We start from the raw sequence: 122,044 nt of genomic DNA, 5'->3' as shown, positions 1-122,044 counted from the left end.
ACTTTGGCCATCTTCATATCATATTGTTCCTCAAGATCTCGTTTTTTTTTTCCCCCTTTCTCTCTTCAATGATTTTTGTTCTTCTTGATGGAATTGTTGTTTCTTGATTTCAGTTTCTTGCCTGAGTTTCTGTTTCTTTATTTCAGCTTCCATATTTTCCAGAGCATGTCTCTTTTCCAACCACTCATGTTGTGTATCGATAGTAGTCAAGTCTCCTTGAGCCTTAGCATGCATAGCTGATATGCTTGAAGCATGCAAAGCTGTACTTGCTCTAGATGCCCTTGAAGACTTTGAAGATCTTCCTGTGCTTATAACCTTGGAAATACTATCATCAGGATTCACATCTGAACATTCAGATACTTCTGATTGAGTCTCTATCTCCAGCATTTTGCTCAGTACAGCACCAGTGGGGGCTTGCAACGTACATTCACCTGTTTTAGTTCCATTAACCTTTAAGTCAGCAAATGAGGCATGCACTGCCTTATCGGAGTCTTATTCTGGCCTGGTACTTGAAGCCACTTCTTCAGTGGTGGCTGGCTCCAATGTCCTGCCAAGCATTGTTGGTCTGCCTTACTGGCTTAACACACGACCAAACAGTTCTTTGAGAGCAGCTGTTGGCTCAAGGTCTTTAGCCCGACAAGACTTCTTCTCCATCTTGGATTCTTCGCACTGCAGCCTGTCTTCTCCTCTTCTGGGAACTAAACAAATTTGTATCTTGCGTGACCCCTTTAAGAGGATTTCTCTCAATGAATTGTCTCTGTGTTCTGCACATAAACTATTTTATCAGTTTATATAACTTTTCAAAACATTCTTCTGGGCTTCTTGCCAGATTCTGGCTGCGAGCAGTTGGCTTATCTTTTTCAAGGTCGCAGGTGTCTGCCCAGACCTGGCTCAATTTTAAACTGCAAATTGGCAGACATATTCTCACAGAAAACTGCTTTTTGTTAAAGCTTAAATGCTTGGTTTTTAGTCAAGTTAAGTTCTTTCAGACAAATTTTATGAGCCTTTCTTCCAAAGTTCACAATTATACATTTTTCTTTGAATAAAAATATAAACACATTTCAAGTTATAATATTTCCCAATTTCAAAACGTAATGTTCTAGGAAACATGAGCAATGATATTTTAAATTACTATCTTATTGATCCAAAAAATCAAACTTTGTAGTTGTAGCTTTAATTCATTGATAAAATGAATAAATATTTTGCATAACTTTGCATTAAGATTTTCATAATGATGAGTAAACAAAGCATACTGTATAAAAATATAATGATATTCCACTTTAAAGATATAAGCCAAAATTAAGATGTTTAAGATAAAATTAAGATAAATTGTTCAAAAAATATCTTGAGCAAGCTCTCTGTATGCCTGAATGTTATGACATATGACGTCATAGTAACTATAAAGCAAACATCATTGTAAACAACAATTTCTTAAAGGGATAAGCACAAAATTAACAAAAATTAAAAAAAGACAGGTTTTAACCTTTACAAAAGTAGAACTTAAAACCCACAACTTTTAAGTTGAAGCCAAATGCTTCAGCAATTGAACCTGTAACAAGCCCAGAGGACCCTAGAACCCAGCAGCAATAGAACCCTAGACCCTAGAACCCATTTATCAAGACAAATGTTGCTTTTAATTATCTTTAAACATGAAAACAGGATCAAACTTTATCTTATTTCTATTAACTTAACAACCCCCTTCTAATTTTAAGCACATGTGTATGTAATGTGTGTGTAACTTAGAAAAGTTCTTTGATTCACAGTCTGATCTCACTTTTCATTCCTCCAAGTTTACTGGTTGCAGTCCATTCTTGTACTGTTCACAGAATTTAACATTTATGAAGTTCACTAGGCTTTGGTGCCTGAAAGGTAAACGGTTACTGCTCAGGAAGGATCTTGTTGGTTTTCAGAGAGCGACACAAACTGATTCCTTTTAATCAGCCACGTCAGTGTCTTGCCGAAGAAACTTGCCCCATCAAGGCTTTCCAGGTGATAACCTTTATTTTCAGGTCACCAGAGTTTCTTTTTGTTTCTCATTTCAAGTGTAACATTAGGCAGCCAGTCCTCTCCTCTTGCATTGAACACAAGGGCTTTAACCAGGATGAACTAAGCACTCACAACCCGTCTTCAAAATGGGATTTTTCCACAAGCTTGCCAGCTTGTCCTGTTCCACTCCCAGCTGTTGCTGATGACTGTAAAACTGCAGAACTGAATTCTCTCTCTTTTTCTCTCTCTCTCTTTCTCTGAAAAACCTGTTTGACTCCCCCACTGCTAGCAAAACCACATGACCCTCTTAGAATAGCAAGCTGCACTCCATACAGCCTGCGGCTCCGAATTACTCCTCCGATCTCTTTCATCTGTTGCTTTTCAAAACAACAATCCATGAGTGAAGTCTCTTGGGCACTCCCCAAAGTTTTTGTAAAGGCCCCCAGGATGGACTGTCTGGTTTGAGTAGAGCTCCAGTATTTTAAATGAGATCTGTTTTTAAGTGTTTGTAAGTGACCTATGCTTAAAAAAAATCTGCCCCAATTTATCTCCCAAAAACATATCTATAATATAATACAAACACAACATAATCTGTCACAAACCACAATAACACAGCTATTTAAAAGGATGTGCCTGAAGGATATTTAGACATTTTATTTTCTCCATCATTTAATACATGGAAAACAAAATCAATGTAAACATATCACTTACCAGAGGCTAAAAACTCAGGTTTTGAAAAAGGATGAACTTGAGAGTGATTTGATGTTTAGAGGGGAAAAGAAATGAACAGATGTTTGGTGGAGATCACTTACTTCAACTTCCCAAGTCTTGATTCACTGGCCCCCAAAATAATCTTGTCGTCAATGATATAAAACCAATTGCAGCAATATGGATGGAAAATTGGCAACATTACCAGAAATCGTGAAAGTTTTTTTGTGAATTTGGAAGAAATATGCTGTGGCATTTCAAGTCGAGTTTATTGTCATCTGATTGTACAAGTACAACCTGACGAAACAGTCCTCAGTGCAAAAACACTGACATACAACCAGTCATAACACATGCAGACAACAATATATATTGTTGAACAAGTATTCATTGAGAGATGGGTCAGAATGGAGTGAAAGGACAAGGCTATTGCATCATCTGTGGAACGGCTTCTGTTAAAGGTAAATTGAAATGGGTCCAGCATCTCTGGGAGATATACTTTGATGCAACCCATTACCAGATGCTCACAGCATTTCATAACAAAGGAGGTCAGTGCCACAGGGTAGCTGTCATTGAGGCCTGTTGAATACCAGTAGTTGATAACAGGTCCATTTTTATCTTGGTCGTTGATTTTGGGACAGTTCAAAGTGGTGCACCTACTGGAGTTGTTCACAGTTCCAGTGAAGTGAATTCAATCCTGACCTCTAGATATCTGCATGTTCTCCCAGTTATCATGTTGGTTTTCTCCCACATACCAAAGGATTAGTTATTGGGTTAATTAGCTATTGTAGATGAGGGGTACAATCTGGGGTGAGGATAGGAATATGGGGAAAATAAAAGTAGAATATAACTTGATGTTTGAACATCTGTGCTGGAAGGGTGAAGGACCAGTTTCCATTTTGTACAATTTTGGCTTGGCATTGGGTATACAGGTTATATAAACCTGGAGAAGTTACGAGTTGTGTGGATAGTAAGAGACTTGTATGATACAGACCAAAATAAATCCCAGTGCTTCTATAATGTGGATCCAGGAGAGTGGAGAGCAGAGACACACCGCTCTTCCATAGGGACCTACTGCTAGGATCGTGATGTTGATGGCTGTATATATGTTTTTGATGCCCTGCAGAAGGGACTGGTAGTTTTTTTTTAATTTGAAACCTGTAAAACCATGCAAGTCTATGTCCAAGATGTGGCTCCCATTCCTGCTAGCAGACCATGGGGGTAGGGGCTCCGTAGGGCACCAGAGTGGGAGAACATCCCCTGCTGAGAAGGAGAAGCCTGGGTGACGACTCTCCAGGGAAGGGGACCATAGCAGTGGACCAGTGAGGAGCTACAGGTTGTTGGAGACTGGTGGCTGAGGAACTCGAATCAGGCTGCAGGCTGCTGGAAACTGGCTCATGGGAACCAGGTATCTGGGCCAGGATTTGTGGGGTTGGCAAGAAGGGCTCCCAAAGCACTTCCTGTGCTGACTGCTTCCTAATTGGTATGGAGGTTCACAGCTGGGAGCTCAGGTTCGCCAACGGAGCGGACAGGAGGCTGTGCAGCTGCACAGGCTGTGGGAGTGCAGGAGGAAAAATCTATGGACACTCATTGTTTCTGAAGGGATTCCGTTTTGCTTCTCATACTCTTATTTGTGAGGATGGTGGGCACTGTTAGTGTCACTTTGTGTTCCTTTATGGCAAGCAAAAGTAAATAACCTATTACATGACAATGAATGAATATTGAATCTTGTTTGGTGAAATGGGAGGATTGTTGTCTTATGGAATTTAATGCTGAGAAATATGAGTGTGACTTTTGAAGAGGAATCAAAAGCAGTATAGGGTGCACATAAAAGGGATATGATTAACAAGGAGATCAGGGGCTAATTTCCAAAGTCTATTTACTTTGGTACTTCACAAATAGAAAGTGAAGTAGTCAGATGTTTATTTCCAATGAACTTGGCTTTAACAGACTGCTTCAATTTCTGTTTGTGTTACTTTTAAGATGAGGAGTAAATTGCTTAAGTTCCTTGTCCTTGCTTTGATGTGCTTTCCAAAAATCAAGTTGACGTTTATTATCATCTGATTGCACGAGTACATGACAAAACCACATTCTCCATTCCTCAGTGCAAAACATAACAGCCATGTAATTAGGCATAACACCCATATACACAGACAAAGAATACATAGGACAAGTAGGTATGAAAATAAATAAATATTCTTTTGTGAAGATTAGATTCTTGAATGGTTTATGTGAGCAGTTTGTTTGGCCGATTAGCGTTCTCACTGCCTGTGAGAACAAGCTACTTCTCAGCCTCATGGTGCTGGTTCTGATGCTCATTTATTTCTTTCCCAAGACAACAATCCCAGTTATCATGTCAATTGGGAGAGGGAGACCCAGTGATCCTCTCTACCACTCTTATGGTCCTGTGGATTGATCTATGATCCATTTCTCTACACAATACCACAATGTAATGATGCCAGCCAGGACACTCTCAATAGAGCTTCTGTAGAAGGTTGACGTGGTGGCGGTAGCCTTGCCTGCTTCAGTTTTCTCTGAGTGTAGCTGCTGTTGTACCTTTCTGACAAGTGAGGAGATGTGTGTGCATGATAGGCCACTTCCTAAGTGAACTCAAATGAACTTGGTGCTTTCTGCCCTCTCCACTACAGAGTAATTGAAACGTAGTGGAGGGTGGAAATTCCTGGTCCTCCTGAAGTCCATGATTATTTTCTTCATCTTGTCCATGTTAGATCTCAGGTTGCTGCTCTTGCACAATTTCATGACATTTTCCCTCTTCTCTGTTCTACGACTCATCTTTGTTGCTGATGGGGCCAAACCTAATGACACAGTTCAAGCTGGATTTTGCGATCCAGTCAGGGTCAGTAGCGTGAACAGGAGTGGGCTGAGTACACAGGTCTGTGGGGCACCTGTGTTCAGCGTGACTGTACTTGATGTTCCGCTACCAACCGAGACAAACTTAAGTATTTACATTGGGGAATCCCTTTACAGAGAGGAGCGTTGAGTCCCAGTAAGGACAGTGTCTCGACTAGCCTCTGAGGAATGAGGCGTCATTCTCCAGATGGTTCAAGATAGAGTGGAGGGACATGGCTATACTATCGACAGTGGAACTGTTTCCTCTACAGGTATATTAAAATGGGATCAGCATCTCTGGAGGTGTGCGTTTATTGTTCCATCACCAGACACTCAAAGCATTTCATCATTGTAGAGATCAGTGCTATGAGAAAGACATTGTGGCTTGTGACTGTTGCCAGCTTGGGTACTGACCGGGATGATGGTGGCTGTCATGAATCCTGTGGGAATGATGGACTGCTGCAGTGAAGTGTTGATGTCTGTTAAGACCTCCATCAATTGGGCTGTGCAAGTCTTCAGTACGTGTCCAGGTATATTATCTGGTCCTGTTATCCTGTATGGTTTCACCTTGGATAGGATTCTCACCTTGCCCGCAGTTGTGCAGGTGGCCTTTCTTTCTTTGGGGGCACATGGAGCTTTGGCATTATCTAGTTGTTACTGAAACATGCATGGATGTTCAGTCTGACTGGAAAAGAGGTGTCATTTAATTTGTAAGGTTGATCATGATCTGTGATGGTCTTGATCCATTGCTGCATGCACCTTGTGTCATTGGTTTTGCGCAGCTGTCTGTGGGTCTGTGTTTATCTTTGGACACGCTTTATCTTCCGGATTGCCCTCTTCTGACTACCTCCATCAGGAGCTTGTAAATGACCTCTCAACGTACAAAAACAGATTTCTGAATGGACGATGAATGAATCACAGACGTTACCTCCCATTTTTCACCTCTTTTGCACCAATTTATTTTTTAAATGACATTTATAGCAACCTTTTACCTGTAATGCTGCCACAAAACAACTAAGTTCATGACATGGTCATAACAATAAATTCTGAGTTTAGCTTGCATTCTGATTCATCATTTTCTGTTGTTTGGCCAACGATGAATTACAGTGAAATTGCAATGGAAAGAAAGGCCAGCTATCACCAAGCAAGGGTAGCATGATAGTTGTGTGAAGTTCAATCAGGATCCTGATGGCTGCGGGGAAGAAACGGCTTTATCAGCCTGTTGGCGTGTGCCTTCATACTCTTGTGTCTTCCCTTAAGAGAGAAGAGTGTCGAGGAGGAGCTTTTGACAGAGTCCATGGAAGGGTATGGACTGGATGGATCCTGTCTCCTTTCCTGTACTTAATGATTTTTTTTTCCTCATTTTATTGAGTTTGAAAGAGGGGCTGTTGTCAAGGCTTCCGCTCTCTTTCCTATATTCCATCTCTTTGTAATTTGATATTCAGCCTGCTGCAGTGGTGGTAGCAGCAGATTTGAAGATTGAGCTTGACAGCATTTAAATGCTCAGTTGCGGGTGTAGAGGAATATAGAAAGACGAAGTACATACATCCTTAAGAAGAAAAGGTGTTGAGTAAGCGTAAAGGTGGTTAATTTTCTTATTGCTCGAATCGTCAAATGTTAATTTCCAGGAAGTGTTTGAGAAGTGGGACACCTCTTCTCCCCGCTCCTTTCCCCCAGTCTTTTTTTCCTCACGCCATGGCAGGCTGGGGATGACCATGCGATGGCACAGAGTCAGGAGAAACTGGGCTCCGCGCTGCCATCACCATTCATGCCTCCGTGGTGGTCGCTCTCCGATTGGTCCGATAATCTTGCATTGGCTCCGCCCAGTGGGTCATGACCTCGAGAATACAGGAAGTCGTGGACCGGGCACTTCCGGTACCTGCGCAAAGCAGTCGATTGAGGGGTGAGTTGGGACCGTGCCGGTGGGCGATGGCGGGCAAGAAGTCAGCCAAAGAAAAGAGGTCGGGCAAGGACAAGAAACGGAAGCGGAGCCACGGCGAGGAGAATCACGGCGAAAGGAAACGTCTGAACTCGGACTCGAGCGTCGTCGAGGTGAAGGCGGTGCCGCGGAACAGCCGTTTCTAACTCGCGAGGAAGAAGCCGGAGGTCCGGGAGCACTGGTGTCCATCCCCTGTTCTGGAGCGAGGAACACACGTTATCGCTCCCTTACACTCTTAGTAGCTATCCCCTGCGCCCTGCTACCTCCTGGATCTAACCCCTTACACCTGGTTATCGTCCATTGTAATCCTCTAACTTCTTGCATCCAAGTGTCGCTCCTGTAATCGAGCACTGAACCTTGACATCCAGCTACATGCTTCATTAATCCAATATCGACCCCTTACACCTGAGTACATGTCCCCTTACATCCCACCACTTGTCCTCTATAACCAGTCTCTATCCTAGAACAGACCTCTTTCACTCACTAGCCTTCCACCTGTAACCCAGTAGGATGCCTTTTGAAAACGATGAGAGGCCTTTGGAACTCAGCCGGTCAGGTGGCACCCACGGAGCATTTCAGGACGGCATCCTTTACCAAGACCATTTATTACCATAAGTATTCACTAACTGACTGAGTTCCTCCAGCCTCTCATTGTTTGCTTTAGATTCCAGCATTTGGAATTCTGTGTTTCATTACATGACCCTTGTATCACAGTGCTGACTCCTTAAACCTGATGCCTTCCATCTGCCCCATATACCCTGATATTATTTCTCGGCTTGTGGACATTTGTGTCTTCAGCTGGGTTCCTAACCCTTGTATTCTGGAACAGATCCCTTGCATCCAGGCATCTTTCACTAACCAAATGATGTTTCATGTAATGCATTATTGAGCCTCTACCTGCAACGAACCTGACCCTGTAATGTAGTACATTCTGGTTCTAAGCCTTAGAAGCAAATCATAAAATGTTGTAGACACTGAGGTTGAAGTAAAAGCACAAAATGCTGGAGAAGCTCAGCTGATCAAATAATGCCCTTTATGTAGCAAAGGCAAATATACAAAACTGACGTTTCAGGCTTGTGCCCTTCAAATTATGAGAAAATGCTGGTAAGCGTCCAAAAAAAAAGGGTAGGACACGGGTAAGGGGGTGGATGGCATGGAAAAAGGAGGAAGGAAACAGCAGCAATGTGGGGAGAGGGGATTGTAGGGTTGTGTGGGTGAAAGAACTGGAAGGACAGGAAAGGGGTGAGGGGGAAGAAAAGGCAAGCAGATTTAATGGAAAGCAGTAAAGTTAATGTTCATGCCATGTGGTTGGAGGGTGCCCAGTCAGAAAGAGGGTCATGGAAGGGGGCCTGGAGGTGACAGAAAAAGAGTTTGGCATCGTGGCGAGTGCGGAACTCATTGAGGACTGGGTGGAGGGGAATGAAGATGAGGCCTCTAGAAAGAACAAAGTGTTCCATCTCAGAGAGGGGAAGGTCAGAGGGATAGTAAAAACCAAGCAAGGTTAGAATGGTGATTGATGTTGTGGAGGGTGTTGGGGGAGGGGAGGAGGAAGGCTGAGGAGGTCCGAGGATGGAGGAAGTTAGAGGGAGTAGGAGGAGGGGGGGTTGGGGAGGTGAGCGTGGCGGGGGAGGGGGTAGGGGAGGTCAGGAGGATAGAGGAGGTTAGGGGAGGGTTTGGTGGGGGAAGAGAGGAGGTCGATGGGTGTCTCCGCCGCATCTGTTCCCAAGATGAGGTCTTCCAGTTTTATCCTCCATCATGTCTGTTCCAGTCCAGAGCTTCTGAAATGTCTGCCTTCTTCCATAAATGTGGCTTCCCCTTCACCACTATCAACTCACCTTCACCCGCCTTTCCTCCGTTTCCCACTCATCTGTCCTGGCCCCCTCTGCCCCTAGATGCAACAAAGAATCCCCCTCATCCTCACCTACCTGCCTCCACATCCAACATATCATCCTCCAGAATTTCCAGCGCTTACTACAGGATCCAACCACCAGATGCATTTTTCTCTCCCCCTCGGCCTTCTGCAGTGACCACTCCCTCCATGATTCCCTTGTGCACTCATCCTTTTCCGCCCATCACACCCCTGGCACCTTCCCCTGTGCCCGCAGGAGGTGGAACTCTTGTGGCCACACCTCCTCCCTCACCACGGTCCAGGGCCCCAAATAGGGTCTTTCAAGTGAAGCAACAATTCACTTGTACATCCAGAGGACTTATCTACTGCATCCGATGCACCCTTTGTGGGATTCTCTACATCAGAGAGATCAGTCGCAGACTGGGAGACTGCTTCGCTCAGCACCTCCGCTCCATTAGCAACCACAGCGACCTCCCAGTGGCCAACCATTTTACTTCTGGGTCACACTCCCATGTTTACATCTGTCCGTGGCCTTATGTACTGTCCCATCCTGACCACCTGCAAATTGGAGGAACAACATCTTATTTTCCGGCTGGACACCACATGAACATTGACTTTACTGCTTTTCATTAAATCTCTTTGCCTTTTCTTTCCCCTTCCCTTTTCCTGTCCTTCCAGTTCTTTCACCCACACAGTCCTATCATTTCCCTCTCCTTCCCCCCCCCCCCCATTGCTGCTGTCCCCTCCGTCCTTTCTCCACCTTTCATCTCCTTCCTTGCCACCCACCCCACCCTTTTGTTTGGATGCTTACTGCCATTTTCTCATACTTTGATGAAGGGCACAAGCCTGAAATGTCGGTTATGTATCTTTGCCCTTGCTACAGAAAAGAACACTGTTTGACCTACTGAGCTTTTCCAGCATTTTGTGTTTTCTAATCCTTGGATCTCATTTATCCTGATATTAATCCTTTGGACTCAGGTATTTACTTAGGCAGCTGTATCTTGCTCCAGGATGTGAGCCGTGTGCACTGGATATTCAGTTACTAGCCTCTCCATCAATCCATATGCACTGTCTGCCCCAAATATTATGGTTCTGCCATACAATATTTCCCCCAGTCCCTGAACTTGGGTAAAGGTGCTAGACATTGTGTACATTGTCACTCATTCCTGATACCAGTCCCCCTTAATCCAGGGGTACTTTTGCTGTGATATCTGTGACTCCTGAATAGCTGACTCTTTACATTCAGTCTTCATCCGTGACCCATGTATGGACCCAGCTTTTAATATTGTACTTCATATTTTCTGCACCCAAATCTTAGCATCTTGAGCTGTATATATTAATAAAAGTCTGTGATCTTTTCATACTCCTCTGCACCTAGTGACTCCTAGTGCCAAGTCTCGTGCTCAAGACTTTGTGATTTGTCTCTCGGCACCCATGCTCATGAGGCATGGACTTCTCTACTCCGTACTCCTAATGATCCAGTCCCTCTTGTTTCCTCACCCTTCCCCCATGCCCTCGAAACCCTTTTCAGCCCCATTTATTCAGGCACTAGATACTGTGTCCTGCATGGTCTGTTTGTTCCTTCTCAACTGGGAAATCAACTACATTCCTTAAATTCTGAAAGTTTATTACTATTTTATCCAAAACACTGGCAATAGTGAAAATTTGAAATAATAATGATTCATGCAAATTATTTTTGAGTTTGGTTTTGTTGACTGACAAAGGATCAGAAATTGCCTTTCTTCAGACCCCCAGAAATAAGCTGTTAAATATTTGGGATCTTAGCATCAAAATTGTGGAAAGGAAGAGGTGTCTAACTAATGCACATGTCATTTTGCTTTTGCAGAAAAGACACTTGGTTGCAAGTTTTATCCGTTGATTAGAATTTTCATTTTATACAAGGGAAGAAGCTTGAGTTATGTTTTTTTCCCCCTCAACTTTTTGAAACCATGTATTTGCATTTTTGTTAGATGATTTTTTTGGAAGTAGCTCTTGTTAATTGTGAAGTGAAATTGGAATCTCGCCGAATTGGTTTCATTTATCTCAGGTAGTTTATTTAATAGTTGATGTGGCATTTTGAGAGGTAAATAGTGACCTGGTTTGTTTCTAAAATTGAAATTGCCAAAATAAACTTCATGCTTTCTTTCAGATCTTTGTCTTTATTCTTATTTACTTTCATACATGTAACTTTTTTTAGTGGTAATTTTGTGTGAATGTCATTTTAATTACTTTTGTCTTTAAAGGCAGGAAAAATTGCTTCAGAGAAAGAGACCATCAATGAGCCCAGTGATTTGGAAGAAGGGGGTCTCGATCTCAGTATTGTCTTGAAACCAATCAGTTCATATATCTCTGACAGAAAAGAAATGCTAGAACAGTGCTTTAGAGTGATAGGTGAAAAAAAGCTCCAGAAGATGCTCCCAGATATTTTAAAGGTACTGTACTGAGAAACCATTTGAAAAATATTTTCAGAATACTACACTACAATCTTTATACTTTGCTTTTTTTGTAGAGTCAATAAATAAATGTAAAATGGATTTTTTCAATCACTGTTAATTTTCATTGTTAATTGACATGTTATCATTTTGGTCTTTTTACTTTCTTGACTTTTTATTTTAGAAATGATTTAATCTTTGTAATATTGCAGATAACTCAGCTTGAGTAAATGTTAAAAATTCTGATGAATTTAGAAGAAATTAATTGAAAGTAAATTAAGAAAAAATTAGTTAATCAAGGCATTGAACTAGTTCAGAACCAATAATCTATCAAATATTTATACTCAGTTGATTGCATACGATTTGCATGGCTCATATTCCAAAATGTATTTTAATCACCTATTGCATGAATATTTGCATCGATAATGCAGAGGGCTTAATGCAATCCAATGATCATATTTTGTTTCCAGCAGAGCTGCTCTGTAGAAGAAATTAAGTCACTCTGCTTGGAGCAACTGACACTTTTATCTGATAAGAAACTTCTCCAAATTATTGAGGGTAAGAAATAGTTGGCAAACCTTCAATTACTATTGTAGAAACAAGTAACTGTTGGGTACAAATAATTTGTGTTAAGGATAAAGTGATTTTTATGTGAAGTGTTCTGCATGTACATCTTGCTTTCAAAAATCAGTCTTTCAAAAATATAACTTGTGAATTTCCATTAACATTGAAAACCAATAAAGTTTTGATTTAGAAAGCCTTCTATGTTTATTTCTGAAGATGAGTAGGTCATGGTATTACATTTGTAATGCAAATGTACCAACATCTGTCATTCAGCTCCTTTCAGACTTGTGGCTGTTCATTGTAACGTCTGGTACATATTTACGTGCAAACAGTTGCATGCCCATTGGTATCAGTCAGCTCAATATAATTTGAGGGAAGATTGTACCATACGATCAACTTATTTCTATTCTGTACATTTATGCATGTTAGAGTAAAACAAGTTGTTGCTTTGTAACATAAAATTTTTTGGCTTGTTATATTTTTAACTGGCAAATGCAGTACACATTTAATAACCTTGACAATGAAATTGACAATGAAATTGTTTTTCTTTATAATGCATTATGCAATGTTTGCCTTCGCTGAGTAACCAGTCCATTTCTGTCCATTGTACAAAATCCTTGAAGTATTGTGGATAATAATCAAGCATTTTAAGAAAACTTTTTTAGTCATTGAAAGACAGGGGAGCAGATATATTAACAGATTGTGTAAGCCACAGGAATGTCAAAGCAGGAGATTTGAATTTCTACAATATTGACAGGGATGTCCTTAGTGACAAAGGCTTAGATGGGGCTGAATTTAACTATGACTAAGAGGGTTTCCTGAACCAGCACGTAGATAGTTCAACCTGGGAAGGCTTGTACTGGATCTTATACTGGGAAATGAGCATGAGTCTGGCCAGGGGATCAGCATTCCAATGGGAGAACATTATGGGAATAATGTTTTCAATTCATTAAACCTCAAGATCATTATGAATAAGTGTAGGTCTGGTCCTCATGGGAAAATACTAAATTGAGGGGGGAGGTGTCAAATTATGACATTATTTGGCAGGAGTTTGGAGTTAATTGGCACAATGAAGATCAGGCAAGTCTACAGCTGACATGAAGGATTGGACTGGGCCCTGCAGAAAATTACAGAAACAGGGCAATTGAAACAGGGTCCATGAAATGTCCTTGGTAAGCATGATTAAAGAGAGTCCTGAGACATATTTACGTTAATGAGGATGACTAGTGAAGGGATAGGACCACAAATGAGTGAAGTACCAAATGAGTTCTTTGCATCAATATTCACCAAGGGGAAAGACACAGAGGATTAGTGAGAGAGTATAGTGAGAAGAATGATCATGTGTTTTGAGAGCGAGATGGTGCTGGACACAAGCATTGAGATGGTTAAGTCCTTGAAGGCTGATGGGATATATCTAAGTTTAATTGAAAGAGACAAGTGAAGAGATTGTTTGGGCCTTGATGTAGATCTTTGTATCCTCACTTGAAACAGGTGAGGTCTTGTAGAACTGGAGTGTACACAGTCTTAATCTTTTGTTTAAGAAGGGAAATAAGGATAATCCAGGAAATTATAGGCCCATGAACCTCTCACCAGTGATGGGAAAAGTATTGGAGAAGATAATTAGGGATGGGATTTGTGCATGATTGGAAAGACATAGTTAGCATGGCTTTGTGTGTGGCAGGACATGTCTTACAAATTTAATTGAATTTTTTGACGAGGTGACAAAAGTAGTTGATGAGGGTAGGGCAGTGAATGTTGGGTATGTGGACTTTATTTGACAAGTTTGAGATAGTCAGAAAGGTTCAATGGTGGCTAGAACATTGGCGCCAGAGAGCCATAGTGGATAACTGTCTGTAAGGATGGAGGCCAGTGACGAGCGGTATGCCTCAGGGATGGTGTTGGGTCTCTTGTTGTTCGTCATTTACATTAATGATTTGGATGATGGGGTGGTAAATTTGGTTAGTAAATATGCGGACAATTGAAAAATAGGGGGAGTTGTGGATAGTGAGGATGGTTTTTGGGGACTGCTTAGAAGAGTGGGCTGAAAGGTGGCAGTTGGAGTTTAATGTAGATCAGTGTGAAGTGCTTCATTTTGGGAAGCATAATCAAAATAGGACATATACAGTGAAGGGAAGGGCACTGAGAAATGCAGTGGTGTGGTGATAATTGACCAGTCTGCTCCGAGGGCCAAAGAAATTTTCAACCACTGGATTGCTTGTTTCGATTACTACATGGCTCGAAACAACGTGGTCGATGAGGCGATACAGTGTGGCCACCTGAATTCCCTGCTGGGTGAGGTCCCTTTTGCCATAACGCAAGGAGCTACCACTCTGGCTATAGCCCGGGAACGTCTGACTGCTTACTATGCGGCGCCATGGAATGTGGTGCTTGCTCGACACCAGTTGCTGACTGGATGCCAGAAACCTGGGAAAAATGATGCTGCCTCTGCACTAGCCCTCGACTCACTGGCAAATGAATGTGATGTCAGGGCAGTCATTGTGCAACAATACCGCAATGCCTTGAAGCTGGATGCTTTAGTCAACAGAATCGACTCCAGTTACATCCGACAGAGGCTGCTGGAGTCGGAGCTCTTAACCTACAACCGGGCAGTCACTCTAGCCAAAACACTGAGAAGTGCTCTGCGGTCCTGTGAAATGCTAGAAACCAAAGGGGAAACATCCAGGAGTGCTGGAACCCCGAAGGAAAGAAAAGGGCAAACCACTAGCAAATGCTATTTCTGTGATAAAAGCTGGCACCCCAGATAAAAGTGTCCGGCTCTATTTGCTACCTGCAGCTATTGTGGGAAATTTGGCCACTTCGCTAAAGCATGTAAGACAAAAAGTATTCCTGCTGATAAGAAGAGAAGCGTCAAGAAAAGTCATCCTGGCGCTGTGGGAATGGAAGACAACTGTGAAAAGGAGGAATCTTCAGACAAGCCGGCTGAATCGGCTTCAAGTGACGGCGAGTCGAGATCAGCACAAAGTTCCCCTGTGATAGCTCAATTGACTGTAAAGCTTGAGGGATGTTACGGACTGAAACTGTCGACTATGAAGGGGGAGGTGAATGGTGAGACTCTCGATTGCCTGATGGACTCGGGGAGACAACGAGAAGGTTGTCAAAGCCTTAAATTTGTGGAGATATCCAGCGAACCGAAAGATATCGATGGCTTGTAGTGAACTTACAAAAACTCTATGGGACAAGTATAAAGTTACTTTAAATTTGCTGGGATGTTACCTTGCTGATGTTTGGCTTTTTGTAATGCCTGATATCTGTGCTCCTGTGTTACTGGGGTTGGATATTCAATCTCAGATGAAAAGAGTAGTGTTAAATTTCGATGGGCCACGACCCACACTTACCATCCCCCGCTCTAGTTACTGCGGTCTGTCCACATTAAAGATCAAATCTCCCTCCCTTTTCAGTGATTTATCCCCTGAGTGTTGGCCAATTGCCACCAAGACCTGTTCTGACAGCAAAGAGGATCATTAGTTTATCAAAGCTGAGACCCAGAGATTGCTTAAAGAGGGAGTAATTCAACCCAGTTAGAGTCCGTGGCGAGCCCAGGTGATAGTTGTGAAAAATCACACTAAGAAGCGACTGGCTATTGACTACAGCCAGACAATCAACTGTTAAACTAACCTGGATGCCTACCCTCTGCCACGCATCAATGAAATGATTAATTAGATAGTACAATACAAAGTGTACTCCACTATCGACCTCAAAGCATCTTACCACCAAATCCCCATTTTAAAAAAAGGAACGACCCTATACTGCCTTTGAGGCTGATGGGGTGGATACGGGGGGCTTATACCAGTTTAAAAGTCACTAATGGAGTGTCAGTGTTTCAGAGGGAGATGGAGAAGATTGTTCGAACGTATGAGTTACAGGGTATGTTTCCCTATCTGGATAATGTCACTATCTGTGGGAAAACACAGACTGAGCATGACAACAACTTAAAGAAATTTTTAGCAATAGCTAAGGAACTCAACCTTACACTTACAAGGACAAATGTGTTTTCAACGTGACAGAGCTACCCATTCTGGGCTACATTGTCCGAAAGGGCGAAATCCGCCCCGATCCGGAAAGAATGGCTCCCCTTTAGAAGTTACCAGCCCCCAGACTCAGCAAAAGCCCTTAAAAGGTATATGGGATTCTTTTCCTTCTACTTCAAATGGGTACCTGACTACGCTACAAAAGCACACCCTCTGTTTGACACTAAATCTTTTCCTCTCTCTTCAATGGCCTTGAAGGCTTTTGAGAGAATTAAAGCTGATATTGCCAAAGCTGCATTCTCGTCCATGAACGAGGATGACCCTTTCCAAGTGGAAACTGATGCCTCAGATTGTGCTTTGGCAGGAACCTTTAATCAAAAGGGCAGACCGGAGGCATTCTTTTCCCGCACATTACACGTACCTGAACTAAAACATCCTGCCATTGAAAAAGAAATCCAGGCTAACATTTAAAGCTGTTCGCTACTGGAGACACTTTCTAGCTGGCAAAAAATTTACCCTGGTCACTGATCAGAAATATGTAGCCTTCATGTTCAGTACTAAACACAAAAATAAAATAAAAAACGATACGATGGCATGCTGGTGAATAGAACTCTCAACTTACAATTATGAGATCCAGTACAGACCTGGCAGATTAAATGATCCCCCTGATGCATTGTCACGAGCTGCTTCCGGTGCTCAGCTTGAGGGGCTGAAAGAGATCCATAGCAGACTGTGCCACCCAGGAGTCATGAGATTCTTCCACTACATAAAGGCTAACGCTACAGTCTGGAAGACTGTTAACCTTGTGTTAAAGACACATGGTTACTTTGTTACCCAGTGGCAGGAGGTGCTGCCTGAGGCGCTACATTCTATTTGGTCTTTATTTGGTACTGCAACAAATCAAACACCTCATGAATGTATGTTTGTTTTCCTCAGAAATCAGGAACTGTGATGGGCTGGCCAGCCTGTTTATCTGAGCCTGGAATCGTGCGGCATACTAACCCAGTTATGCTCATGTTAAATTCCCAGACGGGAGCAGTGACACTGTGTCCCTAGGGATCTGGCCCCGCCTGGTTCACACCCCTACTCAGTGATCCTGAGAGGTTGGACTCATTCCCTAGTAAGCATTCAGATAGCCATGCTGAGGCTCCACCTGCCTCACGCTGGTGATTCTGGAGTGAGTCCAGAAGTCCAACCTTCCCACACTACAGATCCGGTGCCTGTATCAGTTCCCAAGGTTACAAAGCAATCTGTTCCAGTTAAAAAATCAACTAGAATTCGTAAACAATCTGAGAGGCTGCAGTATTCATAAAACATCTCATTATATTTTGATTGTTCTGCTAGATACTGGTGTGTTTTGGCTTTCAGAGAATCCTCAATGCCAAATATGATATCCATATATTACTTCTTTTAGTTTTACCTAGCAGCTGTCCTTTTGATTTTAACCCTTCTTTTGCTGGGGGAGACTGTGGTGAATCACTGCTAAGCTGCCTGTCTCCCTCTGGCGATCCTTGCTGTGCATTATCTCTACTGTTAAAGACACTCCGCTTGGATATAACTGTATATGCACCCATTGTCTTTCATTATTGTACCATAAGTTTGTGGATTCTCATGTAGATAGGGTGGTGAAGAAGGCTTTTTGTATGCTGGCCTTTATAAATCAAAGCATAGAATATAGGAGCTGGGAGGTGTTGAGACTGTTCAAGACATTGGTGAGGCCAAGTTTGGAATATTGTTTGCAGTTCTGGTCCCCAAATTATAGGAAGGATATCAATAAGGTAGAGAGGGTGGAGAGAAGATTTACTAAAATGTTGCCTGGATTGCAGTATCTGGAATACAAGGAAAGACTGAGTAGACTGGGTCTTTATTCACTGGAGCGTAGAAGGTTGAGGGGGGTTGTGATAGAAGTATATAAAATTATGAGGGGGATAGATTTGAGGGTAGGTGAGATTGGAAAGAGGGGGCATAAGTCAAGGGTTAGGGGAAAAACTTTAGAAGTAACATAAGAGGAAACTTCTTCACTCAGAGAATGGTGACTGAGTGGAATGACCTTCCGGAAGAGGTGGTTGCAGCAGGGTCAATTTTGTCATTTAGGAGAAGGTTGGATGAGTGCATGGATGTAAGGGGATTGAAGGGTTATGGACAAGGAATAGGTAGGCGGGACTAGTGGCGTTCACTTAAATCGGAGCGGACTAGAGGAGCCGAGATGGCCTGTTTCCGTACTGTAATTGTTGTTATTTGGTCCTTCATGGTAGGCTGATCTAGAATGTACAGATGTATGGGATCCATGGTAAAATCATAATGGATTTGGAATTGGCTGGTCAATAGAAGATAGGGTCATGGTGGAAGGATGTTCATTTGGCTAGAGGCCTGTGACTAGTGGTCCACAGGATTGGTATTGGGACTCCTGATAGTTATGTACATAAATGGCTTGGATTTTTTAAAAATAAAGTAAATGGGTGGGTTAGTAAGTTAGCAGATGACACCAAGATTGGACAGAATAGATGACTATCAAAGAATATAGCAGGATATATATCAGTTACAGATATGAGCAGAGAATGGCAGAAAAATGGCTTTAATCCAAACAAATATGAGGTGTCATACATTGGGAGGTCATATATAAGGGGAATGCCTGCAGTTCAAAGACAGGGCTCCTCAGCATTGGTGTGCAGAGGGATCTGGATATTCAGGTCCTTAGATCCTTGAAAGTTGCAATGTAAGTAGGTAAAGTGATAAAGGAGGAGTATGGTATGCTTGTCTCCATTGAACGGGCCATTGAGTATATAAGTTTGGAAATTACTTTGCAACCATCTAAAGTTTTAGTTAGGCTGCACTTGGAGTATTGTATGTAGTTCTAGTCGCCCCATTATAGGAAGGATGTGGAGGCTTTTGAAGAGATTTTCTGGATGTTGCCTTGACTAGAGGTACCAGCTATGGCGAGAGGTTGGATAAACTAGGATTATTTACTCTGGAGCAGAGCATGCTGAGGAATGACCTGATAGAACTTTATAAAAATATAAGGGGCATTGACAGGGTAAACAACTAGACACCTTTTTTTCCCCCAGGGTAAAAGTGCCATATACTGGAGGAGAAGCATTTAAGATGAGAGAGGAAAGCTTAAAGGAGTTGTATGGGGCAAGTATTTTTTCCACAGAAATTCGTAGGTGCCTGGAAGGGGCTGCCAGGTATGTTAGTGGTAGCAGAAACAGTTTAGGTAGTCACTTGAATATGCAAGGAATAGAGGGATATGTTTCATGTGCAAGCAACAGGGTTTTAGTTTAACTTGGGCATCCTATTCAGCACTAACATGTGGGTGGAAGGGCCTGTTGCTCTGATGTACTGAACTATGTTTGATCTTACTAAACTACAGGGTAATGCAGTAGAAATTGTGGGTAATAATTGATACATATATTAAAAGATTTGATTCAGAAAGTATCAGATTCAAACTTGGATTATTTCTGTGTGGTAATAGCTGTTATTGGATAAGATTACTAAATTTGACTTTGGACAACTTTGGCATTTGTCAATTTTTATTTTATAAAACTTTAGACTCCTAAATGATACAACTACAGATGTCTATCTTTTTATACAAGGTGATGACCTTGGATCATCTGATACTGAGGAGGAGACCCTGGAGGGTGATAAATGCAAGAAAAAATTAGAAGCAGAAAGTCAGTAAGTACAGTTTTATTTTTTTAGTCTTCAATATAAAACAGTATACTGACCATTTTCTGTGAAAGGAGCATCTAGAAATTTAATTCAAAGAAATTGATTGAAATTAATTTACGATCAACACAAGTATTGATCTTTAATTCATGCAGAAAATATGGTCATACTTGGCAAGGCCAACATTTAATGTTTCTTTGTAATTATTTTTGAGAAATGGCTTTCTCGGGCTGCTGTAATCCTTAGCATGAAGGTCCTTGCACACATCTTTTTGCAAGGAAGCACCAGGATTTTGAATAAATGATAACATTATTAAATCATGACAGTTATTTCCCATGACCCTTTCCCTTTTCTGGCAATAGGATCATGGTTGATGAAATGTTGGCAAGTTACTGTTACTTTACATTTAATATACTTTATAAGATGAATATTTAGAAGGATTGCTTTATATCAGCTGGTATTAAACTTCTTGACTGCTATGGGAGCTACCTCCATTCATGTCAGTGAAGTGTATTCCATCACATCACTGACATGCTTTGCAGTTGGTGAAAATACTTTTGGAAATCAATAAGCACATCACCTTCTGTGGAATATCCAGTCTCTGAATTTCTGTGGCAACTACAGTATTTGTCGCTGTTCCATTCAAGGATCGGATCAACTGTGATCTTCAGCATGTAAGTGAGGGATATAAGTTGGGAAGCTTAGATTCTTTCTTAATAGTTTTGCCTGGCCCTTTGATCGCAAAAGTGTAACTTGTCATTTATCAATGTAGCCAGAATGCTGACCAGGTCATGTTATATGCAGGCATGGATTTATGAAGTAATTGTAATTTGTTGGGCTGAGGACATTACATCGAGAAAGTCCTCTGATATTTTAAAGCTAAAGTGATGTCCTCCAACAAAAAAAAACATGTAACCTAGTTTCACTGTTGGAGATTTTACCCTTTGTCATTGACTTCTGCTGAATTAAAGCTCTTGGATGCCACATCAGTTATGTTAGGCATTCAATATCAAAGGCCTCATCGTTTGCCCATGTTTAACGCAAGTTTGTAATGGTTTTATGGTTGAGAAGAGTTCAAATTACATGTCAATGAGAAGATGCTTGTTAAGTAAGTGCCAATCAAAAGTACTCAGCAACATGATCTCCCGCTATCTCTTTTCCCCCTTGCTCTCACTCCCTCCCAGTTTTTCAGTAGATTCTTGTATTGCAACTAATTTGAACCAGCCTGATGAAGTATGTCAATTTATGCCAACAGCATGACCTTGTAGTAGTTAGACATTTTCCTAATCACTTGGAGTTAATCTTGCAATTTGGTGCATGTCAGGAGGAGGCCACTTAGTTGGCACTTCCTATAGAAGACACAGTTTTCAATCATTGTGACTGAGGATTTTCATAGAACCATCTCCTCCCATTTATTTTCCACCAGCTTGCACAACTGTCAGCGTGGTTGGGGGGGTGGGGGGTGTAGTTCTTTGAATTGATTTGTTGACTCAGAGGGACTTACTGTCTGGGTATGTTGTAATCAGAGTTAAATGTGCATATAGTTTCATGGTTGGCACTTCATTTATATGTATGCATACTGCAAACCCATTTGTACTCATCACTGAACTAGGATCGATTCTGTGATAGACTACAAAGATATGTTTTTGGGAGATAAATTGGGGAAAGATTGTTAGAGTAGATTACATACAAACACTTTAAAACAGATCTTATTTGAAATATTGGAGCTCTGCTAATGCTAGACATATCGGCTCCACAGCTTTTGCAAGAGCTTTGGAGAGTGCCCAAGAGACTTCACTAATGGATTGTTGTTTACAAAGGGAATAGATGAAAGATCTTGTTGGAGCCACAGATTGCCTGGAGTTGTTCTAAGAGGGTCATGTGGTTTGGCAAGCAGAGAGAGTCAAACAGGCTTTCTCTCAGTGTGAGAGAGAGAGAGACACACACACAGAGATCACTTCTACAGTGCCACAGCCAGCAACACCAGCTGGGACTGGAACAGGACAAGCTGGCAAGCTTGTGGAAAACTCCATTTGGAAGACGGGTTCTTGTTTCAGCCTGGTCAAAGCCCTTGTGGTACATACAAGAGGAGAGGACTGGCTGTCTAATGTTTCACTTGGAATAAGAGAAACAAAAAGGAACCCTGTGGTGACCTGAAAGAAAGAGGTTATCATCTGGAGAACACTGAAGGGGACAAGTTTTGTCAGCAAGACACTGGAGTGGCTGATTAAAAAGGAATCAGTTGTGGATGACCTGGAACAACAAATCTCTCTCTAAACTGACAAGAACCTTCCTGAGTGGTAACTATTTACCATTCAAGCACCAAAGCCTGGTGAACTTTATAAATGTTAAATTCTGTGCACAGTATAAGAATAGCCTGCAACCAGTGAACTTAGAGGAATGAGTAGTGAGATTGGACTGTGAACCAAAGAACCTTTCTGAACTTAAACAAACACACACATTACATATAAGTACGCTTAGAATTAGAAGGGGGTTAAGTTAGGTTAAGTACTTCAATAGTGATATGTTAAAGTTTGATTCTATTTTCATGTTTAAAGATAATTAAAAGCAACATTTGTTTGTAAACATTTGTCTTGGTGAATATCTATTGCTGTTGGGTTTTGGGGTCCTCTGGGCTCGTTACAATTCCTTGAGTTTAAAAATTACAGTGGAAGGATGTTCTCTTCTGATGGTCTTGAGTCAAGGATGCCTTATTTAAACAGTCTTATCTTTTCTGAATCAATCTATACATTATGATGGAGAATCTATTCTGGCATATCAGAATCAGTCATGAAATTTGGTGTTTTGCGGCAGCATCAAAGTGTAAACATTCATATTATAACCATCTTAAGACATTATATATATATAAAAAACAATAATAGTACATGAAGAGTAAGGCAGTGGCTTTGCTTCATTGATTATTCGGGAATCTGATGGCAATGGGGAAGAAGCTGTCCTTGTGCTGCTGAGTGCTTGTCTTTAGGTTCCTGTACCTTTTCCCTGATGGTAGCAGAGTGAAGAGGGCATGGCCTGGGCAGTAGGGGGTCTTTGAGGATAGAGACTGCTTTTTTAAGACACAACCTCATGTAGATATCCTCAATGGAGTGAAGTCTTGGTGCCTGTGGAATTTATTCTTGTCCTGAGAGTTGGTGCCTCCATACCAGGCAGTGATGCAACCAGACAGAATGCTCTCCACGGTACACCTGCAGAAGTTTATGAGAGTCTTCAGTGATGTATCGAACCTCCACAGACACCTCACAAAGTATAGACACTGGCGAGACTTCTTTGTGATTGCATCAACACGGATATCTTGATTCTTAGGAATTTGAAGTTCTTGATCCTCTTCACTCCTGAGCCCTCAGTGAGGACTGGGTTGTGTTCCCCTTATTTCTTCCTGAAGTCCACAATCATCTCCTTGGTTTTGCTGACACTGAGCACAAGGTTGTTGTCATTACACCATTCAATGAGCTGATCTATCTCTTTCCTGTACACTTCCTCATTGGCATTTTTGATTCTCCCAATAACTGTGATGTCATCGGCAAACTTGATGATGGCGTTAGAATTGTGCCTGGCCACATAATCGTGGGTGTATAAAGAGTAGAACAATGGGCTAAGCACACATCCTTGGGTATGCCTGAGTTGATGATCAGTAAGGAGGAGACTTTGTTTCCATTTCATACTGATGGTTGTCTTCCAATGAGAAAGTCAAGGATCAAGTTGCAGAATAAGGTACAGAGGCCTAGAGTTTGTTGCTTCTTGATCAGCATTGAGGGAATAATGGTATTGAAGGCTGAGCTGTAGTCGATGAAGAGCAGCGGGATAGTGGTAGTTGATGAGGCAGCCCACGCTACTCTTCTTGGGTATCGGGATGATTGATGCCCTTTTGAAGCTGGTGGGAACCTCTGACTGCCACAGTGAGAGGTTGAAAATATCCATGAAAACGCCAGTTAGTTGGTTGGCTCAGATTTTCAGTATCCTGCAAGGTATGCAGTCAGGATCTGCAAGGGTTCACCCTCTTGAATGATGTCTGATGTCATCCTCAGAGACAGATATCACAATGTCCACCGCCTTTTCAGGGATTCTAGTAGGGATTGTTTGGTTCTTCTCAAAGCAGGCATAGAAGGTGTTCAGCTGATCGGGTAGTGAAGCATCACAACCTTTGCTTTGTAGGCTATAATGGCCTATAATCCCTGCCATAACTGGCATGTCTCCGTCTCTAGCTTCCTCCAGAATTGCCACTTGCTTCGGAGATGTCCTTCTGCAGGTCATACCTGGACTTCTTGTAAAGATCTCAATCTCCAACCTTAATCACATTTGTTCTCGCCCTCAGCAGGTTGTGGATTCTCTGATTCATCCAGCGCTTCTGTTTGGGGAACACCCAGTATTTGCACGTGGGCACACACTCATCCACGCAGGGCTTGATGAAGTTGGTGACACCTGTTGCATATTCATTCATGTCTATGGATGAGTTCTTGAATATGTTTCAGCCCATCAATTCTAAGCAGTCCTGCAGACGCATCCCTGCCTCCCTTGATCACACCTTCGACATCTTCGCCGCTGGTGCTGTAGTCTTCAGTCCCTGCTTGTATGCTGGGAGTAGAAGTACAGTTGGGTGATCAAACTTGCTGAAGTGTGGTCATGGTATGCATTTTTCATGATGGTATAGCAGTGGTTGAGTGTGTTGGTTCCCCTCGTCTCGCACATGACGTGTTAGTGGTTGTTTGTCAGACTTCTTCAGGTTGACCTGTTTGAAGTCTCCCACAGTGATCCAGATGATACTTTGTCTTCATAAGAAATGAAGATGATTTGAAAAGTCTCACATCACTGATTAAATGGTTTTGTTCATAATAAATTTTCAGACTTGTTCATAATAAACTTTCAGGCTTGTTTATAATAAACTTTCAGATTTGCACAGTTAAACAATGTTAAAATTCTTGGATGGTGAGATTTGTTTGTAAAATTCTTGTTCATAGCAACTATTCCATGAACAACAAAGAATTACATATTGACACAAAGAGTACAAAATTGCACTTGGTCATTTCTTTGACAAGTGGTAAAATGCAGCTAATTGAGAGATTAAATCTGAACAATGTGATATCTCCATAGCACAATTATTCCTGATGATTACACCTGGAAGAGATGCATCCAGCTGCAGGTCTTAGAAGACTGAATAAGGGACCTGGAGCAGGATGAACTGCAGATCATTCAGGAGGCAGAGGTAATGTTAGAGAGGATCTTCAGGGGACGGTCACTACCAAATGACAGGAGGCAGGTAGCTGGATGAGGGAAGAGGACAAGGCAGACAGTGCAGAGCACCCCTGTTGCCGTTCCACTCAACAATAAGTATACTGTTTTTGAAACTGTTGGGAGGGATGATCTACCAGGGACAAGTTGTGATGGTCACATTTCTGGCGCAAAGGCTGGTTCATCAGCTCAGAAAGGGGGGGGGGGGGGGGGGGGGAAGAGAAGAAGAGAGATATGATGATTGGGAACTCATTGGTTAGGCTAGTAGATAGGAGGTTCTGTCAATGAGATCCAGGCTCCAGAATGGTACGTTGCCTCTCAGGTGCTGATTGAGTTCACAGCATTCTGGAGTGAGAGGGTGAGTAGACATGTTGTGGTCCATGGGGACATAGATAGAAGTAGTGATGAGGTCCTGAAGAGGGAATATAGGGTGTTAGGAAATATCAAGGGTAAAAAAAACCATATTAGCAGTTATATACATGCCCCTAAACCACACATGTCAAACTCTGGCCCGCAATATAATTATATTTGGCCCGCAAGATCATATTAAATATATATTAGAGTTGGCCCGCTGGCCGCCGCGCCAGTATAGCTCATGCACACTGAAGGTGAAAATGAAGACGCCGGAGGTGTGGAGGGATCTCAGAGTCCCGAATCCCGAGGATCGGAGCGCCGCACTCAGCCCGCCCGGCTCCCGGACACACAGACGCGGCTGGAGTTGGGGACCATCCTCGCTGGGTCTGCGCTTCAGCGGCGACGCCGGACCGAACGTCTCGTTGGCGATGCCTTCCCCCTCGCTCCGTGCGCAGCGGACCCTGCCTCCCGCTCCTTTTGTTGGAGACGAGCCCGGCGCTGTGAGATCACAGTTTAATCCCTCTCCAACCACGGGAGGGGGGTGGGAGCAACGCGCTCTTCTCAGCCAATTCCTCCACCGCCCCGGATGCCGGCGTTTAAACGGGGGGTTCGGGTGCCTTCGTCAGGCGATCGACCTGTTGGTCCAAGACAAGGGGAGAGCGTACAAACTCCACACAGACAGCACCTGAACTCGGGTGAACATGGAGCTGCGACCCCAAATTCCACATCAGGACTGTGTGTAAGATTGGGAGCAGTGAGATGGAAGCTTATTTTGTTCCTGTGATTTAAGTCTTTTTTGGGGTGGGGTGGGGGGGGGGGGGTCCTTCTCTGACCACTTGCCTAACAATTAACCTAATCAGATGTGGAGTTACCACAATACAACAGTTCTCAACCTTTTTCTTTCCACTCGCGTCCCTGTGCCATTGGTGCTCTGTGATTAGTAAGGGATTGCTTAAGGTGGTCTGTGGGTGGGAAGAAAAAGTTTGAAGACCACTGCTTTAATCATCCCTCATTGACTCGTCATGTGCACGGTTTCAGAACGCTAAAGGAAATGGGCCAGACAATTTTCTCAAGCAAAATATTTCAGTAACAATTGGGTCTAGAGCAGTGATTCTCACCCTTTCCTTCCCACTCACATCCCACCTTAAGCAATCCCTTACTAATTACAGAGTTCCGATGGCATAGGGCACAGATGTCAAACTCTGGCCCGCGGGCCAAATTTGGCCTGCAAGATCATTTCAAAAATGTATTAGAGGTGGCCCACTGGCCGCCGCGCCAGTATAGCACATGCACAGTAATACAACAAATCCTAGAATGCATTGGCGTCAGCCTGCTAATCGCCCCCACCTCCTCTGTTTACGTTGCATGGTCTCACCGTGGACTCTGGTTTTGGGGCCTGGCCGGTGTCAGGGGAAGCCAAGGCCGCTTCCCAGCGCCCGGAACCGGAGGCCTCGGGCCTGACCTCGCCAGGACCATTGCCCACTCCCCCTCCCTGCCGCAGGCCGACCCGTGACTCATGGTGACGGGGCCGCTGATCCGCCGAGATGCCGCCCTGCAGCGAGAGCCGATGCCCCTGCACTGTCGTTGTCCAACCCGATCGCCCGCAAACCCCGCCCTCCCGCACACAGGCCTGAGTAAGGATTATGAACTTTAATCTCAGGATAAAACGATCTTCCAATAATTTCATGTCACAGTGATAAATATATTCCTGGTTAAAAATGGTCCTGCACCTGGATACAAGCTCATTAGGCATAAAACTTGAAAAGTGTGTAAATCAAAGGATATCTATACCAATGGAAAAAGGGCATGGCAAATAACCCTGCTAGAGTTCGTGCCCACAATCAGTCACCCATTTGATTGTTTCAGGAATCATGTTATTCTCCCACATTCTCAATAGCCCTCAGATTTTACTATTCGACAGCACACTAGCAACATTTGACAAATCCTCTATAGAGAAATATTATTTAATGAATATTTTATTTCTCATTTGTTAATGCTTCTGGAAAGAGTTTATCCAAAACTATTATTAAACATTTATTTTAATAAGAAAAAGTTTAACATTACATATGTTGAAAGAAGAGAAAACATGCAGATGTTGTTGAAAATTTTCAATAAAGATTTAGTTCGGCCCTCGACTTAGTCCAAGTTTTTAATTTTGGCCCTCTGTGAATTTGAGTTTGACACCCCTGCCCTAAACAGTAGCCAGGAAATGAACTATGAGCTACAGCAGGAAATACAGAGAGCATGCCACAACGATAATATCAAAATAATTATGGGGAATTTTAACATGGCAGGGGATTGGAAAAGACAGGAAAATACTGGAAGCCAGGAGAGAGAGTTTGTAGAAAACCTAAGAAATAGCTTTTTTGAACAACTTGTTGAGAAGCCCACCAGCAGATCTTCAGTTCTGGATTGGGTCATGTGCAATGAAACCGAGGTCATTAGGGAGTTAAAGGTCATAGAAACTCTAGGAAGCAGCGATCATAACATGGTTGAATTTAATATAAAATTTGAGAAGGAAAAAAAAATTATTGGATGTATCAATTTTTCAGTGGAAATCCTGTATACTAACTCATCCCCTTCCTTTTTTCAACCCACTACCATGGTATCGTCAGCAAATTTTTAACTCTTAGCCTCTCATTTCTTTTTCTTCTAACTTTCTTTCTTCATGTCATTTCTACCTTCCTCTTTCTCTCAGGGGAGTGGGCGAGTAGGGAGAGGCATCATATATAAGTAAACTACTGGATGACATTGACATGATCTGGAACAACCAATGATGTGTTCTCCTGTGTAATAATGAAAAATCAAAATAAAATATATTTTTTAAAAGTGTGCTGGAACCTCTGGTACAGCAGGCTACATGCTGCTGTAGTTAGCCAGGATTTTCTTGTCACAGGCCTAGTTAAAGTCACCGACCAAGATTTGTAGTGCCGTCTCTTGTTTACTGACCACATCGTGCAGCTCTGATAGTGCCTGCATCAGGAGGAATGTTAACTCCAGTGAGAATCACTGATGAGAACTCTCAGGGTAGATAGAATGGTTGCACTTAATCAAGATCAGCTCTAAGGCAGTAGAGCAGAAGGTCGACATAATTCCAATGTCCGTGCACCACCCAGTATTAATGAAAAAAACACATACTGTCTCCTTTCCCTTTTCCAGAATCCAAGTTCCATTCCAGTCTATGGATGGTGAAACCATGTGGTCCAATAGCAGTGTCTGGTGTGTTCTCTGTTAGCCAGGTCTTGGTGCAGCAAAAAACTGAGATTTGTTTTTCTTGTCTCTGGTAGAGTAGCCTTGCCATCATGTCATTGACTTTATTCTTCAGTGACTGGACATTTGCCAATAATATGGATGGTGGGGGAGGTGTCAGTCTTGTTTGAATCCAAGCCCTCACTCCATCTTTCTGACCTCGACCTTGGTGGTGGCCTGTGCATTTAAGGCCTCTGCCTTGCAGCAGTTCTGTTTCTGAAGCAGCAGTTACCCAGGAGGTTTGAAGATATTTAACTGTGTTCAGCAGCTGTTCAGTGTTTAAAAAAACCACCTGCAGCTGATTGTAAGAATAGCAACTGGGAACGTGTATTTTATAGGTTAATGTAATGGGTATTTCAGCGGTTTTGTGGCTGGGGTTCTGCAGCCAACAGAAAGTTGCTGTTTGTCACAAAGCCATTTTGTATAGATATATGGGAATAAATAGGATACCTGTATATAATTGATTCATTATGTAATCGACATTTATTATGCATGCTTATTATGTTAAACAATAAAAATATATAAAAAAGAAAAGACAGGATGTAGACTTGGGCAGGGAAGTGGCAGATGGAGTTCAATCCAGATAAGTGTGAGGTGATACAATTTGGAAGGCCAAACCAGATGGCTGAGTACAGGGTGTGGATGAACTAAGGGACCTTGGGATCCAGATCCATACATCCCTCAAGGTCACTGCATATATTGATAGTATAGTTAAGAAGGCTTAATTAATAGGGGGATTGAGTTCAAGAAGAGAGAGGTCATGTTGCAAATCTATAAATTTCTGGTGAGACCACACCTAGAGTATTGTGTTAAGTTTTGATCACCTCATTGTAGGAAAGATTTAGAAACTATGGAAATGGTGCAGAGGAGATTTACCAGGATGTTACCTGGATTGGAAAATAAGTCTTATGAGGCAAAGGTTAGCAGAGCTGGGACTTTTCTCTTTGGAGCATAAAAGGATGAGAGGGGACTTAATTGAGGTCTACAAGGTTATGAGAAGCAGAGATAGGGTGAACAGCCAGTGCCTGTTTCCCAGGTCAGGAATAGCAAACACCAGAGGACATGTGTTCAAAGTGAAGGGAGGGAAGGTTAGGGGAGACTTCAGGGGTGTTTTTTTACACAGAGAGCTGTGGGTGCCTGGAATACCTTGCCAAAGGTGGTGGTGGAAGCTGAAACATTAGGACTATTTAAGAGACTCCTAGATAGGCACATGAATAGAAGAATAATAGAGCGTTATGAGGTATGAAGGGCTTAGTACTTTTTTTTAAAGGAATATATGGGTCGTCACAACATGGAGGGCCAAAGGGTCTGTGCTATGCTGAGGTGTTTTATGTTCAAAGCCTTAAGAAGTTAATTTTGTAAGAAAAAGTGAAATTTACGTTGTTTTGTTTGTTTCATCTGTAGACCTATTGAGCTCATAAATCACTGTAATTTGAAAATCCTAATTCAGCTTTCATCAGGTTCTTCTCAAATTGATCTAGATGTTATAATAGACATTAAAATTTTGTTCATCTGCACACACAAAACTGTAAAAAAGACTGCTTCTATATATGCAATGCCTTTCCAATAACATTGTAAGGCTCATTACAAGAGCATTATCAAACAAGAAAAAATACTAAGAATTAGCTTGAAACCCCATCATGCAAAAAAAGTGTTTTATTTCTGGATGAAGACTTGTATGTTTAGAAATTGATTGAGCATTCTTTGTGTGATTCATCTTGGCACACCTGACATTTGTAGACTTAATAACATTTTGGGTTATGCACAGGTCTACTCTGTCAGCAGAAAACAGGGGTTAAGTGTGTGATCTATAATCTTCACAGTAAAACCTGGAATATATTCTTCAGATGTTGGAAATGAGACAATATTTTAAAGGATGCTGTGTTGCTTTAATATCTTACACATGGCTAGTCTTTGTTTTCATTAGTGACTATAATGTAAAATTGTTCAAGGTTCCTTTTTTTGTCACTTAATAATACATTAAAAATGTAATATACATGATGCACTTTAACTTATGTCTGACGTAAGGCTTTGCCTGGTTCCCCTAACAATAGATTCAAGATTCAAAATTTAATTTATTGTTGTCATAAAAATTGTGTCAAATTGCCATTTGTCTAACATAAGGCAAGTAGATTTGCCATCAACAGAAATTGCCTGAAATGCCTCTTACAGTTAGAAACGAGAAGCAAAAGAGAGTAACCCCAGAGTAACTGAACATCTATGCATTCACCTTCAGTGCTCTCACAGTCTCTGCAGCTACACATACTTCAGCCCAAACCACTGGCAACCTGAGCTTCAGATCCGAACCTCCAACACAATTAGGAACCTTTCAGCACCATCGGCACCCTCTTCCATCCAGAGCCGTTGGTAGTTGGTCTGGGCAGTAAGAGGACTGCTATGTCTCTGCTCTCCATGGGTCCACACCAGCGGACCACCAAGTGAATCAAGATCAAACTTTGGAGATTATGCCAAGAATTTAAAATGCATCTTAACACATGAATACATTACTTTTAAATCATTCAAATCAATCATTTCAAAAATATTGTTCCATTGGAGAGCTTGTAGAGCACAGAGACTATTCTGGATTGCAACAAAGTTATTAGATAATGTTATATTCAATTGATACTATTCCGAGCAAAAGTCATTGGAGATTGATTCATCTTAAGGTGGTTAGATGTCAGATTTATTGTCAAAGTACACACATGACATCACATACAATCTTGAGATTCCTTTTTCCTGCAGGTGCAGCAGAATTGGTAGTGCAAAAAAAACTGTGCACAGTGTAAAACATAAACAAACAAAAATTGTAAACAGATAGCGAATGTAAACAAACTGACTGCAATACAGAGAGAACAAAAAGAAAATCAATAAAGTGTACAATAGTCCTTAAATGAGTCTCTGAGTTTGTCATTGAGGAGTCTGATGGTAGAGGGGTAACAGCGGTTTCTGAACCTGGTGGTGCGATTCATGTGGTACCTATACCTCTTTCCTGATGCCGTGTGCTTGGTGTTGAGGGTCTTTGATGATTGCTACTGCTCACCGACGGCAGCATTCCCTGTAGATGTACTCAATAGTGGGAAGGGTTTGCCTGTGATGTCCTGGGCTGTGTCCACTACCTTTTTTTAATTTTTAAAAATTTTTCACACTATGAACCCTATTGACCAAATTACACATAAACCTTTCCCTCTTGAATATACACATTGTCATTTTCTCCCCTTTTCCCCCCTCCCTTCCCTCCCTCCTTCCCACCCCGCTCCCCACCCACTCAACGTTCAACATACATGATGCATTAAACCCATTAAACAATGTCATCACATATTGAAAATAAACAAGAAAATTGTGTCATCTACTTTTACACACTGGGTCAGTTCACTTCGTCTTCTTCTCATTCTGTCATTTTAGGCGGTGGAGGTCCGTGGTAGAACTTCTCTGTTGTGTTCCATGTACGGTTCCCAAATTTGTTCGAATACTGTGATGTGTCCACTTCCTTTTTGAGGACTTTACACTCAGCGTATACAGAGCCGTTGTCATACCCACACTCCTGTTCGGCTCCGAATCATGGGTCCTCTACCGGCACCACCTACGGCTCCTAGAACGCTTCCACCAGCGTTGTCACCGCTCCATCCTCAACATCCATTGAAGCGCTTACATCCCTAACGTCGAAGTACTCGAGATGGCAGAGGTCGACAGCATCGAGTCCACGCTGCTGAAGATCCAGCTGCGCTGGATGGGTCACGTCTCCAGAATGGAGGACCATCGCCTTCCCAAGATCGTGTTATATGGCGAGCTCTCCACTGGCCACCGTGACAGAGGTGCACCAAAGAAAAGGTACAAGGACTGCCTAAAGAAATCTCTTGGTGCCTGCCACATTGACCACCGCCAGTGGGCTGATAACGCCTCAAACCGTGCATCTTGGCGCCTCACAGTTTGACGGGCAGCAACCTCCTTTGAAGAAGACCGCAGAGCCCACCTCACTGACAAAAGGCAAAGGAGGAAAAACCCAACACCCAACCCCAACCCACCAATTTTCCCCTGCAACCGCTGCAATCGTGTCTGCCTGTCCCGCATCGGACTTGTCAGCCACAAACGAGCCTGCAGCTGACGTGGACTTTTTACCCCCTCCATAAATCTTCGTCCGCGAAGCCAAGCCAAAGAAAAAAAACTCAGGGGTATTGGTGTTTCCATACCAGACAGTGATGTCAGCACACTTCCACCACACCATGCAGAAATTTGCCAGGGTTTCTGAAGTCCTATCAAACTTCCACAAACTCCTGAGGAAGTAGAGGTCCTGAAGTGCTTTCTTCACAATACTATTGGTGTGTTGTGTCAATTAAAGATCCTCTGAGATTGTGAGTCCCAAGGACCTCCACCTCTGATCCCCCAGTGATCCCTGTATTATATACCTTTGACTTTCCAGAAGTCAATAATCAGCTCCTTAGTTTTGGTAACAGTGAGTGCAAGGTTGTTGTTGGTGCACCATTCTGCCAAGATTTCAATCTCCGTCCTGTGTGCTGACTCCTCCCCTTCCTTTGTACAACCCACTGGAAAATGTGTAGATGGTGTTATTGTTGTACCGAGCCACACAGTTGTAGGTGTAAATTGAGTAGAGCAGGGGGTTAAAACAATATAGTTGAAGCTGATCAAAAATATTTTTAAAGACAAAAATTAAATGGATAAATTTTGAATGGATTATCATGTAGATAAAAAGTAATCAGTATTACATTTCAACTGAATAACATGCTTTGTAGTTGGCTATGATTGAAGGATTGGGTGTTGCAACATGAATGAACTTCAGTTGTGTGATGTAGTCTACTTTAAAACCATAAATAGCCAATCTAATTGATGGCAATAAAGAATTATGATGGTAGAGTACTTTTCCAAAGTGGATATGTATTGATTAGCTGCATTTTCCGGATAGTTGATCTGCAACCCAGTTTAAGCAGTAGAATACTTGTTTCGGCTGTCGCTAATCCCAACACCTCTTTACTGCTGTCATAGAACCTGTGCAGGCACCCAAGGTCCCTAAGACGTCCCCACCACCATCTCGGTACCTGCCCAGGAGCGCGAGATTCCGGTTGGATCCCAACCCAGTAGCATCAGCATAATACTTGTAAAGTATTAGTGGTTAAAACAACCACAAAGAACAAAGGGAGGTTTTTCAAGCACTAAATAAAGTTTGGTTCGTAACTTGAGTACACCTGAGTACGTAAGAGGTCTGTTGGATTCAAAATGACACTAACAATTTCAATAAATGAGACCTCCGTTAGATTCAAAATGGCGCTAACAACTTGTTACATCGTGTCGCTGCCAGAAATTTTCATGGTTAACTGCTAATTTTGATAAAGTGGCTTTTAGATAATCAGAAATACATTGTATAATGTTGTATGAAGGTGCAGTCAAGAAGCCAAAATAATGGGTACATACTTCGGGTTTGTGACTCCAACATTGACAACATGAGGAGGTTGTAGCAGGGTTATCAAACCATAACTGACTGTACGTCAACCCTATGGTTTAGTAACAGTGATACCTCCCTTCCTAATAGGTTGAATACCTTTTACCTATGATTTGATGAGGATAAACCAAAGAAAGCCTCAACTCCCACTGAAGAACAGGCACCCTCCATAGCCACCACTGAGGAAAGGAGGATCCTATTCAGGGTGAACTCACACACAGTAGCAAGATCAGACAACATACCCGATTGGCTGCTGAAGGACTGTGTGACCAAGGTGACGGAAGTCCTAATGGACATATTCAATCTCTCATTGCAGTAGTCCATTGTCCTCGCATGATTCAAGGCAGCCGTCCAAAAGAGCGACGGTAACTGGATTAAATGATTTCTCCCCAGTGGCAATGACTTCAACGATTATTAAGTACTTTGAATGATTGGTAATGGAATCACAATTCCAGCGCTATTGGACCCGTTCCAGTTTTCCAGTCCACAGATAGCCTTGACCCTCCACTCTGTCCTGTCCATCCTGACCCACTTAGAGAATGATGCCTCATATGCAAGACTATTGTTCATTGACTTCACCTCGGCTTTCAACATGATAACACCTCAGAGGCTGATGGATAAACTGTCCACACTGGGACTCAACACCCTTCTCTGCAACTGGATTCTGTACTTCTTAATCAAAAGACTACAGTCAGTTTGCATTGGTAGCAAAACCTCAAATCCCATCACCCTGAGCCCTGGCGCACCTTAGGACTGTGTGCTTAAGGTGCTGACTCACGACTGGACTGCCAGATTCAGTTATTTCAGAATCATTAAGTTTGCGGATGATGCAATAGTAATTGGCCTCGTCGGCAACAATAATGTTAGCTTACAGAGAGGAGGTTGGGCAGCTCATAAAATGTTGAAGAATAACTGTCTAAATCTCAACATGGACAAAACCAAGCGGATGAATGTGAACTTCAGGAGGAAGGTTGTTGACCATTCTCCATTCTGCCATGGACAGAGTGGAGAGCACAAAGTTTCTCGGTTTGCATGTGCTGGCCCACAACACCACCTCATTAGTCAGGAAGTTGCAGCAGTGCCTAGATTTCTAGGATGCTGAGAAGGGCAAGGCTGCCAGCCCCCATCTTGACATTGTTTTACAGGAGTACCGTTGAGATTGTCCTGTCTGCGTGCTTCATTGCGTGGTATGGTTGCTGCAAAGCATCAGACCAGAAATCAATAGAGGATTATCAAAATGGCTGAGCAGATCAGTGGGGTCTTCCTGAGCAGTAGCAATGGGTTATAGGATACTGTTTTGTTAGATTGTGTATGTGCAGTCATAAGATACTGAACAAACTTAAATGCATGGCACAAATAAATGGAAGCTGTAATATTTTAAACTTCAGCAGTATTGCGATCCATCAGGTTACAAAGCACAGCAAAACAATGTATATGAAGTGGCATTTCATAAAGCCAGAGATTAACAAGGAAGCAAAATGCAATAAATTCAATTTTTTATGTTGCTTGTTTTTATTCGGAACAGAGTTATTTGTTCATTAAGATTAATGAACTTTGGGTCCTAAAAAAATTTGATTTTTTTTTGTTCTCTCTATATCTACTACCAACAAGTACGTACTCAGGTCCCGGTTTTCAGAGACTATCAACAAGCGCATATCCTCCATGTCCTTGTTTTCCAGGACCTGTTTTATACCCACCTTCCAGCTGGTACATACTGGTGTTCATACTGTAGTTTACCCATGGACCCAGTCTAGAGTATGAGTTATGAAAATTTTAAAATGGCCAGTCCAAAGGGTTAAACCCAAGTTTATACAATTCAGAGTTACATGGTAGTAGTGAAAGATGAAATATTTCTTTATTAGCGATTATTGACTGAAAATAACTAAAACATTACATTATGTGCTGTACATTGAAAGAGCCAGATATTTTAGGTATAATAAATAGTTCAAAAAGTTTAAAAATACTATCTTACTTTCTTTTTGTAGCACATACTCAAGATCAAATTATTTTTTTATCAGATCCTGTTTATATTTTATGAAAAAATAGCCTACATAAAATCTGTGTACAGATCAAATTAAGTTGATATCCAAAAAGATGCTGCATTATATAGCTCTGCATTGAATAACCAAGTTGGTCAATTTTACTAAAATTCAATAAAACTCAAAAATTTTTGGAAATTATTTGAAGATTTACATCAACTGTTGTAAGCATTATTAAGCTTATTTTAATAAATAATATTTGGTGCCTCATACTTTTGAGATGGTGTAAAGGAATCGGATTTTCCCTCCTAATTTTCAATGCAATTGAAAGATGTAAATCAGTTTATTTGTTACTTAGCTAGCCTGGGGGAGAGGTGGGATTTGGAAGTAATGTCAGCTAAAGGCAGTCAACATACAATAAAGATGGCATTATTCAGCAGTACCTGACTGATGAACTGCAAAATCCACTCTTTATTTACACATTTCAGATCTCTTGGCCATTCCCAATCTCTTGCCTGTGGGCCTGTGCACCACCCCTGCCCCTTCTTCCACCATTTTATTCAGATGCTTGCATGTTTTTGCTCATTACCTTGAAGAAGGGCACAAGATCCAAAACTCTGGTTGTGTGTCATTATCTTTGCTGCATAAAGAACACCAAGTGACTTTCTCCAGCACTTTTATGTAAATGGTTCTCCTCGTAATAGTCTACCTTGTAAATGCGCTGATACCAAAAATAAATCAATTCTAGAAAATGAATCCTGTCATGAAGAATAAAAAGAAAAATCTTCTTTTTGGGGTTAGCTTTTCTCCAAATATCTACCAAATTTAAATCTTTCATTAACACATTAATTTGTGTTGCCATCTTTGATTTCCTTATATTCTTTGGATTTCTATCCAATAAGGGAACATACATAGGAAGTAGGAACAGGAGTAGGCCAAAAATGGCCCATCGAGCCTGCTCCGCCATTCAATACGATCATGGCTGATCTAATTTATGACCTAACTCCACCTACCTGCCTTCTCCCCATATCCCCTAATTCCTCTATCATGTAAAAATTTATCTAACCGAATTTTAAATATGTTTAATGAGGCAGCCTCAACCACTTCCCTGGTTAGAGAATTCCAAACATTCACTACTCTCTGGGAAAAACTATTTTTCCTCATCTCTGTCCTAAATCTACTCCCCCGAATCTTGAGACTGTGTCCTCTCGTTTTAGTTTCCCCGGCCAGCTCAAAAAACTTTCCTACGTCTATCCTATCCATACCCTTCATAATCCTATATGTTTCTATAAGATCTCCTCTCATTCTTCTGAACTTGAGCGAATACAATCCTAGATGATTTAATCTTTCATCATAAGTCAACCCCTTCATCCCAGGGATCAACCTAGTAAACCTCCTCTGGACCGTCTCCAAAGCCAGTATATCCTTCCTCAAATATGGAGACCAGAACTGGACACAGTACTCTACCTTATACAGTTGCAACATTACCTCCCTACTCCTGAATTCAATTCCTCTAGCGATGAAGGCCAACATTCCATTTGCCTTCTTAATAACCTGCTGCACCTGCAACCTAACTTTTTGCGATTCATGCACAAGCACTCCCAAGTCCCTCTGCACAACAGCATGTTGTAGTTTCTCACCCTTTAAATAATATTCAGCTCTTTTATTTTTCTTGCCAAAGTGGATAACCTCATACTTACTAACATTGTACTCCATCTGCCAGACCTTTGCCCACTCATCCAGCTTAACTATATCCCTCTGCAGACTCTCCACATCCTCATTACAATTTGCTCTTCCACTCAATTTGGTGTCATCCGCAAACTTGGCTACATCACATTTTGTCCCCTCCTCCAAGTCATCAATGTAAATGATGAACAGTTGTGGGCCTAACACTTACCACTCTCTGCCAACCTGAAAAACTCCCATTTATCCACACTCTCTGCCTCCTGTCAGACAACCAATTTTCAATCCAGGCTAATATACTTCCCCGGACTCCACTTTCCTGTAACTTACTGATTAGTCTCTTGTGCGGCACCTTATCAAACGCTTTCTGGAAATCCAAATATACAACATCAACCTGTTCCCCTCTATCCACCGCACCATTTATATCCTCAAAGAATGCTAACAAGTTTGTCAAACAAGATCTTCCCTTTCTGAAACCATGCTGCATCTGCCTGATTGAACCCTTACATTCCAAAAGTTTCACTATTTCATCTTTAATGACGGCTTCAGGCAAAGGGTCGAGAACACAATTAAAATCACCACCAATGAAAACATTTTCATTAGTTTGAGTTAACAATAAAAAAGCTTCTGAGATAAACTGCTCATCATCTATATTAGGGGAATAAAGATTCAACAAAGTCCACGATTCAGCAAAAAATTTACAATTCACTCTTAACACCCTACCAGCATACCCCTCTGAAGATGTGTAAATGCTTCCCAAAATGAATCCCAGTAATAGAGACCTTCAACCCCTACTCCTCTCCCCACCCCTCCCACAACAAACATCTTTTTTTTAAACCAGGTTATGAAGTCATTCATCCAAGCACCAAATAGGCAGCATAGCATGTTGGATCTTAGAACTTAGAATAGCAAAGGAACAAGCCATTCAGCCCATAATATCTGTGTTGAATGGTGCAAATTAAACTAAATCTTTTGACCTGCACTTCTCAAAATACCTCCATATCTTGCATATTCATATGTTTATCTAAAATCCTGAATATTAAATGCTACTTTTATATGCTCTTCCACCACTACTCCAGACAGTGCTTTCGTGGCACCTACCACTCTCTATGAAAAAAAAACTTAAACTTCCTTCTCACCCTCATCTTTAATGCATGCAGTTTTATTTCTTGAGTCTTATTTTTGGAGGATAAGTTTATTTAATCTGGAAATGCTGCTTGTGGCAGAGGACATTGCTTTTTTCAAAATTATTGAAAAAAATCATTTTATTTTATTTACAGTGCAGCAGAAGCCAATTCCAGCCATTTAAATCCGTATTGCCTAAGTGCTCCCAAATTAGCCTATAATCTCATATGTTTTAGATGGTGGAAGGAATCCGCCACACCACAGAAAACCCACAGAGACATAGGGAGGGGTGGGGAGAGGAGTAGGGGTTGAAGGTCTCTATTACTGGGATTCATTTTGGGAACCATTTACACATACAAACTCCTTTCAGACAGCACTGGATTTGAACCCTGGTCGCTAGAACTGGAATAGTGTCACCCTGACTATGCCATCCATACAGTTTCTTATTAAAACTGGTATAAAATTAAAGGTTGTCAGAAGATTTTTATTCTTTCAAGCAGTGAGCATAGCAGGTTAAGCCAGCATTTAGTTGCCTATCCTAATTGCCTGGGTGGTGGTGAGTTGCCTTCAATCTGCTACAGTCCTCTAGATGAGGGTATACCCACAATACTGTTAGGTAGAGAATTCTAAGATTTTGACTCAACAACAATGAAGGAACAGCTATATATTTCTAAGACAGGATTGTGTGTGTTGGAGGGCAACTTGCAAGTGGTGATGTTCTCATGTTTTTGCTTTCTCTGACCAATTGAAGCAACATTTCACTTGTGAATCTGCATCTTCTATTTGGGCACCCTCCAAATGGATGTCATTAACATCAACTTTTCCATTTTCCATTGAACAACCCCATCATCTTTTACTCCCGTTGCCTTTCCCTCCATCTCTTCCCCCTCCCTCCTTCCTTTTCCCTTTCTCTCACTTCATAGAGCCGGAATCAATTCTCATCTCTCCTCTTATAGCCAATTAACACCTTTTGTTGGTCTTGTCTCCTCTCCTGGCCAGTTTTCGGTCTTTATTCTTATGCTTTTTTATTCTTTGCTCAATCCTTCAAGAAGGGCTCAGGCCTGAAATATTGGTAATATATCCTTATGGATGCTGTGAGACCGGCTGAGTTTCTCCATCATTTTCTTTGTGTTTTTACTACAATTACAGAGTCTATAGATTTTTCTAATTCACGTAGGTTTAGAAAGTGCTATCTAATGAGCCTCAAGACTTGACTGTCTTTGTAATTGCTGAAGTGCATCCTGTAAATGCATCTACCTCCTGCTATTGTGCATTGGTGGTGGTGTGATTGGTTGTAGATGTGGTACATATCAAATGGGCGAATGGTCTTGAATGTTGTTGAAGCTGAACTCATCCAGACAAGTGGAGACTATTCCATCACTTTCATATCCTCAGCCTTGCAGATGATTGCAGGCTTTGGGGAGTAGGAAGTCAGTCAGTCACTCTGATTCCTAGCCTCTGACCCACACATGCAGTCACTTTGTGTATATGGCTACTTAAATTCAGTTTCTGGTCAGTGAAAACCCCTGATATATTAACAGTCAGGGATCCAGTGACGGTAATACCATTTAGGTATTGGGGGGGTGATAGCTGGATTTTCTCTTATTGAATATTGCCATTGCCTGGCATATGCATGGCATGAATGATGCTACTATCAGTCCAGCATTGTTGTTGTTCATGTCTTGCTACCTTTGGATTGCTTTATTTTCTATATGTCAACAATGGTGCTGGACAATATGCAATCATCATCGAACATCTCTACTTCTGACCTTGCAATTGAAAAATAGTCATGGTTGCACACTACCATAATAAACTCCTGCAGAGATATCTTTTTAAAAAATTTTAAAAATAAATTTAGGCATGCAGCGTGGTAACAGGTCATTCAAAACCCAATTAACCTACAACCTCTGGTACGTTTTGAATGGTGACAAGAAGGTGGAGCCCCCAGGGAAGACCCACGCAGACACAGGGAGAACATACAAACCCCGCTCCTGATTGCTAACGCTGTGACAGCATTGCGCTAACGGCTATGCTAATTGTGCCAGATGGTAGCCAATCATCTTGTGACTGAGATGATTGACTACCACCTATTCTATCATAACGTGCTTCCTCTGTGCTTGGTTGTTTCCACCCAACATCCCCTTCCCTCCCTGATTCCCACTTCAATTTAGTTAGGACTGCTTAATGACATACTTGCTCAAATGTTGTGTTGATGTCAAGGGCAGTTTCTCTCACTTTAATGCTGGAGTTCAATTCTTTGGTCCATATTTGGACCAAAGCTATTGAGATCAGGAGTTGAGTGACTGGTGGGAACCCAAACTGAGCTTTGATGTGCAGGCTTTTGCTAAGCAAGTGCCACTTGACAGCACCATCAATGATGATTGAAAGTAGACAAATTGGAAGAGGGAGGTGGGGAGGTAGTAATTTCCAGGTTTTATTTGTCCTGCATCTTACGGCTGTCTTTTAAGGGAATCAGGATCCAATTGTGGAGGGGGTTGGTATTGAAAATTAAACTGCAGTCGATGGAGTAGCCTGATATGCATATTGCTGTTGTCGAGGTGATCCAGAGCCAAGTGTTGGAATATTGGAAATAGTCATCCAGATGTAATCTTGCCATTGTCCCATATAACTGAAGCATATCCTCTTACTTTTGTATTCCATTCTCCCAGCAATAAACAACATAATTCATTTTCTATTCCTAATTACTTACGGTGCCTGCATACTAACCTTTTGAAAGCCATGCAGGAGAACAAGCAAATCTCTCTGCATCTTGTAGCTCTCCATTTACATAATATTCTTTCTATTTTTCATAATGCTTTCACATTTTTGTCTACACAGTATCAATCTACATTCCTTTCTGGCATCATTTTGACTCCTTTTCACAACTTACTTTCCCTGCTATCTTCAATAATAGCAAATGATGCCTTTATCATGTATTTTATGCAAATTGTGAAATTTTGAGGCTTTAGCACAGAACCTTTTTGTCAGTGCTTGTTCCACCTTGCCAGTGAGGAAAAAAAAGACCTGTTCATCCATACTCTCTGCAGGTAATCCTAAATCCACACCAATATATTACCTTCTACACCATGAGTTTTTATTTTCTGCAATGCCTTTTGATACAGCACCTTATTAAAATAAAACATGACATTTAAAGAGAGTTCATCAAAGACTCCTCCATCAAATTAATCATTTGGTCAAAAGAGAAGGCTCGCCAGCAGATATACTTAGGGAGGTGTCTGCGGAGATTCAGTAAGTCACCGAAGACTCTCGTAAACTTCTACAGGTGTACCGTGGAGAGAATTCTGGCTGGCTGCATCACTGCCTGGTATGGAAGCGCCAACTCTCAGAACAAGAATAAACTCCAGAGGGTTGTTAACTTACCTGTGACATCACAGGCACCAGACTTCACTCCATCGAGGACATCTACATGAGGCGGTGCCTTAAAAAACTAGACTCTATCCTCAAAAATCCCCACCACCCAGACCATGCCCTCTTCACTCTGCTACCATCGGGAAAAGGTACAGGAGCATAAAGTCGAGCACTCAATGGCACAAGGACTGCTTCTTCCCCACTGCCATCAGATTCCTGAATAATGAATGAACCAAAGGCACTGCCTTACATTTTGTGTACTATTTTTATAGAAGTGTTGCAAGATAATTATAATATGAATGTTTGCTCTATGTCGCTGCTGCAAAACACCAAATTTCATGACTTGTTCATGACAATAAATTCTGATTCTGAAAAGTTATTATGCTTTAAAGTTCATCTGAATTTTCATTCGGTCACCGCCCCCAAAAAATCAACATAACTGGAACTACAGGACTTGTAGGTGCACTATTACCAACCAGTGGATATAATTTTCAATATTTAGGCTCTAAAAATATTAAACAATGTTGAAATTCCTCTTTTGGTTAACCTTCTCTTCTTCCTTCCTCACCCTCATTTTATCTGTTTTGTTCCAGGAAAATAAAAAAAACCTAGTTTTCAGATCATGTCTGACTGAAAATATTTTTTTCCTGTTAACTGACCAATGTATTGTCACTCTATTTATAGGTTTAATGACTTTTCTGGAATTATTTGTTTTAAAATGGAATTAATAGAAAAAACTGCATTATCTATGATACCAGGCTCTCTGCAATTCATTTTAATTGCTCATCATGGTTGTACTGTGGTTAAATTACTGGTCTGTATCCAGAGGCCTGAACTGTTGATCCAAAGATATTGAGCCCATACCTTGATGGATAGGTCAAGCCCAAAATGTTGGTTATGGATCTTGATCTTTGCTATATAAAGTATGCTGTTTGACCTGCTGAGTTTTTCCAGCATTGTGCTTTTACTTTTCATTGAGTTCAAAACACACACTTGCAACTGGGGAACCATATATGCTGTCGTATGGGACGACCCCTGGAATTTCCATCCAAAATGGTGGGTTTTGAGTGAATACCCTTTGTATAAGATGACCTCAAATCTGGCACTTACCGCTGACCAGTGGATGCTGTGAAAAGCAAATCACAATATTTTAATAATAAATGATCATTTAAAAGTTTAAATTTTATTTGGATATTTTAAAATAAACCACTTCAGTTCCTGTAACAGGCCATTTAAAGCCTATGCAGACCCGACAGAAGTCAGACCAGGGAGCGCTGACAATTGGAAAATAACTAACAGGGCATGCACGAGATTGCATCGGAGCTGGCAGGAAGATGGCAGCAGTGTTTAGACTATGCTGCCAAGGTATCTGGATTTTAGTAATCTCTGGATTACTCCCTGTGCCACGTGACAGTGTGAATAGAAATAGAATGAGGTGGAGGATTAACACGTGGCTGAAGGGGTGGAGTAAGGGGCAGGGTTTTAAGTTTCTGGATAACTGGGACCTTTTTTGGGGGAGATGTGACCTGTACAGTAAGGACGGGTTACACTTAAATCCCAGGGGGACCAGAATCCTGGCAGAGGTATTTGCTAGGGCTACACACGATCCTTTAAACTAGAATGGTTGGGGGGAGGGAACAAAATAGTACAGAGCAGTAAGGAGAAGGTTAGAATGCAAACAATGAAAGTTTGTAGTAAGTATTTGAATATGGATGGGCAGGTGATAGAGAAGAGAAATGCTCTGGAAGAAGATGAAGGGCAATTGGCAGGAAAAGTAAATAATGTTGTTCTTAAAGATGAGGGAAAACAGGGATTAAAAAATGGGAAATCCCTGAAATTCATATATTTTAATGCCAGGAGTATTGCAAAAAAGGTGGATGAGCTGAAGGTGTGGATTGATACTTGGAAGTATGATGTGGTAGCGATTAGTGAGACATGGTTGCAGGAGGGATGTGATTGGCAACTGAATATCCCAGCGTTTCGTTGTTTTAGGTGTGATAGAGTCGGAGGGGCAAGAGGAGGTGGGGTTGCATTGCTTGTCAGGGAAAATATTACAGCGGTGCCTAGGAAGGATAGATTAGAGGGCACATCCACGGAGGCTATTTGGGTGGAACTGAGGAGTAGGAAAGGAGAGGTTACACTTGTAGGGGTGTATTATTGACCACCCGGTGGGGACCGAGACCTAGAGGAGCAAATCTGTAGGGAGATAGTAGATATTTGTGATAAGCACAGGGTTGTAATTATGGGAGATTTTAATTTTCCACATATAGATTGGGAAACACATTCTGTGAAAGGAATGGATGGGTTAGAGTTTGTGAAATGTGTGCAAGATAGTTTTTTACAACAATATGTGGAGGTGCCGACCAGAGAAGGAGCAGTGTTAGATCTACTGTTGGCAAATGGGATGGGTCAAGTGACGGAGGTAAGTGTTGGCGAGCACTTCGGGTCCAGTGATCATAATGCCATCAGCTTCAATGTCATTATGGAAAGAGAGAAATCAGGGCCAAGGATTGAGGTTTTTGATTGGGGAAAAGCTAGATTTGAGGAAATGCGAAAGGACTTGCAGGGTGTGCATTGGGACAATTTGTTTTATGGGCAGGATGTAGGAGAGAGATGGAAGTCTTTTAAAGATCAGATTTTGAGAGTGCAAAAGCTTTATGTTCCTGTTAGGTTAAAAGGAGGGGCAAAAGGTTTGAGAGAGCCGTGGTTTTCAAGGAATATTGGAAACTTGGTTCGAAGAAAAAGGGAGGCGTACATTAGATATAAGAAGCATGGAGTTAAGGAGATGTTTGAAAGATACATTGAATGTAAGAGGAATCTTAAGAGAGGAATTAGGAAAGCTAAAAGAAGGTACGAGAAAACTATGGCAAGCAGGGTGAAAACTAATCCAAAAGAGTTCTACAAATATGTTAATGGTAAGAGGAAAGCTGGAGACAAAATTGGTCCCTTAGAAAATCAGAGTGGAAAACTGTGTGTGGAACCTAGAGAAATGGGGGAGATATTGAACAGTTTCTTTTCTTCGGTATTCACTAAGGAGAAGGATATTGGGAGATGTGGGATAAAAAAAGCAAATTGGGTAAATATGGGGAATATAGAGATTACAAAAGGTGTAGTTTTAAGGCTTTTGAAGAATATAAAGGTGGATAAGTCTCCGGGACCAGACGGGATCTTCCCCAGGACATTGAGAGAAGTGAAGGAGGAAATAGCAGAGGCTCTGGCAGTAATTTTTCAAATGTCATTAGATATGGGGATAGTGCCGGAGGATTGGCGCATTGCGCATGTGGTTCCGTTATTTAAAAAGGGTTCAAGAAGGAAGCCTGGCAACTATCGGCCTGTAAGTTTGACGTCTGTGGTAGGTAAATTAATGGAGAAAATTCTTAGAGATAGTACTTATAAACATCTGGATAGACAGGGTCTGATCAGGAGCACTCAACATGGATTTGTGGGAGGAAGGTCATGTTTGACCAATCTGATTGAATTTTTTGAAGAGGTGACTAGGAATGTGGATGAGGGTAGCGCAGTGGATGTTGTCTATATGGACTTCAGTAAGGCCTTTGATAAGGTACCACATGGAAGGTTAGTTAGGAAGGTGCAGTCTTTAGGTATAAATTTTAAGATAGTCAAATGGATTGAACATTGGCTGAAAGGGAGAGGCCAGAGAGTGGTAGTGGATAATTGTCTGTCAGGTTGGAGGCCGGTGACCAGTGGTGTGCCTCAAGGATCTGTATTGGGCCCATTGTTGTTCGTTATATACATTAATGATCTAGATGATGGGGTGGTGAATTGGATTAGTAAATATGCAGACGATACTAAGATAGGTGGAATAGTGGATAATGAAGAAGGTTTTCAAGGATTGCAGAGGGATTTGGGCTGCTTAGAAAAGTGGGCTGAAAAATGGCAGATGGAATTTAATGCTGATAAGTGTGAGGTGCTTCATTTTGGTAAGAAGAATCAGAATAGGACATATGTGGTAAATGGGAGAGCATTGAGGAATACAGAAGAGCAGAAAGATTTAGGAGTAACGGTACATCGTTCCCTGAAGGTAGAAACTCACGTGAATAGGGTGGTGAAGAAGGCTTTTAGTATGCTGGCCTTTATCAATCATTGCATGGAATATAGGAGTTGGGAGGTGATGTTGAGATTGTATAAGACGTTGGTGCGGCCTAATTTGGAGTTCTGTGTGCAGTTCTGGTCGCCTAATTATAGGAAGGATATAAACAGAGTGGAGAGAGTGCAGAGAAGGTTTACCAGAATGTTGCCTGGGTTTAAGCATCTGGAGTATGGGGAGAGATTGGACAGATTGGGTCTTTATTCTTTGGAGCGTAGAAGGTTGAGAGGGGATTTGATAGAAGTATTTAAGATTATGAAAGGGATAGACAGAATGGATGTGGATAGACTATTTCCGTTAAGAGGAGGAAAGTTTAAAACAAGAGGACATGAGTTAAGAATTAAGGGGCAGAGGTTTAGAGGTAACATGTGGGGGAACTTCTTTACTCAGAGAGTGGTAGCTGTGTGGAATGATCTTCCGGGAGAAATAGTGGCGGCAGAGTCAATTGTATTATTTAAGAAAAGGTTGGACAGGTATATGGATGAGAAGAAGATGGAGGGTTATGGGCATTGTGCAGGGAGGTGGAACTAGAAAGGGGTGTTTGGTTCGGTGCGGACTAGAAGGGCCTAATGGCCTGTTTCCGTGCTGTAATTGTTATGTTATGTTATGTTAAGACGATACTTGAGCAACCTAAAACAAATTTCTTCGATGCTATGATATTTATTTTCAGGTAATTATAAGCTCTTCTCTCAAAAATACCACTTGGAAAGTTGCACATGTAAATTCATGTACATTGCAGCATACAGCATCAGGAGAGATTTTTTTTAACCATATATTCTAAGCTGGTGGCAGTATGAATAAAATTTAATATGCCATACTTACACTGATGCAAGATTAATGGAGTTATGCTTTATTCATTGGACTAAATCATAGATTCTTACAGTCCATAAGCTGCCTCTTACAAGTGTTTACTGTTTTAGCCCATGTTGATGTCATTTCACTGTATTTTTGACATTGTTACTTTTTAAGTATATGCAGTAAACTATGCAGGCTGTACTTTTCTGATTCAGATTTATTGTCAGAGAACATACATGACATCACATACAACCCTGAGATTCTTTTCCCTGTGGGAGAGCAAGAATTATGCATGGTCATGCAAAAAATAAACTGTATACACCATAAACATGTAAACAAAAAATGTGAACAGATAAAAAATATAAACAAACTGACCGTGTAATGCAGAGAGAATTTTTTAAAAAATCAATAAAGTGCACAAGTAAAAGTCCTTAAATTAGTCTCGAATTGAGTTTGATGGTGGAGGGGTAGCAGCTGTTCCTGAACCTGATGGTGTGAGTCTTGTGGCACTTACTGGTATATCTCTTTCCTGATGGCAGCAGCGAAAACAAAACATGTGGTAGGTGGTGTGGGTCTTTGATGATTGATGCTGCTCTATGTTGCCAGAGTTCTCTGCAAATGTACTCAACAGTGGGGAGGGTTTTGCCTGTGATGCCCTGTCTATGTCCTCTACCTTTTAGAGGGCTCTATGCACACTTTCCAAGACACCTCTGTCGATATTTGCCAGGGTTCCTGGTCGACACACTTTCATTATGATGCAACTAGTGTGTTGGGTCCAGGAATGATCTTTTGAGATAGTGACTCCCAAGAACTTAAATTTGCTCCCCTCTCCACCTCTGATCCCTCAATGATCACAGGATTGTATATCTCTGGCTTTCCTTTTCTGAAGTCAACAATCAGCTCCTTAGTTTTGGTGACATTGAGTGCAAGGTTGTTGTTGGCTGTATACTGATTCATCCCCTTCCTTTATACAAACCACTACCATGGTATCGTCTGCAAAATGTAGGTCATAAAATTAATTTGCTCAACCACTCCAAATCCAGAAATTTAATTTTGTCTTGTCTTTCTCATCAACTTCAATTCAATGTCTGAGTCATGAGAAATTTCACTCGTATATTTTAAGCAATTTTTTTTTGTTTTTCTTAATTATGTTGTGTGAGTGGAATCTGCTACGAAATCAGTACTTCCAAGGAGACCACGTTGCTCTTGAGTTACATAACCCCAGAGAAACATTCAGGAGGCAAATACGTGCAATAGTTTTACTCATCACTAGAATCAGTGTATTTATTTATGGTCTTTCATTGCAGATTGCTAACCACATTTGGATTCATGTGACAATACAAAACCTCCCTACATTTTATATGAAATGACTGCATTGTTCTATATATATATATATATATATATATATTCATATATATATATATATATATATATATATATTCATATTCATTTATGAATATAAATATATATGAATATCTCTTTGGCTTGGCTTCGCGGATGAAGATTTATGGAGGGGGTAAAAAGTCCACGTCAGCTGCAGGCTCGTTTGTGGCTGACAAGTCTGATGCGGGACAGACAGACACGGTTGCAGCGGCTGCAGGGGAAAAATGGTTGGTTGGGGTTGGGTGTTGGGTTTTTCCTCCTTTGCCTTTTGTCAGTGAGGTGGGCTCTGCGGTCTTCTTCAAAGGAGGTTGCTGCCCGCCAAACTGTGAGGCGCCAAGATGCACGGTTTGAGGTGATATCAGCCCACTGGCGGTGGTCAATGTGGCAGGCACCAAGAGATTTCTTTAGGCAGTCCTTGTACCTTTTCTTTGGTGCACCTCTGTCACGGTGGCCAGTGGAGAGCTCGCCATATAACACGATCTTGGGAAGATCGAATATATATATGAATATATATATGAATATATATAAATATGAATATATATATATATGAATAAAAATATATATATATGAATAAATATATATATATATGAAAATATATATATGAAAATATATATATGAAAATATATATATGAAAATGTATATATATATATATGAAAATATACATGTACTTCTTATACTAGTTTATCTTACCCCATATTATTTCTTTACCATGAAGTAAAAATCCAAATCAAATCAGGCAGCCTCAAGAACTGATAAGAAGTTTGGCATCACTCCCTGTGGCTGAATATTCAACCTATCTTCCCACATAACGCATACGAAAACATGTATGCTTCAATAATCACTTCTGAAAAAGCAGCTGGATCTTTCCAACAATTTTTGAATCTAGAGCTGAAATTTGCTTCCAGATAATTAGCTTCCAGAAACTAACTGCGGTTCAGGCTTTTCTATATCTACGTATGTTGCCACTGGTCTTTTTTTAACCACCTGCAGTTGAGCCTTGTTTTCAACTTTTTAGTTCATTTTGCTTATTTTTACATTATTTCTGATGTAGATGGAATCAGTCATTTCCTTCTGAAATATGATATATTCACTTCAAGCTACAAGTTTCGATAATGAAGTTACATGTATGTAATTTGTTACTTATTTTTGTGGGAGCAATTGCACTTTGATCTAATATGTTTTTCAGAATCAGAATTAGGATTTATTGTTATGAACAAGATGAAATTCAGTGTTTTTCAGCTGCATCATTAGTGCAAACATATTCTAAACATCTTACAACATTAGTATAAAAAATAAAATAAAATGATAATAACAAAAAAGTACACAAAAAGTAAGGAAGTGTCTTTGGTTCATTGATTATTCAGGAATCTGATGGCAGTGGGGAAGAAGCTGTCCTTGCACAATTGAATTGCTTTGTATGTTATTTCAGAGCCTTATCTTTCAATGTGGTGTATTCATGACCATGGTTTTTAAATGACAGTTTATTCATCATATTGGTCATTTCATTTTGAAACACCATTCCTATTTCTCTGGAGACACAATCTCCATAGCTCTCTGGAGTAATGAATCTCAAAGAATCACAATATTTGGAGAGAAAATTCCTCCTCATCTCCATCTTAAGTGGATGGATTACTACCAGTGCTCTAAAATTATACCCTCTGGTCCTCCACAAGGGAGCAACATCCTCTCAATGCCAATGACAACAACAGATTTCAGAAAAGTTTAAAATCATAATCCTGTAAAGAGTTCATTGACTTGAATCCAACGCTGGTCTATTCAGTCTCACAAATTCCATGTGCAGACATCACTTCCCTAAAGAGTTCATTCAAAGGCGGATTAACCATTAGGCGGAGTAAGCTGAAGCCTAGGGATCCGGAAGGTAAGGGGGACAGTCAAGCAACAAGAGAAACAACAAAAGAAATGTTACTTTAATGATACCGAAGAGTATTAGCCCCAATATTAAAAGTATTTTAAAATTGAACAAACTTGTAACTTTCAATGCTCCTGTTGTTTGGCTTTCACTTATTCACTTAGATCCAAAACCTGCCTTCTATTCATAACTTTTGTTACGAGTCCAGAGGACCCCAAAACCCAGCACAACAGAGGGTTACTTAAACAAAAGTTGCTTTTAATTATCTTTGAACATGAAAATAGAATCAAACTTTAACTTCCCTCTATTGACTTAGTTAATCCCCCTCTAATTCTAAGCGCATGTGTGTGTAATGTGTATATAAGTTTAGAAAAGTTCTTTGGTTCACAGTTCAATCTCACTGGTTGCAAACAATTCTTGTACTGTGCACAGAAGTTAGCATTAATAAAGTTCATCAGGCTTTGGTACTTTACAGGTAAACAGTTACCACTCAGGAAGGTTCTTGTTGGTTTTCAGAGAGAAAATTTTCTCATTCGAGGACAGCCACTCCAATGCCTTGAGGACAAAACTTGCCCTTTCAGGGTTCTCCAGGTGATAACCTCTTTCTTTCAAGTCACCACAGAGTTCCTTTCTGTTTCTCCTATTCCAAGGGAAACACCAGACAGCCAGTCCTCTCCTTTGACCAGGCAGACTTCCAAAGTTAGCCAGCTTGTCCCTCTGGAACCAAAGTCTCCGTCTCTCCTCTCTCTCATTCCCTCCCACTCTGAGAGCAAAGCTCTTCTGCCTCTGCCTGCAAAGACACACGCTCTTCCAAACAGCACATATACAGTAAAACCTCTAGTATCTGACACTTATGGGGTTGGTAGAAGCCAGATAAGTGAGTTTTCCGGTTGCTTGAGACTCACTCTTACAATGCCTAACTAATACACCTACATAAAGAATAAACAGTTCAAATGAAAAAATTACTCTACTGTGCTTACACTGAATAAACTTTATTTGAATGAATATATAAACAAAACATTGTTATTTTCAGTCATCCTTTGAAAACATTAAAACTGTCACTGCATCTGCAATTCCTTCCCCTCCACAATGCTGCCTGATCAATAACATGATAGATAATTAACCATTTACAAATAAAGGCTTACTAATATACTTAATAATATACTAATAAAGATGGTTTCTAAGCAGGGATAAGGAGACAGTTTAAGAAAGTCATCCAATGGCAAGCACCATCAACCTGTGCACCACCCTTTTATTCAAACACAACTTTATTCAAACAGTTGTTACGAGTGAAGCACAACCAAGGCACTCCGCTTGCTGAATATTTGCTCCTATCTTTACCAAAGGTTTATGTGTTATTTTAGGGAACATATACTTTCACAATTTTAAACTTTTATTTAAATTTTTACTTATACTTACTTATTTTAATTTTAATTTTTTTCCTCTTTGCCAGTTGATTGACGTTACAGGTTGATTGAATTCTAGATACCAGGGGTATCTTTTGGCAACTTGTGTCTAGGTCTTCGCTAAGTAGAATTAAAAAGGAATATTCACTGATGAAAGGTCTTTATTGCTTTTAGGTATCTCTTTTAATACCACTCCAAAGAAAAAAGGTTTCTCCTCCCCCCCCCCCCCCCACCCTTCTCCCAATTCTGAATAATATTTTGTGAAAGAAGTGCTTTTATTTTGTTTTTCTCAAAAGTTACCTCCTGCTGTTCCTCAGTGCAGTATGTTTCCACAAGACAGTATTCTCTCAAGAATTCCACAAGATGGCAGAATTTGTCTACTTAGAATTTTGCTAATCTGGAATACCATGAATACGAAATCTTTATTGTTAAATATCTTATAATATGTATTTTTTCAGGACTAACTTTTAAGTTTTGTTTGCTTTTCAAGACAAGACAATAACATAGACTCCACATCTTCCTATAAAGAATGCAGTGAACAAGCACCTGAATTGACACAAGGTATGTAAAATTTTCTGCTTTATTGTTTTAATAATATTTGGAACAGGAATGCTGCATTTATTTTTCAAAACTGTAAAGAACTGTGCGCATGATTTTTTTTTAAAAGTTGACGCAAGTCAATATTATTTAGATAATTATAAGGTTATGCATTTTTACCAGTTTGACATAATTTACTTTAATTTTGTTTCTATCAAATGGATATCATCAAATATAGTAAATACAGTACAACTCCAATTATCCAAAATCTTCATTTATCCAAATTTTTTTTGGACCTGTAAGTGACGACTGTTCACCTTCAAAAAATTTCAGATAAATGAGGATATCCAAAATGATCAGAAATCCTCAATTATCTGAAATTTTCATTTATCAAAAGTTTTTTTTGGACCTGGAAGTGACGTCTGTTCCCCTCCCAAAAAATTTCAGATAAATGAGGATATCCAAAATGATCAGAAATCTTCAATTATCTGAAATTTTTTCGGAGCTGAACTGACCTCACAGGTTAAAAAAAAGCTCACCCAGCATGATATTAGAAAGATGATTGTCCTTGTTTCAGGTAACTCCCTCCTGTCTCTTTCCATTTCTTCTTTACCTTCCCCCAATGACTTTTCTGTCCAACTCTCCCTCTCAAACTGCATGCCACGTCTCCCAGCAGTTGGAAGAATCCTTTGTTCCAGCATCATCAAGGAAAGCAGCCTCCCGGGCAGGAGCAAAACCTTGGGCTCAGTGGGATTCCCTTCCCTCCCTCTCCCTTTCCTTCCCGCTCTCCCCTTCCACCTTGGCACACTGGAACTCCCAACTCGGGAGTCTGGTGTGTGTGTGTGCAGTTGGCCGAAGGGAAGGTTCAGAGTTGGGACTCAGGCATCGGGAGCTCCAGTCCAAACCCTCCCCTCTGCCTACACAGGAGTTCCCAATGCCACCTGTGAATCTTTCTTACGGCACAAGCACACTGACTGGGCATCACAAGCTCTGGTGAAGGCCGAGGGAAGGGTTGCTGTGGTCTCTCATTTCAAAAATATGCAGTGTGGGAGGGCTGTGAGGTTGGGGGCGCTGCCAAGCTGAAAAGGTGGAGGGAGCAGTCACACCCCAGCTCCCACCCCCCCCCCCAAGCCACACCCCTGCTGGGGCTCCTGGGCAGGAGCGGGATCTCAGACGGGACGAGTTCGGGATCGGCAGCTGCATTGGGGATGTGTTGGGGATTGGCAGTGGCCAGGATTTTTTTTAGGTGAAAATTAAACATTATTTTAATGCTTAAAAAGTTTTCCCTGTAATAGGAGTTGGTTTATATCCAAATGAAAAACATTTCTGACTTCAAAACAGTAGGAAATTCAAATGAACATTAGAGGGTGCCACCTTACAGGCAGTTGTTCATAGAGTTTTGTCATTAGCATAAGTTAAGCCATAGATTTCATTGCAGTGTTTTTTTTTTCCATTTTCAAATATATTATCATTTTAAATTGTCATTTAAGGAACCATGACAAATGAAACAATTTTGCAATGTTTAAACCAATGCAAAAAATAATGAAACCTATTTTCCTGTGCCCATTTAAGTAGGTCAGGAAAATTTGTCCTAGTATTCAGAAATATAAATGGATTTCAGATAAAAAGCATTGATCATTTTAAATTTGTAATACACTGATAATATTTTACGACAATGAATTTAAAAATCAATCTGGGACTGGCTCTCTCTCCTCATTTTCATTCTGCCAAGAGTCCCTTTATGACTGAAAATGATCCTTGCTGCTGCAGAAACCGGTGAGATGCTGCACCCCACCATTGATAAAGCCAGCACTTCTCTTCTTCGGCTTGGCTTCGCGGACGAAGATTTATGGAGGGGTAATGTCCACGTCAGCTGCAGGCTCGTTTGTGGCTGACAAGTCCGATACGGGACAGGCAGACACGGTTGCAGCGGCTGCAGGGGAAAAATGGTTGGTTGGGGTTGGGTGTTGGGTTTTTCCTCCTTTGCCTTTTGTCAGTGAGGTGGGCTCTGCGGTCTTCTTCAAAGGAGGTTGCTGCCCGCCAAACTGTGAGGCGCCAAGATGCACGGTTTGAGGCGATATCAGCCCACTGGCGGTGGTCAATGTGGCAGGCACCAAGAGATTTCTTTAGGCAGTCCTTGTACCTTTTCTTTGGTGCACCTCTGTCACGGTGGCCAGTGGAGAGCTCGCCATATAACACGATCTTGGGAAGGCGATGGTCCTCCATTCTGGAGACGTGACCCACCCAGCGCAGCTGGATCTTCAGCAGCGTGGACTCGATGCTGTCGACCTCTGCCATCTCGAGTACTTCGACGTTAGGGATGAAAGCGCTCCAATGGATGTTGAGGATGGAGCGGAGACAACGCTGGTGGAAGCGTTCTAGGAGCCGTAGGTGGTGCCGGTAGAGGACCCATGATTCGGAGCCGAACAGGAGTGTGGGTATGACAACGGCTCTGTATACGCTTATCTTTGTGAGGTTTTTCAGTTGGTTGTTTTTCCAGACTCTTTTGTGTAGTCTTCCAAAGGCGCTATTTGCCTTGGCGAGTCTGTTGTCTATCTCATTGTCGATCCTTGCATCTGATGAAATGGTGCAGCCGAGATAGGTAAACTGGTTGACCGTTTTGAGTTTTGTGTGCCCGATGGAGATGTGGGGGGGCTGGTAGTCATGGTGGGGAGCTGGCTGATGGAGGACCTCAGTTTTCTTCAGGCTGACTTCCAGGCCAAACATTTTGGCAGTTTCCGCAAAACAGGACGTCAAGCGCTGAAGAGCTGGCTCTGAATGGGCAACTAAAGCGGCATCGTCTGCAAAGAGTAGTTCACGGACAAGTTTCTCTTGTGTCTTGGTGTGAGCTTGCAGGCGCCTCAGATTGAAGAGACTGCCATCCGTGCGGTACCGGATGTAAACAGCATCATGAAAGCCAGCACTTATATAGTCAGCAGAAAACTCGATATTCCAATATTCCTTTATTGTTATATATATAAGACACAAACTTTGTTAATTTTGGTGTGCCTTTACAGCACATAAAAAGGCACCAGTTAACCTGGCACCCCACTGAGTCCCTTGAGAAAGACAGTGCCTGAGGATTCACCTCCACAGTCCCCATAACGTTTAGAACCTTTTGAGTTGAACCAGAGCTCATGGCTTTGAGCTTCTAATACAGTGAGAAAGCTGTTAATGCGAGAGGCCCTTTGGGAGCCCTGTTTACCATCACCAATGTCATAAATCCTGATCACAATACCTAGTTCCGAAGAGAGAAAGAAAAAGAAAAGGTGTAGTGTAGAGCTTTAATTCTTAAAACTAATTGGGGAAAAACAAATGTGGCTTTTTATATCAAGATAGGGAATTTGAAGAGTTCCTGTATAGCTGTGAGTTTTGCAGTGTGAATTCTAGCACTGAAGGATTAATAAGGAAAGTAACTGAAATGGTTTTGCTAGGCCCGTTACCCTTCCTGTAAAAAAAAATGTATTATGCAAGAATAAATTTGACATGAATTTTCCACGATGTGAATGTTGTGTTTAGGGCCATTTCTCCTTTGTGTATCATTGGTTAACATAATTGACATGCATATGGCTCTTCAAGGTTGTTTTAAAAAAAAATCAGTAAAACTTAATGTGTGTACTTGGATCCTTATAAACCCTTGTGTAATTACTTGATTCTAAGATTTTTTTGCCTTTTTGGTGCATATCAACTATAACAAGATTTTTGATGGCTTTCAACATTAACAATTTTTTTTGTTTTTATCTTTAGATTGTTATAATAATTATGTAAACAATGTTTTCACCTTCAGTGTAGAGTATTCTGCTATTACATGTTTAATTTGCATGAGGTAGTATTATTGTCCATCAGTACTTTAAGAATGTCTTTCACAAAATGGATACGTTTATCTATCATGATTCACGTGTGTTTACTGAAAAGATAAATATAATTTACCTGTTTCATTATGCATTTTTGCTTCTCTCAATTGACACAAAAACCCTCAGTGCTATAATTTCGAGCTGCAGGTTGAGAATCTTACACTAAAATATGATAACTGATGCTCTTGGAGTTAACTTATTGCAACAAGTTAAATATTTTTCATGTATTTCATCTTTAAGAAGCCTTTTTTACATGCTGGCATTTGAAATATGAATAACGGATCAAAATCAATGTGGTAACATCTGCCTTCCTACTGAAATTTCACATATTTTCAACAGTAAATATTTGAAACTGTTGACATCCTTAATTTAATGAAATTATGTTTAGCTGCAATAATAATGTAATCATTATTTTAAAAGATTTCTGAGTATCAAAGCTTTAACAATTTAAAATTCATCAAGATAAATTCAGAGCAAAAACTTGGGTATTCTTGTACCACTTTGCCCACTCTTCATTACATTGAAGATTGAATTTGCTTGGGAAGGTGAACATTTTACTGTAATTATTTTTTTTATTGTGTGGAGTGAGGTAGAGATGTTTAAACTGAAACCTGGTTGAGCAGCAACCTCTATCAGAATAGAGAAAAACTCGAACAATATAAAGCTTATTCTCAATTGGTGTTTGATGGTATTTTATTCTAACTGATAATTAAAGCTATGTAGCCAAACTTGAAATTAGTAAACATGGTTTTACACAATTGAATAATTTTTACCTCCTGTGATAAAGCAAAGTTAAACCTCACTTTAAAAAGGATGATGTCTTCTTTGAATGTAACCAGGCTAATATTATCTTCTACACAGCAATATGAATACTAACATTTTTGCTGCAAAACTGTGTGATATTGATGACTTTAACCTCCTTATTAAGGCAGTTTTAATTTTGGAAAATGTAACTTTTTTCAGTTCCTGCCAGTTATTTTTTTATAAATCAGCTCTTGGAAATCCAGGTATCATTTTGATAAATCTATACTATTTGCTCCCCCCCCCCCCTCCAGGCCAACAAATTCTTCCCTGTGGGAAGTTAATTTAATTCATAATTCCATTAACAATACCCATCTGGTTAACAATGAAGTTTATTGAATGAAATATTACAATAAATTTGCAGTGGGGAGGCATTTATAGTTCATGATGCTACACATAATACGAGATGAATTTTGGCCGAAGGCTCAGTCATCACTCAAAATAAAAATTGGGCATCACCTATCACTCAGTTTTTCTCCATTTCCTTCCATATGAATATCTAATTATATTCTTTATTTCAGATGGCTATGGAAAGTCTCATATCAAATGATTGAATTACAGTGCCCTCCATAATGTTTGGGTCAAACACTTTATTTCCACTGTGCTCCACAGTTTTAAATTTGTAAACAAACAATTCACATGTGATTAAAGTGCACATTCCAGATTTTATTCAAGAGTATTTGTGTACATTTTGGTTTGACCATTTAGAAATTACAGCACTTTTTATACATAGTCCCCTCATTTCAAGGCATCACAAAATTTGGGAAATTTGGATTCACAGATATTTTTATTACTCTGGTATGTTTAATTGTTTCAGGTATAAGAGAGTTTGGCTTGCTTCTAAGCGTTTGATCTGCTTTGGAGTCTTTAGTTGCCATTTTTCAACGCAAGGACCAGAGTTGTGCCAATGAAAGTCAAAGAAGTCATTAATATGGCTGAAAAACAAGAATAAAGCAGTAAGAGATCGCCAAACCTTAGGATTACCAAAATTAACACCTTGGAACATCATTAAGAAGAAAGAACATACTGGTGAGCTCAGTAATTGCAAAGGGACTTGTATTCCAAGGAGTACCCCCCCCCCCAATACTGACAGTAGAAGAATTCTCATCTTAATGAAGAAAAATCCCCAAGCGTAAGTCCGACAGATCAGAAACCCTCTTCAGGAGGCAGGTGTAGATTTGTCATTGAGTACTGTCTGCAGAAGACTTCAAGAATTAGAGGCTACACTGCAAGATGCAAACCACTAGTGATCCACAGAAAGGATGGCCAGATTACAGTTTGCCAAGAAATATTTAAAAGAGCCTGCAGAATTCTGGAAAATGTTCTTGTGGACAGATGCAACCTAGATTGACCTGTATTAGAGTGACGGCAAGAGCAAAAACAAAGGAACTGTCCAAGATCCAAAGGGAACGACCTTTGCCATGGTTTGCATCTTGCAGTGTAGCCTCTGTCTTTCTGCTCATGAGTCTTCTGTGGACAGTAGTCATTGACACATCCACACCTGCCTTCTGAAGAGTGTTTCTGATAGGTTGGACGTGCATTTGGGGAATATTCTTCTGTCATCAGTATTGGTGGTCTTCTTTGGAATACCAGTCCCTTTGCGATTTCTTAGCTCATCAGTACGCTCTTTCTTTTTAATGATGTTCCAAACTGTTGATTTGGTAATCCTAAAATTTGGGCGATGTCTCTTACTATTTTCTTGGTTTTTTTTTTTTAGCCTCAATGACTTCTTTGACTTACATTGGCACAACTCTGCTCCTCTTATTGAAATGTGGCAGCCAAAGACACCAAAGGTGAAAAGGTTAGAAGCAAGGCTAACTTTCTTCTACCTGCATCAATTCAGCAGTTAAATACCCAATTAATTATAAACACCTGTGAAGCCAAATGTCCCAAACATATGGTGCCCTGAAATGAGGGGACTATGTATAAAAAGTCCTGCATGGTTAAACATGTATACAAATACCCTTTAATAAATGTATACTTTAATTACATGCAAATTGTATTATTAACATTGCAGAGGACACGGTATATTCTGCACTTGTTGAACAACCATTGTAATTGATCAGCAAGATTCTAAATCTTAGTTGTTTTTATTTTTTTTCACTCTAATTTTTGAACTTAAAAGTGGATGATCACCAATTTATGCAGTTACTAATTCTATTTTTAAATGTTGACATAGCTGATCCAAATCTGGCTTCATGGCAGGAATATTAAGGTGAAAGGTTTCAGTTTGTGTGAGATTGATAGTCTGTTTAGAAAGCCATTGAGAAACTTTGAATTAAGAAGTAAGTCTGAAATAGGAACAATTATTTATCGTAAGAGGATACCATTAACTGGAGTTGAGGGGAGTTATTAAAATATTCCCATCATAAGGATTATGTAATAGTCTTGAAGCATTATCCATCGAAACCAGATTGCTTTCAATAATTTCAGAAACTTTCACAGTTAAGTGCATTCAACCATTGAATTTATTCCTAGTTACTTTAGAAGTTGTGAAATATGTTTGGAATAAAATGCAGTTTAATATGCTTTTAGTTCACCAGTTGCGGAGCTGAGGAAAGACAACTGACACTCATTCAAGTGACTGTCAAAACTGTTTAAAATAGAGTTACATGGGCTTTTTTAAGCCACTTCCAGTTCGGACAGCCAGAAACCAGAAATGACATCACTGCGTCACCCAATGCTCCCCGCAGTTCATGGGCTTTCTCTTGAAGAAGGTGGCCTATCGCCATCTTTAGCTGATCTAAAACGTCCCCAGAGACCTGCCATAACAGGTGGCAATTCTGTGTTAAGCCCTGCCCCCTTCTGCCGCTACAATAACCACCCCCCCCCCCCCCCCGAATCAACATCCAGTTGTACAGTCTCATTGTTATGGTTCTTTGGAGGGGGTCCCTCAGCGTTTGGGAGGCAGTACCCGCATGGGCTCAGAAACTTCCACATGAGCGGGTTTAAGCCTATCACGAGTAAACTCCTGTCGACCACCAATATCCAGTAACATCGAGGAACTGTTGTTGTGCAGCACCTTATATGGCCCTTCGTAAGGTTGCTGTAGCAATGTAGCATGGGTCGGGCGACGGACAAAGACTAAAAGAGCAGAGTTGAGAGTAGCAGGAACGTGTAGGTGGCGAACCATGACAAGTGGCCAGTGTTGGAATGAGAGAACCCATCCCGTCGTGAAGACATCTCAATTCCTCTGCCGTGGAGGGTTCGCCTGAGATGAAAGGGGAATGTCAGTCAGTACTAGTAGGGGTGCATTGTAAATGAGTTCTGCTGAGGAAGCTTGCGGGCCATCCTTTGGTGCTGTTCGGAATTCGAACAGCACCCCTGGTAATTTATCTGCCCAGTGGTCTAGTAAGTCTCACCCTAAAGGCCTGCTTGAGATGTCAGTGAAATCGTTCCACTAGCCCATTAGCCTGCAGGTGATATGCCGTTGTAACGCTTGTCTTATATTTCTGAATACACCACAAACATCTCTTGTTGCGCCGACCAAGGTTCTGTAATTTTGGCAAGTGCAAAGGTTGATGATCCGTGTAGTCTGTAAAATGCCTGCCTTCCAGAAAGTGACAAAAATGCTTAATGGCCAGATAAAGTGTCAACAACTCACAGTTGAAAATGCTATATTTTAATTTTGGCGGGTGTAGGTAGCGGATAAAAAAAATGTGAGAGGCTGCCAGCGATCACTCACCCACTGTTGAAGAACCGTACCTACGGCAGTATCTGATGCGTCTGACGTAAGCACCAAAGGAGTGTTCATATGTGGGTGGACTAAAACATGGTCACGTCCGACAGAGCCTGTTTTGCTTCCTCAAATGCCACTGTTGTCTCCTCGGTCCAAGTAAGTCTTCAGCTTGTCCATTAGCAATTGAAACAGGGACCGCATATGTCTGCTGCTATCAGGATGAATCTGTTGTAAAAATTCACCATCCCAGGAATTGCTGCAGATCTTTAACTGTGGATGGTCTCGGGAAGGTTTGAATGGCTGCCTCCTTGTTTGGCAGCGGGGCTGCGATGCTCTAGAAAATCGATAGCAGACTTGCCAGATTTACTGTCAGGTCAAACTCCCGGAGTCTCTCAAATAACTGGCGAAGATGCTGCCTGTGATCTTCTGCAGATTCACTCACCACAAGGATGTCATGAAGGTACACGAACAGGAAAGGCAGACCCCTAGCCATGGCATCCATCAAACGTTGGAACGTTTGTGCTGTGTTCTGAAGTCCAAAAGGTGTCCTCAGAAATTTGAATAGTCCAAAAGAAGTGACGATTGCTTTTTTGGGAATGTCTTCTGGGCATCTGGGGATTTTGTGGTAACCTTTTACCAGGTCCACCTTGGAGAAAATGCACTTCCAATGAAAGTTTGCCACAAAGCCCTGTATGTAAGGAATCGGATATCTGTCCAGTTGCTCCATTGAGTCGACGATAATCGCCACAAGGCCACCAACCGTTCGATGTCTTTGGAACCAGATGAAGAGGCGATATCCATGGGGTCTCCGACCTGACAATTTCTCCATTGCTTGGAATTTCTCTTTAGCTTGCTGAAGCCAATCGAGAGGTAGCCTGCGGACTTTGGAAGGAAGGGGAGGTCCCGTGGTGAATTAGTAATGTTGCACCCCATGTTGAGAGGCATGTAAATGGAAATCCGGGGTAAGGAGCTCAGGAAACCCAGCGAGAATGTTTGCAAAGTCATTGGTGGCCAGTGTCTGCACACACAGCAATGCTGCCAGGTGATGGCTGGAGCAGAGTGGGCATATGTGGAAAGTAGCGGCGTGTACTAAGTGACGCCCTTTAACGTCAACTAATAAGTTGTGCGCCCTCAAGAAATCTGCACCCAGGATAGGTTGACGTACAGCCACTACCGTGAAAGTCCACTGGTAGGACACGTCTCCTAATAGAAGCTGAACCAATCTCATGCCAAAACTACATATGGTAGTGCTGTTCGCAGCACGCAGGTCAGACTGGCCCACTTGCAAATCCCGTTCATAAGCTGATGGCAGAAGGATACGGAGCTGGGCACTGATATCGACTTGGAATTTGTGTCCAGTGCGCTGGTCTGTAGCATATAGGAGGATCGTCAGGTTGCCAACCACTGAGGCCATTACTGGCGGCTGGTGCTGTTTTTTTTCCCCTGAGCATCTACGGAGTAGCTGCACAGAGGCACGCAACAGCAGGCATTACTTCTGAACTTCTTGTGGTAGAAGGCACACTCACCCCGGTTCGCTTCTTCCTCGGTAATTCGCAGGGTGCACCTGCAGCAGAAACCACAGCATTCACCTGGTTATCTGAGATGATTTGCTGGAACTTTTGGACCGGAGGATGTCTGCCTCCCTCGCCACTGCCCTTGGGTTAGAAAAATCAGCTGAAGAAAAGTGCAGGGAAGGCATTCCAAAAAAGACTGCTTGATCATTAAACAATCAAAATGCCCATCTGCCAGAGCAAGTCTCGTTCATCAGCTCAGAGCACCCTGACTCCCAGTTCCTTGAGGTGGAGCAAGTGTGTGCCCCTCTCCAGCTCCAGCATACCAAAAGTAGCAAGTAGGCTTTGAAAGTGTCGTATTGTCCCTCTGTAGGTGGGTTAATAATAAATTCATCTACCTTGGCAGCAGAAGTGCTCATCCAGTGAGGCTATCACATGCCAGTATTTAGTAGCTGCATTGGTAATGTTCCTTAGGTTGAACTGAGCCTCAGCTTGCTGGAATCAGGAGTGTGGGTTATGAGCCCAGAAGGTGGGCAGCTTAACTGCTACTGCCTGTAGTTCTGCTGCCTCACTCATACTGTGGCTGTGGAGCTGTGCTCCATTGATGGGGCTCATTTACCATTGAGCAGCCTGTTGGGGTCACCAATTTAGTGCTGCCAGTTGCAGAGTTAAGGAAAGACGACTGACACTCATTCAACTAACTGCCAAAACTGTTTAATCTCGAGTTGCACAGGTTTTTTTAAGTCACTCTGGTTTGGACACCCCAAAATCAGAAATGGCGTCATTGCATCTCCAAACACTCCCCACAGTTCACTGGCTTTCTCTTTGAGTTGGTCCAAAATGTCCCCAGAGACCCATCATGACAGGTGGCGATTGTGTCTTAAGCCCCGTCCCTTATGCCGCTACAACCTGACTCAATTGTAAAGTAAGTAATACGACAACATCCTACAGTTTAAAATTGGTAATCTTAATTCAAATATAACTTTCAAAGCTTGGCCTGTGTAGTTTGTCATCAATATATCAGCTTTAAAATGGAGCAATGAGAGCTGGATTTTCTTGTTGTGTTCTTGGTACTGTATATTTGTCTATTTGCATTAATGTTTTCAGTTAGTAAATGATGTGGATTTACCCTTTCTGAAGCAGGTGGAGCTTCTGGAGATGAAAGTGATGCACTCAGCATAAATGCTGAAGCATATGATAGTGACATCGAGCAAAATTGCAATGAACAAGAAGAGAGTACAGATGTGACCCTGCAGAAATGCACACCAACTCATGTGGGTGTGGAAGATGAAATTCAAAAGGACATTGAAAAGAGCGTGAATGAGATTCTAGGTTTGTCAGGTTCTGCCACTGGGAAAAATCAATCAGATGCTACTCCCAATGCTGATGGAGATGGTCTTCAACCTTCAGCACAGCAACTGGAGCTGCTCGAATTAGAAATGCGAGCCAGAGCAATAAAGGCTCTAATGAAGGCTGGCGATGTCAAAACACAGACTTAACTGAAACTTGGGTGTGATTCTTAAAAAGGTGCAAACGAGCACAAGCTGAAACTCCAAGCAAAATACAAGACCTGAAAAACTCCACTTTGTCCTTCCACCTCCCAAATTGCAAATGTATTTTTGTGCTGGAATTTTTTCATGTTTCTGAAATCTACTATGAAGCTCCCTTTGCTGCTAATACTTGGTGTTGGAAATACTCAGTTTTAAAAAAAATCCTGAGAAAGCAGGTATAAATATTTGAACATTTAATCTGTATCCATAAAAATAGTACCTAATATTACTGTGGACAGTCTGGCAGTAAAACAGTAAGTTAGTCCAAGTGTTTACTTGATACTCCTTTCAAAGTGTCATTTTTGTTAACACACTGGCTCAATTTGCCTTCATGCAGTTTTACCAGTTAAATGGAGAATCACTCTGAAATAAAGAAATAAAAAATATTTACTGATTGAGAGAATTACATCTCAATGTATTTTATACCTTGTAATGCAGAGTACTATTAAATTCAAGAACTTTGAATTACTTTTTTGTGCACATCTGAGCCTTGCTTGTAGTGATAGCCTTTCACAGGGGCGGGCAACCTTCTTTTACTATTCGTGGACAAGATGGTGTGTCAGTGGTTGACAGGCAGGCCATACTGATGCTACTATAAATGAAAAATAAATGGAATGAATATGATGATGCATTTCAGGTCCAGAAAGGCATCTTCAAATCTGGAAATGCACCAAAAATCACACAATTAAAAAAAGAGGTCAAAAAGGAGAAAAATTAGTCACAATGTAAAGAAAATAACCCCAAAATAGACAGCAGTGAAGGGGAGAAATGTCACACAGACAGAGGGTGTGTCGCGGAGAGAGGGGTCACACAGGGAGGAATTGACAGAAGCCCCTTTTATACTGAAAAGCTTGCGTGTTCACACAGAAGCAAAAAAAGCCAGCCCTGTGAGTCAAATACACTCCACTGCCTATTTGGATGGATCGATGACAGTTAAGCCTTGACACCCCCTTCCCATTCACCTTGAAATTCTTTCACACAGCACTCAAAAGGCACATAAAATCCATCTTTCAAGCTGTGTAAAAGAGGCTAAACAGAGAGAGGGATTTACACACAGATGGGGGTAGAAAGTATCCAGTGCAGAGGGCGGGGGGTATCTCCAATGCAATGAGGGCAGGTGGGCCAGATCCAGCTATAGGTCGCCCACCTCTGGTATCAGACATTTTTCAAAAAATCCTCTTGTGGCATCCTAATTTAAAGTTAAAGAATTTTTAAATTGCATATTTGAATAGGGTCATCATTAAAGAAATCGGGCACATCGTTTTAACAAGGAATTTTCAGTGCACAGTATTTATTTTGTAATAAAGAAAATTTTGTCTGTTAGTCATTTTTATTACTGTTAAGTCAATGTTCTCATTCATGACCATGCTTTATTTACTTTAAGTTAACTTTGAAATATGAAGTCATTGTGTGCAGATTTTGTTAATTCATCAAAATGGTTTTTCTTCAGCATGAGTATGGGAAACCATTTATTGAATGATAATCTGAAATCCTCCATTGGATCTAAAATAGCTTCTATTTTAATTGCATCAGAGGAAAATTGCTGTAGTTACTTTTGTTGAAAACAAAATTGCAATGAGTTCAAATTGGTTAAACCAAAAGCATGTTATTTGCATGCAATAACACAAGATTGCATTGAAGTTGCATCTCGTGCTCAGTTGTTTGTATTACCAGTTTTGTAAAACTTAATGTTTTCTGGATAATTCATTAAAAATATTTTTTTTAAAACATTGGATGAACAAGCAGTTATCACTTTGAAAGTGACTTGTGAAATGCATTCCTTTGAGGCAAATGAAACAGCTTCTCAAAGTTATTGCAAGTACATATATGGAGCAGAAGGATTATTCTATGTACTGCTAAAAAAAGTTGAGAACACTCCTAGGTTTTAAGCAAAGTATAATTTAATACATTTCCAATGTTTAAAAGATTGGAGACGATACATTGGAATACATTGGGTAGCTGCCTGAAATTACTGTAGACCCTCTCCACTCACATTAACCTGGTCTGGATGCAGAAGACCCATTTTTCACTCCAGGAATTTGTGTTTCAGGGGTAGTAAGACTGCATGTCAAACTAGGGCTCAGGCTTAAAGGCAGGTCCAGGATGTCCAAACATCCTTTGACAGGAGACAAATTTGGATTTAGAAGCTAGAGAGATTTTTATAAAATAAAATTATGCTTTTTTTTTTAAAAAAAAGCAACATTCAACACCCCTAAACCAGTTGCTTTCCTCAGTCTCCAAGTTGAAATTCTCCACTGCAATGAAAGGATCTCTAATCCTATAACCATTTTATCCATCAGTTATTACCACTCATGAAATCACTGCCAATGGCTTCTTCTCAATAACCTTTTTGCATTATTAATAAACTTAAATGTGGGCATATCCAAGGTTACATTTCTTCCTCAGAGATCATCATCAATGGAAATAATCAAAAATGAGTAGAAATAATGTTTTAGATCAGGGCCCTTTATAGAGACTAAAGTATGAGGAGATAATAATTATCAAAGTGGGGGAAATGGTGGATAGACATCATGGGATATTAGGTGAGAGGGGGGACCACATTTTTTTTTGGGGGGGTGAGAAGAGGGAATTGTAAAGAGTTGGAATCTCTGGAACCAGATAGAAGTGAGATTGCTGAAAAATTGATGTACGTGCCCTTAGGTTTACGCTGGTCCAGGAATAATGTGTGCCATTCTTAAAGTTTGGGGTACTCTGGCAATGATGGCCGAGAACAGACATGTCTGTTGGAATACCGAGGGTAATTGAAATGGTTATCTCCAGGGAATTCAAGCTTAGACCCTTGGACAGAGCACTGGTGTTCACTGAAGCAGTCACTTTGTTTAACCTCACCGATTGAGATGAGGCTACACAGAGTACAGCCAATGCACTGGTTTAGATGATGTGCATGTAGAAGCTCTGCCCCAGAAGGATGGTCTGTGGCCCTGGATGGAGGTGATTGAGAGATGTAGGCACTTTAAAAAAAAATTAAAATCAGGCAAATCATTCTCACTATTATAGTTAGCTAATCTAGAAGCCATCCAACTGACTTTTGATTATGCTTGCTTTACTCACTTTGCATCCATATGTAGCAGGTTTGCTCCTCACCCAACCATCTGAATACCTGGCATCCTCACTCCAAATTAAATTCAATATGTTAACCATCGCTAACAAAAGTACATACAAATGGAAAGCTTAAATAAAACTAAAATGATGTTCCAGTATTCAATGCTGGACTTTTGATGACTCAATTGGATATCGAAGATCTCATGGGATTATTCAAAATGGAATGGGTGAGTTTTATCTTCTGGCTAATATTTAATCAATCACCAATACTGATTAATATGGTATTTAACATATTGTATGTAGGACCTTGTAAATTGTATGCTATGTTTCCCATGTTATGTGTTTATGTTTCTCAAGAAATTTAATTCACAAGTGCTCTTGGATGTGTTGCGATCCTGTGGTATTTTCCAAATACAAATTATATTCAATATTTACTTGCCCCAATTAGTCCAGTAGGAATAATCTGGTGCTCACCTGAAATACAATTTACGGCGCCGTGCACACCCATCTACAATCTCCAGGTCGTCTGGCCATCCAAAGATGATTAACTTTGGAATTATAAATGGCAAAATTTACAACTGTGTCTTAAAATTGACTTATTGCTTGTATCTTTAAACTTTGCAAAATAAAACATTTGTATGCTATTTTACTCTGCTCAAGAGAATTTAAAAAAAAAAATATGTAGACCAAGTAATGATGTACATTTGGCAATATGTTAATTGTGTAATTAAACATTATGAAACACAAAGCATTGAATTATGTTCAAATTCAATTGTGTTAGAGCCCGTCATAGGGAACTTATGAATACAATAAAATGTATAATTACCTTAATTAAAAAAATAACTACTATTTTGATTTCAACTTGTGAAAATGCAACTTGTGTCATTAAAAAGTGTAGCAATAACAATTATATTTTGGCACAAATTTAGATGTCTTCAAGACTGTCCAGACAGCATTGGCAACAGTTCACTGTTGTCTGTCATTTTAATTCTCTCATCTCCTGACCAGTGTGGCCACCTGCATTAATTTAACAAAGCCCAAAGTGTGCTAGAGTGAAAGCACCTCGCCTTGTTTAAGTACATGTCATCTTTTCAGAAACCACGTTCTTAATCCTGCATGCACAGGTTTGAATGATCTAAAGTTGACTGAATAATTACAGAAAAAGGGAATTCAGAAATGCTTACGAATTGTGGTAATGACCATAATTTCTACCTCTTCTGTTAATCAACTTCATTGACTCTGTCTACAACCCTCAGGATACTCATGTTGCTCCAATCCTGGTCTCTTTCAATTGTTTTTAATTGTAATCATTTACCTTTATTGGCTGTGCTTTAGCAATACTGAACTCTGTATTTCTCTCCCCAATTATCCCAAGACTGGCCAAATGCTCCAGTTATTCTCAATGTGGAAGAATACTTGTGAAACATTCCGAAACATTTTACCATTTGAATGGAAATAGAAGACTTGCTATATACCATGTTGTTTCCTTTACCTCTTCCAAGCATTCCTTCCAGGTGAAACAGTGATTCTTCCACTCCAGTGTATTTAAACATTCACGATCTTGTCTCCATTGCATTGGAGAAACCAAATCCAGATTGGGTGACCATGTTGCAGAGCAGTGTCCAGTCAGTATGGGCATGTTTCCTGTTTTATCATTTTAATTTTCCTATTCTGACCAGTGTGACCACTTGCATTAATTTAACAAAGCTCAAAATAAGCTTGAGGGAAAGCACCTCACCTTGTCTAAGCAAATAACCACTTTCTAGATCTAGTATTAATTTTTACACCTTCCAAGTATATGCATTTCTTCAGACAAGAATGGATCTTTTTCTCTCACATTTTGGGCATTTCATACAGCTCTGCATTTCACAGCTATTACATACATTTGCAGCTTTCTCCTCACACATGCGCCATTTGCATGAGCCATTCCTCTTCCATTCTCTCAACATGTTTTCACTCAGTTCTCAAAGCATTTTTGACTTAAAAACTGTCTTCTGGTTTGCCTGATCTGTTAAGTATTTCTAACATTTTCTGGATTTTATTCCATTTGTATTACTTTTTTTTTGAAAAAACAGCTTTTCCATACCCAGGTATGAGATAGACATACTGTTTAAAGCACACTGGAGACTTGAGATTTGGTTTGTTCAGAAAGGAATACAACGTACTGTAGTAAAAACTAAAAGGTGATTGGAAATCATAGTGCATCAAATAAAAGATTTTTTGATCCAACTTATCAATGCCAACCAAGTTGTTGCATTTCCCTGAATTCAGCCCCTATTCCTCTGAACTATCCCTAACTAAATGCCTTTTAATTGTTACAATTATACCCACCTCTACCACTTCCTCTGACAGCTCATTCCTTATACCCACTATCCTCTGTATGAGGAAGATCCCTTTTAAATCTTTCCCCTCTCACTTCAAGTCCATACTTTCTCATTTTAGATTATCCTATCCTGGGGGAAAAAAGTTTACCTCACGATTTTGTAAAGCTTTACAAAGCCCCAACCCCCCACCCTACTACATGCCAAGGAGTCCCAGCCTATCCAGTTTCACCTTACCAGACATAGTAAAATTCTTGTGAATCTTTTCTGTTTCCATTCTAATTTAATATTTTTTTCTAAATTTTGGTGACCAGAACTGCGCAATATTCCAAATGAGGTTTCACCAACATCTTGTACAATTGGAATATGCCCTAATTCTACTCAATGCCCTGACTGAAGACAGCAAATATACCAAACTCCTCCCTCACTTTCATCAACTATGTTCTCCCACATTCTACAGGATCCAAGCATTCAGTGTGCACTTCCTGCCCTGCCCGGTTCCACCTACCAAAATACAACACCACACAATTGTCAATTAAATTCCATCTGCTAACTCGTGGCCCACTTTCCCAGTTCATCTAGATTCTTTTGCAACCTCAAATAACCTCTACTACACCCATCAATGTTGGTGTCATTTACAACATTATTTCTTTGGCTTGGCTTCGCGGATGAAGATTTACGGAAGAGTAATGTCCACGTCAGTTGCAGGCTCGTTTGTGGGTGACAAGTCTGATGCGGGACAGGTAGACACGGTTGCAGCGGTTGCAAGGGAAAATTGGTGGGTTGGGTGTTGGGTTTTTCCTCCTTTGTCTTTTGTCAGTGAGGTGGGCTCTGCGGTCTTCTTCAGAGGAGGTTGCTGCCCGCCGAACTGTGAGGCGCTAAGATGCATGGTTTGAGGCGAGATCAGCCCACTGGCGGTGGTCAATGTGACAGGCACCAAGAGATTTCTTTAGGCAGTCCTTGTACCTCTTCTTTGGTGCACCTCTGTCTCGGTGCCCAATGGAGAGTTCGCCATATAACACGATCTTGGAAAGGCGATGGTCCTCCGTTCTGGAGATGTGACCTACCCAGCGCAGTTATTAACTATGCGTTAATTATTGACATTAATGATTTAGATAAACAACAGTGAAACTTGCTCTAATCCCTCCACCAAACATAATTGGCTGCAGCTGTGAATAATCTGAATAATGAATTTCCACTACAACAGTGACACTTACCATCAAGCAAATTCTGTATCCAGTTAGCCTGCTTACCTTGGATGCCACATGACCTTCTAGTCCAGCCTACTAGGCAGAATTTTGTCAAAGGCCTTGCTAAAGTCCACAAAAGACAACATCTAGCACCCTGGAATTTTTTTTTTGAGTGTTGGGAATAAAGTAACTAGCACGTTGAGCCAAGTTTTTTTTTGGTGAGGGGAGGAATTCCAAATTACAGCTATTACATAATAATAGGAGCAGGAGTAGGTCATCTGGTCCATTGAACCTGTTCCACCATTCAATAAAATCATTGACTCAACTCCACCTACCTGCCTTTTCCGCACATCTATCTAACTGAACTTTAAATATGTTTAATGAAGTAGCCTCAACCACTTTCCTGGGTAGAGAATTCCACAGATTTACTACTCTCTGGATAATCAGTTTTCTCTCATCTCGGTCTTAAGTCTACTCCCCTGAATCTTGAGACTGTGTTCCCTTGTTGTGGTCTCACCTAGCAGTGAAAATAATTTTCCTGCCTCTACCTTATCTATCCCTTTCATAATTTTATATGTTTCTATAAGATCTCATCTGATTCTTCTGAATTCAAGTAAATATAAATCCAAGACAATTTAGTCTCTCCTTGTAGGTCAACCCCCTCATCTCCAGGATCAACCTGGTGAACCTCCTCTGGTCTGCCTCCAAGCCCAGAATATCCCTCCTTAAGTATGGAGACCTGGACTGTACCCAATACTCCAGGTGCGGCCTCACCAGTACCTTGTACAGTTATAGCATGATCTCCCCGTTGTTTAATTCAATTCCTCTAGCAATGAAGGCCAACATTTCATTTGCTTTCTTAATAACCAGTTGTATGCACAACCCAACTTTTTGCAATTCATGCACAAGCACTCCCAAGCCCTTCTGTATGACAGCATGCTACAGTTTTTCACCATTTAAATAATAATCTGCCCTTCTATTTTTCCTACCTAAAATGATTTGACAATTTACTAACATTGTACTCCATCTGCCAGATATTTGCCCACTCACCCAACTATATCCTTCTGCAGCCTCTCCATATCCTCTGTACAATTTGTTTTTCCACTCAATTTAGTATCATCTGCAAATATGGATGCACTACACCCTGTCCCTTCTTCCAAATTATCAATGTAAATGCCTAGCACTGACCCCTGCAGCACCCCATTTACCACTGTCCGTCAATCAGAAAAACACCGATTTATCCCGACTGTCAGTTAACCAATCCTCAATCCATGCCAATATAGTTCCCTCGATTCCATTCATCTGTATATATATTGCTGTCTCCTGTGTGGCACCTTATCAAATGCCTTCTGGAAATCCAAAAAAAAACATCAATCTATTTCCCTCTATCTAATGCACCCATTACATCCTCAAAGAATTCCAGCAAGTTTGTCATACAAGACCTACCCTTTCTGAATCCATGCTGCGTCTGCCTGATGGAACCCCTTCATTCTAAATGACTCGCTATTTCATCCTTAATGACAGTTTCATGCATTTTCCTGACTACAATGTTAAGCTAACTGGTTGATAGTTGCCCAACTTCTACCTACATCCCTTTTTAAAAAGTGGTGTGACATTTGCTGTCTTCCAATCTGCCGGAACATGGCCAGAATCCAGAGAATTTTGGTAAATGACTACCAACGCATCAACTATAACTTCTACCATTTCCCTCAATACCCTTGAATGCAACCTATCAGGACCAGGGGATTTGTCTTCTTTCAGTCCCATTAGTTTGCTCATCACTATCTCTTTTGTAAGAATTATTTTTAAATCAAGGCCCTCTCCTCCCTTTACATCCCTGTCACTGCTTTGTCATGCTGGCTGTGTCTTCCATTGTTCAATGCCTTTGCCATTTCCTCATTACTCAACATCTGTCTCCCTTTCTCATCTTCCAAGGGACTCATATGACTCTAGCCACTCTCTTACGTTTTATACATTTATAAAGTTTTTGCTGTTTTTATATTTTGCTCTAATTTTCCTTCATAATTCTTCTTTCCTTTCCTTATTTCTACATTCCTCATGTCTACAACTTGCCTGGACCTGGTCTCAGATAATGTCATTTAGATAATCATATGTTTTTTTTTAAGTTTAATGGTGATCTTGTAGTGGCTACTTTGGTCGAGCTACTAAAGCAATGCACACACACAAGCTAGGTTAGTCAATGCAAGACTGATTTATTCATACTTTACAAGCTTCTTTTATATTCTGCATGTCCCAGGCTCCACGGGACAAGGTGGAACATCACTATGAGTTTGCTGCTGTTCCACGGGACTGGCAGGTTTAAATTAAGCCTTGTAAGTGTCCTGTACCTTCCGGCAGGAGATTTGGCAGATCAACGTGCCGTTCCTCGGCACGCAGTACCGCTCGCACGCGGTTCATTAGGTGAGTATTCAGCTGTCCATATTATGGTTCCACACACCCACAGAACCGCATCGGCAACGGTTTGCGACACTGTGCGATGCGCCTGCTTGGCCTGCTACATGGCTGCTACATAACCCCCCTGAACCATCACCAGAAATTAAAATACCAGCTGTCTGTGCCTTAGGTGGACACCCCCGATGTCTGGGCTAGCAGCACTGAATGAATGAAGTGGGGTCCATGTGGGCAGGCTTGCGTCTGTCCACACTAAACAGCTGCGAATGTCCCCCAATGTCCAAAGTAAACACAACCCTGTCCCTCTTAATCACGCAGAAAGGGCCCTCAAATGGTCATTGTAACGGCATTCCTGGGACCTGTCAGCGTACAAAATCAGCATTTGGGCACATGCTCTTTAGGGATTCCATGCCAGTTGGTAGGAACAGGTATACAGATCACGATACCATGCCAAAGCTGAAGGACGTCCAAGTTAGAGTTGGTTGTGAAACGAATGACCACTGGAACTGAAAGGACCATACCATAAACCATCTCTGTGGACAATGCAGACAAATTTTCTTTTGGGACCATGCGCACTCCCAGTAGAACCCATGGCAACTCATCGACCCAATTGGGACCAGTGAATCAGGCCTTAAGTGCAGAATTTAGTTGCCGGTGGAAATGTTCCACAAGGCTTTTGGACTGTGGGTGGCACGCTGTGGTGTGGTGCAGGTGTGTGCCACAAAAGCGCGCAAAGGCAGCCCATAATGCAGAGGAGAATTGTGCTCCGCGGTCTGAAGTTATGTGCGTCAGGACACCAAATCTAGCGATCCAATTGACAATTAATTCTCTGGTGCATGTTTCAGTGTCACTGGATGGCAACAGGATGACCTCTGGCCAGCACGTGAAATGGTCTATGACTGTTAGCATGTACCTCATGTTTTGAGATACTGGCAATTGTCTGACCAATTCCACATGCACATGTCCAAACTGCTGGGAAAGGCTGAATAGGTGCCTTAGTGAGCCGCTGAATTTTGGCAGTCTCACAGGAGGTACATGTGCACGCCCATTGCGCAACATTTTTTTAATGCCATATGTATTTATTCGACATGAGCTTGACGGTTGTTCTGATGGATGGATGAGACAAGCTGTGTATCTGGTCAAAAAGGTGTTGCCTCCAAGATGCCAGAATCAATGGTCTAGGGTAGCCCAAAGACATGTCACAAAATAGGGCTGGGCCACCCAGTTGTTGTGCCACCTGCTGTATGTCCAGGTTAGTAATGGCCATAATGTATGCCTGAACATCGGGGTCCATGGCCTGTGCACTAGCTAATTCAGAAATATCAGTGCCAACCTGAATATGATATATAGTCAGTCTCGACAGCATATCTGCTACAAGATTGTCTTTACCTGAAAGATGCCGCACGTCCATCGTGAATTCTGAAATGTATGATAAGTGACGCTGCTGTCTTGCCGACCATGGATCCGTTATTTTGCTGAAGGAAAAAATGAGTGGCTTGTGGTCTTAAACACAGGGAAATGCCGACCCTCCAAAACATATCAGAAGTGCCATATGGCTAGATACAATGCCAACAGTTCCCAATCAAATGAACTATATTTCATTTCCGGTGGCCTTAGATGTCAAGAACCACATCCACGGCCATATTCGAGGTGTTAGTGCTAAGTGTCAAGGGCACTTAGCCCTTGCGCTAAGTATCATCAGGTTTAGGATGGGTGAGCATTGCTGAATTGGCCAAAATGTGGCAGTCGTAAACGCAACCTCTGCCTCTGATGTCCAGGTAACGTCCCTGTTCTTCGTGGTGATGATCTGAAACAGTGGTAAAGAATGTCAGCAGCTGCTGGAATGAACCAGTGATAGAAGTTTATCATGCCCAATAATTTCTGCAGTCCCTTAACCGTGGTAGCTTTGGGAAAAGCACGAACTGTGTCTACCTTGCTAGATAAGGGAAAGACAACACTGGCCATGATCGTATGTCCCAGGAAGTCAATGGTAGACCTGCCAAATTGACATTTGCTGGGATTGATGGTAAGACCAAATCCCTCCACCCACTTGGGTGATGCCCAAGGACTGTTAGAGCACCAAATGATACCCAATTCCTCCATTGCAGTAAACTCTGCCCTTGCCTGCCGCAGTTCATTACGTGGAAGACGACAAGCCCTGGCATAAATCAACGGGCCTGAAGTAGCTATGTAATGGGACCCACCATGGGCCGTTTTGGAAGTATTGAAATTAGGAGAGAGAATACCAGGAAATTTGTTGAGCAGGGCAGCATAGGCATCTTTGAGCAGGGTATACACCCTGAGTTGGGAAACTCTCCCTTTGCTGCATACCAGCAGGTATGTTTGAAAAGTTGTGGCATGAACCAAGTTCTTCTCTTCACGTCTACTAGCAAATCATGAGACCTTAGAAAATCTGCACCCAAAATGGGCTGTGCAACAAAAGCCAGTACGCAATTCCAATCGAATGTCACCCTCCTATCCCAATCGTGACCTGTTGTGTGCCAAATCTGGGAATGGTCATCCATTTGCTGCTTGAAGAGCCAAGTGTTGATGTGTATGTTATTTTCAAAATAGGTTGGTGGAAGCAAACTGACCTCAGCACCCGTGTCTACAAAAAAACCTGCGCTTACCAGTGACATCTTGAAGATACAATAGGCCAGTACTTGTGCCAGCTGCCGAGGCCATCACTGGCAGCCAGCTTTAGTTTCCTGCCTTTTTCCTGTAATAGGTACATGGCAGGACACATTTATGGGCATTTTTCCCCAACGGCGATGGTGAAAATACCATTCACGCGGCCCGTCAGCACGTTCCTCCTTCTTTGACTGAACTGCAGATCCAGGAGGCTCGTAGGACCTGAGAGATGGATCTGCTGTGAAAATGGGCTGTATGTGAGCAGACTCTTGTGTTGGAGTATGGTAGAGCCTGTCAGCCTCCCGCGCTACATTATGGAGATGGCGGAAATCCATGTTAGCGATTGGTATGGAGACATGACCTGGGAGTTTGGACAGAAATAGAGTTTCAAAAAAATAAGCAATGAGAATGACCATCCGCTAATGCGAGCATCTCATTCAATAGGTCAGATGGATTCCTGTTATCCAGGCCCTCTATATTTAAAAGCCGCATGCCACACTCATGTCTAGTCAATTCCAGTGTGTCCAGGAGAAATTGGCAGAACCTGGTGTACTGGTTCTCCGGCAGGGGATTGGCAACAAATTCACTTACTCTAGATGTGGTAGCAGCATCCAACACACAGAAGTTTGTGTCCTCTGCCGGTCCGTTATGCCACAAAGACAAAACTGGGTTTCAGCTGGATTAAGCCATACCCAAGGTTGATGGGATCAGAAAAGAGGCAAGTGAAGTTCCACTGCATTAACTGCCGCCGTGTCCATGATAACTGTACATTCAAGCTTCAGCTGAATCTTGCAGTCAGGGTCACCAATTGTAGCCCCTACTTCAGTAGAGCTACTAAAGCAATGCACACACACAAACCAGAATAGTGAACACAAGACTGATTTATTCAGTCTTTACAAGCTGCATGTCCTAGGCTCCACAGGACCGGCAGGTTTAAATTAAGCCTTGAGTGTCCCACACCTTCAGGCAGGAGACTCAGCAGATCAATGTGCCATTCCTCGGCACACAGTACCGCTTACATGCAGTCCATTGGGCTAGTATTCAGCTATTCAGTATGATGGTTCTGCACACACGCAGAACCACACCGGCGACGGTTTGTGATACTGCGCTGTGCACCTGCTCAGCCCGCTCCACGGCTGCTACAATCTCTTGAAATAGAGGTGGATTTAGTGATTAAGGAGTTTACTTACAGAAGTTGCTATTCCCTGGTATTAAATGCTTCATTTAATAACTTTGAATGACGTGGATTGTTGCATAATCGGCAACATCACAACTTCAGACCTCATGATAGAGAAATTATTTGGAATTTGAAGTAAAGATTGTGGAGTGTTCTCACCCACACAGCCAATGTTTTTGAATATTTTAATATGAGATTTCACATCCAAAGTACAGAGAACCTATAAAATTCTCAAAGATACACTACACTTAAAATCAACAATGCCTGAAGAGGGCGCACAAAATCAGTGAACCGGTGCGGACTCGAAAGGCCAACATGGCCTGTTTCCGCTCCGTAAATGGTTATATGGTTATATGCCCTTCATCTGGCAATAGAATTGCAAAGATACTCATCAACAGGATTTCATATTTGTTACATGACATTTGGACCCAAGCAAGTTTTTAAACTGATCAAGACCTCTGCTCCAGAGTAGCAAACCACTAGACAATTACACCACACCTTTTCCACATTGACTTCCAGCAAGTATCTCTTATTCAAACTCACTTTTCTTATATTTTCAACCAAGGGATTATATACCAGTAAGCCTTACATTAGTGATGGGGAAATTCTGCAATTTATTGTAAAATATGCATTAACAGAGCACTTTGAAAACATTTACAGTGTTGGACAAAGTTAGCATGGTTTATGACATTAAATTATTTCAAACAAATGTATGAGTTTTTCTGTGGATGTAAATATTAGAATAATCAAGAGAACCAGTGGATGTCAACTATTTAGTCTTCAGATTGTTTTAAATTCAGATCCCACAAAAGAGATGAGCATGCAAAATTGAAGTGCATGTTTTGGGGGTAATTTACTGGCATGGCTTAATAATTGGGTCATAGTCAAGAAACCAATACATTAAACTTCCAGATGGCAGGCAATGATTAATGAGATGAAGAGTTTGAGCCCCAACTTTCACAATGTACATCGATGATTTGGAGTAAAAAAAACCTAAATGAGGCCATTTCTGTATTTGCAGACAATACAAAGCCAGGTAAGAGTGCAAAGTATGACAGGGATGCAAGGAGACTTTCATGGGTTAAGTAGCTGGTAACTGTTTATTTTAGCTGAAGTTTCATTATGTATCAATGTGCATCCCTCAAATGTCCATATGTTTTGATGTAATGCTCAAAATGTCAAAGATTTAAATAACCAAAGCAAGCAAACAGGGTTTCCAATTCAACAACTGATACAGACAAGGATATTTCCTAATTGCACTCACACTACCAAGTTTAATATGTATAATTAGTGGCTAGTTTGATTGTACCTTGCATATTATGTGAGCTTTTATTGTACAGTTTAATTCTTAGTTAGTTAGTTTCTTGCTGGAGCCTCATTTCTGTGGCGCTGGACAAAGTGGCAACTCTCTGTCTTTCTTACATTAAATTCTTTAACTTTGTCTCCTGTATGTTACATTATAAATGTTGTATTTTGTGAAAATAAAGGAACCTTTAACTTTAACTATGATCTTGAATGCCACTTCTCATCTTACATTTATTCATGAGGTGTTTGAAAGTGTTTGGATAGCCAGAATTTAGGGATTACTGTTAGCCAGAATTTGTATACATTAAAAAAAAATGTTTTGCTTACAGAAGAAAAAAATGCCTTGAAAGGTAGAGACAAAAAATGGCAAATCAGAGAAGAATGTCTACATGAGCAAGACCCTGAGATTACATTTTCCCAAACTATTTCCCATTCCTCAAAGCCCAGTAATGCTCAATCCTCAAAGTCTCATTTAAAAAAATTATTTTTTTAGGTATACAGCAATGGTTCTCAACCTTTTTCTTTCCACTCACATACCACTTTAAGTAATCTCTATGCCATAAGTGCTGTGATTAGAAAGGGATTGCTTAAGGTGGTATGTGAGTGGGAAGAAAAAGGTTGACCCAAATGTTACTGAAATATTTTGTTTGAGAAAAATTGTCATTGGCCTATTTCCTTTGGAGTTATGAAACCGTGCACATAACAAGTCAATTAGGTGACATTAAAACCGTGGTTTTCAAACCTTTACTTTCCATCCACATCAATTGATTCACATCTTTTTTGTTTTTAAAAAAAAAATCGCTAATAATGGACCAACTCTTAAAACCTGACAAACTGGAGATCACTCCACAGTCGCCTGATGCCTCAAGCAGCTTTAAACTCTGGCTACACTGTTTCGAGGTCTTCCTTCAAAACTCAGCTGGCATCATGGTCATCGACACAAGCAGACTGCATCTTCTCTTCTCCCAGGTCAGACCTCGAGTATTCCCAATGATCAGGGGTTTCACCACATATGTGAAAGTAATGGATAAACTCAAGGGACAATACAGGGAGAAAGTTAATGAAGTATATGCCAGACATATGCTGGCCACCTGCAGACAATGACCAGGGAAAATTGGGCGATGAGTTCCTCCAGGCCTTGCAAGGATTCACCCAGGCATACAACTTCGAGGCAGTATTAGCCACTCAAAATAAGGAGGACATGATCCACGATGTGTACATTGCAGGCATCAGGTCTGACTACATGCGCCAGAGGTTACTAACGCAGAGTAAGTTAGACATAAAAGGGGCTATAGATCTTGCAAAGTTGCTGGAAATCACCCTCCACAATGTGGAAGTATAGTCTGTGAATGGGCCCACACGTGGTTCACCATCCTGAGACGCAGGTCTACAGGCCACTGGTCCACTACCGTGCCCGCTTAATGAGCCCACCACGGCTGCTGTCTCCCAGGAGCATCTGGAGTTCTATTTCTGTGGCCAGGCAAAACAACCTCAAAAACACTGCCCAGTGAGAGACATGATATGCTCCAAGTGCAGGAAGAAGAGCCACTACGTGGGTGTATGCCATTCACAGCACTCTAACCCCAGCGCTGCTGCATGCATAGCATGGCAGCTGCCATCTTGGATGCTGGCATCTTCTAGAGATGACCATGCTGCAACATGGGGTCTGCCATCTTGGATGCCGCTGACTTCCAGGGAGACCCATGTCACCACATGCATGCTGCCATTGTGCCCCTTGATGGAGACTCAGTGTGGATTGGACCATGGACCGACCCTGGATTCAGTGGTGCTGGACCAGAACAGCGTTCACCAACTCGCCCACTCCATGACAGACATCAATTATGACATCCTGTATTGGCCAGGGTGTATTATGACATCCTCTATTGGCCAGGGAAGCTCAATAAGCCCTCAGATGCCATATCACAAGGGACATGTGCCAACACACAGTTGGATCACTTCAAAGCCCTCCACAACAACCTCTAGCACCCCGGTGTCATGAAACTTTATCACTTTATCAAATCTGCCATACTCCATTGGGGTTGTCAGAGACATGACTCAGGACTGCAGGGTCTGTGCAGACATCTCCATCAAGGACCATATGACTAAATGCCTTTTGGATAGCAGGAGCACCGAGAGCTTTATTCATCCTGACACTGTCCCTTTGAGGCTAAACCGGTCGCCTACAAAGTCACCCTAGCCTCAAAGACTCACTTCGCAGAAATCCACAGCTACACTATGGTGACACTGACCATGCAGGGCACAACATATTGAGATTTTAAGCTTCTCATTATGCTGCAGCTCTGCATGCCAGTAATGTTAGGGCTAGATTTCCAGTGCTACTTAAGGACTGTCACTATGCAATATTAAGGCCCCCTCCCATCCCTCACAGTCGACAATCCACAGTTCCTTAACTGGCCACTCTGTTTTTCCCCTCCCCCCACACCCCCCACTGGCCCAAACAATGTGTGGTCTCTCTGCCCTCTGCATCAACCCCCGCCACTGTTTGCCAATCTTACCTCTAACTGTGAGCTAGTTGTTACAAACAGCAGGTGATATAGTGAGGAAGACAGGGTATTTACGAAGGTGGAGGTACGATGATTCCTGGACAAGGGGATTATCAAGATCAGCACCAGCCCCTGGAGAGTTCAGATAGTGGTAAGGGATAAACAGAATGGTGATAAACTATAGTCAAACCATTAATTGTTACACACAGCTGGATGCGTACCCCCTCCTTCACTTCACCAGGTATCTTGTGTTCTCCACAATAGACCTGAAATGTGCCTACCACCAACTCCCCATCTACCCTGAGGATCACCATTACACAGCTTCCAAGGTGCTTCTACCATTTCCTCAAGGTCCCATTCAGTGTCACCAATAGCATTTCCATCTTCCAACTGGAGATGGACCAGATGGTAGACCAAAATAACCTGCACACCACCTTCCCATATCTGGATAACATCACAATCTGCAGACACGACCTGCAAAACCATCAACAAACCTCTAGAAATTCATCACCATCGCCAAACGCCTGAATCTGACCTACAATAAGGATACATGTGTTTTCCGTACTACCCGACTGCCGATCCTTGACTGCATCATGGAGAATGGGGTCATTGGCTTCGAGCCCGACTGCTTGCAGCCTCTGCTAGAACTCCCCTTCCCTACAGCCACAATGCCCTGAAAATGTATTTTTTTTATTACGCCCATTAGGTTCCAAATTATGCGGATAAAGCCCACTCCTTATCTGATGTAACTCCTTCCCCCTTACAAATGAAGCATAGGCAGCCTTCTGCCGTATAAAGGAGGATATCGTGAAAGCCGCAACGTATGCGGTGGATGAATTTTCCCCCTTTTACATGGGGAGTGATGCATCTGATTTCGCCTTGGCCGTCACCCTTAATCAGGCAGGCCACCCCAATGCCTTTTTCTCCTGAATCCTCCAGAGTGCTGAAGTCCAACACTCCTCTATAGAGAGAGGCTCAGGTTATAGTTGAGACAGTATGGCACTAGAGACGCTTTCTGGCCCGCAGACGTTTCACCCTGCTCATGTCAACAATAACCAGTAGAGTAAGATAAAGAAAGATAAAATTTTGAGGTGGAGGATCGAGCTCCCCATCTACAATTATGACATCCTGTACTGGTCAGGGAAGCTCAATGAGCCCTCAGATGCCATATCACAAGGGATATGTGCCAGCACACAGGTGGATCATCTCAAAGCCCTCCACAACGACCTCTTCCATCCCGGTCTCATGAAATTTTTTCACTTGATCAAATCTCAGAATCTGCCATACTCCATTGGGGTTGTCAAAGACATGACCTGGGACTGCAGGGTCTGTGTAGAGTGCAAGCCTTATTTTTACCAACCGGACAGGCTGCATTTGATAAAAGCTATGCGCCCCTTTGAGCACCTGAGCATGGACTTCAAGGGCCCCCTTCCCTCCACCAACCACAATATACACTTCCTCACAGTTATAGACGAGTATTTGTGGTTCCCCTTTGCCATCTCCTGCCCTTACATGACCACCATCAGTTACCCACAATGATATGGGGTCCTTGTTTATGAGTGATGAGCTGCATCAATTCCTGCTGGCCAGGGGTATCACCACCAGCAGGACCACAAGTAATAACCCTGAGGGAACAGTCAGGTAGAAAGAACGGCACTGCGTGAAAGGCCATCCTTCTTGCCCTAAAGTTCAGCGGACTACCTGTCTCACTGAAAGGAGATCCTTCCAGAGGCACTCCATGCCACTCAATCTCTGCTATGTACTGCCACTAATGCTACCCCTCACAAAAGAATTTTCTCCTTCCCCACGAAATCCATGTTGGAGACCACCCTACCCTCTTGGCTGACATCTCCAGGGCTGATTCTGCTACAAAAACATGTGAGGGGATATAAAACTGACCCCCTTGTCGAAAGGGTTCAGCTCCTCCATGCGAACCGCTAATATACATATGTAACCTACCCGGATGGATGCAAGGAAACAGTCTCCATCCAGGCCCCTGAGTATAACCACCAGGCAGCACCTCACCCTCCTTCAGCAGGCACGCAATATGCACTGTTGCACCCTCCCCCCCAACCCAGTCACTTCGGCCAAGCCATAATGCCCCCAGTTGGTTAACACAGTGGTGGAGGTCCAAGATGAGACAGTGTCCCCAGCCACAACCGGCGCTCCGCCAGTCAATACAGAAAATCAAGTCACCGGAGTGGCTCAACCTGCAAGACTTTGTGCCCCACCAGACAATAAACAGGAGTGAATGTGGTGGAACTGCTGAATTATATTGTATTCCTGATTAGCTGTCCTGTGTCTATACCTGTGGCCCCTCCCTCTTTTGACCATGTATAGAGCCTCCAATACCCTGACCCTTCCCCAGAAAGCCTGGATCACAGCACAGGATGAGGTCCTTGTCCATTGTGAATAAAAGCCTATGGATCAGTGACTCGGTCTCAGCCTCTCGAGTTATTTACTGAGCGTCAGGCAGGGGTCAGAAAGGATGGTTGGGACTGTAGCAAGGAGAGTACTTAATTTACCTTCATTCCTTTTACTTTTCTTCTCCCTCTTTCCATGAGAGGGCTTTATTACTCCATCAAACATAATAAATTACTCCATCAAACATAATAAATTAAGAACAAACTTTTTTCTTGCAATCCTGAAAGCTTTAAGAAGTTAATCTTTCAATTGTATGGTCTAAAACTCTGTTCAATTATGGCCCACCCTAGGACTCTGCTCAAAGTTTAAGGGACCCCCTTTCCTGTGAAGCAGTCATGTTTTGGTTTCTTCTGTACTTCTCTCATACTGACTACATTAAAAAAATTGTTATGTAAGATGAAAAAAATGGTTTTTAATTTGTGATTTGGATGAATTCCAATTAGCCTTGTTTAAGATGCATGGGAATAGAGAAACTTAGGTGTTCTTGCTGGAGATTACTGCACTGATATTTGCAAGTAGTTGTGGACACTGGGAATTTACAAATCTTTTCTTCAGATAGATCCTAAATCCTATCACCTGACTTACAGTCTTAATGACACAAGTCTGACCAATTTGGTTTTTTGCTTCTTGCATGAAGCCCAATTATGCATTATATTTGATTGGGGGCTAGGGGTAGGGTACATTATAAAAAATACCATGTGCAGCACAATTCCCCAATGCTTCATGCTCCAGTTCTCCAAAGAGAGAAAATTACATGTGAAAATGTGCTAAGAGAACCTGAAACTAGATTCAATGGATATTTGCTGGGAAGGTTGGTATTAAAGTACAATAAATTATTTTTCACGAGAGCTGAAAATGTTTGTTTTTAAAAAGACTAGAGTTATTTCAGAATGGCAATTCTCAATTCTGTGCAAAAAAATGTCTAAAATTAAGACCAGACATGGGAGCAGAAAAAGGCAATTCAGCCCATCGAGTCTGCCCCCCCCCCATTTAATGATGAGTTGATCCATTTTCCTCACATTCCCACTGCTCGGCCTTTCCCCATAACCTTTGATGCCCTGGTTAATCAGTAATCTATCAATCTTGGTCTTAAATACACCCAACGTCCTGACCTCCACAATTGTCTGTGGCAACAAATTTCACATATTTACCACCCTCTAGTTGAAGAAATTCCTACGCATTTCTGTTCTAAGCAGACGTCTTTCAATCCTGAAATTGTGGCCTCTTGACCTAAATTCTACATCGACTCTATCCATGCCTTTCAACATTCAAGATGTTTCAATGAGATTCCCCCCATTCTCCTAAAGTTCAACGAATACAGACCAAAACCTGTCAAATGCTCCATATGATAACTATTTAATTCCCAGAATCATTCCAGTGAGCCTCATTTGAACCCTCTCCAACATCACCACATCTTTTCTTAAGTGAGGAGCCCAAAACTGCTCACAAAACTCCAAGTAGGGTGTCACCAGTGCCTCAATATCACATTCATGCTCTAATATTCTATTTCTATGGAAATAAATGGCAGCATTGCATTTGCCTTCTTTACCACAGACTCAACATACAAGTTTACCTTCAGGCTATCCTGCAGAAGGATTCCCAGGTCCCTTTGCATCTGAGCATTTTCAGTTAATTGATGGATATTTTGCAACATTTGAACAGACTATTGCTAAATTTAACTTGCCAAAATCTCAATTCTTAAGATATTTGCAAGTCAGGCACTTTCTTGAATCACAAGTTTCTAATTTCCAAAGAGTCAAAATCAAATTTTGTAGTTGAGTTTTTTAGCTTAATGCCTTCTCATAAAGGTTTAATATCTATTATTATCATTGAGAAATTGTTATGTTTAAAATCACATTTCGTTAGTTCAAATCAAAAACGCTTGGGAACTGGATTTATATTTGACTATATCAGATGTGGATTGAGAATGTGCTCAACATTGTCTATTACAATTCAAAGTGGTACATAGAGCACATTTGTCTCAGGATAAATTGTCTCACTTTTATTCCAATATGACTCCCTGGTGTGACAGGTGTAAGAGCAGAGAAGCGTCATTAATTCATATGTTCTGGACTTGTCCTCATCTAGAAAAATACTGAAAAGAGGTTTCCATATTCTGTCAAAAGTTTTCAATATAGATTTAACACCGAATCCTTTGGTGGCCCTCTTTGGTACAATAGGAGGAAATAATTCTTTATCTTTGATTCAGAGTCGAACCATTTTTTTTTCCTATCTTTTGACAAGGTGTGATTTGACTTAAATGGAGGGATGCTGCCCCGCCAACTCATGATCAGTGGTTCGTGACATCATGTCCTGTTTGAGCATGGAAAAGATTCATTATTCAATTAATAATTCAGGTACAAGATTCCAGAAGTTATGGGGGTCATTAATGACTTACTATCTTACTTTATAATTTTATTCCAGTGTAATTAAATTGTTTGATTTGCATCTTCTCCACATTCCTTATATTAATTTTTAAAAAACCATTTTTATTTTAATACTAGTCATATATAGCTTCTGGCAATGTGGTTAGGTAAGGGGTTTGAGGTTTTCTCCCTTTTTTTATTATATATATATTTTTTAAAACACGCAAATATGATTTGGAATATGAATTATGGATATGATTTACAATGTTAGTGATATACAGAATATTTTATGTAACTGTCCATTCTATCTTATTGAATTGTATCCTTTTTGTTTGTACAAATTCTTTAATAAAATCAATAAAAGTATTTTAATAAAAGAAAAGGTGGCTTATCCATCCTTGGACCATTCAACTTTCTGAGCACCTTGTTCCTTGAAATAGTAACTGCACTCACTTCCCTTCCTGATATCCTTCAGCATCTGGCACACTGCTAATGCCTTCCACAATGAAGACCGATGCAAAATATTCATTTAGATCACAGGATCACAAGAAAAAGGGAACAGAAGCAGACCATTTGGCCCATCAAGAGTCTGCTCCCTGAGCTAAACTGTTCTCACATCTAGTCCCCATATCCCTTGATACCCTGACTAATTAGATACCTATCAATTTCTTCTTTAAATTCCCACAAAGATCCTTCCCCCACAGCTGCCATCTCCTTGCCTCCCTTTATTATTTCTCCAGTGTCTTTTTCTAGTAGTCCCATGTCTATTTTAACTTCTCTTTTACTCTTTATATACTCGAAGAACCTTTTTGTAGCCTCGGATATGATTTGCTAGCCTACTTTCATTCTTCATGTTTTCCATTATCAGTTTAAAAAAAAATCTTTTGTAAGTTGTTAAAATCTTTCACTAATTTTTAGCTTCCTTATATGCTCTCTTTTCCTTTCAGTTTGGCTTTGACTTCCCTGGTCAGCCATAGTTGTGACACTTTTCCATAAGAACATTTCCTCTTTTTCCATGTGTATTTATTGTCCCCATTTCTTGCAGAAACTCTATCCATTGCTTCTCTGCCATCTTCCCTACTAGCCCCCCCCCCTTCCAAACTGCTTGGCCAGTTCCCCTCTCATGCCACTGTAATTTCTTTTACTCCATTTTCATTTGATAAGGTCCCCATGAGAGACTTGTTCAGAAAGTCTTGAGGCATTGAATCCATGGAACCTTGGCTGTGTGAATTAAAAATTGGCTCACAGGTAAAAAACAGAGTGTTAGTTATGGGTGTATGGGGACTCTTTGGTTAAGGTGGCCAGAGGGGTTGATTTGCCCAATTTGTTTTAAATTTTTAAAAACAGATTAAAAATATGTTAGCACAAATCAAACATGCAACTTAAAATAAATATTGTTTTCCCACTGTTTTGTTTGAATTTTAAGTGGGGGGGGCGGTGGTGGGTGGTTGCCCACCTTTCCTCCTCTTGGTAGGAGTGGAAGTAAAGTTTTCTCCCTTGAGGTCAGCGACTAGTAGGGTGCTGCAAGGATCTGTTTTGCGACTCCTGCTCTTTGTGATTTTTATAAATGACCTGGATGAAGATGCAGAAGGATGGGGTCAGTAAATTTACAATGATATGAAGGTTGGAGAAGTTGTGAATGGAACTGAAAGTTCCAGTTGTCGAAGGTTACAAAAGTATATAGACAAGATGCAGAGTTGGGAAGAAAAGTGGCATATTGACTTCATTCAGGATAAGTGTGAGGTGATGCATTTTGGAATGACAAACCAGAAGGCTGATTACAGAATTAATGGTCAGTTACTTAAGTGCGTGGATGAACAGAGGACCTCAGGGCCCAAATCCATATATCCCTCAAGGTCAGCACACAGTTAGGAGTCACGTGATGGAGTAGTGGCCGGTCGGGGAGCTCCAGCCCTCTCCAGAAAAGTGAAAAAAAGATAGAGAAAAAGCAAAGGCACAAACATAAAAACCAAAACAAAGTGAAAGTAAAAGTGTGGAGAAAATGGCAGCAAAGAAAGAAAAGCCAAAAACAACGGGAAGAAAAGATGTCGGAAGAAGAAGGTGAAGGCCTTACCTGTAGGAGGAGGCCCGTCGTGGAGAGAGAAGCCCGCTCCAAGGTCAGTCGAAGCCCCGAAGTCGGGACTACAAAAATGCGCAAGACAAAAATAACACTGACGGGAGGGGGGACCAGCTGAGGAGTCGATCTCCACAGCTGAAAATGACAACTACAACACAACAGCAAGAGGAAAATACAGAAAATAACGAGAGCAAGAAAGAAGAGAGTAAAAATAAGAAATCAAAGAAACAACAGATGACCAACCCAGAGGAAGAAGACCAACATCAAGACACTTCTAATAAAAATAAGAAGACCAAAAATACCCAACAAAATAAAACAAACAACCCAACAAGAAAACCAGAAGAGACAGACGTAAAGGACACAGATCCTGGAGTGGACTCAGAAGAAGAGGAAGAACACAGAGAAATGGAAGATGAAGGGAAGGGCAAGTACATGGATATATATTTTTTTAAAGAATATATGGAAACAGTAAAAGAATGGCAGTCACAAGAATTCAGTGAAATAAAAAGAAGAATAAAAAGTACAGAAGAAAAAATGAATAGATTAGAGATGATCATGTCAGATATAGGAAAAAGAGTAGACAAGGTGGAAGAATGAGAAACAGCCATAGAAATGGAAGTAGATGACTTAAAAAAGAAATTAGAAGAATCTGATAAAAAAGTTAGAGAGACAAGAGCTGTTAGCTCAGAAGATAGATATAATGAAAAATTATAATAGAAGAAACAATATAAAGATAGTGGGCCTTAAGGAAGATGAAGAAGGCAAAAATATGAAAGAATTTATAAAAGAATGGATCCCCAGGGTCCTAGGAAGACCAGAATTACAGGAAGAAATGGAAATAGAAAGGGCATACAGAACATTAGCCCCTAAACCACAACCACAACAAAAACCAAGATCCATTCTAGTTAAATTCCTAAGATATACAACAAGAGAAAATATATTGGAGAAGGCAAAGAAGAAAATAAGAGAAGACAAAAAAAACCACTGGAATACAAGGGTCAAAAAATTTTTTTTCTATCCAGATATAAGTTTTGAACTCCTGAAGAAGAGGAAGGAGTTTAATACAGCAAAAACGACCCTATGGAATAAAGGTTATAAATTTATGTTAAAATACCCAGCAGTACTTAAAATAGTTATTCCGGGGCAGCAAAACAGACTATTCTCAGATCGGGAAGAAGCATGAAAATTTGCAGAACAACTACAAAATAGACAGAGAGTTGAAGAGATGTAACAAGAACAAAAATAACAACAAACTATATGTATGTGTGTTTGTAGGTATATATATATATATCTATATATATTTTTGTATACGTGTGTATGTATCTAAGAAGGGAAAGAAAGGGAAGAAAGGAAGTAAGGAGGGAATTAAGAGAGCGACCTTTGTTATATATAAAGATTAAAATCTTTTCTGGGGGGGGCTGGGTGGGGAAGAATTACAGTCACTGCGAAATCAGTTGACGTTTGCGAGTGAATTCGCAAATCCAAATGGAGAGGGGAGATGTGGTTGCCTGACAAGGGACAAAGGGCAACTCAGGAAGGGGAGGGACTATTGGGGTTAAAGGAATTTTAGATATGAGAATAGTGGAAATATTTTATGTTTTAGAAATGTTGTCTTATAATCTGTTCAAAAAAAGAAAGCAGAAATGGATAAGAAGGGAAAGTGGTGATGATGAAACAGAAAGGAAACATAAACAAAGTATGAAATGGCTATGTTGAACTATATGACTTTTAAATATTAATGGAATACATCACTAAATCAAAAGGAAGAAGCTGTTAAATTTACTGAAAAAGAAAAAAATGATATAGCATTCGTACAAGAAACACATCTAACTGAAGTGGAACACAAGAAATTAAAGAGAGATTGGATAGGACATGTAACAGCAGCATCATATAATTCAAAAGCCAGAGGAGTAGCTATATTAATCAATAAAATGTACCAATCAAAATAGAAGAGGAAATAATAGATCCAGCAGGGAGATATGTAATGATAAAATGTCAGATATATTCAGAATTTTGGAATTTACTCAATGTATATTCACCTAATGAAGAAGATCAAAAATACATGCAAGATATCTTTTTGAAGATAGCAGACATGCAAGGGAACATACTAATAGGAGGGGATTTTAACCTTAATTTGGATTCAAACATGGATAAAACTGGAAAAATAACTAACAGAAAGAACAAAGTAACCAAATTTATAATTAAATCGATGCAAGAAATGCAATTTTTGGATATATGGAGGAAACAACACCCAAAGGAAAAGGAATATTCATATTATTCGGGCAGACATAAAACATATTCAAGGATAGACCTATTCTTGTTATCAGCCCACATTCAAGGGAGAGTTAGGAAAACAACATATAAAGCTACACTATTATCGGACCACTCACCCCTATTATTGGCAATAGAGCTAGAGGACACCCCACCAAGAATGTATAGATGGAGATTAAACTCCATGCTACTTTAAAGACAGGATTTTCGAGAATTCATTGAACGACAAATTAAAATGTACTTTGAAATAAATGCGGAATCAGTGAAAGATAAGTTTATACTATGGGACGCAATGAAAGCGTTCATCAGAGGGCAAATAATAAGTTATGTAACTAAGATGAAAAAGGACTACAATCGGGAAACAGAACAGTTGGAAAGGGAAATAACAAATATAGAAAAAGAATTAGCAATAAAGGAAGATACAACTAAAAGAAGAGAATTGGCAGATAAAAAAAATAAAATATGAAACACTACAAACATATAAGGTGGAAGGTGGAGAAGAACATAATGAAGACAAAACAGAAATATTATGAAATAGGAGAAAAAACGCACAAAAATTCTAGCGTGGCAGCTTAAGACAGAACAAACTAAAAGAATGGTATTGGCATTAAGGAAAAAGGACAAGCAAATTACATATAATCCAACGGAGATCAATGAAAACTTAAGGGAATTCTACGAGCAACTATATCAAACTGAAAACGAAGGGAAAGAAGATAAAATAGATGAATTTCTAACTAAAATTGAACTACCGAAATTACAAAGAGGAGCAAAATAAATTAATAAAACCATTTGAAATAGAAGAATTACAGGAGATAATAAAAAAACTACTGAACAATAAAACACCAGGAGAGGATGGATTCCCAATAGAATTCTATAAAACATTTAAAGACTTATTAATTCCTCCCCTTCTGGAAGTAATCAACCAGATTGATAAAACACAAAGCATACCAGATTCATGCAAAACAGCAATAATTACAGTAATACCAAAGACAGGGAAAGATCCACTTGCACCAGTATCTTTACTTAACACAGATTATAAGATAATAGCTAAACTATTAGCAAACAGATTAGCCGACTATGTACCAAAAATAGTAAATCTAGACCAAACTGGATTTATAAAAAAATGACGAACAACAGACAATATCTGTAAATTTATTAACTTAATTCATGCAGTAGAAGGAAATAAAACTCCAACAGTAGTGGTTGCTTTAGACGCAGAGAATGCCTTTGACAGAGTAGAATGGAACTATTTATTCAAAGTACTACAAAAATTCAGCTTACCAGAGAAATATATTAATTGGATTAAAGCATTATATAAGGGGCCATTGGTGAAAGTGACAGTAAATGGATATATATCAAAACGATTTAACTTAAGCAGATCAACAAGGCAGGGATGTCCACTATCTCCTTTACTGTTAGCGTTAGCTATAGAACCACTAGCAGAACTGATAAGAACAGAAAATAAAATAAAAGGGATAAAAATAAAAGAGAAGGAATATAAAATCAGTCTATTTGCAGATGACGTTATAATATACTTAACAGAACCATAAATATTAATAAAAGAATTACATAGGAAATTGAAGGAATATGGAGAAGTGTCGGGGTACAAGATCAATGCAAATAAAAGTGAAGAAATGCCAATGAATAATGTGGATTTCTCAAAGTTTAAGAAAGAATCACCATTTAGATGGCAAACACAAGCAATGCGATACCTAGGTATACAAATAAATAAAAACCTCGGCCATCTATATAAACTTAATTACCATCCATTAATGAAAAAAATTACAAGACAACTTAGAGCATTGGAAAGACTTACCACTAACACTGATAGAAAGGATAAACTGTATTAAAATGAACATTTTCCCAAGGATACAATACCTATTTCAGTCATTACCAATACGCCTAACAGAGAAATTCTTCAAGGAGTTAAAGAAAATAATAAGGAAATTTTTATGGAAAGGGGGGAAACTGAGGATAGCACTAGATAAATTAACAGAATGGTACAAACAAGGAGGCTTACAACTACCAAACTTTAAAAATTATTATAGAGACACACAATTAAGATACCTATCAGATTTTTATCAAACAAGGGAAAAACCAGATTGGACCAGATTAGAACTAGATAAAATAGGGGAGAAGATACCTGAACATATACTATATAAATGGGATGAAAAATTGGTACAACATAGGAATTCACCGGTATTGCATCATCTGTTCAATATTTGGAAGAAGATTCATGTAGAAAGGAATAAAACAAATTACCAACTACCAAAACTAATATTGACACAAAATCAGCTAATCCCTTTTACAATAGAAAACCTTTCCTTTAGAGAATGGGAGAGAAAAGGGATCAAAAGAATAGAAAATTGTTTTTCAGGAAATAAATTATTATCCTTTGAACAAATGAAGGATAAATATAATATAACTCACGATACAATGCATACTACCAACTGAAAACCTACTTGAAGGACAAATTGGGAAACAGTCTGAGGTTACCAGAAGGAAGCAATTTTGAATATGTGATTACAGACACAATGATAATCAAAAAATTTGTAACAAACATGTACATCAAACTGCAAGAAAAGGAGAACGAGGAAAAAAATGGTAAAACTAAACAAAACTGGGAACAAGACCTAAACATAAAGATAAAGATTGAAACATGGGAGAAGCTATGCTCCGGAACTATGAGAAATACAATAAACACGAGGTTACGTATGATACAATATAACTGGATACACAGGCTATACATCACACCTCAAAAGTTAAATAAATGGGACCCAACAGTATCAGACAGATGTTTTCGTTGTAAAAAGGAAACAGGAACAACAATTCATGCAATTTGGACATGTGAGAAAGTGAAAAAATTTTGGGAAGATCTAAACCAGATATTAAATAAAATCACAAAAAGCAATATACCAAAAAAAACCCAGAGATTTTCCTCCTAAGTAATATAAGAAACCAAGAATTTGGACTCGATTTGGATGGAGCACAAAAAAGATTTATTATGATAGCCCTGGCTGTAGCAAAAAAATGTATTATGTCAACTTGGAAATTAGAAGATAACTTGAGAATACAACAATGGTATATAGAAATGAATAAATGTATTCCATTAGAAAAAATAACATATAATTTAAGAAATAATATTACAATATTCGAACAAATATGGGAGCCATACATGAAACACAATAGAGAAATCCTACCGTGGACTTCCACCACCTAAAATGACAGAAAGAGAAGATAATGAAAAGAACTGACTCAGTAAAATTTCTTGTTTATTTTTATTAAGTGACAAAATTGTTTAACGGGTTTAATGTATCTTATAGTTTGAACTTTAAATAAATGGGAAAGGGAGTGAGGGAGGGAGGGAAGGGAGGGGGGGGGAAAGGGGGAGAAAACGACACTGTATATATTTAAGAAGAAAAATATCTGTATGTATCTTGGTCAATATGGTTTATAGTGTGAAAAATAAAAAAAATTGAAAAGGTCAGCACACAGTTGATATGATAGTTAAGAAGACCTGTGAGATGTTGGGCTTCATTAATTGAGGGATTGAGTTCAGGAGTCAAGAGGTCATGTTGCAACTCTTCAAATCTCTGATGAGACCAACTTTAAGTTCAGTTCTGGTCACTTTATTCTAGGAAGGATATGGAAGCTATGAAGCGGATGCAGAGGAAATTTATTAGGACATTACCTGGATTGGAAGATATGTCTTATGAGGCAAAGTTAGCAGAGCTGGGACTTTTCTTTGGAGCATAGAAGGACGAGAGGAGACTTAACACAATAAAGGTCTACAAAATTATGAGAGGCATAGATAGGGGTGTGCAGTAATCACTGTTTTCCCCAGGACAGGATCAGCAAACACCAAAGGATACAAATACAAAGTGAAGGGAGGAAATTTTACAGGAGACATCAGGGGTACACAAGTGAGTGTGTGCAATAGAGATAGCAGTAGATTACAACTCCATTTATCCAAAAATAGTATTCTCCAAAATCCTCATTTATCCAAAAATTTTTGGAGCCACACTGACCATATGTACCATGACCTCTGGATGATCACCTACATTCTGCACATATTCAGAAATCCTGGACTCAAGCATCTTGTCTTATCTATTCCCCTGACTTCCCCTCAACCAGACTTCACCCTTCCCTCTGACAGTCAGAGCCAGTTACAATGCTTTTGGTCTGACTGCTGCTGCCTTGTCCAGATAGGTCATCCATCCCCCAGCAGTATCCAAAAAGGTACCCTACACATTCTGCCTATTCCCTTCCCCTCTCCTGAATGTCACCCACCTACCTTCCTCCTGCATCCTCAGTGTGAATTATATAGAGTTCATCTAACTCCAATTTCCTAAAACTGTCTGCAAGGAGCTGCAATTAGGTGAAGTCATCAGGGATAGTGTTGGTTTCCCTGACTATCCATATACTGCTCAGGTTGCCATTGACCTTGCTCTGGTTGCCGTTGACCCTGCTCTGGTTGCCGTTGACCCTGCTCTGGTTGCCGTTGACCCTGCTCTGGTTGCCGTTGACCCTGCTCTGGTTGCCGTTGACCCTGCTCTGGTTGCCGTTGACCCTGCTCTGGTTGCCGTTGACCCTGCTCTGGTTGCCGTTGACCCTGCTCTGGTTGCCGTTGACCCTGCTCTGGTTGCCGTTGACCCTGCTCTGGTTGCCGTTGACCCTGCTCTGGTTGCCATTGACCCTGTCTATTAAAGAGACAAGAGTTAGAAAAATGTGTCTTTATCTTGCCTCAACTCCTCTACCTTTCCAGCCTCTGCTCAAAAAAGGCTCACAAATCAAAGGCACACTCCTACAATGGCTGCTCAACCTGAGTTTCCCATTTGATCTGCTGCTGCTAATTGGCTAATGAAGATATTTAAATGAGTACCCACCTCCCTGTTGCTTTTCAATTGTTTTTCCCCCCTCTTCCACTCAATCCTGCTTACACAGTCCCTGACATGATTTAAACGATAAAACTTGTGAAAAAAGTGTTCCAAGACCTGCAGAATTCTTGGCTCTTGTGTGATGTACTTCAGAAATATAACAAAAGTAAATAGATAAAACATACAAACAAGACAGCAAAAGTCAGGAAATTATAGCTGGGATATCTAATATTATTTTACACTTTGGGCTATATGTGATCTATTGATAATTGGACTAAATCATTAAGGTCAAGACTGCAATTAACAACAAACAAATCACTTCAATTAATAAGGCAATAAATGTAGCTGATAAGGAGAATGTAGACCAATTAGTAGTTACAAGGGTGAATTATATGGGCCATCAGTAAGAAGTTATCTTGTGGTAATCATGGAAAATGACTATTTATAGTTTATCAGGGGAAAATGGCACAGGTAAAGAAAGTTTTTTTCCCCCCAGATAACTTCAGATGGGTGATATCTTTTTCTGTGTGGTATATTGTTGTTCTTGAAGGAGAGATGCATATAAATTGAAGGGTGGTCCAAAAAGGGGAAAATGCCAAAATTATTAGAAAGTGTACTCAAGCATTACAATAGTGGTGTTTATATAATTTATAATACAAAATTGGAAATATGGTGTATTTAAATGCTTGTTATTTTTTATGCTCTTGGAGGCTGCCTACATCTGCAAGGCGAACTTCACTGAGAGCGGCTATGTCGATGTCAAGTTTGAGGAGTTCATGTGCGATGAAGGCAGACCGACGTTCAGGTCAGTGGCTGTCAGCCTTGGTTCTGATGTTCCAGCATGCTAGCTTGAGTTTGTGAGCATCTTTTGAGGGGGAGGACGTGGAGGGGGAAGACGTGGACCTGTCCTCGGGCCTGCGCAAAGGAGCTTTTAGGTGGAGTGCAGTGTGCGCACTATTGTCCCCACCCTTTACATCCATGATTCTTGTGCCGTGGCCAAGCAAGCTAGGACGTGGCAGCGAGGTCCTTGGGTTGTAGGTTTTATATCAGAGTGGCCTTCTCCTATGCAGGTTTCTTACCCGGGTTGGAGGGGCCTGCCTCCCCTCCTAGGTCAGACCATGCCTGGTCCGATTGGTACAGGCATAACATTGTGCATGAGGAACACGAGAGATGGGGAGGGGTAAGAGTTTGGCAGGGACTAGACTGAAGGGGATGGGAAAGAAATAAAAGAAAGATTCAATCTGATGTGTCTGCACTACATCAAGCAAGTGAATTAACCCCTAACTATTCTAATTGTGGTTGCGCATTTTGTAAAGCTGTACTGTTAAACTAGCGAGGGGGAGGCGGTGGCCCCGGCCTCGGCAGAGCGAAGCAGGCGGAGGCCCTGGTCCGGGCAGAAAGAAGGAGGCGGTGGCCCCGGTCCAGGCACAGGGAAGGCAGTGGCGGCCCTGGCCCCGGTCCAGTAGGAGGGTAGGCAGCGGCGGCGGCCCCGGCCCCAGTCCGAGCCGAAGGTAGGCGGCGGCGGCCCCGATCTGGGCAAAAGCGAGGGGGAGGCGGTGGCCCCGGCCTCAGCAGAGCAAAGCAGGTGGAGGCCCCGGTCTGGGCGTGAAGCAAGGCTGCATTCTCACACCAACCCTCTTTTCAATCTTCTTCAGCATGATGCTGAAACAAGCCATGAAAGACCTCAACAATGAAGACGCTGTTTACATCCGGTACTGCACGGATGGCAGTCTCTTCAATCTGAGGCACCTGCAAGCTCACACCAAGACACAAGAGCAACTTGTCCGTGAACTACACTTTGCAGATGATGCCGCTTTAGTTGCCCATTCAGAGTCAGCTCTTCAGCGCTAGACGTCCTGTTTTGCGGAAACTGCCAAAATGTTTGGCCTGGAAGTCAGCCTGAAGAAAACTGAGGTCCTTCATCAGCCAGCTCCCCACCATGACTACCAGCCCCCCCACATCTCCATCGGGCACACTGAACTCAAAACGGTCAACCAGTTTACCTATCTCAGCTGCACCATTTCACTGGATGCAAGGATTGACAACAAGATAGACAACAGACTCGCCAAGCCAAATAGGAGAGTGATGAAATTAAAACCGAGACTAAGGTCCTGAATTTAAATAAAGGGAATTATAATGGTATGAGACGGGAGTTGAGTAAGATTGATTGGGTGGTGTTTATGGGGGAGTTGACTGTGGATAGACAATGGAAAGCATTCACAGATCTAATGAAGAAATTGCAAAAATCGTTTATACCGGTTTGGCATAAAAATAAACCAAACAAGGTGACTCAACCATCGATAACAAGGGAAATTAGAGACAGCATTAGGTCCAAAGAGAGAGCATATCAATTGGCCAAAAAAAGTACCACAACTGAAGACTGGGAGCAGTTCAAGATGCAGCAAAGGAGAACAAAGGGATTAATCAAGAGAACAAAAATAAATTACGAAAGTAAGCTTGTGGCAAATATAAAAACCGACTGCAAAGCTTTTATAAATATGTCAAGAGGAAAAGATTGGTGAAATCCAGAGTAGGTCCCTTGCAGTCGGAATCAGGGGAATATATAATGGGGAATAAGGAAATGGCAGACCATTTAAATTCTTACTTTAGTCTGTTTTTACAAGAGAGGATACAAATAACCTCCCAAGGATGTTGGGAAACATAGAGACTAATACAAGAAATCAGTATCTCTAAGGACATGGTCTTGGGGAAATTGATGGGATTGAAGGCAGATAAATCCCAAGGGCCTGATAATCTACATCCTAGGGTACTTAAGGAAGTGGCCATTCAGATAGCAGATGCTTTAAGATTATTTTCCAGATCTCGATAGACTCAGGATCAGTACCCATGGATTGGAGGGTAGCTAATGTTACCCCACTATTTAAAAAGGGGGGTAAGAAAAATCGGGGAATTATAGGCCGGTGAGCCTTGCATCAGTAGTGGGCAAAATGATGCAATCCATTATTAAGGATGTAATAGCGGAGCATATGGCTAGCAGAGAATGGATCGGACGGAGTCAACATGGATTTACAAAAGGTAAATCATGCTTGACAAATCTATTGGAATTCTTTGAGATGGTGACAGGTAAAATAGATGGGGGAGAGCCAGTGGATGTGGTGTACCTGGACTTCCAAAAGGCCTTTGATAAGGTCCCACATAAACGACTGGCTTCCAAAATCAAGGCTCATGGGATTGGGGGCAAAGTATTGATGTGGATTGAGAACTGGCTGGCAGGTAGAAGACAGAGAGTTGGGATAAATGGCTTGTTTTCTGAGTGGCAGGCGGTGACCAGTGGGGTACCACAGGGATCTGTACTGGGACCCCAGCTGTTCACAATTTACATTAATGATCTGGATGAGGGGATTGGATGTAATATCTCCAAATTTGCAGATAACACTAAGCTAGGAGGGGTTGTGTGCATGGAAGAGGGGGTCAGGAAGCTCCAGTGTGATTTGGATAAATTGAGGGACTGGGCAGATACATGGCAAATGCACTACAATGTGGATAAATGTGAGGTTATCCACTTTGGTAATACAAACCAGAGGGCAGATTACTATTTGAACGGCAATAGATTGAGAGATGGGGAAGTGCAGAGAGACCTAGGGGTACTTGTACACCAGTCTCTGAAGACGAGCATGCAGGTACAGCAGGCGGTTAAAAAGGCAAATGGTATGTTGGCCTTCATATCAAGAGGGTTTGAGTATAGGAACAAGGATAACTTACTGCAGCTGTACAGGGCCTTGGTGAGACCCCACCTGGAGTATTGTGTGCAGTTTTGGTCACCTTATCTAAGGACGGATGTTCTTGCAATGGAGGGAGTTGCAAAGGCAATTCACCAGGCTGATACCTGGAATGGCAGGAATGACTTATGAGGAAAGATTGCGTAAATTGGGATTGTACTCGCTGGAGTTTAGAAGATTGAGAGGGGATCTCATAGAGACATATAAAATTCTGGCAGGACTGGACAGAATGGATGCAGATGGGATGTTTCCAATGATGGGAAAATCCAGAACCCGGGGCCATGGTTTGAGGATAATAGGCAAACCATTTAGGACCGAGATGAGGAGGAATTTCTTTACCCAGACGGTGGTGAATCTGTGGAATTCATTGCCACAGAGGGCAGTAGAGGCAGGTTCATTAAATATATTTAAGAGGGAATTAGATATATTTCTTCAGTATAAGAGTATTAAAAGTTACGGAGAGAAGGCGGGGACGGGGTACTGAACTTTAAGATCAGCCATGATCTCGTTGAATGGCAGAGCAGGCTTGAAGGGTCGAATGACCTACTCCTGCTCCTATCTTCTATGTTTCTATGTTTCTATAGTGCCTTTGGAAGACTACACAAAAGAGTCTGGAAAAACAACCAACTGAAAAACTTCACAATGATTAGCGTATACAGAGCCGTTGTCATACCCACACTCCTGTTCGGCTCCGAATCATGGGTCCTCTACCGGCATCACCTACGGCTCCTAGAACGCTTCCACCAGCGTTGTCTCCGTTCCATCCTCAACATTCATTGGAGCGACTTCATCTCCAACATTGAAGTACTCGAGATGGCAGAGGCCGACAGCATCGAATCCACGCTGCTGAAGATCCAACTGCGCTGGGTAGGTCACATCTCCAGAATGGAGGACCATCGCCTTCCCAAGATCGTGTTATAGGACGAGCTCTCCACTGGCCACCGAGACAGAGGTGCACCAAAGAAGAGGTACAAGGACTGCCTAAAGAAATCTCTTGGTGCCTGCCACATTGACCACCGCCAGTGGGCTGATATCGCCTCCAACCATGCATCTTGGCGCCTCACAGTTCGGCGGGCAGCACCTCCTTTGAAGAAGACCGCAGAGCCCACCTCACTGACAAAAGACAAAGGAGGAAAAACCCAACACCCAAACCCAACCAACCAATTTCCCCCTGCAACCGCTGCAAGCGTGTCTGCCTGTCCCGCATCGGACTTGTCAGCCACAAACGAGCCTGCAGCTGATGTGGACATTACCCCTCCATAAATCTTCATCCGCGAAGCCTAGCCAAAGAAAGAAGATTTTTTATGCTGAAGGTTTGAACAAGTAGCTTTTGGTTTAGTATCTTATAATCAGGTCTGAGTGATTGTTTCGGGACAGCCTATTTTATAACTTTCAGCTTGCAGTTATTGCGTATACTCATTCACTATTGTAAGATTTTATCTGATTATATCCACTTGATTGTGGTGAATTTTTTGATTTTTTTTTTTGTTCAGTGAAGTGATTAGAAGTTTAATTTTACCAAAATAAATCAAATCACTTTGCACACATGATGACATATAATAAATAACAACCGCCTGGACAAATTTGTTACTTCAAGCCATCATTTATCTCCAACCTTTAATTATAATCAGTTAAAGAGACTGAATGGGTTTTGTCAGCCACTCCACATGAACAGTACTTAATTCTATCAAAAAGTACACATCTCCTCTCAAGTATGCAAGCTGAGAACTTGCATGCGTTTAATTCCATAAAAACAAAAACAAGACTGATTCATCATCAGCCTTTAGGCCCTCTTGACATCATCTGAGGACAATTTTGCATTGAAGGTACAGGTTTAAGGTCAGTGTCTGCAGGGAGTTTAAAACCAAAGCTAAAAAAGCAAACAGCAGATATATTAGCATATAAAAAGGAAGAAAAATAATGACTAATAATTGCATACAGCAGCTTAAGCAGAATAAGAAAGCCCTTAATAGGAATGAATAAAATGAAGGCAGAGGAAGATCAATATGGTACTATGGGTAATATTGACTGCAAACATTGAATGCTACTTTCAGGCCATCGTCCCTTTATGGATTGTGTCAAGTGAATAATGTTAGGGTTCAACAATATTTTGAAGATGTTTCCAGACGCTAATCTGTGAAGAGCCTTTCATGTGTCTAATATTGCAGTCTCTCTATTCTCCGATGGACTTCAATGGAGATTGAGCAAAACTAAGCAAGTATTCTCTATGTCAGGAGGAAGTCAAAGTCATTGCATAGATGGTGGAATTGTCTGTGATTGCAATCCAGATTGCTTCCTTGTATGATTTAGTTAGGAATAATTCTAAATTTCTCTGATAAATTTAGAATATTGTGTAAGGGGAAAATACAAGTTTATCTGTCTTCCAAAATTTAGACGATGGTCATAGTCAAGTCTACGACTTAATAAAATACTGTTCTTCAGTTCTTTGGTAGATTTTTCAGTGATTCTATCATTTTATTATTATTTCAACAAGTAGAAGGGAAATGTCCAAGAGGTGGTGGAAAAATACAGAATTCTTCATTGACACTTCCCAAGATATTCTGCATAAAATTTGAATCAAATTACTTCTGAAAAATCTTCTATAAATTTGATACCCTGGTTATTTGAAAGATAATAAAAAAAACTTTATCGTCCCTTTCATTGACTGCAATTGCAAATATATAGATATTCCTTGGTCATTTTAAATACATAAAGTTAAATAGAACAAGAATTAGCATTTTTTATTGCAAAAGTAATAGACAAAATGTGACTGTGTTCATGGCAGTGAATCCTACCAGTAAAATATTAAAAAAAGTTATCTCAAGTGATGTAATGGAAATTGGAGGCAGTATAGTTAGGGTCACAAGTACTACTTTTTGCCACCCAAAGGCTATGCTGTCCATCCAGAGTTAGGGTTAGGAACCTTTGGAGGTGGTGAGAAAACTATTAATGGGAATCTAGAAGAATTTTTGCCATCAGATTTCTAACACAGGACCTTTCTCTTTTTTTGGAATGTATGTTTTTCAAAAATATACAGAACAAATTTTTCAATAAAACAGTATATTAAACTTTTCTTTTCTTTCTTTCTTTGGCTTGGCTTCGCGGACGAAGATTTATGGAGGGGGTAAAAGTCCATGTCAGCTGCAGGCTCGTTTGTGGCTGACAAGTCCGATGCGGGACAGGCAGGCACGGTTGCAGCGGCTGCAGGGGAAAATTGGTTGGTTGGGGTTGGGTGTTGGGTTTTTCCTCCTTTGCCTTTTGTCAGTGAGGTGGGCTCTGCGGTCTTCTTCAAAGGAGGTTGCTGCCCGCCAAACTGTGAGGCGCCAAGATGCACGGTTTGAGGCGATATCAGCCCACTGGCGGTGGTCAATGTGGCCGGCACCAAGAGATTTCTTTAGGCAGTCCTTGTACCTTTTCTTTGGTGCACCTCTGTCACGGTGGCCAGTGGAGAGCTCGCCATATAACACGATCTTGGGAAGGCGATGGTCCTCCATTCTGGAGACGTGACCCATCCAGCGCAGCTGGATCTTCAGCAGCATGGACTCGATGCTGTCGACCTCTGCCATCTCGAGTACTTCGACGTTAGGGATGAATGCGCTCCAATGGATGTTGAGGATGGAGCAGAGACAACGCTGGTGGAAGCGTTCTAGGAGCCGTAGGTGATGCCGGTAGAGGACCAATGATTCGGAGCCGAACAGGAGTGTGGGTATGACAACGGCTCTGTATACGCTTATCTTTGTGAGGTTTTTCAGTTGGTTGTTTTTCCAGACTCTTTTGTGTAGTCTTCCAAAGGCACTATTTGCCTTGACGAGTCTGTTGTCTATCTCATTGTCGATCCTTGCATCTGATGAAATGGTGCAGCCGAGATAGGTAAACTGGTTGACCGTTTTGAGTTTTGTGTGCCCGATGGAGATGTGGGGGGGCTGGTCCTCCATCAGCCAGCTCCCCACCATGAAACTTTTCTTACAAGCAACAACAAAACATTCCCTCCCTCTATTCATACAGAATGCACACCATCAGAGTTTACATATCTTTTTAAATAGATAGAAAACAGTTGGGGAAATCAGTTTTGGGTATGTATAATATTGTAACAAGTTGTGAGTGAGTCCAGCAAAGATACTGAAACAACAGGCTGTGAGTTCTGATATCACAATTGCTTTATTTTGAATTTTGTGCTGCAGTCTTTGAGCCCGATCTACATCCTGCACCTAATATTTCCCTCCCCCCTCCCCCCAGAACTGGCACCGATGATCTCAGGATGCGTAAGGGAGAGGTGTGCTGTTTCGGTGGCTGACCTCTATGCACTGGTGGGGAAACCTGTACTGGCTGGGACGTCCACGTGCGTTAGTTTTAAATGGTCCAGTGTGAATAACTCCTTCTTGCCCCCATTGTCAAGGGTGAACGTTGAAGCATTTCTGTAAGCACATTTTATGGGCTTTCATAAGGTTATTGAAGGGGAGTCCTGTGTGTGCCCCTGTGCACGAACACATACTCATAGGAAGACAAGTCCGGGGGGTAGTTGCAGTGCAGTTGATCGTGTCATGATGGCGGGAGTGGTGTGATAGAACCCATTTTGTCACGCAGCTTCTCAAGGATGATGGCGATGTCAGTGTCATGCTAAATTGCTGGAGAAAGGAATTGTCCAGGCACTGAAATAGTGTCTCCGTAGAGTAGTTCAGCTGAGGAGGTCCTGAGGTCATCCTTCGGTGCCTTACGAACACCCAGGAGAACCCAGGGCAGCTTGATTATCCAGATGGGCTTATCGAGGTGTGCCATCAGTGCCAATTGGAGGTGGCGGTGGAAGCACTCAACTAGCCCATTGGCTTGAGGGTGGTAAAGTGTAGTATGGTGCAGCTGTGATGCCCAGGAGTCTAGAGAGTTGGTCGTGGGACCTCCAGGAGACAGGCAGAGGTCTGACTATATCCAGATGGACATGTTGGAACCTTCAGGTTGGGCGTCGAACTGTTGGAGTTGGTGCCTGGTGTGCCACCAGACCTTTGACGTCCGGCAGTCTGTGCAGTTTTTTTGGCCACTCCATGACTTATTTTTGCAGGCCAAGCCAAACAAATTTTATGGATCCTGGCCACACTGTTGTGTGGATGGAGGGGTGCGATAAGTCATGGATTAAGTTGAAGACTATTCTCCATTCTCCTCCACTGGGCGGTGATAAGATGGTGGGGCTGGGCAGTGGAAACGTAACAGAGGAGCATAGTGCCATCGGCATCAAGCAGGAGGTCTTGGAGCTGCAACCCTGTGATGGCATTTCTGAAGCTGAGTGTCTCAGGGTCGTTCTGTTGTGCCTGAGCCAGATCATGGAAGTCAATACCCTGTGACATAGCGTTGACCGCTTCCTGCAAAGTGGGTCAGCAACCACGTTGTGCTTTTTACACAGGTGTTGGATAGCAGTGGTGAACTCCAAGATGTAGGATAAATGTCTCTGTTGTCGGGCAGACCACGAGTCAGAGGACTTTGCGCAGGCTAAAGTAAGCAGCTTGTGGTTGGTGTAGACAGTGAATGGATGCCCTTCCAGGAAGTAATGGAAGTGCGGACAGCCCAGGTAGAGGGCGAGTAGTTCTCTGTCAAATGTGCTATATTTCAACTTGAGCAGCCGGAGTTGTCAACTGAAGAAAGCGAGGGGCAACCATGATTTATCAGTGAACAATTCCAGGACAGTGCCCAAGGCTGTTTTAGACCCATTGACTGTGAAGACTGTCAGTACATCCATCCATGGGTGTACCAGCATGATAGTGTGGGCCAGGGCTTCTTTAGTCTGTTGGAATGCACTGTGCCTCTTCTGTCCATTCAAGCTGAACATGATGAGAGGGCGCATAATCTTAGCTGCTGCAGGGATGAACCTGCTGTAAAAATTCACCATGCCCACGAATTCCCGAAGGCCCTTCAGTGTTGTCGGTCTGGCCAGATGGCATCAACTTTGTCTGGTAAAAGGGTGGCGCCAGCTGGTGTAATCTTGTGGACAAGAAAATCTATTTCCATGAGGCTAAACTGTGCGAGGCGAGTGAACAGCTGGCGGAGGTGCCTCATGTCCTGTGCAGGTGAGCTGCAGGTTACCAGAATGTTTTCATGGTAGATGAAAAGGAAAGCCAAGTCTCTGCCAATTCATCTCCTTGAGGCGCTGAAAGGTCTCTGCCACATTTTCAAACCAAATAGCATGCTTAGGAACTCGACAGGCCAAACGGGGTGGTAATAGCATCTTTTGGATGTCATCTGAGTGCACAGGGATCTGATGGCATCCCCAGATTAGGTCGACATCGGAGAGAAGCTTTGTGCCGTGAAGATTCCCTGCGAAATCATAGATATGGGGAAATTGGGTAGCGGTCCGGTATCGTTGCGTCATTGAGACATCTGTAATCACTGCAGAGCCTCCAGCTGCCATTGGACTTGGGCATCAAGTGGAGGGGTGAGACCCATGCGCTATCAGAATGACGGACGATGCCCAGATCCTCCATGCACTTAAAATCTTCCTTCGTGACATTGAGTTAGTCTGGGGCCAGGCAATGGGCACTTGAATGCAATGGTTGCGGGTAGCAATGGTGTGGGATGCCATGTTTGGGCATGGCTGCTGTGAACTGTGGGCGCACAATGGGGGGGGTAAGTTTGCAAGGAGGTGGCTGTACTGGCTGTATTTGGTCTCCACGGAAGTCAACTGGGTGGATGGTTCATTGGACCTGCTGAGGGGCAACGTGTAGAAAGTCTCAGCGTGGACTAGCCATCTGCCCTGGAGGTCGACGAATAGTGAGTGCACCTGGAGGAAATCTGTGCTGAGCAGGTGTTTGTCCACTTAAGTAAGTGTGAAGGACCATTGGTATGTGCTGTCACTGAAATGTACAGGAATTTTCCTTTTTCCAAAGGTTTGGATGGCAGTGTTATTGGCAGACCGAAGGGAAGGACCATGGGGTCTTGTGCGCGTCCACGAGGAACTTGTGGCCTGAGATGCTGTCCCAGACATGGAGAAGGCTATTTGGTCAGCCAGCTACCACAGCCAATGTGGCAGGCTACATTGTTTCCCCAGGAACGAACATGGCTGGCGGCATCTGCGGGTGGGGTGGGACCTGCTCACATGGTGGGCAAGACTTGGGCATTGTCCTCGGTGGTGGCCGCAAGACATGGTTGATGGAGTCTAGGGAATGATAGAGAACATCTGCACGCTCCACAACCTTGTGCAGGTCGCTGAAGTATGTGTCGGCCAACAAGAGTCTGCTGTTCTTGAGCATGTGCTTGAGGAACACCTGCTCGAACATAAGGCAGGGCTTGTCCCCTTCCACCAGCGTGAGCATCTCTTCCATGAGGGCAGAGGTGGTCCTATCGCCTCGGCGATCCAAGTGTGTCATGACAGGCCGTAAGTGCTTTCAGAGCCATGTATTTACCTTCGCTGGTGGCACCTGAATAAGGTAATTGACTCATGAGGCGGCTTCCTGGTTGAATGAGCTGATGGCATAGAAGTATCTGTTTGATCTGGAACTGGGCCTCCACTTGGACGAACCAAGTGCAGGGCCTGTTCATCTAGATAATCAGCAGCTTTAACGTGACGATACCTACAGCTGTTTGTACCATTGTGTTGAGTCTTCAGGACGTGGAGACTCGTTGGGGTCACCAATGTAGTGGGTTGTGAGCGAGCACAGTGAAAAGACTGAGACAGCAGGCTGTGATCTCTGGTGTCACAACTGCTTTATTTTGAATCCTATGCTGCAGCTTTTAAGCCCGATCTGGGTCTCGCCCCTAATGTCTCAGCACCTGCATGACAAGAGGGGCTTGTTCGCTGCTACAAGCATGTACGTTGCCACAATATCAGCATTTACATTCCTTTCTGTTAGTGCATTTGGGCCCCTATGTGGTCCAGGTACGGCTGCCAGATCTTTACAAAAATGTTATACTTATTCTTTAAATTATATTTTTCCCATGGAGATACAGCTGTTCATTTTCACAGTCTGTTGTGAGGGGAGTCGGACTTCCAAGTGATCGCAATACATATTTTTGCTTCCACCAGTGCTGTTTTTATAATTGAGATTTGATATTTAGTCATTTGTCACTTAGTTCAATAAAATTGCCTAGTAGATATAGCTCTGGGACACTCACGAAGGCCACTCCAGTTATCCTGGTTAATTTTTCTGCAATTTCTTGCCAAAATGGCCTCACCTTCATGCATATATGCATGTAGGATATAGAAAAGTTCCTATTTTCAGCCCCACATCTGAAACACATCTTTGAAATTTCTTCTTTTGATCTATATAGCTTCTGTGGGGTAAGATATAATTGGTGCAGAAAATTATACCTAACTAGTCCATATCTTGCATTCATAATTGATGTCATGGGGGGCATGGCAAGATGGCATAGAGGACAGACGTGCGGTCCTAATCCTCCCCAGCCAGTTTTTTTAAACACCCGTTTTTAAACTTTAATTTAAGTATATAAATGTTTTAGTTTTATTTCTAAGACCATTTTTTGTTTATAATGGCAGCTAATATTAAAAAACCTAAGAATCAATTACAGAAAAAAATACTTTTTAAAAGTGCTGAAAAACTGAGGCCTACCTGTCCAGTTGGAACCACAGAGTCGTCGTCTGGGACCTCCAAGCCACAGAGAACTCCAGTTAGGTTAAGTATTGTGCCTATCCTGTCTCCACAAGATGGCGCTGGCTTGTTGATGAGTTCAGCTGACGTTGGCTTGCGCATTTGCTAAGTTGAGCATACAGGTGACCCGACTGAGAGGAGAGCCCTTGAATCCATGCTGCCGTCGAGGGAGCAGGGGGTGCGCAGGATGGCATTAGAGACCATCCCTGTGCGATCCCTGGTCTTGCCGGACATGTGCGGTGCCTCTAGGGTCCACGACCTGCTTGAACGTGTGTTGAATGTGGGGGGGCCCGAACGGCAGTGTCCCAATGTGGTCGGGGTGCTGCTGTCGGATGTGCAGACCTGCAGCCACACAGGAAAAGGCCCAACAATAGAGGAACAAGAAGACTTGCCTACAATGGCTAGTTCACAGGAACAATTGGAGGAGGTGTTTCCAGAAGGTAGACCTCAAGATGTGGCACTGGAATCTTGATTGAACTCTATTTTTACTGTCCTGGAAGGGATTGCTTATCATATGCATAATATATCTCAACAAATGACTCAAGTAACAACTAAAATCTCTAATAAGTCTGAAGATATGTCTACACTTAAGAGGGATGTCAATAAATGCCTTACATCAGTGGATGTAGTACAAGAAAAAATTTTAAAAAATTGAGACAGCCTTTTCTGAATGTAAGGATCAAATTGTGTGTAATAAGGACAAAATAGAGAAAGTGGAAGATTTGTTCGTGGATTGGGGGATCTAGAAGAGAGATTTATTGAAAAAGATTGATTCATTGGAAAAATCAAAGTCGTAAAAATTGTAGGTCTTCCAGAAGATATTGAAGGATCTGATCTAATAACATTTTTTATGAACTGGATTCCTGAGATGCTGGGTAAAGAGTTTTTCTCGGGAGGTTTAGTAATGGAGAGGGCACATAGAGCATTATGGAAGAAACCGTTAACGGGACAACCACCATGAGCTGTTTTAATTCTGTTCCTGAATTATCAAGATGGAGAAATAATTTTGCGGTTGGCGGTACTGAAGGCAAGACAAAGTCAAGTTCCAATGATGGTTCAGAACAATAGAATTTTTAAAAATGCAGATTTGAGTCAAGCAATTATTAGGCATTGACAGGAGTTTAATTCAGCTAAAGATGTGTTGTGGCGGAAAGGATATAAATTTGCTTTTAGATATCCTGCTGTGTTGAAGGTCTTCTATGGCAATTATCAATCTCAGTTTTTTTGAGAATGATCCTGATGCATTGGTTTTTGCTCATTCATTACCGGACTTGTGTGGCCTGGGAAGAGTCTTGCCGTTGTCGCCTAAAAGAAGGGCCAATGGAAATGGAAATGGAAATGGACAGAATGGAAAGAATGGGAAAGATGGAAAGGAGATTTTGACACACAGTCCTATTGATGTTGAAGACCCGAATCAGTCATTGGGAATGGAATCATTGGGCTGAATATTTTTATAATATTGAATTGTATCATTATATATATTGTATTTCTGGCTGGGGGGGGATGGTTGGCACTGAAATCTTTGATAGTCATCTGCCACTGGTGGGGTTTACCACACCCAATTTTTTAGGGCATTACTACCTTTGGGTGTTTTTTCTTTTTTTTTGGGGAGAACTAATTATATTCATTTTTATATAAACTTTTAAAATAATATTAGGGGAAGGAGACTGGATTTCATTTATTAGTAGGAGAGTGATTTTTCTGTATTAAGTGATTATATTGTTAGTTTGTTAAGAAGTCTCATTTGAAATTTGCAATTTTTAATGTTCATGGATTAAATAATCCAATTAAGTGAAAGTGAGTTTTCACTTATATTAAGAAAATGAAAATTGATATTGCTTTTTTACAAGAAACACATTTGACTGAAAAAGAGCATTTGAAATTGAAAAGAGATTGGGTTGGTCATGTGGTTTTTTTCTTCTTCTTCATTTAACTCCAAGGCAAAGGTTGTAGCGATTTTAATTCATAAGAATTTATCTTTTGAGTTGTATACTTTGGAGGGGAATGCTGGGAGGGTTTTAAAAGTGGATTGTAAAATCTTTAATGAACTTTAGACTTTACAATATCTATGCACCTAATGTGGATGATGAGTGTTTTATCTCAGATGCTTTTTTTTTGTTATTAAGTCAAGTTAATGAAAATATTTTAGTTGGGGGGATTTCAACTGTGTTTTGGATCCTTTGATGGATAGATCCCCAAAATGTATAAGGAAATCAAAGATGGCGATACAAATTCGGGATTTAATGAAAGATTTCAATTTAGTAGATATTTGGAGAAGGGTTAATCCTACAGAGCAAGGTTTTTCTTTTCATTCTTCTTGACATGATTCATTTTCTAGAACAGATTTTTAAAAAATATCAGCACATTTACAAGGAAAGGTATTGCAGGCTGAGTTATATTGGATCATTCTTTATTTTTTTTTATGAAAGTTCAGAGTTAATACGTTCATCCTATAGATGGAGATTTAATACAATGTTGTTGAAAAAAACCTGAGTTTGTTTTTTTTTAACTTAAAATGCTAATTCAGTTAAGTCATTTTGTGTTATGGGATGCGTTAAAAGCTTACTTAATAGGGCAGATAATTAGTTATACTACTAAAGTTAAGAAAGGGTACATGACTGAAAGTCTTAAATTGGACAAGCAAATTGATGAACTGGAGAAAGAATTTCAGAAGAAAGTGACACAAGATCAGAAAATAGCTTTAACTAAATTGAAATTGTGATTATAATATGTTACAGACGTCAATTTGAATGTTTAATTAATCGATCCAAGTAAACATATTATGAATTGGGTGAGAGGGCACATAAAGTACTTGCATGGCTGTTAAAGAAGGAACAGACTTCACGGTTATTAATACTGTTAAAAATAATTCAATAGTTACCAATGAACCTCAGGAAATTAATGACCAGTTTTATTCATTTCATAAAAATGTATATACTTCTGAGGGGAGACAGGATAATGGATGCATTGATTCTTTTTTATCTACATTAATGTTATCAGCATTAGAAGAAAAGGATATATATTTGGAAGCTCCGTTTACTGATTTGGAAATTAAGACAACCATGTTGGAAATGCCTAATGGCAAGTCACCAGGTGATGATGGGTTTTCAGTAGAATTTTATAAAGTTTTCTATGAAGATTTTTCTTCAGTGTTTGGGGAGGTATTACAACAAGTGACTGAACATTGAGTTACCAGAATCTTGTTCTAGTGCTCCAATTACTGTAATTCCAAAGAAAGATAGAGATCTGTTAAAGGTGTCTTCGTATATACCTATTTCTTTATTGAATGTGGATTATAAAATAATAGCCAAAATGTTAACAAATCGACTTGCTAAATATTTGCCTAAATTGATACATGTAGACTAAATAGGTTTTATTAAAAATAAACAAACTGAGGAGTTTGGAATTCTCTAACCAGGGAAGTGGCTGAGGCTGCCTCATTAAACATATTTAAAATTCGGTTAGATAAATTTTTACATGGTAGAGGAATTAGGGGATATGGGGAGAAGTCAGGTAGGTGGAGTTAGGTCATAAATTAGATCAGCCATGATCATATTGAATGGCGGAGCAGGCTCAATGGGCCATTTTTTTGGCCTACTCCTGTTCCTACTTCCTATGTTCCTATGTAGACATGCTTCAGATAATATTCTTAGATGAATTAGTTTGGTCAATGCATATCGACAGCAACTCAACCATCCAATAGTGGTTTCACTTGATGCAGAAAAAGCCTTTGATAGGGTCGAATGGGATTTTTTATTTAAAGTTTTGGAGATGTTTAAATTTGGCCCTTTTTTAATTGGTTGGGTTAAAGCTTTATATACAAACCTGACTGCTAGGGTGGTAACAAATGGTCAAGTTTCATCATTTTTTAAAAATTGACTCATTCTACCTGACAAGATTGTCCATTGTCACCAGCCCTGTTTGCATTGGCTATTGAACCATTCACTTAATTAATAAGGCAAAATGAACAGATACAAGGGATGAGGGTTATGGATGAAGAGTATAAGATTAATTTGTTTGCAGATGATGTTTTGATATATTTAACAAACCCAGAACAATCTTTGCCACATTAATGGGAATGTTTATTACAGTATGGAACATTGTCTGGATATAAAATTAATTGGGATAAAAGTGAAATTTTACTGGTTGGTGAAGATTACTCAGTGTATAAAAATGTTATTAATTTGAAATGGTCAGATAAAATTAAATATTTAGGAATAATTGTGAATACTGAATATCAATCTTTATATAAATTAAATTGTGTTCCATTATTGAAAAAAGATTAAAGCAGACTTAATTAAGTGGAAGGACATTCCGTTAACTCTAATTGGTCGGGTTAATTGCATTAAGATGAACATCTTTCCTCGTATTCAATATTTGTTTCAATCAATACTATGTTTTCTTACAAAGAATTTTTTTCAGGACTTGAATAAAGTCACTAGGGAATTTTTATGCAAAGGTAAATTACCACAGGTAGCATTAAGTAAACTTACTTGCATTATTATGCATTAGGTGGGTTACAATTACCTCATTTTTAGAACTATTATGAAGCAGCCCAGTTCAAATTTATTAGTGGTTTGATGGATTTGGATTGGCCTCTAGGTTGGGCTAAAGTTGAGATGCGATGCATTTCTGAAATTGCAATGCATCAATTTATATTTTGGTGGAACATCAATTTGTTACAGGAGTATAATATGCCGATATTAAAAGATTTATTGATGTTATGGACAAAAGAAAATAAAATGATAGGATCAAAAGATAAATTGTCTATTTTAATGCCATTATACAATAATCAGCTTATTCCTTTTTCAATATTTAATAGTTGTTTAAAGACTTGGGATTCTAAAGGTATAAAAACATTACAGGATTGCTTTGTAGAAAGATAGTTTCTTTCTTTTAATCAATTGAAAGAATGTTTTGATATTGCGGAAAATTCTTTGTCTATTATCAAATTCGATCTTTGGTGAAAAATATTTATGGTAGAGAGATGATTTTACCAGTATTGTTGGAATTCGAGTCTTTGATTTCTTCTATACCAAAAAAGGGCTATATTTCTGTTATGTATCAAGTATTACAAGATAATATGGATAAGCTGGAATGGGAGAAATCTAACCTTAAATGGGAAAATAACTTTTGTTTTTCCTGAAGAATATTGGACATGTGTCATGATAGTGTTACTAAATTGATGAATGTATGATATGGAATGGTTAATTATAATTTGTTTTTTACATCAGTTATATTTAACTCCTGTGAAATTGAAAAAATGTGGTTTCAATAATTCAGATTCTTGATTTAGATGTGATACATGTGTTAAAACGTTTCTGCATATTGTTTGGTCCTGTGTGTATGTACAACCATTTTGGGAAGAAATTAAGTTAATTTTGGAAAAATTGTATAAGTTTAAGTTACCATTAGATCTATCCATTTTTTTAAATGGGTTATATGATTCCTTTAAGGGGATTAGGGTTGGATAAATTTCAAATTGCATTTGTATATTTAGCATTATCCATAGCTCAAAAATGTGTAGAAGTACATGTAAAGATAATACAGTGATTAATATAATGCGATGGCATAATGAATTGAAAGCTTGAATTGTTATGGAAAAAATTACATATGTTCTGCATGATAATTTTTTTTTGTTAATAAGTGGCTACCTTGTTTGGAATGTATGCATTTAGATATACTTTGATCTATTATTTTTTTTTAGTTTCTGTTCATATATTTTTGGCTCTCCTTAAGAGAGTTGGCTGATGGGGTGGGAGGGTGGGTGAGGATTTAATTTTGATTTTTTTATTATTAATTTTTCTTCTTTTGAATTTTTTACATACATTCATACAAAAATGTTGTTATTGACTAACGTATTATTATTAATGATTTTTCAAATAAATATCATACTGTCCATACATCAATCTGGTCAGCTTCTTTCTAAGTTTATGACACCCAAGTCTAACTCCCATCTTTCCCTTGACCTCTGTAAACTTGGTTTTGCACTTTCAGTTTGGAGCGCATAATGGATCTTTGTAATAAATTTGGGTGTATTCCCCATCCATACCATTTGTTCCATTTCACTAATTTCAGGTGGGGTCAATGTTGGTCCCCATCTTTCTCTTAGGAACAATCTTAGCTGGAGAAAACAATAGAAGACCCCATTGGCCACTCTGTATTTATGTTTTAGTTGTTCAGAATTCCTTCTGTGTCATACCACAAATTCAATATTTAATTGCCTATGTTCATAGGAATAAACCCAACACCCAACCCCAACCAACCAATTTTCCCCTGCAACTGCTGCAACCGTGTCTGCCTGTCCCGCATCGAACTTGTCAGCCACAAACGAGCCTGCAGCTGACGTAGACTTGTTACCCCCTCCATAAATCTTCGTCCGCGAAGCCAAGCCAAAGAGAATATTTTTACGCAGTGTCACTTTTATTACTATCCCTAATTTTCCCCCTCTACATTCATTAATTTCCTTCCACGTTCTGATGATATATATTAGTATGGGAATATGTATTTTTTTTAGTGATTTATACATAAAATCCTTAACTTCCCACTCCTCCAATGACTGCATTCCCATTTGAATCCAAGAGGGGGGGCTGTCTTCCACAAAGAAGGCTGTGAGAAATTTAGCCTGTGCAGCTAGGTAGTATTTTTTAAAAATCTGGATATCTGTCCTCCCAGCACATAGTTTTATGTCAGTTTTTTTCCAATGCAATTCTTGGTGCCTTGTTATTACATATAATTATTTAATAATTTAAAGAATATTTTGGGTAACAAAATAGGCAGTGATTTGGGGGGGGGTGCGGGGGGGGGAACGATATTGTAGCCTGGGCATTACTTTCATTCTGACGCAATTAACCCTTTCCACTAAAGTGATCAGTACATCTCTCCATTTCTGCTGGTCTTTTTCTAGATTTAACAGGTCTGATAGGTACAGTAGCATGTCGTTGGCAAATAGGCTAATTTTGTGTTCTTCTTGTCCAATTTTGAAGCCTTTTATATCTTGATCCCTTATTTCCTCTGCTAGTGGTTCAATCACTAGTAGAAAAAGTACTGGGGACAGAGAGAATCCCTGTCTACTCAATCTACTCAAGGGAAACACTGCTGACATCTGGCTATTGGTTATAATTTTAGCTTGTGGTTTATGGTATAAATGTTTTATCCAGTTAATAAATGTTCTGCCTATGTCAGTTTTTCCAGTGTTTTAAATAGAAAGGACCATTCCAAACAGTCAAAGGCTATTTCCACATCCAGGGAGACAATAATACTTGAATTCCATTCAAATATTGCCATATGTATTATACTAAATAACCTTCCTAGATTGGTTGAGGAATGTCTTCCTTTAACAAATCATACCTGGTCTTTATGTATCAGTTTTGGTGGATCTTGTCCTAATCTATTAGCCAACACTTCTGCTGGTATCTTATCAGCATTTAACAGTGAAATTGGTCTATATGATAAAGTTTTTAATGGATCCTTTTTTAGTAGTACTGTAATAAAAGCATTTGAAAATTATGCAGGATGGTCTGTGTCTCTACTCCTTGGCCCAGAACATCCATTAATAGGGGTATTAGTAATTCGTTGAATTGTCTGTAAAACTGGGGTGGAAATCCATGCTCCCCATGTGATTTATTAGCCTGTAGGGTACCCAGGGATTTTTCCATCTCTTCTCTGATAAAGGGGGGGAGGGGGGGTTGCTTGTTCTATCCTTTCTCTATCTTTTAGTTTTGGAAGTTCAACATTTGATAGAATTTCTTACATTTTATTCTCATCTCTTAGTTATTTTTATTGTGAAATTTTGTGTTATATTGTCTATAGGTATCATTGATTTCCTTTTGTTTATGTGTTAGAGTATCTTTCTCTGTTTTATACCATTTATTATTCTTGATGACTCCTCTGTTTTAATGTTATGTTCCTGTTTGCCTAACTCATAATATTTTTGTTTAGTTTTAATATAGCTTTTCTATATGTTTGTATCTTATCTTTTTATTCTTCAGTAGTCTGTATTCTTCTTGTAGTCCTGTTCTTTGATATTTTTTCTAATTCTGTAATATCTTTCTCCAAATTGTTTACTTCTGCCATATATTATCCCTTAAGATTTTTTTGTATAGGATATAATTGCTCCCCTCAAGTATGCTTTGAGCGTGTCCCATATCAAAAAGCTATTATTAGTAAATGGCTGATTTGTTTCGCAAAATATTTCTATCTGTCTCTTAATAAACTATCAGAAGTCTGTTCTTTTGATTAATGTGGCATTGAGATGCCATCTCTATGCATTTTCTGGCTTTTCCATTATTGCAATAGTTCATGTTAGTGGTGAATGGTCTGATAAAAGCCTTTCTGTTTTTATGACTCTACTTTTTAACTGGGCAGACATTAAAAATAAATAATTCCTTGTATATGAATCATGTACCCTTGTGTAAAAGGAATAGACTCTCGCTCGCTCTCTCGCGCTCTCTCTCATTTAATTGCTTTCAATATAAGATATGAAATTGTGGTTTTTGCCACTTTCACCCTCATTACTGTTCTTGTAGATCTATCTAATATTGGGTCGAAACAATAATTTAAATCTCCTCTAACCAATATATTTTGCCTTCCCTCTGCTGTTTTAAGAAAATATTCTTCATTAAGGCTTCATCAACATAATTTGGGGCATAGATATTCATAAGTGTCTGTGCTTCTCCATAAATTTTACAATGTCACATTGCATACCTTCTGGCCCGGTCAATCAATGTAATTCTGGTGTATTTTTATTAATTAGAATCACTATTCCTCTTGCCTTTGAACCAAAAGAAGATTATACTATTTGTCCTACCCATCCTCTTTTCAATTTATCATATTCCAATGTAGTAAGAAGCATTTCCTGTAGAAAGATTATATCTACTTTTAATATCTTTAAGTATACCAAGACCCTTTTCCTTTTCACCATCCAGTTTAACCCATTAAAATTAAGACTAATAAATTTAGGGTTTTTATTCATACCATTTTTTCAAATATTGTATAAACAATAAAATCTTCCCAACTTTTTAATAATACTGCAGCATTTCCCTTTTAAGAAATATTTCCCTTTTAAGAAACACACATTTCCCCTTTAAAAAAATACACACAGACAGTAATGTAAGCAGTAAAACCAGAACCCCACAAAAAATGCCCGTAGAATTTTCTGAAGATGAAGAACCCCTCTCTTTAGTGACATTTTTAAAAACTGCTCCTCTCCCGACGCCAATAAATCCTGCTACTTTCCTTTCCACTTTCCTTTCTCTCCAGAGCTCTCCATGTATATTACAGTGATTTGTTTTTTTTTCCTTTTAGCAGTAAAAATAAGAGTTCAATACTATAAGATTGGAAAAAAACATACATTTTTCAGTTAGTCCTATTTTAGTCTTTTCAATCTTCTTATCTGGCAGTTTTAATCTTTTCACAGCTTTAGTAAAAATTCTTTCACTTCCTTATTCTTGAAATTTCTTTGACTACCTTCTGAGACACTGACCCTCAGCATCGCTGGATAAGTCATTGAATATTTTAAGTTTTTGGATCGCAGTTGTCTCTTTACTTTGTCAAATTCTTTTCATTGTTTGACCAAGGCAGAGCTGAAGTCCTGGAGAAACATTACTTTTTCATTGTCCACCATTAGTGCGCCATTTTTATTTTTTGAATATTCATAGGCTGCTCCCAAGATCACATCTCTCTCCCAGTAACTTAAAAGTTTTACCAGGATGGGTCATGGTCGTTGATTCCCGGTTCTTCTGGGTCTGAGGGTTCTGTGTGCCTTTTCAATTTTCAGCCTTGCATTTAGTTTGTTTTGCCCCAGCATTTGTGGGATCTATGTTTCAAAAAAGCTCACCGAGTTTTTACCCTCGATTCCTTCTTTCATCATTACTCCTTGTGGTGCACTGTTAGCCAGAATCAGACACATGCAAAAATAGACTGTACAACAGGCTTTAATCCACAAAGACTTCCACAGAGCCAGGCTGGCTGTAGCTGCAGTAACTCTAAGTGAGCTTCGGGAGGCTGGCGCAGGATCCTATCCCGGAGGGTGATTGACACCCGATTGGGTGGGGCTTGATACCTTCAGGCTGACTGAATGACAGCCGGCCAGGTGTTGTCCTGTTCCCTTACACTCCTGCAGGTACAGAGGTTTCCCCCTGCGGTAGGCTGGCGGTACACTCCTGCAGGTGCAGGTGTTGCCCCCTGAAGTAGGCTGGTGGTGTACCACCACACTCCTGCTGAAATTTTCCATATGATCGATCTTATCCATCATTCCTTTTCTATCTGTCTCCCACGTTTTTGCTTTTTCTTCGAGTGTCTTTAGCCTGTTTTTATGTTTTGTCCAGCTCAGACTCTACTTGCGTCATTCGTTCTGTTAAATGTTCTATGATTTCTTTAATTTCCAATATGTATTTTATCGTTGATTCAACGCACGTAAAGCGAGTGCATAAGGTTTCCATCTTGTTCAAGATGCTAGCTATATCTAGGGCCGGTTCCACCTGCTCTGCTGGGTTCAGCCTGTCCCAATTCTCCTTCAGTACCACTCTGCATCAGCCTTTCACTCGATGTTCCTGGCTGATCTACTGTTTCTTCACTTTTTTGTTTTTGGTTGCTTGGTCATTTAATACTAGTTTTATTCATTTTTGATGTGAAATTCTGAATTTTGAACTTTCAAACCATCTTTTTAATATTTTTCTTGGAGAGCTCTTTCAGAACATGTCTGCTCAGTTCCTCTGCATGGCCACAACACCCCCCCCCCCCCCCCCCCACCACACACAGGACCTTCCTAACCTGAGAACTCATTTATTGGTGTACATGCAAATTGGCATAGGATCTATCAAATTAGAAAATGGGATGTTTGATGACGAATGGGTTTCATTCAGGACACACTGATACCAGTTGTGGAGAAAGGAGAAGCTATTCTGTTACCTTGGGCTTCATTTGAAATTGGGGTGGAACACATGATGTAGCTAGTTGAACTATTAAGACTGTGGCGAAGGGTTTAAATACTTATCTGAGAACATTAGCGAGGGATCTAGGATGCAGGTGGAGAGTACTCTGGTGAGAGGAATTTTAGAAATTTCAAGGATCATATAATTAGGGTGGAAAAATATGTAATGATAACTAGAGTAGGCCAGAAAGGGACTACTAAATTCTTGATGGCTATTTAATGTGTCCTTACTTCAGCAATTTCAATAAAAAAAGTGAATATATAAAGCTTTTATCTCATCCAACCTCTCACTGAAATATGTAAAGGAAGAAACTGATCTTTCCTGGATTTCCTCATTTCAAACTCCAGAGATTCAATGGAATCTATTGGCAAGTCCTACTTGAATTGCAGAGCAGGAATGAAAAAACAAAGAATTATTCTAAAGAATATACAAGAGCACAATAATGAAGGATTTGAGAAAGAATAGCATCTATAAATTCTCAGCGCATCCAATTCAAGTTACCCACCTGGCCATTCACTAACTAGAGAACATACGTCCAGATTAAATGATCCCATGTCAGGAATGCCAGGTGCCATCTTCATACATGATTTAAAATCATGATTACGAATATCACAAGATGGATGAAATGTAATTGTAGGAATTAATAACTTTATTAGTTATTTCAATACCTGTTAGGTCAGTGGAATACTTCAGAAGTGCCGTCATCATGAACACCAGCTCCAAAAAATAACAACACAAGAAAGCGAGCTCAACCATTTTTTGAAAATATTTTGTTTGGAGGGGGTGCTGTGTTTGAAAGTTAAATCATCTAAATGGTGCAGAGGCCAATGTTCAGCCATGTCCACGAGTACTACAATAGCAACAATGGGCAAACTAGGCTACTCCTGCTGCTTCTTTTTTAAGATTAAGACACCAAGGACAACTCACCTGCTTCTCTTTGTTTTTTTTTAAAAAGTGCAAGGTTCATCCAGGAGAGCAAACAAGGTCTCTATTTAGCACTTCACACAATAGTAGCATCTCTGTAAAACTAGTTCTCCCTTAACATTGTCGGGGAGTTATGGTCTCTATTTTGGAGCTCTGGGTACCATGAACACACAACATTCCATCACAGATCTACAGCTAATATTGTAAATGTTATTTAATGTGGGAATGCAATTTTGTTAATATTTTGTATTGTGACAGATTATGTTGTGTTTGTATTGTTATAGATATGTTTTTTGTAGATAAATTGGGCAAAGCTTTTTAGTGTAGGTCACATACAATCACTTCAGAACAGATCTCATTTAAAATACAGGAGCTCTGCTCGAGCCAGGCAAGGTGGCTCCTAGGGACCTTTGCAAAATCTTTGGGGAGTGCCCAAAAGACCTCACTAATGGATTGTTGTTTTGAAAAGCAACAGATGAAAGAGATTGGAGGAGTAGTTCGGTGACACAGGCTGTCTGGAGTGTAGCTTACTGTTCTAAGAGGTTCATGTGGTTTTGCAAGCAGAGAGAGTCAAACAGGCTTTCTCCGTGTATGTGAAAGTGTGGGTGTGGGTGTGTGAGAGAGAAAATTCAGTTTTGCAGTTTTATAGTCATCAGCAACAGCTGGGACTGGCACGCTTGTGGAAAACCCCATTTGGAAGCCTGGTTGTGAGTGCTTAGTTCAGCCTGGTCAAGGCCCTTGTGGTTCCTACAAGAGGAGAGGACTGGATGCCTAATGTTCCACTTGAAATAAGAGAAACAAAAGGGAACTCTGTGATGACCTGAGAGATGGAGGTTTTCATCTGGAAAACCCTGATGGGGCAAGTTTCTTTGGCAAGACACTGACATGGCTGATTAAAAGGGATCAGTTTGTGTCCAGGATCAACCAGTCTCTCTCTGAAAAACGACGGGATCCTTCCTGAGCAGTAACTATTTACCTTTCAAACACTAAAGCCTGATGAAATTCGTGAATGTTGAATTCTGTGCACAGTATAAGAATTGCTTGCAACCAGTGAACTTGGAGGAATGAGAAATGAGATTGGACTGTGAACCAAGGAACTTTTCTAAACTTGCACACACATTGCATGCATGGGCACTTGGAATTGGAAGGGGGTTAAGTTAGATTGGTTAAGTTAATAGTGATAAGTTAAAATGTGATCCTGTTTTCAAAGAAAATTGGGGGCAGTTTTTGTTTGGGTAGCCATTTGTCTTGTTGAATGTTTGTTACTGCTGAGTTTTGTGGTCCTCTGGGCTCGTAACAGTATGCATCACTTTTGATGCCTATTGAAAAAGGCTCTATCAAAGACATGAAGATTGATAGTTTAGTTGAGAATTGTAAATTATACCTAGTGGAGGTGAGCGATAGAAGCAGAGAAGAATAGGAATGTGGGGATAATTAAAAAAAAATAGGGTCAATAGAGGATTAGTGGAAGTGTTGAGTACGGATTATGTGACTGAAGGCTTTATTGTCATGCATTCTCTCTTTGGCTTGGCTTCACGGACGAAGATTTATGGAGGGGGTAAAAGTCCACGTCAGCTACAGGCTCGTTTGTGGCTGACAAGTCCGATGCGGGACAGGCAGACACGGTTGCAGCGGCTGCAGGGGAAAATTGGTTGGTTGGGGTTGGGTTTTGGGTTTTTCCTCCTTTGCCTTTTGTCAGTGAGGTGGGCTCTGCGGTCTTCTTCAAAGGAGGTTGCTGCCCGCCAAACTGTGAGGCGCCAAGATGCACGGTTTGAGGCATTATCAGCCCACTGGCAGTGGTCAGTGTGGCAGGCACCAAGAGATTTCTTTAGGGAGTCCTTGTACCTTTTCTTTGGTGCACCTCTGTCACGGTGGCCAGTGGAGAGCTCGCCATATAACACGATCTTGGGAAGGCGATGGTCCTCCATTCTGGAGACGTGACCCATCCAGCGCAGCTGGATCTTCAGCAGCGTGGACTCGATGCTGTCGACCTCTGCCATCTCGAGTACTTTGACGTTAGGGATGAAAGCGCTCCAATGGATGTTGAGGATGGAGCGGAGACAACGCTGGTGGAAGCGTTCTAGGAGCCGTAGGTGATGCCGGTAGAGGACCCATGATTCGGAGCCGAACAGGAGTGTGGGTATGACAACGGCTCTGTATACGCTTATCTTTGTGAGGTTTTTCAGTTGGTTGTTTTTCCAGACTCTTTTGTGTAGTCTTCCAAAGGCGCTATTTGCCTTGGCGAGTCTGTTGTCTATCTCATTGTCGATCCTTGCATCTGATGAAATGGTGCAGCCGAGATAGGTAAACTGGTTGACCGTTTTGAGTTTTGTGTGCCCGATGGAGATGTCATTCATTAATTGCTAACTAAATACATGAATGGAAATGCTAAGTGCCATTTGACCAAATGACTTTTTGAAAGACAGTGATCTCCAATTTTGTATTTGGAATACAGCAACAGAGATACAGCTACTCTACACAGTATATCACACCTTAATAAACATTGATGCTAAATATGCAGAACCATAACTTAATAACAGAATTATACTAAAACTATCACACAAAAAAGGCCTGCTATTCCTGTGTTAATTTGCTCCTGTAGTTTATTGCCTTTTGTAATTATGATGCATTCTCTGTGCCACTCTGTTTTACTCCATATATTACAAAATTGTGTGTGATTTACAATACGACTGATCTGTTTCTCAGTTTACTATGTGATAAAATAAGCTTATTTATATATGACAGAAACTATCTGGCTTCTTCAGCAAAAAAAGACACATGTCTTTAATATACTAATTGGTTAGCAATATGGCACATACTCTTCAATCAAATAAATGAAGTCAGGTAAAATACATCAGTTACAGAAAATTAGCATCTCTATCAAGTGAAAAAGATTTACAAAATTAAATCCAAATTCTTTAATTCAGTACCAATGATATCCTAAAATATTCAGAGACACAAATTTTAGAGTTTGGATATGTTTTGATTTGTTTAATAAATAATGTCTAATGGTCATCGAGGGAGCAGTTATCGTTGGAGTAGACTGAATCAGAGTGGTAAGGCTCAACAGGCTTCGACGAGAACAAGTAAGACGCGAGGGGTAGTAGGAGTTGAAGTAAAAAAGGGCCATCCTTTTCAAGAAACAAAAAGGATTCAGCAGGTAAGCTTAGAAAAAAAGTAGGTTTTGTATATCATGTATTTTCTTCCTCTAGTCCAGTGGTTCTCAACCTTCTTTCTACTCACACACCAATTTAAGTAATCCCTATGTGATTGGTGCTCAGTGATTAGTAAGGGATTGCTTAAGGTGGCAT

At 40.8% G+C, this 122,044-nt stretch overlaps 1 protein-coding gene across 3 annotated transcripts; it reads left to right on the top strand.

Annotated features, from left to right (window-relative positions):
• The first annotated feature begins 7,406 nt into the window (after positions 1 to 7,406).
• On the top strand, positions 7,407 to 67,740 carry LOC138758364 (caspase activity and apoptosis inhibitor 1). 3 transcript variants are annotated; one of them, XM_069927193.1, is made up of 6 exons: positions 7,407 to 7,593; positions 11,573 to 11,761; positions 12,235 to 12,319; positions 19,908 to 19,989; positions 52,488 to 52,558; positions 63,520 to 67,740. In XM_069927193.1, the coding sequence occupies exons 1-6, from the start codon at positions 7,471 to 7,473 to the stop codon at positions 63,876 to 63,878; spliced, it is 909 nt and encodes a 302-aa protein (XP_069783294.1). In that variant the 5' UTR covers positions 7,407 to 7,470; the 3' UTR covers positions 63,879 to 67,740. The 3 variants fall into 3 exon arrangements, with proteins under 3 accessions (XP_069783294.1, XP_069783300.1, XP_069783284.1); XM_069927199.1 differs by having other exon boundaries at positions 12,232 to 12,319; positions 63,523 to 67,740; XM_069927183.1 differs by having other exon boundaries at positions 12,232 to 12,319.
• The last annotated feature ends 54,304 nt before the right edge of the window (positions 67,741 to 122,044 follow it).

The sequence above is a fragment of the Narcine bancroftii genome, chromosome 1, assembly GCF_036971445.1.
Source record: "Narcine bancroftii isolate sNarBan1 chromosome 1, sNarBan1.hap1, whole genome shotgun sequence".
In the NCBI taxonomy this organism is placed as follows: Eukaryota; Metazoa; Chordata; class Chondrichthyes; order Torpediniformes; family Narcinidae; genus Narcine; species Narcine bancroftii.
Note: the sequence above shows the minus strand (reverse complement) of the source record. Positions and strands in the feature narration are given on the sequence as shown.

Excerpts from the sequence above, each read along its gene's own strand:
- LOC138758364 (XM_069927183.1), top strand. The coding sequence starts at position 7,471 with ATGGCGGGCAAGAAGTCAGCCAAAGAAAAGAGGTCGGGCAAGGACAAG. Across the intron at positions 19,990-52,487 it reads AAATTAGAAGCAGAAAGTCA|ACAAGACAATAACATAGACT; the intron begins GTAAGTACAGTT and ends TTGCTTTTCAAG. Across the intron at positions 52,559-63,519 it reads AGCACCTGAATTGACACAAG|CAGGTGGAGCTTCTGGAGAT; the intron begins GTATGTAAAATT and ends CCCTTTCTGAAG.